The 144179-nt window shown below is 41.7% G+C and overlaps 1 protein-coding gene across 1 annotated transcript; it reads right to left on the minus strand.

Annotated features, from left to right (window-relative positions):
- Positions 1–5347: 5347 nt before the first annotated feature.
- Positions 5348–82525, minus strand: TMC1 (transmembrane channel like 1). The gene is made up of 20 exons (XM_030566979.1): positions 82442–82525; positions 80215–80293; positions 78178–78556; positions 71775–71915; positions 59187–59277; positions 56857–56938; positions 49090–49196; positions 47030–47128; positions 42292–42434; positions 33117–33261; positions 30862–31056; positions 25626–25805; positions 24763–24915; positions 23031–23159; positions 18367–18434; positions 11525–11764; positions 9645–9770; positions 7314–7392; positions 7083–7206; positions 5348–5622 (listed from the first exon to the last, which is right to left on the minus strand). Exons 1-20 carry the CDS (start codon positions 82523–82525, stop codon positions 5348–5350), a joined length of 2919 nt encoding a protein of 972 aa, XP_030422839.1.
- Between the last annotated feature and the right edge of the window lie 61654 nt (positions 82526–144179).

Consider the following 144179-nt stretch of genomic DNA (forward strand, 5'->3'; position numbering starts at 1 on the left):
GAACTAAATATGTTCATGGAAAATAGGTCCATCAATGGCTATTAGCCAGGATGGGCAGGGATGGTTCCCTGGCCTGTGTTTGCCAGAAGTTGAGACTGGACAATAGGGCTTGGATCATTTGATGATTACCTGTTCTGTTGATTCCCTCTTAAGCACCTAGCATTAGCCATTGTTGGAAGACAGGATACTGGGCTAAATGGACCATTGTTTTGACCCAGAATGGCCATTCTTGTGTTCTTATGTTTCTTGGTTTGGAGATCATTTAACTTTGATCCTCACAGCAAATTAAAGCACTTATTGTTCAGACAGAACTATGTCTGCTTTCTGCACATTGGCTGGGGTTACTACTGATTTCAACAAAGAAAATCTGGCTCAATAAAAATATCAGATTTTAAATCTACTTGCAGCCCAAGTATAAAAAGATTGAAAGACAATTTTTAAATACCAGCACCTTCTTTTCGTGAAGAGTGGCCACCTGAGATACTTCAAGGTGTTGTGACTGTTGTTGCTCTAAGCTGAAGGAGGGTATTGTTGTCACCTTGATTCTGAGAGAGAGGGTTACCTCAATTTTTCTGAATGAATTATTTATAAAGCAATATGCAGATTTGTATTTGGTTACATTATTCCATCTTTTAAATATGACGCTTTATATCAAGGGCCTTTAGCACACTCAGCATACAGCCTGCTGTTGAATCCCCGGGGTTGCTTCATTTCCATGAGAATCTCCTACAGAAAGCAGACCAGAGTTACTACCCAACTCTTAGGGTGCTGTGTATGACAATTTATTTAAAAAACAGATGTTTCTATTTTTCAAAAGAGAAAGGCATTCCCTTCTTTGTGTGGATCATTGAGAGTATGTTTGCTGAATCCTGCCTGAAAAAAGCAAAGAGGAGGCAATGAGAAAGTTTGTAAGAAGGATTCAGATTAATCAAGTCCATGCAACCAAATCCTCAAATGGCAAGTGTAAACTCATATACACTATGTCTATCCTAAAATTGTATTCACCTAAAAATCCTCTCTCATAATGTAAGTGCAAGCAAACACGTCTCAGTAAAACATCATTCTGCAGGGATGATGGAGCCACAACTCTGAGGAGAGCTTTCCACTCATCCTCCTCCAATAGGATCTACAACGTGTCCCTTCCACTCTTTACACATTGATTAAGGAAAGGAACAGAGCTCTCCCTGGACATTGACATGGATTTTTCACACACACCTGTTAATTATTTCAACCTCTCTATCCCTGATTAGTTACCGACAACCCCTCTGGATAAGTTTATTTAGAGAGTTATTTAAACTGACGCAAATCCTCTCTCCTGTACAAAGCCCATGTAAACAAGCTTCAGCACAGGACAACAGAGTTCTATGGGGATCCAGGAGGACAAAGTCCTTCTTCCAAGCTGTAGAGTGTGGGCAGAGCTGCTCTGCAACTGCTAGATGAGGAAATAGGTTGTAATAATCCCACCAGCTACAGTCAGCTCCCCTCCTCTAGCCCATCTTGAGCTGAATTGCATCTGTGGGCTTACTATAGAGGGCGTAGTGCTAGCAACAGGCAGTATAACCCTTAACGTAAACTCACTCCATAAGAACTGACTCAGTTCTGCTGGCTGTGGTTAACATCAGGCTTAGAAAGGTTCTTGGCATAACCTTTGCCTAGTCAGGACTATATTGTGCCTGGCTTTGTACTGGTGTGCAGTTGTACATTCAGGGCTGTGCACAGATTCACTGGGGCATGGAGGAATGGCTCATGGCTTGTACTACCAGGGACACTAACCTCCCAAAGGGGATCAGGGAGAGGGAGGGTGACTCTATCTCTCTGCACTGGTCTGAAGAGCAGGGCTGGCTCGGTTGAGAGCACAAGCTGCATCTTTTCAAAGGAAGGTGGAGCTGCTACTCCAACATGGGCCGCTCCGAGTGACGTTCTGAAGCAGCCAGAATTCCTTCCAGTGCCCCTACCCCTCTCCATGGTGCAGCCCCTTCAAAGACCCCAACATGCAGCAAGTGGCTTAAACCCCACAGGCTGAGCCTTAAGCTGTGGAATGGTACTGAGTTATATAGAACAGAATATTTAAAGAACATCTGATATTTAGTATATAGTATAGCAATGTAGTATTCATGTTTCTCATAAGCTATTGCTGTGGAAGCATGACACTGCATCAGTGTTCTTCCCTTACAAACCTGAGGGCTCAGTCATGGCTTAGACATCAGCCCTGAGCAAGAGGTGGCCTCAGAAGCAGCCCAAGAAGCAATGACTCTGAGAGTTACCCTCTGCTCTGCAATTTCCCTCTGCTGCATTCAGGGGAAGTACCCCTGTTCTTCAGTGCCAGTGTACTTGGCGGTGGGGAGAACTGACTACACCTCATCTCACCCTACCCATTCCTGCCACTCACGTAGGGTGAGGAATGTACCCTCTCACAGAGGCTGCTCTTGTCCCCTACATGTTACTGCTTGTTCCTGCTACCTGGATTATGGGTATTGGGGAAAGCCAGGTCACAATCTGACTTAACTCCCAGTGTAGACAGCACTGTGTTAATGGAAAGACTTCTCCCGCAGACATAGCTACCGCCTCTCACAAAGGTGGATTAACTATGCTGATAGGAGAAGCTCTCCCATCGGCATAGCAGAGTCTTCACTGAAGCGCTGTAGCAGCATTGTAAAGTGTGTTTCTTAATACAGTTACAGATATTGTTGGCAAACGCATGAATTTTTTTTCCATACTCATTGGACATTAACTATACTCAGGAATGCCCCTATAAACACTGGGGAGAGGTCCACAGAAATAGCTGGAGAAAATAAACTATTCATAGAAATGTTAAAATGTGTTTGCTCAGAGATCTTTTTACAGCCTTCAGTCTAGTTAGCAGAGATCAGGCTTACACCCCAGAAAATAATATTAACTCACTAATACTACCAGGATCTAGACTGAGACCTAGTCTGAGAGGGGAAGAATTGCAGGGTTCCACACTAGGACAATAAAGTCAAGAAGCCTATAAGACTGTTCTTACTAGTTTATGGGGAAAATGAAGAACAGAAGATAAAGGATTTGTCCAAGGTCATACAGAATGTCTGTGGGGAAAGAGGGAATTGCAACTGGGTCTTCTGATCCCAGGTTAGCTCCTGGATCACCCTTTCTTCCACAATAATAATCACTCCCATAGAAAAACTCATCAAAGGAGATCTGGAATTTGGAAATCTGAGTGTCAGCCATAATTGAACTTCATTATATTTTTCCTTAAATTATTCACAGAATGCTAATCCAGAACTGCATGAGTACAGCAATGCAAAAGCACAGATACAGAGTCCATTCCAAGACCTCAGTCTTCATGGGGGGGGGGTGAAGGAACCAGTCTGTAGGCAGGTGAGAGCATGAGGGAAACAAAGTAGAAAGACAAAGGGTTCGGTTAGCTAGAGGGGTTGATAATTATGATATAGATTTTCACCTCCAAGGTCACTATTCACCTATGGTATGAGGCCATCCAATGGCTGTTGAAGTCAATGGAGTTATGCTGAATTACACCAGCTGAGGATCTGGCCCTTGGTTTTAATATTCCAGAACAAATTCAGCCCTGGGACAAGGGGGCACAGCTCATAGATTTCGAGGCCAGAAGGTACCATTATGATCAGACTCCCTGATTTAGTTACACCATAAATAAGAGTAGCCTAAATTGTTTCATGATGTCACAGATTTGCCCCAGGCTTTACCTTGTGAAACAGAGTTAACATCCTTCTACACTACAAAACAGAGCTGCACTGAATAACCTTCTCTACATTTTTTATACATATAGTGGGTCAAATTCTGGTCAATGCAATAAAGCTATGTAACTACTCTCAAACAGGTGAATGTAAATACTGGGGCAGAGACCACCTTTTAGTTCTGTGTTTGGATAGCACCTATCAAAATGGGGTCCGGGGCTCCCAGATACTACCACAATACAAATAAATAATAATAATTAAGCAGTAATAGCAAGAGCCCATTATCTGTCCCTAAGGCCCCTATGTAGAGCACTCCAACCTTGGAAAGCATGTTGGAGGTGGATACCGAAGGACCGGGCTGAACTGTTTTGTTCGAATATGGTTTCTTTTTGCATATGAAATGCTTTCTCAACAAGTAATGTAATAGGGCAGCTTGCCCCATGGGCTGGAGAGTTTATGACTAAACCATCCCTGCTTACAGGGTCAGCCACAACTGGGCTGAATACGGTGATCCCCAGGATTTGAAAAAAAAAGCAAGAAGTTGGTCTAAGAGAGCAGGAGCTGGGGAAATTGTAACTCCAGAGAGCCAGCAGATGTTTGTAGGTCCCTGATTTAGCAGTAGAAAAAAAGCTGTAGAAGCAGGAGTAAGTGGGAGAAAGGCCTTCAGAGCAGAAGGCCTGTGAAGGACTCTGTCCAAGCAAAGATCCTATAAAGGCCAGCTGGGATGGAGACTCTGTAAGTTTGTGTTTTGTGTTATTTTGGGGTTAATCAGGGGAGAGAGGCTGAAATGCTTGGGGCCTAGAGGGCCAGTATGTATCAGAGGACTAAATAATTGGGATTCCTTGTGGAGTTGTTTTGAACTACCTTTGAACTGTGAGTTTTTAAAGGGTCCTGAAGAGATGGAAACAGGCAAGGTGCTTCAGAATGACCTCTAGTCATAAGCAGGTGCTTGGGGAGGTGGTTGTATAATATTGCATATGGCAAGAATTATTACTGCACTGACAGGAAAAATAGGGATTTTAATAAAATTAAAAGCTCAGCTGCATAATGCCTCTGAACTAGAAAGCACATATTTCAAACACTAGGCTGCACAATATCTCTGGGTATTTAAAGGTCATGCTTTGGCTATTGAAAGGTAGCCATATATTTCCAGTCTAAACTAATCAGGTGAGTCTCACTCCTGTGCAGATGGCCAGCACAAGCTGTGTGCACTGTTCAAGTAAAACTGACTCAGATATAATTTCCAAACAATTATATCGACAATTACCTGTGGTTTTGAAAATAAATGAAGTAACAATGAGAAACTTATGCAAGAATAAACTAACATTTTCATTCTCATCATAAATATTTATATACTTAGAAACACTTAGACGCTTATGACAACATATCTTTCCCAGACATTCAAATTAACAAGAAGACTAATGCAGCCGCCATAATCGGTTTCTGTTAAATATTGGTACTGAAGCCCCCAGTCCTGAAAATACACTGAGCAACTTCATGCACAGGAGGAGTTGCACTGAAATTAATGGGACACCTCACTTATTGGCTGAATCAGAGCCATTTTATTTATTTATTTATTTATTTATTTTTTGCAAGGGTTGTACTATATTATCCTGTAGCTTACTTTTACTAGAGGAAAGTGTAGAACAGCATTATTATCTATAGTTAGGAGTGCCCCGTGGCATTCTTGGGTGTCCTCCAGGAAAACCTTCAAAGCGTGGATTTCTGGGGGGGTAGCCAGGCATGCCATATCCTCTTGGCACTGGTGGTCGAGTCACAGCTATATGTGGGGGCGGAGCAAGGCTTCCTCCTCTGCCATGTGAGGCATAATGAGCATTTGGGCCAGGGCCGTGCTGCTGAGAGGGGCTTCCTTCCTGTTGGTGGCTGGTCTTTTTCTTAGACTCTTTGTCACCTCGTCCTTTTTGGGTACCTAAAATGTATTTAGAAAACCAAACTGAGCCATAGAACAGAGATTGCCTATTAGAGCAGTAGGAGCAACAGAAAGCTCAGCACTTACCCGGCCAACCTCATCTCTCAGAGTGAGGTTATGAGAAATGATTCAGCAGCTCCCCCATGAAGTTTTCCAGCCAACCCTTCCCAGCCTCCAAGACCTTAAGCAAGGAACATAGAAGCCCTCCCTCTTACATAAGGTAGCACCAAATAAGTGGAGGCAGTTTCTAGGGCTACTAGGGGAGTGAGGGTGGTGAGACAGATGGCAAAACTCAGCAATTTCATTATAAAACTGCCCAATTTCAGCACGGTGCATTTGGAATTCCCCACACTGCTGATGCACCTCATTTCTGACCTACAACCTCCCTAATATTCCAGCTCTGACTTCTCCTGCTGCCAATCATGCCAAACTGTGTGCTTGTTTTGTGGCATGGACAATGAGGACAGTAGTGCCTGAGTTAGGGTGACCAGCCATCTCGATAAAATCGGGACTGTCCTGACTTTAAGGAGTTTGTCCCACGTCCCGACCAGAGTAAGGTCGGGACGCCATTTGTCCCAATATTTTGTTTTCTGGTCTTCGGCAGCAATTCGGCTGAGAGTTCTTCAATTGTGGAGGGTCTTTGGTGGTATTTCAGTGGTGGGTGCTTCTGTCTTTGGTGGCAAGGTTTATTACCCACCGCTGAAATACCGCCGAAGACCGTCCACGACTGAAGGGCTCTCTGCCGAATTGCCTCTGAACTCCCAGATAGGTGAGTGTGTTTAAAAAAAAAAAAAAAAAAAAAAAAAAAAAAAACACCTTGCGGTGGTCCCAATATTTTCCCTTTAACATCTGGTCACCCTAGCCTGAGTGCAGAGGGGAGAGCACATCACACCCTCTTTAAGGCAGGTAGAGCTGCTACATATGCAGCCTGGGACCATACCTAGGAGAAAGTTTGGCTGACTAAGCCAGAATTCTTCCTGAGGATTCCTGCTATATCATGGCCTCACTGCCCCCACCCCGCAGGAGCCTGGACTTAAAAAACACAACCCCGCCCTCAATATTCCAATATAAAAATTATTGTAGTATTCTGCAGTAAAACTTCAATCTACCAAAACACATATGCACATGCTTAGGTTTTAAGCTAACACTAACATTAAGAACCTGCTTAAGTGCTTTGTTGGATTGAGGCCTAACAGTCCAAAGTAATACAGCTTGCAGTTTGTTACTACTGTAGGGTTCTGGATTGTTATTGAAGGAGATTGTAATATTTCTTAAAAGGGAAGGAGAAAGACCAATGCCATAACGATTATGGCGGCTGCAAGCTTCTGGACTGTGGTTAATTTGCACTGTTTAATTTTCATGACTGCCCCTCTCAGGGTGTCACTGTACAGTAAGTAGAGAAGCTAAGACACTGTGTAGGGATGGCAGCAAATAAATAGACATCGTCAGAGCAGTCGCACCTCGATCTGCTGCGGAGTCTTGTTTGCTTCCTTGCTGCTTGGGTTTAGTCTCAAGGGAGTTTTCTTCCATCTCCCGTGCCTGTTGTGCTTTTTGTTTGTTTCTCTTTTTGTTTTCCTCAGCTTGCTAGTCAAAGGGGAGAGAGGGAGACATACCTTAATCACTTAAATCATTTCTCTACTGTTTCACAACAATAAAAAGTAACAGTTCTACCCTCTTTATGGCATCCTTACACTTTGTAGCTTCTTCTTGAGATCCAAGTTAGCTTCCTTGTAGGATTTGGAAGTAGCATTGAGATAATAGATACTCAATCTAAATTTTAAAGGAAAAAGAATACATTCTGTTAGGTAACAATTATAAAATCTAACATAATTCTTAATAAATCGACATTACAATGAATAGGTTGTCCCTAGCCTCCATAATGTGTTAATATGAAGAGTGGCTTTTACTCCACTACCCAGACTTATTAACACTAACATTTTGACAGTTCAGTTATGTGCTTCCTCACAGGAGAAAGAAAGTACATCTCTACCTGAGATCCCAGAACAATTCAACTGAAAAATTCACTTTCCCTATTTAAGAACCCTCCTTTCAGTTATGGTGTTAAGGAGGCAGTTCCATCCAGCTGTTCTTCCATAACATGAGTGTTCTGCAAAACTGACTTGTAAAAGGTGTATAATGTATTTTTTAAATGCCCAAATGTTTAAACAATCCTTTAAACTTGCACAACAATAGGAAATTTAAGTGCTGTAGTGCCAGGAAAGACAACAAGGAAAAACATGGAAAACTAGTTGATTTTTGTTCTAAATCACAATCTTCTAGCGCACAAAATCACAAGTACATGGCATAATTTTCTTTGTTAAATAACTGTAAGAAATTAGCACATTTTCACCCCCTACTCTCACCTAATAAAACTCTAATGGAGAACCAGCTATGTGATGTCTTATAGTGATATCAACAGTATGTCACGCTCCTGGTTGAAATAAGTGATTAATCTTCTCTCTGTTTTGTTGTCTCTTGTATTGTCTTTGCCTTTGTTTTGGGCCAAAGTCCCCTACTGCACAATATATATAATGGGAGCTACTCATGTTCTTCAGTGAGAGTCTTTCTGTATGTAGTATGATTGTCAGCAAGTCTTTGATAAATTTCATCTCAAAATTTCATTCTGCCTGTGTAAGTTCCTTCTGCAGTTTCTATTACACTTACTGTTTTTCACTTCCTTTTCTAAAATATTTGGCAGTATAACTGTGTGACGTTAAATCATGACTGAATTTTACCCAAGAGTAAGGTGACCAGATGTCCCAGTTTTTTTAGGGACAGTCCTGATACTTGGGGCTTTTACTTATATAGTTGCCAGTTGCAGCCCACCCCATCCCAATTTTTCACACGTGCTATCTGGTCACCCTACCCAAGAGGTAGCTGCACTTTTGTGTGTGCTAAGTGATCCTATAAAGTGATCCTTTGTAAAGTCCTTTGGGATGAAAGATATCAGGATTATTATTCTTATTCAGAACTGATTAATGGACAAACATCCATTCCTAGTCCAAAGCCTCAGAAAGTGGACTTTGGACAGGGAACTTCTAGTACAAGGGAGTAGCAATCATGCCTTACTGAACACCACTTACACCGGGGTTTTAGCCAGAGAATCTAATTTGGAAGCCCTCTATGTGAGTTCTCTGCTACATGCCCCCAACTCTTACCTCACACCTAGTTTAGCAAAATGATGGCAGTTCTGCTGCTTTTCAGGCCTCTTTATTATTATGCAAAACCCGAGATGCCCAGGAACAGACTTAAAGAAAGCTCTGTATCAGGGGAATAGCAATTCTGAGAGTTCACTACTAAACATGCTAGGTTTTACAATGTGCAGTTCTGCCCAGTAGACTGATTAAACTTGCTCCACTTCGGATCCCATATATTTTTGTGGGTTTTTTTGTTTTTGTTTTTATTTGTTTGGGGTGTTTTTGCTTCTTAATGATTTTTGGCACTATGGTAACAAAACAAGACAAGAATTAAGCCATTGAACAAAAGAGAGAGATTGGGAAGCGTGCCCTTTGTTCAACTATATATTAATTATGATCAAGCAAAAGACCTGTGAATTCTTCAAGTCCCTCAACACAAGGCAATCAGTGTTGTACTTGCAGGGCCAGCGCTTCCATTTAGGCTGCCTAGGCAATCGCCTAGGGCGCCAGGATTATTGGGGGGCGGCATTTTGCCGGGGGGGGCAGGCGGCTCCAGTGGCCCTGCCGCAGGCATTCCCGCGGACAGTCCACTGCTCCCGCTGCTCCGGTGGACCTCCCGCAGGCACGGCTGTGGCAGCTCCTCCAAAGCCGCTGACCAGCAGACCCTCCGCAGGCACGACTGCAGCAGGTCCACCAGAGCCGCGGGACCAGAGCGCGGGGCGGCGAAATGGCTGTGCGCCTAGGGCGCTAAAAACACTTGCGCCGGTCCTGTGTACTTGACTGTGTTTCCAGTGGACACCTACGGTTGTGCAGGCTTGACATGAAATGAATTGAGTAGAGATTCATATAGGAAAGCTTTGATCTGAGTTAAGATACTGTACTTACACCATAAGCAATATGAAGGGCAAGATCAGTCCAGGGTTAGAAGCATAACTAAATACTTTCCCAAACCAGGAAGGGAAGTCATTCTCTAAGGTTTCTGAAATGACCTCAAACATTCTAGTTTTCCCACTGTTAAAAATAAAAATTAACACTGTATTACATACCTTGCCAATGCCAGTGCAGCATTGCGTATCAGCATACAACATGATTATATCAGACTAGGGCTGGGCTCAACAAGTTATTGTCATTCAGATTATCTAAATGCTCTTTACTGAGTTGATTTTAAGAAAAACATAACTTTTTAAGCAGGATAACACATTAAAGCAGCACAGAAAAAGTTAAAATGGATAGCTTGTTCATTCCTTGGGGCATAGGGCAGAGGAAATCTTACCGAAGCTGTTCTAGTTTATCTAATCCTGAATTACACATGGTTTGGGATTGCAGTTACACAGACCAGTCCTCAAATGTCACCCTCTATGTCTTCTATGATCTGATTACTAAATGAAAATTTGCAATCAGTATCACCTGCTTTGTACCAATTCTGTGAAATCCAACCAGTTTCATATCTCAGCAGATTTGCTGGTATTTCATGCATTTCTCCCACACAGTGACAGTGAGTGTCTGGAAAACATTTTCTGGTTTGCCTATACCCAAAGGAACTTTTAGAGCTAAGATGTCAAGACTTCTGTGCCTTTAAAAGATGCACTGGGATCACTTTACTAATGTATTTTTCAAGCCATTCACTGGAAACCAGATCTCCATTTTACTGCTCTTCTCCTTTTACTCCATTAATACATTTTTGCTAGCAGATATCAAAGACACAAATATTTTAAAATCTAAATGTCGTGTCTAACCTATTGCTTGCTTACTAGTGTAATATGTCATATTAAATGGCAAACAGAGATGCTGAAGATATCTCCCCTGATATTCCACTTCTGCAATGCACAGTGTGAAGAATAAGGCATGGAATTAGCTGGTTCTTAAATGGGCAAGTGTCTTCATAGCTATATCCCCCTCTGCTGTTACCTGCTTGCAGGAGAATGCAGGCTCATCTTTTTCAAACGCAACTAGTGATTCTGGATGCCTAACTTGAGGCACCTTAAAGATTATTGAAGAGTCAGTGTTCAGCACCTTCTGAAAATTCTCTTTCAGGTGTTTCAAGCTGGGCACACAGGTGCTCACAATCACTAGTCCCTTTTGAAAATGTAGGCCACGTTATCTGGGGTATTGTTTATTCTTATTTCAATGTGCATGGATTTACACACACAATTGCTGTCAACACGGACACCCTTTATTTCCATCATTTTTGAGAACTTCAGAATATGACTCACAGCACCAGAAATATATTATAACAGTGCTACTGAATCTAACTCCCTGAAGTACTGCAGAAAGTCTCAGAAATTTGAGATGGAAAAGCTCTATTCGGTCATCTAGTCTTCCCCTCTGCTACTGCCACATCCCTTTCTGCAGTACGTTTTCTAGTGCTTGCTGCAGCCTCTTCTAAATCTCCTATCTCCTAAGCAATGAGACTATTCTACACTCTAACAGATCATCTCAAGCAGGTAGAGCATGTATCTCTAACAGAATTGTTCTCTATTCCTTACATATAATTTCAGACTTGATCACACTAGTATGAAATGTTTTTTAAAAAAAAGAATTTCTGTCTTACCAGTAGTGAATACTTTTTAAATAGTTAATCATTTCTCTCACATTTAATTTATCTTCAGAGACTATGGTCCTATGCACAAGTAAAATTAGCATAGTTTATAAAGTGCCAATACTTAGTGAGGAAGTTGGCTTTAGTTATGTCATTCACTGTACAGTAGTCATACCATGAGATAACCAATTTGTCAGGAAAGAGACGGATATAAAATGTGAAAGACCTGAATGGGCCGCAGTCAAAGGATGGTGGGATAGAGACAATAGTGTACACAGCAGGCAGAGTGGAGAGGAAGAGAATAAAGAGCAGCATGGCCATGTAGAAGTTATTGGATCTAGAGGCTTTGAAGACCCTCTCGTGGGGGACATTGCAGCACATCACAGCCCAGCACTGAAGATACATCGAGGTGTGGAGACGGAACACATTGATAGCTGGCAGGCCTGGAGCATAAAAAGAACCCATCCTAGAAACAAACAAGAAAGTGCTCTGTAAACTCTGCAGCCTTAGAGACACCATAACTCTCCATCCACCCTGGGCTTTCATATCCCCTTGTTTTGCAGCCACACACAATGCATTTTGCAGCTTATGAAGCCTTGTTTAACTCTTTTTTTTGGTCTTGGCTCTCTTTCTTCCATTGACTTCATGGCATATGGCTAAAATACTCTTTAAATCATGTCTTTCCAATTCTCAAGGCTCTCCTCCCCTCGACTTTTTCTTTCTCCAACTGAATTTTAACAACCCAGTCAGAAAACTATTATCGATTTCCCCCTTTCACTTTCTTCTTCTTTAAATGGCTCTTTCATTTTCAAATCCATTCAGACAGATTGTCATTCATTTATAGAACACATAATCCCAAACATTATACCCCATAATCTCTTACAGGCTTGATGAGTAGCTTGTTTTATCATAATCCAGCCTAGTCTTAATTTAATTTGCTGTTGTCTTATTAATATTTTTGCTGTCTCCTGAGCTGACATTTATTTCACTTATTCTGGTACCATGGTGTGATCAAGAGCACTCTTGTATTCACACACTACAGATTATTGTAATAATCTTTGTGTAAAATATGCCTTGTAGGGTATCATTTAAAAACTAATAACATACCGATCATGAATATTCTTGTGTAATGTATCTATGGAATGTGTAGTGAGAGGTATGAACATAAACTGAAATTATTATTACAATGTGTTTACCAGACAAGTCTCACTAAACCAGTATCATCAAACCTCATTAGCAATCACTGGTCAAGTGGCCATTCTTTGGCAACAAAGGAGGTAGGAACAGATTGATCTGTATTTTAGCAAACAATAACATAGAACCTCTTGTAGAGGTGGAGTACAGGCAGCGCTGTAGCCAGGGAGATACAGTGCTGTATGTGCCTTGCCAGTGTGGACAGGGAGTAGTTACAGCGCTATAAAGCCCTCACCAGCGCTGCAACTCTCAAGTGTAGCCAAGGCCTAAGTTATATTAGAGCAAAACCACTGTAGAGCATAGTCAGTCCCTGTCTTTACAAGTGAGAGTTGAGAGGCATGCCCAGCAGTATATGTCAGTGCTGTCCCAATAATGGAGCGAGGGATCATTCCGGAGTGATAGCAGCAAAGAGTCCTGTGGCACCTTATAGACTAACAGACGTTTTGGAGCATGAGCTTTTGTGGGTGAATACCCACTGCACACGACGAAGTGGGTATTCACCCACGAAAGCTCATGCTCCGAAAGGTCTGTTAGGGTATGTCTACACTACGGGATTATTCCTGATTTTACAGAAACTGGTTTTTAAAAACAGATTGTATAAAGTCGAGTGCATGCGGCCACACTAAGCACATTAATTCAACAGTGTGCGTCCATGTGCCAAGGCTAGTGTCGATTTTTGGAGCGTTGCACTGTGGGTAGCTATCCCATAGTTCCCGCAGTCTCCCCAGCCCATTGGAATTCTGAGTTGAGATCCCAGTGCCTGATGGGGCAAAAAATATTGTCGTGGGTGGTTCTGGGTACAGCCTCACCCCTCCCTCCGTGAAAGCAGCAGATAACTGTTTCGCGCCTTTTTCCCTGGGTGAACTATGCAGACACCATAGCACGGCAAGCATGGACCCTTTTCAGCTCAAGACAGCAATCAAGGACTTTGTAAACACCTTGCGCATTCTCATGCAGTCTATGCTGAACCAGGCCCTGCAAAATCAGTTGAGGAGGAGGCGGCTACGGCAGCGCGGCGACGGGAATGATGAGTACATGGACACAGAATTCTCTCAAACTGTGGGCCCCTGCACTTTGGAGCTCCTGCTGGTAATGGGGCAGGTTCCAGCCATTGAATGCCGATTTTGGGCCCGGGAAACAAGCACAGACTGGTAGGACCACACAGTGTTGCAGGTGTGGGACGATTCCCAGTGGCTGCAAAACTTTCGCATGTGTAAGGGCTCTTTCATGGAACTTTGTGACTTGCTTTCCCCTGCCCTGAAACGCCAGAATACCAAGATGAGAGCAGCCCTCACAGTTGAGAAGCGAGTGGCGATAGCCCTCTGGAAGCTTGCAACGCCAGACAGCTACCAGTCAGTCAGGAATCAATTTGGAGTGGGCAAATCTATTGTGGGGGCTACTGTGATGCAAGTAGCCAAAGCAATCATTAAGCTGCTGCGACGAAAGGTTCTGACTCTGGGAAATGTGCAGGTCATAGTGGATGGCTTTGCTGCAATGGGATTCCCTAACTGTGGGGGGGGGGGGCGATAGATAGAACCCATATCCCTATCTTGGCACCGGAGCACCAGGGCACCCAGTACATAAACCGCAAGGGGTACTTTTCCATGGTGCTGCAAGCACTGGTGGATCACAAGGGACGTTTCACCAACATCTATGTGGGATGGCCGGGAAGAGTTCATGACTCTCGCATCTTCAAGAACACTACCCTGTTTAAACAGCTGCAGCAAGGGAATTACTTCCCAGACCAGAAATTAACAGTTGGGGATGTTGAAATGCCTGTAGTTATCCTGGGGGACCCAGCCTAGCCCTTGATGCCATGGCTCTTGAAGCCATACACAGGCAGCCTGGACAGTAGTCAGGAGTTGTTCAACTACAGGCAGAGCAAGTGCAGAATGGTGGTAGAATGTGCATTTGGCCATTTAAAGGCGCACTGGCGCACATTACTGACTCGCTCAGACCCCAGCCAAACCAATGTCCCCATTTTTATTGCTGCTTGCTGTGTGCGCCACAATCTCTGTGAGAGTAAGGGGGAGACTTTTATGGTGGGGTGGGAGGCTGAGGCAAATCACCTGGCTGCTGATTACGTGCAGCCAGATACCAGGGCGATTAGAAGAGCACACCAGGAAGTGGTGTGCATCAGAGAAGCTTTGAAAAACAGTTTCATCACAGGCCACAGTACGGTGTGACTGTTGTGTTTTTTTTCTCCTTAATGAAATCCCCCACCCCCTTGATTGACTCATTCCCTGTAAGCCACCAACTCTCCCCCTTCGATAACCGCTTCCTTCCTAAAGAAATAATTGATTAGACTCTTCCTGTTGGTATGCATACTTCCACTGTTTCATGTTCTCTGTATGTATAAATATCTCCTGTCTGTGTGTTCCATTCTATGCATCCAAAGAAGTGAGCTGTAGCTCACGAAAGCTCATTCTGAAATAAATTTGTTAGTCTCTAAGGTGCCACAAGTACTGTTCTTTTTAAGGAAATAAAATCACTCTCGTTTAAAAATCATGTATTCTTTATTAATTAATTATAAAAAGAGGGTGAGAACTGACAAGGTAACCTGGGTGGGGTTTGGGAGGAGGATAGGAGGGAAAGAAAAGGCCACTAAAAAAATTTCAAAATAATGACAGCCTTTTGGTTGGGCTGTCCACTGGGGTGGAATGGGCGGATGCACAGAGCCTCCCCCCACACATTCTTAGTCGTCTGGTGGGTGAGGAGGCTAAGTGGGTGAGGAGGCTAAGGAACATGGTGAGGGGGGAGGGCAGTTATACAGGGGCTGCAGTGGCACTCTGTGATTCTGCTGCCGTTCCTGAAGCTCCACCAGATGCCGAAGCCTGTCCATTTGATCATGCAGCAGCCCTAGAGTTGCATCCTGACACCTCAGATCTTCCTGCCGCCACCTCTCATCTCGAGCATCTCTCCTCTCCTCACATTCATGCCTCCTATCCTCATGTTGGTCCTTCCTGTCCTCACAGTCACTGGCATCTTTCCTGTACTTTGATACCACGTCCTTCCACTCATTCAGATGAGCTCTTTCATTGCGGGTCACTTCCATGATTTCTGAGAACATTTCGTATCGAGTCTTTTTTTCCTCCACCTTATCTGAAATAGCCTTTGGGATGGAGGAGGGAGACTTGAAAAATTTGCAGCTGCAGGAAAAAAGTGAGAGAAGTATTTTAAAAGATACATTTTAGAGAACAATGGTCATACTCTTTCACGATGAACAACACTATTCATCTTACATAGCACATGTGATCTCACTACAAGGTCGCATTTTGCATCTTGATATTGAGTGCCTGCGGCTTTGGTGTTAGAGATCACAGACGCAGGTCCGGGCATCAGAGTTCGGCTTGCATATGGCCATGGTAAGCCATTGTCTTTCGGCTTCTGCAGCCTTCATATATCCAGCGCCCTCCTTTCCCAAATAGCAAGCAAAGCCCGTTGAGTGCTGCTTATTTCCTGTTAACGTGCAGCACCAGAACCGCCCCCATCCAATTCTCTGGGATGATCACTTTACCCCTACCCCCTCTCCCCCTGGTATAATGGAAGATCACTGCTAGCCACCCTTCTCCCCACTGCATGGCTGGTAGCAGGGAAGATCCCAGCTAGCCAAACACGAAAAAGCTCAGCGCCAATCACCCCCTCCCCACCTGCTTGGCTAAATGCAGGGAAGGATTTTTTAAGCCACAGGCAAATAGCCCAACCATCTCTGTCCCCTTAATTAAATTCCTGAATTTCAGCCAGGTTACCATGAACGATATCACTCTCCTGAGGATAACACAGCAAGATAAAGAACAGATGTTGCTTGAATGCCAGGAAACACCGCGACCATATGCAGCTAGGCTTTGTCATGCAATGATACCAGATTACTTGCTACATGCATGGCGTGATCAAGTGTCCTACCATGGAGGATGGAATAAGACTGCCCTGCCCAGAAACATTCTGCAAAGGCTTTTGGAGTACCTCCAGGAGAGCTTCATGGAGATGTCCCTGGAGGATTTCCGCTCCATCCCCAGACATGTTAACAGACTTTTCCAGTAACTGTACTGGCTGCGAATGCATCCCAAGTCCTTAGGCAAATTAATCATTAAAAAATGCTTGCTTTTAAACTATATTTTATATTTACAAAAGTACACTCACCAGAGGTCCCTTCCATGACTTCATTGTCCGGGATAGTGGTTTGGGAGGGCTGGGAGGGTAATTCCGTCAGGGTGAGAAAAAACTCCTGGCTGTTGGGGAGAACGGAGTGCTGTGTGCTATCTGCAAGCTTGTCCTCCTCTTCCTCCTCCTCCTCATCTTCCCTGTCTGCAGAATCCTCAGGCATGGCTGAAATTAACACCTCCACCTCGGAATCCACGGACAGGGGTGGGGTAGTGGTGGCAGACCCCCCTAGAATTGCATGCAGCTCAGCGTAGAAGTGGCATGTTTTTGGTCCTGCCCCAGACCTTTCGTTTGCTTCTTTGGTTTTCTAGTAGGCTTGTCTCACCTCCTTAACTTTCACACAGCACTGTACTGAGTCCCTGGTGTGGCCTCTCTGCATCATCATGCACCTTGGAAATTTTTTCAAATGTTTTTTTCATTTCGTCTTTTGGCACGGAGTTCTGTTAGCACAGAATCCTCTCCCCATACAGCAATCAGATCCAATACCTCCCGTGCAGTCCATGCTGGAGCTCTTTTTCGATTCTCAGGAGACTGTATTGTTACCTGTGCTGATGAGCTCTGCATGGTCACCTGTGCTGGTGAGCTCTCCACGCTGGCCAAACAGGAAATGAAATTCAAAAGTTCGCAGGGCTTTTCTTGTCTACCTGGCCAGTACATCTGAGTTCAGATGGCTTTCCAGAGCAGTCCCAATGGTGCACTGTGGGATACCACCCGGAGGCCAATACCGTCGAATTGCAGCCACACTAACCCTAATCCGACATAGCAATACCGATTTCAGTGCTACTCCCCTCGTCGGGGAGGAGTACAGAAATTGGTTTTAAGAGCCCTTTATATTGATATAAAGGGCTTCTTTTTGTGGATGAATGCAGGGTTAAATCGGTTTAACAGTGCTAAATTCAGTATAAACATGTAATGTAGACCAGGCCTTAGTTTATAAGGTGCTACAGGACTCTTTGCTGCTTTTACAGATCCAGACTAACACGGCTACCCCTCTGATTCCTGAGTGATGTAAATCACTCCACAAAGGGACTTAGCATGCTGCCCCACAGTGATCCCAGCACTTACCAGCTCAGTTCATGAAGACCAGAAATGGGTCTCAAACTCAGGTCTGTCATATAGCACAGCTGAGCACTATCATTAAGTGATCCGTTAGTTCACACTGGCAGATTTTTTTATATATTTATTTAGGTATTTATTTATCTCTGCCATTTTTTTTCATAGGATACAGATGTAAGGAAACAGCTTTTTGACTGAGAAACTCTTTGGATTTGTGCCACATTAATACATTGTTAATTTTCAACATAAAACCACCAATCAGAGTCTCCAGAATGCTCCGCTGCTCTGACAATGCACAGCAGCTATAAACCTAATTTTACAGCTGCTGTGTGTCACCGGAACAGTGCAAAAGATATCAGAGGATATTGCTGAATCTGGTCCCATAACCTTAGCCTGAGACTGACTCCCACTGCTACCCTAATTCTTTGCTGATTTAACTCCATTGATTTCAAGGTATCCAGTTTGATACCTGGCATAAAAATGGAGTACTACAGTGGTGAATCAAGCCCAGCATTTCAGAAGTGACAAATATGTGAATTTCTGTGTTTCATGCTTGATTTCACAAGCAATGTGAAAAAATTCACACAGCCCTGCTGGCTAAGCTGACCTCGTATACAACCATCTGTTAATACCATATATGTTCTCTGCCACACCTACCAGATCATGCCTTGGTTAAAGATCAGTCCCAGCACATTTCCACTTATATCAAACTCTGAATAGGAAGGCTGAAAGAAAAGGCACAAATGCTTCCATTAGGCTTGCAGATAATGTTTTAAACTGACACAGAGCTGTAGATTAAAACTGTCATCTACAACAGCAACAACATACTGGCAATGTCTTCTCAAGACCCTTCTGTTGCATATTAACAATGAGTCATGAATCAAATGAATATGACTCAAGATCAATGTTTGCCTTCATTACAGCTTGCAATGTTTCATTATAAATCTTACTGAGCTCTTTGAAGAGGTTAAGGTACTACTGGAAAGTACAAAGAGTTCCATTCTTATTGGATATGCTTTGAACTTTTAAAACAATGATTCATAGATTCTAAATCCAGAAGGAACAATTAAGATCATCTAGTCTGACCTCGTGTATAACATAAGCCATAGGATTTCCCTGAATTGATTCCCATTTAAATTAGAGGATAACTCTTTAGAAAAAACATTCTATCCTGATTTAAAATTGTCTAGCAATGGGGAATCCACCACAACTCTTGGTAAATTATTCCAGTTAACATTTGCTAATTATCTTAAATGTGTACCTTATTTCTAGCCTGAATTTGTCTAGCTTTAGCTTCTAGCCATTGATCTTCTTATCTGTTTGACTGTTAGACTGAAGAGTCCTCTAGACTCAACTTTTTCTCCCATGTAAGCAATTAGACTGTGATCAAGTCACCGTTAACCTTCTCTTTGATAAGCTAAAGAGATTGCACTCCTTAAGTCTATTGCTAGAGGACATGTTTTCCAATCCTTTCATCGTTCTCATGGCTCTTCTCTAAACTCTTTCCAATTTATCAACAACCTTCTTGAACTGTGTACTCTTGAACTGGACATAGTATTGCAGTAATGGTCACCTTCGGGCACTTATCTAGGTATAAGTGTGTATGTATGTATTAGAGCTAGTCAGAAAATGTTGCGGGAGGGACTAAGTGAAGGCTGGAAAAGTTGCACAGACACCCTTAGGAAACACTATAACCTGTGTACTTGACTTTGCAACCTTAATGTTCTCTTAACATAGCTTTTTATATGAAGTATACATGTCTACTTATAGTGCTGTGATATACATGTTGTTTACATAGTCTTTGCTCTAAAGTAAAAGAATACTGCCGGCCAATACAAATTCTCACTATTTTATGGATAAGTAAAGTGAATTTTAGTTTACTTCATACAGCATCAACAAAACTATCGGTTTACTACTGGTGATGATGGATAAGGCAGAATGAACACAGCTTGATTTTTTTTTTTTAAATTAAATTGTGTCGGCGGGGTTGGCAGTGGAAAAATCAGGGGCAGATTCACCAGTAAATTCTGGCTGCTTTGTGTGCTCCAACAGCATCTGTAAACCTGGTTTAATTAGCTTGGATTTTTGGCTGCTTTACATCACTAGGGCTGCACAAGGTATCTAGATTGCACTGGTGAATCTGGGCCCTTAACTTTTGACTTGTAGACTGAGAAAATCTCTTAAATGTGACCTTGAATTATCCACAGCTAGTTCATTTAGCTTCATCAACCAGTAAATGTATTAGTGGCACTTAGTGAATAATAATCAATAACAAAAATAAGGAATCCACTTACTCCCAAGGAAATGTTTCATAACTTTCATTAACATTTTATCAGAGCATCCCATTTGCTGGCTGCCCCAGGATCACTGATAATGCATATTCCCAGGCAAGCAATCAAGAGTGTGTGACTATCTTGTCAAAGTGTAGCTGTGCATGGCAGGCCTGCTCAAGTGTAAAAGAGATGAGACATAGTATTGCTCTTTTAGTCCACACACTTAATTAGAGCTCTTGTCTGTCCAACCTATGCTTTATTGATTTATTTGTTATTCTTTTAACATACAAGAAGTTAGCTAAAAGCAATGGTGAAGCAAAAAATTAGGCAGTGGTATGAAAGACTAACTGGAGCAATTGAATGCTAAATGGCTGACTAGAACTCTGGATTCAAGCATAAAAACTAGAAACTAAGACCAGCCAGTTTAATACTTTATATCCAGTAAAGCCATGTCTGTACTATTCTGACTGCTAAATGACATCTTTTCTGAGTCAGGGAAAGCAGGAGGAGGAGCATGGCCAAAGTAGCTGGGTCAGGAGACATGATCTCTTGGTAGGATGCAACGGCTCCAGGGCATTGGGTGGAGCACAATGAGCAACAGGACTTGCTTCAAGTTGAGGGTCCATTGAGCAATGTACTTAAGCATACACCATTTTTAAGTGTGAGTAGCCCATTGACTTTAGTAAGATTATTCCCATGCTTAAAGTCATAGTTTGGCCTAAGCCTATATCACCTCATTGTCACTTGTTCTTAAACAGCACCTGTAACATCTTTCCCAGGAATCCAGGACAGCATTCTATTTTGGGGTAATGCTGATGATTTAACAAGGGACATTTCTTACTGTTTGCATTTGCCCAGGCTTTAGAAACCACCAGGAAGCAAATTGGCATTTTTTCATCTTTTTTTCTAAAGCCAACAATGATGTTAGCATTTCCTGTAGAGAGTAGTAAAGGTGTTCCTGTCACTCTGGTTCGGGGACTGTGATTATCACCCATGCAGCAAGATTTACAGTACATCTGCTCCCATGGCCTTTGGTAAAAGCAATATGCAGATGATACTCAGCTCTATATCTCCTCCACATCAGACTCTGGCACCTCCCACCTTTCCCAGGGCTTCAGCGAGATAAGCACCTAGGTGAAGAGCAGTTGGCTGCTCTTAACACTGGGCAAATCAGAGGAGCAGTTTGTAGGAAAGGGAAAACAGGCCAAGCCTATAACATCACTCTAAATGGACGTCATCTGCTCTCCAATTATCAGAGTGGCATGAAGGCTTGGAGTCATTCTGGACTTTTCACTGCTCCTGGATCCCCTAAAAGCCATAGTACCCAAAAACACCTGTTGCTACCATTAGCGGGTGAGAAGGTGTGCCCCTTTCTGTGCAATGTGAGATTGGCCACAACGACTCATGCATTTCTCACCTCCAGGCTCAACTACACAATAACTGTGGTAAATCTGAAGACTGACGAAGCTCCGGCTGGTCCAACATGCAGCAGCCCATCTACTAAGTAGTACAGAGCAATGAGAGGACATCATTCCAGAGCTTCACATGACGCACTAACTCCCTGTCCAACACTGAGTTTCATTTATGTGCCTGGCTTTGACATTACAGAGGCTGTGCCTTGGTTATCTCAGGAACTGCCTTTCTCTTGAGACCAGCCACAACAGCTCCATTTGTCTAGGAGGTGCTGGTGTTAACAGTGTTAAGGCTGAAACTTGCCACAGCAGAGTGCTTTCTTAGTGGCAGGCTCATAGCTATGGAACTTCCATCAGAAACTAGAATGGCAAGCATCTTGCACTAGCTGTCCCTGAGTAATATTCCGACTGAATAGCTCAGTGTCATTTTTTCCCCTGAAGATAGCTCTTAATATAATTATTAATAAAGCCATGCATACTTTCATGGCATAATATGAGGAGAGAGGGATGGATGAGGAATGAAAAGATGTTATTTTTACACATTGCATTCTGTTTATTGTGTTAGTGTTAAATATTACCAGGATGGGTGCATTAGAAATACCAAGAAATTAACTGTGTAAGGGAACTCTGTTTACACTTAACACTTTTCTACACTATGAGCCCTTTACCGGTACTGTATAGCTATACCTGTATACTATAACAGCAAAAGCACTCCTAGTGTTGGCACAGCTGATATCAGCAAAACTATGTTTTACCAGTGTACCTGCTCCCTGAACAAAGCAAGCTATATTGGTAAAAGCTCAGTTTTGCTGGTATAACTGTATCTACACTATTGGCTTTTGCAAACATATCTAGTCAGACAGGGATCATAGCCCCGACAAACATAGCTGTGCCAGAAGAAGTCTTTAGAGTAGACATAGACCTAAGTTTATATCAAGTTCAACTCTGAATGCTTTCTATTGTTGAATACAACAAGGAGTCTGGTGGCATCTTAAAGACTAACAGATATATTTGGGCATAAGCTTTTGTGCATTAAAAACTTCACTTCTTCAAATATAAGGAAACAAGGAAAGAACTGGCCTTAGAAAACATCCTACAGACTAAGGATGAAATCCTTGCTTCATGGAAATCCATAGGATTTTGCCAAAGGCTTAAATGAAACCACAGGCTTTCATTCTAGATATTCCAAATGCACCTGTCACCAAACAAATTGAGTCACTGATCTAATCAGGTGAATGTTATGTGATCATGATTAATCTTAATTAAAACAGTGTTCCAACTAAAACAATTTCTAACGTATCTAAAACCAACCCTTCGATGCTTTTCCCCCATCCGACTGGCTGATTTAGTCATATTAGAAACCATTTAAAGCCTGATTTACAGCTCACAGAAGCCTTTCCAGTGACTTCAGTAGGATATGGATTAGATCCTTTAAAATGGAAATGTGTATAAACAAAGCAAAGTAGCAAGGAGAGGAGAAAAGATAATATTTAATGTTGTTCAGGGATTTTGAAACTGATGGGCCTTGTCTTCTCTAAACTTGGGATGCTCAAGATGAAAATACAAATTACTACCAACATGTCAAGTGATAATCTGACAATGGAATTAAGAGAGAGAGAGAGAGAGAGATACTTACAAATCCATACTCCAAGTCCCAGCACCAGCAGTAATTGAAAAACCTGACAAAGACAGCTCTCAGGAAATCCCCAATTATAATTGTGATGTATGTTGTCATAGTGTCAGAGATCGTCAGTCGCACAAATTCCTGTTGACGCAATGTTTTCTTTTAAGAGAACGCTTAGACTAGTAATAAATAAATAATACTGGGAGACATCCCCAGATGTGCTCAGCACATTTTAGAAGAAAGGGGAAATTTCTGCCCTTTTACTACCCCTTCTGATCCCTGGGGCTTCCAGGGGCCAAATTGGCCCCCAGGATGTTAGAACAGTCTGAGAACTGCTGTAACATGGTGGATAACAGCTTGCTAAGTGACCATTACCAACTGGACCTGCCGGAGTGTAATCCAATCCCCACCATGGAAAATCCCCTATTCTGGAAGGCAGAAGGGTTGCAACAGTGGAATTCTTCTGTAAATGATATCCTAAATCCTCTTTTCACCCCGATACTAAGTGTTCAAACATGTAGGGTGGACCATCCTCTCTTCCTTCCCCCTAGTTTCCACAGGAGTTGGAGAGGGAGGAAGATGGTAAAATCCCAACATAAACATTTCTCCCTGCCCACATCCCTCTGGGAGGCCCCAGGAGATGCTTCACCACTTGTCAGGCCTCACCCTAGACTTACCCTTCCTTCAATTTTTGGTCCTATTATTGTGGTTTCCAGAAAGTCTGTCACTGTCGCTGATGGGTCTCAAATGCTGCTGAATTAAAACCTTTGTTCCTCTGAGGCACACAACAGATTGAGTTTCACAGCTTGTAATTCTACATCAGTGCATCCAGCAGAGAGCCTGCTAAACTGTTAGTATTTTCCAGGCTATCTGCCCCCTACTGGTGACATCTCCAGTGGAATTTTTAAAAGGACTGTAAGATTTCCCAATGAAGATCCTGATTTCCGGATAAGGAAATTGGCAGTGTGACTAGAGCATCAAAAGCTAAGATTCAGTGGAGGATTCTGTCTCAGAAACAGGAAAAAGCTGGAAGTTAAGAGAGAGAGGATAAGACTTGGTCAAAAGGAGGAAAACAGGCTGCGGAGAGATGACAGAAGCCACATAGAACATAACTAGCGAAGATGGATATGTATGTTCAACAGAATCAAACAGAACTGCTAGGTACACCCATCACTAAACTGTGCTGCCTGAAACTGCCCACAGTCTTAAATTGCAACACTTGCACCTGTTCCATAAAATATGGTAAAATAACTTCTTAAATGCAGTGATGGCTAGTCAAGATTTTGTAAGACTTGCCTTGTTGAACTACACATTTTGTACTTTTTGCTACACTCATTTTGTTGTCACAAATTGGTCTTGGATGATCAAAATTCCAATCAAAATGATGCTACTCATCTTCCACATGGTAAATCCATCACCTTTCATGAGTGCTAAATATGCTGTACAAGACAGAGAGAAAGACAAGAGAATAGAAAAATAGAGAAGAAAAGAAATGTTTCCAGGCATCAATTCAAGCTATAGTCAATGTGTGAGGGCAAGGGGAACTGTGAGGGCCCAAGAGATTCAAAAAAGGAAGAACTATTTCTCTGCCCATTAGCTGAGGAGCGACATGGGACCCTGTCTTCTCCCAATCCCCAAGTCTTTTCCTATTTTAGAGAAATGCCAGGTGACAACAGAAACAAAGAGTGCTGCTGATGTAAAATCTTCTGAGAGATTCACTATTATCCTAAATAAATTGCATTACCTGCCCTACCATTGTTTCCCAACATGGCCCTCTAGGGACATCTGCAGGATCCACGTGTATTGGAGGAGCAGTGGCATTTTCTGGTATCGTACCATTGTAGAGGCTGGCTTCCCATATTGTCATGTTATACTTCACTATCTTCTCTTCTTCCAGCTAGAAAAAGATATCCCAAATGTGTTTTTAATAAACTGGAGATCAACTGTGTGAACTTAACTTAGAGGTTCTCAATCTTTCCCATTCCTAGACCTTCTCAACCCCCTAGAATGTCCCTCCCTTATAAGTGAAAGAGAACAATATGGGCATGGTGGCATGGTCACTGCTAGAGCTGGTTGTGGGGAGGTTGGGAAAAGTTACCTATCCTGTGAATTTCTTTGAGATTTTGGGGAAAAAAACCAAAACATCCTAAATCACGATGAAAAGTAAACATCTTGGAGAAACAATTGCAAAACAAAAATGAAAAATAATTACGTTTGCATCAATCAAAACGTTTTGTTTTGATTTTGACCATTTCTTTAAATTGTTTACTATAACTAGCTTAATTTTCTTAACATCAAGTCAATTCAAATGAGAGATTTATGTTCTGAAATTGTCAAAATTTCAGAATTTTTTTCCTTTTTTGTTTTTGAGTTGAATTTGTTTAAACCAACTTTTTCCAATAAGTTTCAGGTTCAACAAATCAGCATTTTTCTGATAAAAAAAATTTTATTGAAAAATCCCTGCCCAGCTGTAGTCACAACCTCTTAACACCTGTTTGATCTCCCTGTAGTTCACAGTCTCATCTTGGGAACCCTTGACTTCAGTCATTAGACCTTTGAAAAAACACACACATTCAATGGTGATGGAAGACTTCCTGGTTAGCTTGCCTTGAGATTGATCTCATCCATCAGGGCAATGATGAATGTGTATAGATTGCCCAAGAAGAGAGCAAAGATGCGCCCCAGCTGCCATCTCAGAGCTATTCGAGGGTGGTAATTTTCCAGAGAACTGATTACATCAAATAAAGTTGGACAGAACATTCCCAAGAGAGACATGACCATGTTCACCTGCAAAGAATCACGCAAGAAAAAGTTAGAGACGAGTCCTGGACTTTTGCTCTTCCCCTGCCATTTTAGCTGGCATTTCACCCAGTACATAAACAAAACTTATTGTGGGAGGTCACAAAAGATATGTTTATGGGGGATGGAGGTGGGGAAAAATCAGCTGAAATCTACTGTAAATGGATAATTGGGGAACTTTTCTTAATCTCTGTTTTTAAAGTTCTTTTTAACCACTAGCACTGAAAGGGATAATAAAACATTAGTTACTTTATTCTAAATGGCACCTATTTTCAGGCCAAATTCTGTTTCAGATCTGAGGGATTTTCCCATTTCCAATAATTTTTCATGTAATATCCACCCCTCTTGCATGCTAAGGCTAATAGACTGCCAAAGGGATCTGGGTTTAAACAAAACAAGGTATTTTTAGAACAATGCACCACTAACTCAGTATCTGGGCCCTTATATGGCCCTTCAATTATCTGTAATTGATTGTCCACATTGCAGGTGCAATCCCAGTCTGTCCTCTCCTTTCTACCTTTTGTGATTAACATTCTGTAGCTGCATTCACTTATCTATGTAACTGTATGCAAGTGTATTGAGTTGGATGGTCCTGGAGCATAAAGATATCTGCTAATAATTTTGAAACTCAGTATGGATTATACATTCCACAAACTGAATCTAATTCTATTTGGACTCATAAGGAGTTGGTTGCTGGACGGCAGAGTGAAATAGATTTTTATTCTTTTGTTTGATTTTTCCAGATATCTTGGGGCTTCCCTGAAATTAACCTCTTCTGTGCCCACTCTTGCCAAAACTTAAACAGAATGTAATACATTTACAACATCCTAATAACAAAGGATAGAAAGTTGAGGTTACACTTCTGTTTGCACATGTAATGTGACACCAGAAAGGGACTACGCAGGCAAGAAAAATTACCCTCTTGCATTTGCAAGTACAGAGCACTGGTGTCTCATAGAGGTTCATCAGTGGAAACAGTGTAAGAAATAAATGGCATTTCTATTTGATGCTTTTCTGTTTTTGGATTTTAATGAGTGCTAATTACTGGATTTTCATATTTATAGACAACCAGTAGCATATTCTGTATGGGGCTTGTAGCACCATGCAATCTCTCTGAACGGCTGGAGGTTTTATGATGATAGAAGTTTAAAGCTGTTTCTTATAAATATAAAAAGATGTTTAATTATCACTATTTAAACAACTAATTCTAACATAAATAAATCACACTTACTTTTTGTTTGTTCAGTTTTAACAAGTATGCAGCTGCTATCCCTTGCAGCTTCTGGCTTTATTTGAAGAAGGTGGAATCTGTTTACCACTGTATACTATTAATTTAACAGATGATTGTTCTTAGGTGCCTACCTATTTGGTATACCTAAATTTGATAGAAATCCTGAACATTGGTTCCTATTGTTTTGCATTATTGTGAGGTGTCCTTACTTTTTATTGGTGATGTTGCTGTTGAACAAAACAGACATGTTGATAACAATAGGCTATCCAAGAGAATTTCAGAAGTGCTTAAGAAACTTTACACTTCTGTGAGTCAGTACGGAATCAATGAACTAATCTCTATAGATAGAGAAATACATGCAAACACAGGTGATAGGTAGATTGGAATTACTATATTGGATCAGATTGGTGGCCAGTCTTGTCTAGCAACCTGTCTCTGACGGTGTCTAGCGCCTGATGCGCCAAAGGGTGTAAGCAGCTCCCCAATAGGCAGTTACAGAATAATCTGACACCCAACGGAGTCTCATCGTAACCACTAATAATCTGAGGTTGGTCTAAACCCTGAGGTATGAGGATTTATATCCCTTCCAAAATTCTTCCTTCTTTTTAGTGTTTATTATCATAACCGTGTGCTCTTGTTAATCACATAGATGTCCAATCCCTCTTTTTAAATCATACTAAATCTGCTAAATCAAAATCTTTGCTAAATCTGACCTCAATGTCATTCTGCAGCGATGAGTTCCACATCCCAATTGTGTTCTATGTGAAAAAGTATTTTCTTTTGTCAATTTTGAATTTACCACTTTTCAATTCCATTGATTTTTCTCTTGTTTTTCTATTATGGGATGACGTAAACAAACAGAAGCGTCTGAACTTCTTTCTCTCTAACATCCATTATTTTAAATACTTTTATCATGCCCCCATTTATTAACCTCTTTTCTACAGTAAAATATCCCATTCTTTTCAATCTCTTTGCATGTCAGTGTTTTTCCATGCCCCGTCATTCTGGGTTCCTGTCTCTGAACCTCCTCTTATTCTGCAATATCCTTCCAGCTAATTGCAACCATCAATGAAACAAGCCATTTGTGGGCTGGATGGTGTAAGTCATAAAACAATATACAGAAACACTCTGACTGTTTAAGTCAGAAGGTGAAGAATATGGTGGGCAATTGAAAATGCAAAAAGAGATTTAAATAGGCAGAATGTAATTGTTCACCAAAATGTAAAAATTTAAAAAAAAAAGCCCTCTCTAGCGTTCTGGAAAATATCAATTTTTTAAAGTAAATTTCTTTGAATTGTTTTCACATTTTTTTCATTGAAATTCATAATTTCATTGAAAACTTTCTTCAAAAACTCAAATTCAGCTACAGCTAATATATGTTTATGAAGGGAGCAAGGATTCACCCTGGACATTTGTTCTGTTTCAGGGTCAGATACTGGGCAGATTCTCCCTTATTGTTCACACCAATATTACATTGAGGTAACTGCAGTAGTTTAAGTGGAATTACACTGGCATAACAATAATGTAATGTAGTGGAAAATCAGGTATTTCATTCCTAGAGGTGCATGTGCAAGAGTGAATTAACCCTGATACCCACTCCCTCCCATATTCAACTTCTCCATAGCTGCTGGATTTTTGCCAATCATTAAAAATTGGCAAAGAGCAGGAAGTGAACGTCAAAAGTAATGTCTACCCTATGGAGCTGGGATTGTAGGTAAACATGGAACAATAATAACCAGATACCCTCAAACTATGAAAACTGTAGCTCCAAACACATCCTTTCCCCTAACTGAGAAGTCAACTATTCTAGTGAGCAACCTTTTCTATGGCACTCTGAGGTCTAGAAAGTAACAGCTGCACAAGCAGCTTTGAGTTTCCCACTGCTAAGGGAGGTTATGAATCTTGTAAGTAGTAATGTGACAGCAGTGAAGTCTAAACACGAGCCCCCAGCATCGTAAATCATGCCAGCAATGAATATTGAATTCTGATTGCTTGCTGTTTAAATTATAAGTTTAAGAATAAACAGTTTTGTAAATATAAATCACTCTTTCCATTCTTGCTGAATTCAATGGTAATAGCCTTGTCTACTACTGAAAGCAGTAATAAAGCTCTATTTTTCATGTATTTTCAAATATTGTAACAATTTTTTAACAATTAATTAAGAGGAAGATTTATACTTTATAGTAGCAAAACCTTGAGATGTCTAGAATTAAAACTGAACGTTGACATAGGGGGATACCTTAAATATAAATGCAGTGATCTACTCTATCTCCACTGCTAGTAGCTCTTAAAAAAGTTGGAAGGTATTTTTTTGCAAAAATCCATTGTGTTTGAGCTTGCAAGATCTTAAATGTAAAATCTATTTTTTGCTGCTGGAAAAACCTTTAATATAATAAGACCTCCTTCTCTTTCAAGTGTTATTAATTACTCTGTTTTGACTGAATCAGTCTGTCTTCCCACAAGTTCTTTATGCTTTTGTTATATGCCGTTTGTTAAGTAGTTTTATTGCTTAGGTAGTATGGACACTCTGCAAGTACATAAGATAAAGACAAACACATAGAGAGAATTTATGGATGTGAATTTTCCTCCCATTACCTATTTTCTACCAAATAACAATACTTAGCTTTTATATAGGGCTTTGCATCAGTAGATAGCCAAGGTCTTAATGAAGGAGGTAAGGATTATTATCCCCATTTTACCAATGGAGAAACTGAGGCCCAAAGTGGTAAAGTAACTTGCCCACATCACCCACCAGACCATTGACAGAACCGGGAGTAGATCCCAAGGCTATGAATTTCAGTGCACGGCATTATCCACTAGGTGACATAGTTCATCACTCCTTAAACACCCCTTGCTCTGAAAATTCTCCCAATGGAGTCAGTGAGAGGTTTGCTGTAATAAGGTACTAAACCTTCTTAATAAATCGTCGTTTACAGTTCCTTCCTAGGTCAGGGGCTGGTTTGTGAATGTAACCTGTGAGTTAAGCCAGACAACATTAAATAGAGTCAGTGCTATAGAGCACCGACTGATGCTCTTCCCTTTTTGTGGCAGAACAAGAAGTTTGCCTCAGCTACCTGTAACAAAATCTGTTATTTTAATCTCACATACACCGTGTAAATCAGGAGTAACAGCAAAGACAGTGGAGTTACACCAATATAGAATCAGTGTAAGCAAGAGGGCAATCCGGCCCAAAGTCTTTTATTTGGTCTGTGCTGTGGGGGAGTGTGCTACTTTTGTCAGACCGAGACCTCTGTGTGTGTATGTCTGTGAATGTTACATGTCATGTTTAACCAAAGACTTAATGAAACTCTCCTATGTCCTTGAATTTACTTTCATCTTGCTTGAAACTTTCTCTTTGCTTGTATTTAGGTGCAGGAACCAATAACAAAGGCTTAAAACAGAAATGTTAGTGTTAATATTCACCCCCATCCATCTTTCTGGCTAATCCCCATAATGCCATTAACAGGCTGTATTAATAAAGTAGGTGAAGCCCGGTCACTAGTTGCTTTGAATGTGTACAAGAAATTTGACAGGTTTAGACATGGAGGAAGAGGAGTTTATAGTCAGGGCTGGAATTGAAGTGAGGGAGCTCAGTGTGAAAAGCTATTTTAAAAAGCAAAACAAAACATGACTGTCTTAATGAATATGGGAAACAGAGAAAAGAAGGGGAAATCCCTTGTTACACATTTACCATCCAAGCCCTAATTAGAAGACTACCAGAAAAAAAGCACCATGGACAGCAGAGCAGAGAGCGAGAGAAAGAGAACCATGGCTTCAAACCACATCTATTTCGTAACATGTACTGGGACTAACTTCATTTCTCTCCCACCAGCCATAGTTATCCAGGCCCTCCAGGGCAAACTTCTGGGATCTCCTCACAACAAAATAGATGAGGTAACCACTCCCGGCCAGTGTGCACAGGGCCAGGAAGTTAGCAAGAACTCTCAGGAATCGTGTTAGGTGAATGTTTTCTTCTTTTCGGTTCTCCTGCTCCTCCACAATAGCTTCCTGCACTTATAAGAAACAAAAATGTAACTGTAAGTGAGCAGCATTAAAAGCATCAGGCTCTATATTGTCTGTGCAGCTACTAGATAACAGAGTCTTTTTAAACGAGTTGTGGTGAATCGACTTTACTCCTGGGCATCAGGTTTCTTAAGAAGGTGACATTGTATCAAAATCTCTGTTGGAGCCGTGGGATATTGCTGGATTTGGCTTGCATGGGTATCATCAGACTCATTTTCTATGGCTTTGTCCCCATTGAGTTTCTCTTACATCTGAACTCACATGCCAAAGCTATGATTCAAAACAAAGCCAGCACTGACAATGAATTCACAAGAAGCTGTGAGTTGGGAGACCCAGAAGGATAAGTGTATGACCAGTTGTTAGAAATCTTTTTTGCTAAGGAACTGGGAAACTTGAAAAATGTGTGTCTCTGGAGACAGCAAGGTTTCATTTTGAAGGTCTGCAATTCAGGGGGACTGAAAAGGGTTTCTATATAGGAACTAGACCAAGGCTGGATGATTTCATATTTTGAAATGAAACATTTGCACAACATTACTCTATGTAGAGTGCAGATGAATTTCAGGGATCTTGAGTAACTAACCCTACCTCCACCCCTTCCTAGCTTCATCAGCAAAAAGAGCTCACACTGTCACCAAGATGTCCTTGTGGAGGGAGAGTTTAGTTACAGCTTCTTACTTTACTGTACATAAATGTATCAATCGCCCAGTAGAGCAGCTGGATTGCTGCCTTCTAATAGCTCTATGTGGCTCTGCTTGGGTGGAGCCCTGGCCCCACTGAAGTCAATGGCAAAACTCTTGCTGAGCTCAGTGAGGCCAGGAATTCACCCTTTGACTGTTCAGTTCCCAGCCTGTTCATAGAAATGAAGGTAGGATGGTTGCATCATGGGATATCCATCAAGAACTTTACTCTCTCTCTCAAGTGATTTTCATTCTTTCCATGCCAGATCCTGGCTGCCCCCGTGTAGGTATAAGAGAATGTGAGGAGAGGACACAGACAGACCTTCACAGCCCTCTAACCCCCATGGGAATCTGCACAAAGAGCCATTGTTGCTTGAGCTTCTTGGGCCTTATTCTCCACCCACAGGACCTGAGTAACTTCCAGTGAAATTACTTGTATCCGTGCATGGGAGAGAGAGGCCTTTTATGTGTAAAGTGGGGGGGGTTATTAGCACCCTGGACAGTACTCCAGAAAGCACAGGGGGTGTGGCTGGCTGAGTAGTGTGGAATAAGTGGCACTCTTGTTCCTCTAATTCCTTGACACATCCCTAGCCTCCTACACTCTCCACACCAGCAATGGAGGAGAGTGCATGCTGCATCTCCCAAATGAAGTGCATGGTAAAAGCAGCTCCTGAATATCCTAAGGTGCCTATCTCAGCACTACAGAGGCAGAATGGCTCCAGCCAATGCGGCTGTTGCACCAGCCCTCACACACACATTAGCACATCAGAGATTACTGAAGTCACCAGACAGTCCTAAGTCTAGAGTCCAGTCAGTGAATGTTCTGTATTGCACAGGAAACTGGGCTCTGTTTCCTTGTTCACTTGAAAATAAAACATTTGTTGTTGTGAGAAACACAAAGTGACCTTTTTTTTATCTTACTGAGATGCAGGTGTGGTGTCAAACTTCTGAATCAATTTTTTTTGACATGCCAAATGGGCCCTTGTGGCAATGACATTGCTGTCTAATGGTATCTCTTCAGAGTAGCAAGAGAATATGACAACGTCAGTGCTGCAAAATGTCACCAGCATTTTTTAAACAAAACATTTTTTAAATAAAAGCACCATAGAAACTGGAAGCTAGGAAAGGTGAGGAGAAGAAGAAAAACATATTTTGCACAGGAATCATTTTGCAAGTGCATGGACAGCAATCCCATAGAACACAGCCGTTGCTACTAGTACTGCTTACCAGCAGTCCTAGAAGGAAAGGGCAAGTGAGATACCACAATACCTAGTTCCACTCTCATCTTGGTTTTACAGTGATCTATTTCCATTGGCTGTGGTGTGAAGGGAAAATCAGGTTCCCGCTCTCTAGTGAGCTATATCTTACCTTAAAGCTTGTTGTGATTGAGGCAAATTTATTATCTGCTGTTTCAGGATTGCCAATCAGGTAATCCCAGCTAGTGAACATTTTCCAGCTGAAATTAAAACTTGTATCATCCCCACCACCTTCCTCGTTTGCATTCCTTGCCATTCTGTAAAGGCCAAAAAGGTGTACAAAGAAACCAGGGTTAGAAAGAAGCAGCTGGCTCTGTTAAGTGATTTAGATTGTCAAACATTCCTAATGTCATATAATATCATTTCACGTCATCTCAAATCTAAGAAATACACTCCAAGCCCATGATGATGAAGAAATGATGTATAGAGCATATCCAGTGGAGTTCATTCATTTTCTCACCATATAATTTCTTATTTGTTTTTTCAATAGCACACTGGAGAAATTCAGTTGGATGAGAACTCAGCAGAAAACAAGATATCAAGAGAGAGGACTAAGTTAGCTTAAACAGAAACCTATAGAACACGTTACAATGCTGCTGATCAGATCCTAGGTGTAACAAAGAGAAAAATAAAGTATAATAACTAGCCAGGAAAAAACCTGGTTACACTGAATAAACAAATTACAAATGCTGCTTTCTTTTATGCTGCTAGTCTGTTATGTGCTTATAACTGGATTTATAATAGCATCCACCAATATCAAATTATTTCTTCAGTGGCTTGACTTCACCTTGGACTGCTAACTTCCCTATTTCAAGGTATTATCAGCCTGTAATGTTGATGGTCAGGCTGCTGTAGATTGTATTATTTAATTCAGCTCATAAAGCACAAGAAAAGGAGTACATTACTAGGGAATGATACATTTGGCCTTGGATACTTCATTAATTTCATGCTCAGGGGAAAAACTATTTCTATTTTAAGGTTATGCTGTGGAGCAGAATCATATTATTAGAAATAAACAATGTGAACCACAAAACTCCTAAGATACACAAGAAAACATATATGCATTAACCCAGGTAACTGTGTCTGCTATACAGCATTCCTGCTTTCTCATCCATGAGGATAGCGTTGTCTCTGGTAGCTGAGCTGGTGTGGAGTTGATACCGTGGGTAGGAGTGGTGGAAGATACGAACAGCACAAAGGGCTTCTGAGTGGGCCTTGTGAAGCTTCTGCCCTGCTGCTGCTCTGAAACCTCTCACAACATCTCATTCTCCCCAATTCCCAAAAAGAAAGTTGGTGAACAACTCAGTGTTTGGGGTATATGTAAGCTGGAAGGATTTGGTCTAACATGCAGTTGGTCAAAGTACCATGGGAATTTGGATATTAAAATGCACATTTTGTGTGTGCAATTACTGTTTTGTATCTATATGCATTATATTACATGTGAGTCTAGGCAGCTAATTTTGAGTCTGTTACCATATATGTATCTGGGGCAAAGATTTCTCAGTGTACTGTCTCTGCTAGTCATTTGAAGTTGCATGAAAATAACCTGTTGTGAATATTTCTTCTGATACCTCTTGCCCTCATAATCCCCTTCACTTTTGGAAATCATCTGGGAAAATACTCTCCAGTATTATGTTCCACAAGCATTTAAAGAATATGGAAACACTGCATGGTCATTATTAAAGCAAGCAGCAACTAGATAGGGGATGTATATACTCACTGTTTACCATTACAGAGAAGAAAAAGAGGAATGAGGGAAGGCACAATCATCTCCTCAAATCCAACAGCTTCCTTGTGTCAATTTCTTGACCCTACCATGCCTATCTTTCTCTAATTTGATTCCTGACCATCCAATCCAGATGGAGCATTCTTGTATGGAGACAAGGGGCCTAGAGAGTAACATGGAGCTTCTGGGCCTGGGTGAATGCCCAGACTCTTGTAGGATGCCCCAAGAACTGCAAAGAGCACCTATGGATTTCAGAATTGTTGTAGGTAGGGGCAGCCACATCTCCTGCCCACTCCTTGGACAGGCAAATCTGGCCTCAACTGCATGATGCACTGGAAACTCCTTAAGAGTTTGAAACTAAAATTATCTCAAATATGTGATTTCTGCAACCTTAAGGCTGCAGATTTTTCCACTTAGTGTTGGGTTGGTGAGGGAGGGAGTTGCTGATTTGTACCCTAACTCAAAATGGTTTCTATAAATGTAATAGTCAACTCCTCTATCTCTCTCTCTCTCTTCTTTGCCCTCATCCATCATCAAAAACAACAACAATCCTAATGGCACTAGGTTTTAACTTCTGTGCTTATTGTATTGCAATGAAAAAATGGCCTTAAACAGAAGATTATCTAGGGTTACCTAAATGTGGATTAGCACTAGTATTTGTGGCAAAATGGAAATTTAGCACATATGGTATATGCTTCCCCAAGGATATTCCCTTTGTTTTGGCCTCAGAGATTCTGTGTTATAAGGATTCTTTTTTCTAGTTGACAGCCACTCAAATATAATTCCCTGAGAGGATTCAGTGAGAAGAATCTTCTAATCTTCAGGGATATACCATCAAAGAAACATTTTTAAAAGCTGTTCTAGGTCAAAAACTATGCCTGCTGCATCAAAATGTTTTTTTTCTCCAAACACACACATTATTTTAAGCAAAAAGAATGAGGTCATTTTTTGTCTCGGAATGCTGCTTACCTTATCTAAGAAACTATGTATTGTTTGAGTTAATCTAGTGCTTGTGAAAGTGAAAAACAAACAACCTGATACAGCACATGAAGGATTTGTGTGAGTTTCTGCTACCCAGCTGCACTAGAGTGCCAAATAATCCTGATTTGAGATGGTATGACTTTTCCGATCCTGAGCTTGTTTTAAAAAAACACTTCAGTATGCTTGTTTAGTTACTGGTGTTTCTTAGGGTATGTCTACACTACGAAATTAGGTCGATTTAATATAAGTTGATTTTTTAGAAATTGATTTGATACAGTCGATTGTGTGTGTCCCCACTTAAGACCATTAAGGCCATTAACTTGGTGGAGTGCATCCACAGTACCGAGGCTAGTGTCGACTTTTGGAGTGTTGCACTGTGGGTAGCTATCCCACAGTTCCGGCTGTCTCTGCTGCCCATTGGTAGTGTGGGTTGAGCTCCCAATGCCTGATGGGACAAAAACATTGTTGTAGATGGTTCTGGGTACATGTTGTCAGGCCCCTCCTTCTCCATGAAAGCAACGGCAAAAAATGGTTTCTCGCCTTTTTTTCCTGGGTTACCTGTGCAGACTACATACCACGGCAAGCATGGAGCCTGCTCAGTTCACTGTCACCGTACGTCTCCTGGGTGCTGCTGGCAGATGCGGTACTGCAGGCAGACACGGTACTGCAGTGCTACACAGCAGCAGCTCCTTGCCTTTGCAAATTAGCAAAGATGGTTAGCAGCCGTATTGTACTGTCTGATGCTGTCTCTTGTTTCCTCCTGGCCGGCCTCGGTGAGGTCTGTTGGGGGCTCCTGGGAAGACATGGGTGCTCCTGGCCAGCCTCAGAGAGGTTGGTTGAGGGTGCCTGGGCATAAATGGGAGTGACTCCAGGTCATTCCCTTCTTTAAGTTTTGTCTAATGGAGATTCAGTCCTGCCTGGAATATCAGGCAAGGCTATCAAAGAACCAGAGAAGCAAATGGCCCCTCCAGGTCAGAGCCCCAGACATCCTGCTTCTATGATGAGCTGCATGCCATTCTAGGGGGTGCCGCTACAACTATGTGCTTCCCTCCTTCCCCACCCCTCCCAGACTACTTTGGCAGTTATCCTCCCATTTGTGTGATGAGTTAATAAAGAATGCATGAATTTGAAACACTGACTTTATTGCCTCTGCAAGCAGAGATCAAAGGGGGGAGGGGAGGGCACTTGGCTTACAGGGAAGTAGAGTGAACCACCATTCTGCACTTGCTCGACCTATAGTTGAACTGCTCCTTACTACCGTCCAGGAGTCATGAGCAAGGGGTAGGCTGGGGTAGGTCTGACCGCACAGTGCTGCCGACTGGAAGAGCAGTCTGAGGCAGAAGCCTCCAGCTGGCATGATATTCCAGGCAGGACTGAATTTCCATGAGATGAAACTTAAAGAAGAGAATGACCTGGAGTCATTCCCGTCTTTGTCCAGGCGCTCCCAACCAACCTAACCGAGGTCGGCCAGGAGCACCCACGGGACGATGACGACGGCTAGCAGTCATATTGTATCATCCGCTGTCCGCAGGGCAAGGCAAGGGGATGCTGCTGTGTAGCACTGCAGTTCCACATCTGCCAACAACACCCTGGAGACATACAGTGACAGTGAGCTGAGCAGGCTCCATGCTTGCCATGGTATGTCGTCTGCATGGGTAACCCCGGAAAAAAGGCGAGAAATGATTTTTTGCCATTGCTTTCACAGGGGGAAGGGAGAAGGAGGTTCGACAACATGTACCCAGAACCACCCGCAACAATGTTTTTGCCCCATCAGGCATTGGGAGCACAAGCCAGAATTCCAATGGGCAGCGGAGACTGCTGGAACAGTACAGTAAGCCAGCCCTGTAAGCCATGTTGTCAGTCATCCCATCCCTCAGTGACAGCAAAGGCTGAGAATTATTTTGCTTCTTTTTTTCCATGCAGACGCTATACCATGGCAAGTATGGAAGCGGCTCAGATCACTGCGGCAGTTATGAGCACTGTAAACACCACGTGCATTATCCTGCAGTGTATGCAGCACCAGAACCTGCAAAAGCAGGCGAGGAGGAGACAGGAGCGTGGTGACGAGAGTGATGAGGACATGGACACAAACTTCTCTCAAAGCACAGGCCCTGGCAATTTGGACATTCTGGTGGCAATGGGGCAGGCTCATGCCATGGAACGCCGATTCTTGGCCCGAGAAACAAGTTCATGGAACTTTGTGATTTGCTTTCCCCTGCCCTGTAGTGCAAGAATACCAAGATGAGAGCAGCCCTCTGGAAGCTTCCAATGCCAGACAGCTACTGGTGAGTCGGGAATCAATTCGGAGAGGGCAAATCTACTGTGGGGGTTGCTGTGATCCAAGTACCCAATGAGATCACTGAGCTGCTGATATGAAGGGTAGTGACTCTTGGAAATGTGCAGATCATAGTGGATGGCTTTGCTGCAATGGGATTCCCTAACTGTGGTGGGGTGATAGACGGAATGCATATCCCTATCTTGGCACCGGACCACCAAGCCAGTGAGTACATAAACAGAAACGGATACTTTTCAATGGTGCTGCAGGCACTGATGGATCACAAGGGACATTTCACCAACATCAATGTGGGATGGCCGGGAAAGGTACATGACGCTTGCAACTTCAGGAACTCTGGTCTGTTTGAACAGCTGTTTGAATTTTCCAGACCAGAAAATAACCATTGGGGATGTTGAAATACCTATAGTTATCCTTGGGGACCCAGCCTACCTCTTAATGCCATGGCTCATGAAGCCATACAGAGGCACCCTGGACAGTAGTCAGGAGCTGTTCAACTATAGGCTGAGCAAGTGCAGAATGGTAGTAGAATGTACCTTTGGACGTTTAAAAGCTCACTGGAACAGTTTACTGACTCAGTTAGACCTCAGTGAAACCAATATTCCCATTGTTATTACTGCTTGCTGTGTACTCCACAATATCTGTGAGAGTAAGGGGGAGATGTTTATGGCGGGGTGAGAGGTTGAGGCAAAAACCTGGCCTCTGATTATGTGCAGACAGACACCAGGGCAGTTAGAAGAGTGCAGCAGGGTGTGGTGAGCATCAGAGAAGGTTTGAAAACCAGTTTCATGACTGGCCAGGCTACAGTGTGAAGGTTCTGTTTTGTTTCTCCTTGATGAAAACCCATGCCCTTAGTTCACTCTACTTCCCTGTAAGCCCAAAGCCCTCCCTTCCCCACTTTGATCATCACTTGCAGTTGCAATAAAGTCATTACTGTTTCAAATTAATGCATTCTTTATTAATTCATCACACAAATGGGATAACTGCCAAGGTAGCCCGGGATGGGTAGGGAAAGAGGGAAGCACAAGGTGGAGTGGTAGAGGAGGGGTGGAGGGAAGGACAAGGCCACACTGCACTTCAAAACTTATTTATTGAATGCCAGCTTTCTGTTGCTTGGGCAGTCCTCTGGGGTGGAGTGGTTGGGTGCCCGGAGGTCCCCCCATCACCTTCTTGAGCATCTAGGTAAAGAGGCTATCGAACTTGGGGAGGAGGGCGGTTGGTTACACAGGGGCTGCAGCAGTGGTCTGTGCTCCTGCTGCCCGTCCTGCACCTTAGCAATACATCGGAGAATATCAGTTTGATCCTCCAGTAGCCTGAGAATTGCTTCCTGCCTCCTTTCATCACACTGACGCTACCTATCATCTTGATCCCGCCACCTTTCCTTTTGCTCCCGCCACCTGTCCTCACATTCATTTTGTGCTTTCCTGCACTCTGATATTGTCTGCTTCCACGCATTCTGCTGGGGTCTTTCAGTGTGGGAGGACTGCATTAGCTCAGAGAACTTTTAATCATGAGTGCAGTGTTTTTTTGCCTTCTAATCTTTGCTAGCCTCTGGGGTGGAGATGATATGAGGAGTGTTGAAACATTTGCAGCTGTGGGAGGGAAAAAAAAGGGAGAGTAGTATTTAAAAAGACACATTTTAGAGAACAGTGGATAGACTCTTTCACGATGAACCAAGCTGTTAACATTACATAGTACGTGCGCTTTCTTTATAAGGTTGCATTTTGCCTCTTATATCGAGGACCTGCCGGTTTAGTATGAGAGATCACACATGCAGGCCGGCGGGCAACAGAATTTGGCTTGCAGCCAGACATGGTCTTTGGGTTTCTTTAACCTTCATAACATGTGGGAATGGTTTCAAACAGCAGCGCTCTCATGTTCCATACCAAGCGCCGATTGGGTTGGCCATTTAAAAGGAGGGGCCACAGTTTTCAGGTTAACATGCAGCACAAACCCAAATAAACCCTCCACCCCACTATATTCTCTGGGATGATCGCTTCACCCCTCCCCCCACTGCATGGAGAATGGCCACCTCTGAACGTCCCCTTAATAAAATTCCCCTATTTCAACCAGGTGACCACGAATGACATCACTCTCCTGAGGATAATACAGAGATAAAGAACAGATGTTGCTTGAATGCCAGCAAACACCGGGACCATATGCTGCCATGCTTTGTTATGCAATGATTCCAGACTACGTGCTACTGGCCTGGCGTCGTAATGGAGGACGGAATAAGGCTGCCCTCCCCAGAAACCTTTTACAAAAGCTTTGGGAGTATATCCAGGAGAGCTTCATTGAGATGTCCCTGGAGGATTTACGCTCCATCCCCATACATGTTAACAGACTTTTCCAATAGGTGTACTGGCCACGAATGCATCCCAAGTCTTCAGGGCAAATTAATCATTAAACACACTTGCTTTTAAACCATGTACAATATTTACAAAGGTACACTCACTAGAGGTCCCTTCTCCGCTTTCAAGGTTCGTGAGCCCGCCTTGGGTGGGTTGGGAGGGTACTAGATCCAGGGTAAAAAACAGTTCCTGGCTGTTGGGGAAAATGGTTTCTCCACTTGCATACTATGTGCTATCTTCAACCTCCTCCTTATCATCTTCCTCATCCCCCAAAACCACATCCCTGTTGCTTGAGAATCCATTGACGGAGTCCACGTACAGGGCTGGGGTAGTTGTAGAGGCACCCCCTAGAATGGCATGCAGCTCATCATAGAAGTGGCATGTCTAGGGCTCTGACCTGGAGCAGTTGTTTGCTTCTCTGGTTCTTTGGTAGGCTTGCCTCAGCTCCTAAAGTTTCACGCGGCACTGCTGTGGGTCCCTGTTATAGCCTCTGTCCTTCATACCCTTGGAGGTTTTTTCAAATATTTGGGCATTTTGTCTTTTGGAACGGAGTTCTGATAGCACGGATTCGTCTCCCCATACAGCGATCAGATCCAGTACCTCCCGTTGGGTCCATGCTGGAGCTGTTTTGCAATTCTGGGACTCCATGGTCATGTGTGCCGATGAGCTCTGCATGGTCACCTGTGCTGATCAGCTTGCCATGGTGGCCAAACAGGAAATGAAATTCAAAAGTTCGTGAGGCTTTTCCTGTCTTCCTGGCCAGTGCATTGGAGTTGAGAGTGCTGTCCAGAACAATCACAATGGAGCACTCTGGGATAGCTCCTGGAGGCCAATATAATCAAATTGTGTCCACACTACCCCCAGTTTGACCCAGCAGGGTCGATTTCAGCGCTAATTCCCTCATCGACAGAAATCAATTTTAAGAGCCCTTTAAGTAGACAAAAATGGCTTTGCTGTGTGGATGGGTGCAGGGTTAAATCGATCTAACGCTGCAAAATTTGTCCTAAACTCATAGTGTAGACCAGGGCTTATGTTAGGGGATTTTCTAGTGTGAGCAAATAGGTACTATCGACCGAACTACCACTGGCATGCCGCCAATGGAATAGCCCCAGTTAATACCAGTAGTGAGTTTGGCCCTAAAATAAGACAATCAAACTCATTTTCACTCTGGATGTAAGCCGGAATTTAAACCTAGAATTCCAGAGGTGGAAGTGTAATTGCCTAGTGCGCTAACCTATCTAGCCTCCCTTCCCTTTCTCCCACTTACCCATAGTCTTCCTACTGTTTTTAGTATTGTGCTCTAAATATAATTTAGTGGAGAAAGCACAACTGGAGACTACTTTGTCTGCCATAGGACACTAATTTTTTACCATGACCAATGGTATTAATTTTGCTACACCACTGTGCAAATGTGAACTAACCACTATAATCTTGCTGAGAATCATTTACTGCTCACTGTGACTTATACAGCTGAATTTTTTGTCAGGTGTTTTCCTCTTCTTCCTTTTTTTTTAATTTACTTCATGCCAGGTCTGATTAAAAGAGGGGCAACTGAATGGCCTGGATGTTATCTGACATTGTGCTAGATGCAGACTATTATAAGGGAGGGGTTGAGAGCTTTGTTCCTTGAATTACACATTCATTTTACACCTTTAAGATGCAGAGGGAAAGTGTTATGTTATTTCAGTAAAGATTTTTTTCCCACCTCTGCCAGACTGAAACACACTTTCTAGTACAAATAAATAAATACTGGCCTAAGAAATTATAAATGGCTTTAACATAGTCCAGCATTTCCTTGCAGCTTTGTCCCACCAGAGCTGTATCAGTCCTGCTGTTAAAACTGCTACATTATCATTTCTGACAGTGCCTCCTTTGTGAAGAGAATTGCATTTATTTCAATTCATTCTTTACTTCCCTAAAGACAGAAGGAACTTACGTTCGGATGACAACCATGTAGCTATAGGCAATGGTCCCAACTCCCACAAGGAAATAGGAAAGAGGCAGCCTGAATTTCAGCCATCCAATTGTTCTCTGGTTGTTGTAATAGCCATAAAAGAGCACAGAATACTGTGCAAGGCCCTGAAAAGTAAAAGGCAGGTAACAGCTTAACTAGCCTGTTATATATATATATATATATATATATATATATATACACACACACACACTAAACCTCATGAAACTTCACCAAAAGCAGTGAATACCAAAAAGACATTCATTTTTATGCCTTCATGACATCTCCAGACATCATTATGGTAAAAGTGACAGCTGGGGCCTGACTATTCTGTGAGAATTCAGAACAGCCCTGCTTTGGAGCCTTTCAAGAGAATCTGGAAAAGATTTCATGTTGATTGTCAGGTCCATAACCTGTCAGGTACTTTATAGGTTGGACACTTCATCTACAATGTAGCAGCTGAAAGCTTTTTCATCCAAGTGGTTTTTTTGGTTGGCTGTCTGTGTGTGTGTTTTAACAGAAAGTGGCTTCTCAACAAAACAGAAAGTTTGGTTACTTATATTCTATGTTCTTAAAATTTCCCTCCAGTTCCAATTTGGTATAAAATTCTTCATTTCTATCCTAAAGTACTGGGTAGTGTTGCTGTGTGCTGGTTAACAGCTGATAAATTTCATTCAGCAGATGGTTGGGTTTCATTGGATACAGAAATGATTCTTATATCTACAGTTTATAAAACAAATTATTAAGTTGGTATTGAAAAAACTGCATTTCTTTAAAACAAATCATAGGAATGAAGTTTCTATTGGCTTGGATTGTTATTTTTTCAAAATAATTTAATAGGCAGTTGCTCAAGTCTGAAAGTAATCAAGATAGTTGGCTAAGCCTGGTCAGAGGAGAGGAGAACATTTAAGCCCATTTTGATGAACATCATAGCACATGCAGAGCAGCAGTGAAGCTCCAAATGGGCACAATTAACTCAAATCAAACACTAGAGTTCAGTGCTAAAGTGTAATTTATCAATCTACTGTTGATGGATATGAGATATGCTGATTATGAGCTGACAGTGCTAATGCAGAGTGCTTTAGTCCTCCTAAATTAAAGGTAAATTTACTTTCCTTCTGTTTAGCTGCTGGTATTTCTTAAAATTAATCCATTCATAGATTATAATAATATCTATAGATTATCATCCTTCTGCTTTGTGTAATCACAAACCATGCATTTGATTTATTGGAGTTTTTTAAATGTCTGAAATGAGTCACACACAGTCTTCAGAATCTCATTTGCAATTCTTGTGAAAGTGAAAACGAAATATTAATATATGGTAACTAAAGGTAATATTGACAGATTTCTTCGTTTGGTAATTGATGCATCTCCTTATTTGTATTAGTATCAGAACAGCTATAGAGATATGTATGCAGGAGAGGCAATATTAGGTATTGATTCTAGGAGAAAGGGAGTATTATTTATTTGTTTAGCACCAAAAGTGAGCAGCTTTGTCTTTAGTTACTATACTTCTATTAAGAAATGGTGTAATTTCATGTAAGAATTTATACTGGGCTTGGATTGTCTAATCTATAGTTGTACATAGCCTCATACATTTCTTGATGGCTGTTTAGATCACATTACATATTAAAATATCTTTAAAGGCACCATGCTTTGCTAAGTCAGTGTTGTCATAGGTGTTTTAAAGCCTTTAGATAAGGCCTGCACTGTGAGTAATTGAGGATGTTGTTTCCTGGGCTTTGCCTGCTGTATTTAACTGTGAAGCTTGATATATTTTTAGCTGTGAAGTAGTAGCCATAAGCATAGAGTCTCCCTCTACACTCTTCCCACAGCCTAACACAAGATAGATGAGCATATTCTCTTTAGTAGTATGCATGATTATAATGAGCCTTGGGATTTTGATTGCTGTGGGTAGGGTCTGAGCTGTAGATTATATAAATATAAAAAATTCAGTTCAAGATTAAAATACAAAAGGCAACAGCAATTTAGCAATTTCTGCATGATGAAAATAGCCACATTCCCAAGGATGATCAGGGCAGGAACAATTTCCCCTTCATGTTTTGCTACACATTTTAGAGCCCTTTTTTATTATTTCTGAAAAAAATGTTATTGGGGAATTACTCCAGAATACAACAACAACAAAACATGTTTATCATTTTATTTTGGACCTGAAAAAATTATTTTTGCCTCTAAAATTATCTCAGCTATATAGTCCCAATTTCCATCCTTGTCTGGATAAAGGTTTCATTGTCCCTTGCCAGATCCTGTTTCTTTCTCAGTTACTAGAAGCCTCCGCTCTCCTACTGCCATCTCTTTTCTCTCAAGTCTTCTCTCTTCCACCTTCTCCATACGATTGTATAAACATCTCTCCCCTTCTTCCAGATCTACTCTTCTTAAAAGGGCCTCCATGTTGCTACAAGGCTCACTTTTCTCCTCCAAGGTCCCTCTCTGCTGCAGTACTTCCTCTCTCTTTTTAAATAGGCCTCACCACTTGACTTCATTGTTGTGTCTCCTGCTACTACCATTCAACCATTGTAGCTCCTGATCATCCAAATACAATGGAATTCAATTCTGTTAATTACTGACATACATCAGTGATTGTAGAATGTTATTGAGTTACTCCTTCTAATGGTCCAGGAGCTCACCCTAAAAAGAACATTGACTTCCTTTCATGGATCTAAAGAGGGGTCATCACTTTGTGGCTAAAGGAAATCAGGTCAGGTCATCTGGTCAGTTACCACTTTACATCAGGCAATGTGGAGAGAGGTAAATGTGTTACTTTGAACACTTTATGAAACTAAATTTTAAAAATTCACTGGATTTCAGTGAGTCAGCCTGGAAGTATTGCATTAAAAGTCAGGAAGTCAGCATACAGACCAATGTATCCAGTCTGGTATTCCATCTGTGTACTGAGAGTTTAAAAACTTGATACCTGGCTGAAACTCTCCAAAGAAATAAATGAAAGGGCCAGAGTTCATTCCAGGCCAGTGGTGCGTCCCATCAGGGTAATCTGATTGCGGGTCGTGAAACATTTTGCTGTCATTGACCATACACAGGCACAGCCCCGCACGGCCCCCCACGGCTCCCTTTGACCATGAATGGTGAACCATGGCCACTGGGAGCAGCAGGGGGGCCGTGCCTGTGGACAGTCGACGTCAGCAAAATGTCTCGCTGTCTGCAATCTGATTACCTTGATGGGCTGCATGCAGCTGGCGGGCCGCAGGTTGCCCACCACTGTTCCAGGCACTGTACCAGAGGAATAAGCCAGGAGCCAGAGGTAAGGCCCCTAATAAAAAAATCCACCTGGGGTTGAAGTGGCACAATGCTGGGGCCCTGTCTAGGCAGCCAGCACATGCTTGAAAGTGGGCAATGCTTGATAGGAGGAATAGCCAAAGGCTGAGCTAATTCAGTGAACCCCTACCACAACCTCTGTCTGCAAGGCTTCTAGGATGCTCCAGAGTTTACAGCTGCCCCCAGCTGGCAGAACTCCCTAGGGTGATTAGGGGAACACTATCCACAGCCCTCATCACCCTTCCCGGCATCAGCAGTCCGCACCAAGGAAGCTTTGGTTTCCTCCTTCATCCTGTTATTTTTAACACTTCTCCTAGTGCTTATGAGTATGAAGAGAATGAACTGTTCTACTGAGTTTGCCATGTCTGGCTATAAATTGTTCAAAGAAACAGACTCCCAGTTTCACCTCCCACATCTTCTATTATACCTACCTTTGCTGAAATCCATAACAAGTGCTTAAAGTTAAGCATGTTCATAAAGATTTGATTAATTGAGGCCTAACTGTAGAAGGGAGATTGTATAGACACTTCCGGCAGAGTCACTCTTATCTGAATGCTGTTCCCATTAATCTGGAGAACACCTATAACTGGATGATTCCACCTTTTTTGTTTGTGCAAAATCCTTTACAATGACCTCTGCAGCTGCCTGACAGACAATGTGGAGACTTTCATTGCCTTACAACCAATGTACCATTGTCTGGACTCATTGTAATATGGAATTTATCCTCAATACAGTCATCTTAAATTTATTTCATGTTTACAAAAGTAATCGCGCTATGGAGGCATGCCCTGTGTGAAAGGTGGTGAAAATAGTGTTTCAATAAATAAAAGTATTCTACGGTATTTAGAAGTCTACCTTCAGACTTTCCATTGAGGAGGTTCATCTCTTGAGGATATGCTGAGCTTCAAAGAAACAACAAGGGATTCAGCCATCCATCCCACTACAGCTAAAATATTTGCAAATTTAAAAAACAGAATTTTGCTTCTAGTCTATCTTTAAAAAAAGGCCTAAAATACAAGATTTTGTCTTACATGGAACTCACACAGCACTACCAATTTGAAATCTAAATGTGTATAATCCCAGGGGGTCAAATTCATCTACAGTCCAACTCTACTGAAGCAAATGGAATTACACCAGAGACTACATGAGTCTAGACTCTTACTCCCAAATTCTTCTCCTTTTTTATTCCTAAAGACACAGTAATGGACATGGAATTTTCATACGTTCTGTTTTTAGATCAAGAAAACATGTATACTCGGAATTAATGAAAAGGGGATTTGAATTGATTTCTATCTATTTGAATGATCTCCTGACATATTTCTTATTAAACTACTGAAATTGAACAGTGAAGCACTGAGCACTGAAATCAAAGCCTTTTAGAGCCAAAAGAGTCATGATAATATGCAGTATTGCAATAATGCACACTTACACTAAAGTCCCACAAAGTTGCAAAATTCATAGCTGTTCTTTCTTCAGCTCTCGGGACAGTTTTTCTAGGTAATGTGCCATATGGTTTCCCCATCAGCACCTGTAGCCAAAATATGATGAATGTAGATAGCTCAAAACACAATACCAACACCCAAAAGTATAAAATGCAAACGCGAACAACTGCACTGGAGATTTTGCTTTGTGTTCTCCTTAACTCCCTACTGGTAGCAATCCCTCTCTCCAAATCTTTTGCCTTCATGCCTTTTAATTAGTGATTGACACTATTCCTGAAGTATATTCCATTGCAATTTTTTATTAAATGGTAGTCTACTAAAAATCAGTGGAATGTTAAGCTGTATCTTTTATATTCAGCAGCAACAAAAGTTAAAAATATTAATCAGATCAGTGAGTTCTTTCAGTGATGCAAATTCATTTTTCTTGTACTATTGATTTTGTTGCTTTTGTTAATAGAAAATATATTGGGTCATTGCATGCATATAGTTTTCAGATGATGACAATCAGGATTCTAGACCAGATTCTATTCCCACTTGAGTCTTGATATTGTTTCAGTGCAGTCAATAGAAGCTTTTCTCTTGACTTCAATGGGTGCAGAAATAGGCTCTTAAAGTAGTATAAATCCAAAGTAACCCAGTTGGCTTCAATTACTCTATTCTAATGAAAGCAGAATTTGGCCCATCCATTAGAAAATTTTTAGAAAATGTCATATCCTAAATAAATCTTGTGGGCTTGACGTTATCTGCTGCACTCACTTACATGCACACACTGGAAGTAAGTGTAATCAAGAGGATATTCTCTATGGCGGAAATTTAGGGGCCAGCCCAAGCCCTATATACCACTTAAATTCCATTTAAATCCTATTTTGAGCCTTGCTTAAGTCTTATACTCATCCTTTGCATGGGATAATTTAAATTTGAGTTGAATTCCACCTTATGGATGAGATTCTCTGCTGCATGTCTAAGGATACGTCTATACTTCAAGCTGGAGGTATAATTTCCACTTGAGGAGACATGTACCCCAGGCTAGTTCAAAGCAAGCTAGCACTCTAAAAATGGAGTCTCGCCATGGCAGCGTGAGCAGGAGAAGAGGCTGGAGCCTGAAGCCTGAGGGGCGGCTCCAGGCCCCAGCACATCAAGCGTGTGCTTGGGGCGGCAAGCCGCGGGGGGCGCTCTGCAGGCACCGTGAAGGCAGCAGGCAGGCTGCCTTCGGCGGCTTGCCTGCAGAGGGTCCGCTGGTCCCAGGGCTTCGGTGGACCTCCCACAGGCATGCCTGCGGATGCTCCATCAGAGCTGCGGGACCAGCGGACCCTCCGCAGGGACGCCTGCAGGAGGTCCACCAGAGCCGCCTGCCGCCTCCTCCCGGCAACCGGCAGAGCACCCCCCGCAGCATGCAGCCCCAAGCAAGCGCTTGGCATGCTAGGACCTGGAGCCGGCCCTGGGTATGTCTCCTCAAGGTGGAAATAATACCTCCGGCTTAAAGTATAGACATACTATTAGAGGTGCAGCACAGAACTCACAGTCCAGGGGATGCAGGCTAAGGTAGTTTTAAACCACCTTGTGCTCCCCACCCGCCTCCACTGCTAAACCTGGGTTGCTCCAGGTATAGAGTGGAGATGCCCCTGTTGTAATTTAGACAGACTTCATGGAGTGCCCTAAGAGACACAGCACTGCAGGATGCAGCCCTTCCCCCTACACTTGTCTCACGCTCAGCCCTGCTCAGGCATGCTCTGCCCACCCCCACCCCCACCCCCATCCCCCATGCCAGGGGGTGTTAAGTTCTTGGGAGGCAGCCTTATAGCTGTCTTCTGCAATGCTTGTGCCAGGAATGCATCCCTGGGCAGAACCAGGGCTTTTAGATCTGTTTTACACCACTCTGTCTCTTTTCATGGCTTAAAGGAGCTGGAGCATTGGTAGAGATCTTGCCCTAAGTGTTCTAGTAACAAAGGTAAAAGTTTTAAGCAACATTTCTCAGTGACATTTTATTCCCCTACAGAAATATGAAATCCAATTTTAAAAAAATCCCAAGTCACGCAGTCTCACTCACCTCAGGCACCATTACAAGGCCAAATGTCAATCCAAAGAGAATCATATTTATTCCATACATCCAGCGCAAGAATATGAAATAAGAAGCTACTGAAGAGCCAAAATGACCTGTGAAAACATTTGCAATGACAAAAAGAAAGATCAGTCAATATTCTTGTCTTCTTATTTTGAGACAAGATTACTTGAGCATTTTCATGAGTGCTTAAGATACAAAAAATTGGACTTTTTTATTCTATATTAATAACTATAATTGTATCATTTTAGTAATTTTTCAAGATTGCAAACTAGCATTCATTTCCTTGAAATGATTTAAAAAAACAGAAGTCAAGACACCATTTACCAAAGTATATTGAAGGAATATAAATTACATGACACCAATACAATGGAATAGAACCTCAGGATGATCTCCTTGGGCCAGATGTTCAAAGGTATTTGGTTGCCTAAGGATGCAGATAAGTGCCTAGTGAGATTTTCAAAAGTGACTAAACAGATGAGGCACCTAACTCCACTTGAAATCAACAAAATACCTCTGAAATCATGGTCTCTAGAGTTTATCAGTGCCTTTCTACATATGCTTTGTTTCTGGCCTACTAGCCAGGGAGAAAGCAAACCATTGCTGGAAAGATAACTTCCTGAATTTAAAAAAACACAAACACACTATTCTACAGCAGTGGTCTAAAACACCAGCATTGTTGTTACTCATATGGTGATACTACGATTGCTGTTATTGTATAGAATACAGTGGTATTTTTATACTAAATCACTAACAGACTGGTGTCTGTCACACCACCAGATGCAGAATACCTTGAGAACCAGGAGTATACAGTTACTCAGTACAAAAGATTCTTCACAACAGGCTCATTAGTCTATGCATCACCAGTATAAAAGTTTTAGCAATGACAACAAGAGATGATTTAAGTTTCAGGTTTAAGGAAACAAGAATATACTGTGTGAAAGATTATTATTGTAAATGAGAAAGATTTAGGTAGGAAAGAACAGGGGACATAGCTTGATCAGGAGAACAGAGCATTTAATTGAGAGCTCTGAGCTCTTCAGTTCTGCCACTGACCAACTATGTGACTTTGAACAAGTCAGTTCACTTCTTTTGCCTCTCTTTCCCTTCCCACTCTTTGTCTGCCTTGTCCATTTTGACTGTAAGCATTTTGGGGCAAGAACTGTCTCTCTGTGTGTTTGCACCACGCTTAGCATAACTGGGTCCTGATTTCAGTTGAGGTCTCTAGGTACTAGTACTATGTTAATAATAATAAAATAATAGAAGTTTAGGACCTGATTCTGCAATACTTATGTGAAGAAACCTTCCAGTGAAATCAAGAATCAAACACTTTATGATTAAAGGGAAGATTTTTATCCCCACATGCTCTGGAGGTGTAGCTGCTGTAACTGAAAATGTTGGTCACGTGACCTTTATATTTACTGCTAAAGAGGCTCCTGTTGGTTTAGGACATGTGAGCATTTATTGTGCCTGATGATTTCATAAACTGCTTTGTTACTATTTTCTCTGATAATGGCCCTCTTGGTGCTATATCAGTTAAGATTAGCATTGTACCCCAGTTAATTCTAACATTTATTGACCTGTAGTTATTCATTAAATCTGTCACTACCTGGGACTGAATTAGGGGAGAATTATCCCAGGCCCTTGTTGCAGAAGCACTGAAATACCTAGTCCTGTTAATCTAGACTTTGAGCTTTTATGTTAGTATTTCCAGTTGGCACTGTTTGTCCAGCACATTGAACTTTTCAGCTCCTATGAGAGGAAGCCTTTATACCTTCTAATGTTAGTTTCCCATACTCTTCCACTAGTAGCTCCAATTAAGAAGAAAATAGTAACAAGACAAAGGGACAGGGTTTGCCTTTGACCTGATCTTGGCCTTTTGTGCCACAAAACAGTCAGAAAGCTACCTTAACTGGTCCCCTTCAATAGAGGAGAATCGTCAGCTCCTATGCCATCCTGTCCTATACTCCAGCGCACAGGTGCATTGCTAGGGTGACACGAGAAAGTGTGAAAAATCAGGATGGGGTAGGGGGTAATAGGCATCTATAAAAGACAAAGCCCCAAATATCGGGACTGTCCCTACAAAATTGGGACATCTGGTCACCCTATGCATAGCTGCAGAAAAGAGAATCAGCACTAGGAGCCACTAGGTGTGGTTGATTCCTGGCCGATATAAAGGACCTTAAGTTGCACATCATGTTGCAAAGGACCTAAATGCACATTGGGACTGGACAAGCACCCAGTAGCCCCAGGATGGGTAGACGGGCATAAAGGTATCCTAAAAGTAACTTCCTGTCCACCTATCCTCTGAGCTGTGCTAGCTGGGGGACAGTAAGTTCTGAAGATCAGAATCAGTCATTTAATCACCGCATTATATTGTTTGCTTTGCTGATTTTCTAGGTTTAAAATTTAGACGTACAGTAAAAACATTAATTTGAAGTATAGTGAATGTTGCAAAATAGTTGTCTTTTGGGCTGACGCATGTCATGCTTGGTCTCTGTCCAAACTTGATTTTTATTTTTTATTTTTTTTACAAAGATAAAGTTCACAATCCTATTTATTGAGGGTCATTATAAAGGTAACATTATACTGTGATATTCTGAGTGTCCAGGCATCTTTAAGCTAAGACAAAGAAAAAGGAGCTTATTTCATTACAAGAGGAAAAAAAACTGTACATAGACACAGTATCAGTTAATTATCCTGGTCTATTTTTACATACTTGTCCTACAAATGTAACTTGAAACAGCCCTGGGTTTTAATGGCAAAACAACTCAGTCCAGGCCCATTTATTTACCAAATATAACTGAAGGATCACTCACATGGGTTCTCAGAATGAATTCTATTCTGTTACCAGTCCACCAAAAGAACCACCTGTCTCCTACTGCTCAATTTGATTTAACTACATTTATTCTACAGCTTCTTCTGCATGCTAAATTAAACCCCAGTGATTGCATAGCCTGCTTTGTTCTCTACTGATCATGATGCCATGTGTTTCAAGTTATTATGTGGTGAATTACCCTTTCTTTTGGCCTAGTGCCACCTTGTCTAGGATGGCTTTGCAACACAAAGTACAAATCAGGTAAAACTCACAGTTGACCATTTTCCTGGTCTGTAGGGATCGGTCCTGGCTGGCAAGCCACCAGATGATTGTTCCCTATAAACCCTTTATCTAATCACAAGATGGGAAAGTAAAGCACATCCCCGTAGGATGGAAAAGTACAACACGCGCTGCGCTTCTGCTTTTCCACATGGGAGGAAGGGAAGGGGAGAGTCCCAAGGCCACCAATAGAAGGATAGTAAATAGAGTTGTGAATCATGCTAATGCTGTAGGAATGCTGTAACTGAAGATAATAAAAGGGCTGTCACGCCTGACGACGGGGCGCCTTCCTGAGCAAACAAGCTGTCTGTGTCTGGTTCCTTCCCGCATTGGTCATAGCCACCTTGACACTGTCTATTGCATACTCCAAAGCTACCTTCAGTAAAACTATCTTGCACTATAATTAGGGCTGATCAGTGGCTAGGCTCCCACTCAAGTCCTTGTGATGTTAAGCCAAGTTTGCTTCAGAGCGGATTTGTTGATAATTTAGCTCATTACTGGAAGGCCTTTCTCCCTATGAAATATAAAGCTTACTTTATAATAAGACTGTTCTCAAATTTTGCCACAACTCTCACCACAAGTACTTTGCAATTTTATATATGCACAGTGATATTCATGATCATATTCTCTTTTTTGTTTTTATTTTATATGTTGTCTTTTGAGAACACTTAAATAGCATATTATAGGCAAACAACAAAGCCAGCCTCTAAGCTATATCCCAAGAGCACTTTTACAGAATTAATTTCAATACTGGGTAATGAAAAAGGTTTAAACTTATCAGTGGCATCTATATTGGGCATTATTATCTGTAAGGTAACTGAGACTTTAAAGGATATTTCTGATTGATAGCTATTAATGCCTTAACAAGCTAAATACATTTTCACAAAAGAAGACTGTATACAATGTAGACATTTTACAATGATTTTTTAAAAGTATAGATATGTCTATGTTTCAGAATCTCTAGTTAGTGAATGGGGCTAGTGACCCAGCACATAGTTCCCAGAAAGAACTCCACGCCCAGAGTAGGTCACAATGAATAAAAATGCAACTCCCATTTGAAAGTAATGGACATTTCACAGTTGATATAAAACTAAAGTACAAATAAAACTGTAAAATAATTTTAGTATTATCTTTGAATAGTCATGGAAGATGGGTGAGATTCCAGGGGACTGGAAAAGGGCAAATACAGTGCCATTCAATAAAAAGGGGAATAAGGACAACCTGGAGAATTACAGACCACTCAGCTTAACTTCTGTGCCAAGAAACATAATGGAGCAAATAATCAAGCAATTAACTGGCAAACATCTAGGAGATAATAAGGTGATAAGTAACAGTCAGCATGGATTTGTCAAGAACAAATCATGTCAAACCAGCCTAACAGTTTTCTTTGACAGGGTAAACAAGCCTTGTGGATAGGGGGAGAAGGTATATCTTGACTTTAGTAAGGCTTTTGATACTGTCTCGCATGACCTTCTCATAAGCAAACTAGGGAAATACAACCTAGATAGAGTTTATATCAGGTGGGTACATAACTGGTTGGAAAGCTATTCCAGAGAGTGGTTATCAGTGGTTCACAGTCAAGCTGTAAGGGCATATCAAGTGGGGTCCTGCAGGGATCAGTTCTGTGTCTGATTCTGTTCAATATTTTCATCAATGATTTATAGAGAGAACACTTATAAAGTTTGCAGATGATACCAAGCTGGGAGGGGTTGCAAATGCTTTGCAGGGTAGGATTAAAATTCAAAATGATCTGGACAAACTGAAGAAATGGTCTGAAGTAAACAGGATGAAATTCAATAAGGACAAATGCAAAGTACTCCATTTACAAAGGAACACTCAGTTGCACACACACAAAATGGGAAATGACTGCCTAGGAAGGAGTACTACGGAAAGGATTTGGGGATCACAAGCTAAATACAAGTCAACAGTGTAACACTTTTACAAAAAAAAAAAGACAAACATCATTCTGGGATGTATTAGCAGGAGTGGTGTAATCAAGACACTAGAAGTAATTCTTCCAATCCACTCCATACTGATTGGGCCTCAACTGAAGTATTGTCTCCAGTTCTGGGTGCCACATTTCAGGAAAGATATGGAGAAATTGGAGAAAGTCTAGAGAAGAGCAACAAAAAGTATTAAATGTCTAGAAAACATTACCAGGTGGGATTACCAGTTTAGGCTGAAGAAGAGAAGACTGAGAGGGGGCAACAGTTTTCAAGTACATAAAAAATTGTCACAAGAAGGACAGAGAAAAATTATTCTCGTTAACCTCTCAGGATTGGACAAGAAGCAATGGACATAAATTGCAGCAAGGACAGTTTAGGTTGGACATCAGGAAGAACTTCCTAACTGTCTGGTTGGTTAAGCACTGGAATAAATTGCCAAGGGAGGTTGTGGAATCTCCATCATGGGAGATTGTTAAGAGCAGATTAGACAAACACCTGTCAGGGATGGTCTTATACTTAGTCCTGCCTTGATTGTGGAGTGACCAGGTGTCCAGTTTTTTTACCAGAACCAGTCAAAAAGGGATCCCGGCGGCTCTAGTCAGCACCGCTGACTGGGCGGTTGACTGTCCGGTTGGCGGCGCTGCACAGTGGGTCTGGCAGACTCCCTGCTATCCTCCGTACAGGCTGGCTTCTGGGAAGCAGCCAGCATGTCCTGCCTGCAGCTCCTACAGGTACTGGCAGCCAGGGAGCTCTGCATGCTGCCCTTGCCCCAAGCACCACCTTCCATTAGCCAGGAACCATGGCCAATGAGTGCTATGGGGGCGACACCTGTGGATGGGGCAGTGCGCAGAGCAGTGTAGCTGCACCTCAGCAAAAGAGCCAGAGGGGGCGCATGCCACTGCTTCCGGGAGCTGCTTCATGTAAGTGCCACCCAGAGCCTGCACCCCTGACCCCCTCCTGGGCCCCAACCCTCTGCCCCAGCCCTGATCCCCCTTCCCACCCTCCAAACTTCTCATCGTCATCCCCAGCCCTACTCCAGAGTCTGCACTCTCAGCCAGAGCCCTCACGCACACACACCTCGTACCCCAACCGTCTTCCCCAACCCAGATTCCCCTCCCACGCTCCTAATACCTCAGCCCCATCCCAGATCCCCCTCCTGCACCCTGAACCCCTCATTTCTGGCCCCATCTCAGAACCTGCACTCCAGCCCAGAGCCTGTACCTCCTCTCATACCCCAACCCCCGACCTTAGCCAGGAGCCCCCTCCCATATTCTGAACTCCTCATCTCCACCCCACAGCCTGGAGCCCTCTACTGCACCCCAAACCCCTCATCCCTGGCCCCACCCCGGAGCCCACACCTCCAGCCAGAGCCCTCATCTCCTCTCACATCCCAATCCACTGCATCAGCTGGAGCCCCCTCCTGCACTCTGAACTTCTCATTTCTTGCCCCACCCCAGAGCCCACACCCCCCAGCCATTGTCCTCACCCCCTCCTGTACCCCAGCCTCTGAGCCAGCCTGGTCAAAATAAGTGAGTGAATGAGGGTGGGGAGAGTGAGCGATAGAGGGAGGGGGAGATGGAGTGAGCGAGGGCAGGGTCTCAGAGAAGGGGCAGGTGATGAGGCAAGAGTGTTTGGTTTTGTGCAAGTAGAAAGTTGTCAACCCTACCTGAGTGCAGGAGACTGGACTAGAAGATCTGTTAAGGTCCCTTCCAGGCCTATGATTCTATGATTCTCTTGGATAGATAAGCAGCTCTTTCTCTTACTATATTGAAAGAACTTCTCAACAAATTTGAAACCCTCTGTTTTCCAGTTCTTTCAAGTGGGATTTGAATTCTCCATCTGATTCTGCACTATCAAATCATCAACATGACAATTTTATATATGATCTCTGCAATTAGATGTAGTGGTGACAATACTGTTTATGGTACATTGGAGTTGTCCTTGAAAATAAAAGAAGTGTTATGCAGTCAAAATGACGGAAGTTATGGTTTGGGTATAGGTTACCTGAAAAATAATCTGTTTCCACATTCATCAGCACAGAAGTTTAGATCAACTGATGTTCTTGAGGGAACAAGTTGTGTTAATTTAGCGATACTAAACAATGCCAGATAGAGAGCCATGAACACAAAGTCTAATTTTTTTTTCCACACAACAGGTGGAACAAACATACCAAAGGGCCTTATCCCTGATTGCAGACACCTTTTTTAAGAGTCAGAGGAGTATTTAGTCTTCAGGTCCAATCAGTGCATTGCCTTTTGGCTTGCTCAGTGTGCTTTTTTGTCCCATTTCAAAGAGGACTAGATCAAAGCATGTTAATAAACTGTTAATACACATCAGCAGGGTCCATGTGGATGTTAATCTGGGGCAGGGTAATGTGAGACAGAGTCATGCTCCAGCTTGCTGCAAGCTAAATGTTTGTGTAGACAAGCTTTGACTATGAAGATTGTTTCATGAAACATAATCTCTTGTTCAGAATGTGGCTGTGTCCTCTGCCCGACAGCTAGGGGAGGGTGTCAGTGCTCTAGAATAATGATGAAGAGATCATTTTGGGTTCACTGATAATTAAGAAGGTGGGTCCATCTTCTCTTCTGAGGAATAAAACATCTGGAAAGCTATTTTTAAAAGCAGTACAGATAGTCTCGGAATCAGGGGGGCCTCTGGGAGTACACCTGCTGGTAAGTGCTAATTGTATTGTTTTCCACAGCTACTTACTTTCAATCTCTTTGATTTTCATTTCCCATGGTATGCAGGCTGTTTTAAAATTCTCAAAATCTCGTTGAAATTTCATCCATTTCTGTAAAGGATCACAAAGAAAAAGAGACCGCATTCTCAGTGTTCTCATATACATTCTCATATGTATATTCCATATACATTGTGGAATGTCTGACCAAATTATGATTTTTTTTCTTGACCATTATTTGACTTGAGAACTGTTTCTGATCATTTAACGTATTTTCTTCCAAATCTGAAATTTGAACTATATTGCTTAGTTGTGATTAGTCTAAATGGTGGTGGTGTCTCTGTTCCTCAGTTGGATAAGAGCAACTATTATAATCAGCAAAAACAATGTGGAGTTCTTGTGGCACCTTAGAGACTAACTAATTTATTTGGGCATAAACTTTCGTGGGCTAGAACTCACTTCATCAGCTGAATGGAGTGAAAAATACAGGAACAGGTATAAATACATGAAAGGATGGGGGTGCTTTAACAATTATGAGGTCAGTCTAAGGAGATAAATCAATTAATAGCAGGGTATCAAGGGAGGAAAAATTTAATCAGGTTTTCCAGGCATATTTCAGAATGTGAAAGTTGAAAAATTGTTGAACATTAATGCTAGTAAAATGTGGTTCCACAAATGTCTATAAAAAATGAAGCCAAATTAGTACTGAACATGGTTGAAGCAAAACTGGTTTTAAAATTTGAATAAATATTTGTAGAGATTTTTAGCAGTATTCTCTCAGCTCTGAGGCAAAGAGACAATCTGTCCAAGCACTGTATAAGGGAGAAGGAAACCATTCCAATCTAATATGTAAAGTGCATGTTTGCCATATGCCATGAGTTTTTCTGCTACAATGAGGAGATTGGAACTTCTGAATCTTCTCAAGGAGCATGATCTTCATTGGCTTTCTTTATTATGGACCTAACCCAAAACCCAGTTTTAATCTCCAGAGGATGGAACTCTTGGTGGAATGGATTGGAAGGCTCTTGAAGATAGAGCCCAATCAGTAGTTATGGGTTTGGTTAATGACCTCTGTGTGACATTGCAGTCTATATGATTTTATAAAAATTTGATAAGGAGTTCAGAATATAATGTAACTGGAATATGCTTCATGCAAAAGGTCTTTTCATAAGGTATCATTACAAAGCTTATTATCTACTGAGTGTGTTCATCCTATTTGTATAAATGTACCATCTTGTATCTGAAACTAGAAATATGAAATATAACGCTGAGGGTCTATTGTAATTATACAAAGTGTGGGCCATTAATGGTGGTTTGGAATCTTGATGACCCCCATTAACCAGGACAATTGTCTGCAGATGGGTGTGTTTTACCTGTAAGTCTTCCTGTATACATATGTGCAGGCAAGTGGGCAATGAAGTCTTGCAGTGACATGTGATCATGTCACCTGAACTAGAATCCATCTTTAAGCTGGTGTCTTTCCACTGAGAAGGAGGGGGTGGAAACCCAGAGAGGAACAAAGGATTCCTGCCTTATGCAAAAGATATATAAAGGGGTGAAACAGAACAAAGGGGAGAGGGGAGCCATCATGAAGAATCCCCTAGCTACCACCTGAGCTGGAACAAGAGCTGTACCAGGGGAAATAATTGTGCCCAGGCCTGGAAGGTGTCCAGTCTGAGGAAAAAACTTACTAAAGCATCTCTGAAAGTGAGATTATCTATATTCAGTTTGATTAGACATAGATTTGTGCGTTTTATTTTATTTTGCTTGGTGACTTACTTTGTTCTGTCTGTTACTACTTGGAACCACTTAAATCCTACTTTCTGTATTTAATAAAATCACTTTTTACTTATTAATTAGCTCAGAGTATGTATTAATACCTGGGGGAGCAAACAACTGTGCATGTCTCTATCAGTGTTATAGAGGGTGAACAATTTATGAGTTTACCCTGCATAAATTTTATACAGGGTAAAAAGGATTTATTTGGGTTTAGAGCCCACTGGGAGTTGGGCATCTGAGTGTTAAAGACAGGAACACTTCTGTTAGCTGCTTTCAGGTAAACCTGCAGCTTTGGGGTAAGTAATTCTGACCCTGGATCTGTGTAGGAGCAGACGGGAGTGTGTGGCTCAGCAAGACAGGGTGCTGGGGTCCCGAGCTGGCAGGGAAAGCAGGTAGTCTGGGCACATCGTGTGGCAGCTCCCAAAGGGGTTTCTGTGATGCAACCCACACGCTCTGCTTTGGGATAATTTGGAGTAAAAATGCAAGTGAAGAATGGGATGATGTTTATGAAGATGTGGTGAATGATAATCTACAACAGTGCACTGCTTTGCATTGTAAGAAATTGATTAAATAAAATCCTTACCTTTGTCATCATCACTTTGTACGCATAAAACTTTTTCCCTTTTCCTTTTCCAAGTGCACCTTCAAATTTTTCTACAAAAAGCTGGGCTTCCCTGAGAAATCACAACAAAAAGACATGCATGTGATGACATGGTAAAACAGGAATTCTTGCCACTTTAGGCTTGCAAAACATGTCTTATTACTCCACGTTGGATGTTCATATATCCCTGTTCTCTTAGTGATGCTCTTATCCTTTGTATTTCCCAGACATGGTCATTCAGCAATTAAGGCAGCAACCTCTCCTCAATAAAAGTACATACACTGGTGTCTTAAAGTTTGTGCTCACAAAGGAGAATAAGAAGGGGGTGGACAAGACTCTAATAAATGACTGGTCTGATCTGATCATTATTTAAAAGGGCTGATGTTACACAAAACCTTAAAAATATTTTAAAGGAACTCTCACTCTTTTTTTCCCCTTTCACTCTTATGTCCTATCTGTCTCACTAGGGAATACTTTAATAATTTTATCAGTCAAAACTCTAATCTTCTGAAGCCAATTGAAGCCACAGTTATGAGAAAATGATTCATAGATTGAACAATGGACAAGACATATGTGGAGGCATTGAGAGGAGTGAAAATATATATAGGCTAGAAGAGAGCAGACACAAGGGAACCATGATTACAGTCTTTAAATATCTTCAAAGTAACAATTAAAATGAAAGAGAAGAATAATTCATATAGTTCCAAATGGTAAAGAGTCCTGTGGCACCTTATAGACTAACAGACATATTGGAGTATAAGCTTTGGTAGGTGAATATCCACTTCGTCAGATGCTTATGCTCCAATACGTCTATTAGTCTATAAGGTGCCACAGGACTCTTTGTCTCTTTTTACAGATTCAGATTAACATGGCTACCCCTCTGATACTTGTCCAGTGGATGAATGGATTAGGACCAATGGCTTGAACAAAAGGAAATAATTCTTAAGAGGAAGTATTAATGGGGAATAGGCTAGATTACAAAACAAGACACCATGACTTCAAGTATTCAAGAACAGGCTAGATAACATTAGTAGGAATTAAGTAGAGATCGCGTCTGGAAAATGCAGATGGTTCAGACAAGATGACTCAAGTTGTTTTCTTCTGGTTGCATCACATTACAACGTGACAAAACATTACAAAAACTGCAGGTGATGCTTATGTTAGAAGAATACTAATAACCAGCTCAGATCTCTCTTATTCCTATGAAAAATATTGTGGGAATTTAATGACTGCAATTTCAGAAGTAGCTCTGATCCTTCTAATACCATTTGTCAAAATCAGAAGGAAGAGTGTCATCTAGTTAATCACCATTAACACCATTTACTGTGGCACTAATTGATTTGTGGAGACTTTATGTCCAAGAACAGGGCCTAGATTGTGAAAGGGCTGAAGAAATCACAACATGCAGTGACATGGCTAAAATCTATGCTTTCAGCCAGGGCTGGCTCTAGCCATTTCGCCGCCCCAAGCACTGCGGCACGCCGCGGGGAGCACTCTGCCGCTCGCCGGTCCCGCGGCTCCGGTGGACCTCCCGCAGGCATGCCTGCGGATGCTCCACCGGAGCCGCCTGCCACCCCCTGAAGGCATGCCACCCCAAGCAAGCGCTTGTCACGCTGGGGCCTGGAGCCGGCCCTGCTTTCAGCCATTCATCCACTTTATTTTACTGTTCCAGCCCTCTAAATTAAAAAAATATATACTTCTCAAAGTGAAACAAGGATATTAGAAATTCAGAAGGATACTATTCAAACAAAAGCCTGACACAATGTCATTAATGTGCAAAAATTTCCCACCTAGTATACACATCATACATCTATAGCTGGGCACAGAAATTCTCCAGAAACTTTTCTTTTCTGTTATAAAATGATCATGAGTTTGGCTAAGCCAAAATAAAGAAATTATTTTCCACAGGCAATTTTTATAAAAACATGTCTTTTAGATCATGAATTCAACCCCTCAATTAAATCCAAGGAGTCATACTAGGCATGCTTGTTTGCAATGCAATGAATGTCACACTAAATGCCTTTTAGGTGTTTTCCTCTGCATTAGAATATAGTTTTTATTCCTCTCTAAGTCCTGAATTCTCTGGCAAGGCTGGGTTTTCTGTTTTTACCTGCAAGCCGATTGCAGATTTCTAGTGCAAACTGAATTCTTGCCCTTTGGATGTAGTGATCTAGGTTTCCTGGACTACTGCTGGTATTTTCCCATGACTTCCCTCAGAGAAGTTTCCCTTCCCCTCCCTCTTTCATTTGTTCCCCTCCCCCCATTCTTATTGACTGTTAGGCTTTTCTTCCTCTCCATATCTTTTCAGATGTTTGACTAAGTCCCTGGTGGTTCTTCAGTATGTTACAAAAATCCCTTATCTGCATGATAGTATTTAATCTGTCTATAATTTTAACGGCTTTAACTTTACTAATCACATTGGACCAAATTAATCATCTAGTCTAGTTACTATGAACTTGTGCAGATGTTCTGTTTTAAATAGAAAGGGACCGTTCACTTTAACAGGGTTTAACTGTATATTTAATACTGAACTATCTGCCTATCATAATCTAAGCACCTTTGCACAGTATGAGGAACTCGAATACAGTACTGATAGCACTCATCATTCCTGTTAAAAAAAACCACTCAAAAGCTTCTCACACATTCCACAGCAAATGAAAGGAAATACGTACCACATGGTATTATTGGGTAGATAGAAGAACCTTGCCACTGTTCAGCATCTTGTGTCAGAATGAAAGCACTTTATTTGTCAAAGGTACACTTGATGTTCTACATATGTGCCTTCTCCTTGAGTGGGCAGAGCAGGTTTGGTTATAGCTGACTTTTAAAGAGTTTTTTTGTACAGTCATTACAGCTTTAGGAAGACCCAGTGAATAACATCCTCATGTGGGGGGACCCTGCCACATGAAAACCTATAGAGAAGCCATTCTGTGCTCTGCAGCAGCCCACCTGCATCCTGGAATAGGAATACTTGCATGACTAATTTCAAGTCCTTATTTAATTGGTAGTTGAGTGCAAGTCTCAATAACAATTTAATTCCATGAAAAATTCCCACTGCAGTATTTAACAAAAGATATGACAAGCACATCTAGTGGTGGAGCAGAGCTTGAAAGAGGGCCTGTGGGTGATGAGGCAGAGAATATGTGTGCAGTTGCATTCAAGGAAACTAATAAGGAAAGCATAAGCCCCATGTGATGCTGCAGCTATCAAATAGCTACTACAAGGTGTTTTTTTCCTTGATCCTGCTCATCCCTCCTCCACCAGAGACACTCATGGCTTTTTACTGGGTTACACCCTTGAATTAAAATGAGTTACTTCTGATTTACTTGCTGTGAGATCAACGTCAGGCCCTGGGTGATTTGTAGGTCAGAAACTAAGGAAATTCCCGTCGTCCTCCCCCCTCCCCCCCCCCACCACCACCACAAACTTCCTGTGTCCTGGCTGGCTCCAGATATAGAATCATAGGACTGGAAGGGACTTTGAGAGGGCATCTAGTCCATTCTCCTGCACTCATGGCTGGACTAAGTATTATCTAGACCATTCCTGACAGGTGTTTGTCTAACCCAGTGCTTCTCAAAGCCGATCTGTTCACTTGTTCAGAGAAAGCCCCTAGCAGTCCTGCCCGTTTGTTTACCTGCTGCGTCTGCAGGTTCGGCCAACCTCAGCTCTCACTGGCCGCCCTTCCTGCAGCCCCCATTAGCCTGGAGCGGCGAACCGCGGCCAGTGAGAGCTGTGATCAGCCAAACTTGCAGACGCAGCAGGTAAACAAATGAGCCCATACCACCAGGGGCTTTCCCTGAACAAGCGGCGAACTGGCTTTGAGAAGCACTGATCTAATCTGCTCTTAAAAAACCCCAATGATGGAGATTCCACAATCTCCCTAGGCAATTTATTCCAGTGCTTAACCACCCTGACAGGTAGGAAGTTTTTCCTGTTGTTCAACCTAAACCTCCCTTGCTGCAATTTAAGCCTATTGCTTATTCTCAGAGGTTAAGAAGAACAATTCTTCTCCCTCCTCCTTGTGACAACCTTTTATGTACTTTGAGAGGGGACATGATAACCATTTTCGTCTTCTATTTTCCAGACTAAACAAACCCAATTTTTTCAATCTTCCCTCATAGGTCATGTTGTCTACACCTTTAATCATTTTTGTTGCTCTTCTCGGGACTTTCTCCAATTTGTCCACATCTTTCCTGAGATGTGGCTCCCAGAACTGGACACAATACTCCAGCTGAGGCCTAATCAGCGTGCAGTAGAATGGAAGAATTACTTCTTGTGTCTTCTTACCACACTCCTGTGAATACATCCAAGAATGACATTTGCCTTTTTTTTTTTTGTAAAAGTGTTACACTGTTGACTTGCTTTTAGCTTGTGATCCACTATGACCCCCAGATCCCTTCCCACAGTACTCCTTCCTAGGCAGTCATTTCCCATTTTGTGTGTGTGTGTGCAACTGAGTGTTCCTTTGTAAATGGAGTACTTTGCATTTGTCCTTATTGAATTTCATCTTATTTACTTCAGACCATTTCTCCAGTTTGTCCAAATCGTTTTGAATTTTAATGCTATCCTCCAAAGCACTTGCAACCCCTCCCAGCTTGGTATCATCCGCAAACTTTATAAGAGTACTCTCTATGCCATTATCTAAATCAACATGCAACTATCAGGTGAGTACACAGACAATAAATGTATTTCCCTGTCTTCTACATGTTTGTATATTATGCACATTATTGTTTCCTAAGCATATTTTGAAATGCTCTTTACCTCAGTTCTCAGCTTTGAGAATAAGAACTTTATTTGTACATCCCTGGAGAATCATAACACGCCTCTGCACTTTGTGCTAAGAAAAGTGAGAAGCAGAGGAAGAGCAGTCCTATCATTACAACAGTTTATTAAATCCCATCTGCACATTTTTGAGCAGCATCTTCAAAAATATCACACACTACATGCAAAGTGATAGAACCTCACAAATATGAAGAAGTGTCAAAAACAACACTGAAAGATGAAAGTGGGCTTTGTAATCACTGGTATCATGTTATAGGTAAATTATCTATAGCGCAAGATATGCCAAAGTGTACCCCTTTAGCTAACTGTGAGAGCTTTTTTGGTTGAGAAAAAACATCTTAATCTAATTACCAACATAAGGAGCTCATAAATATTTCATGGAGCCAGGTAGTATTGCCCTTAAGTAGCCTAGGTTAATTATTAATCCTAGGTATGAGGTTGCAGCTTCCAAAGTGCTAGGTATATTGCATGTAGGGCAGTTCCGCATGTACAAAGTAGGGGATGTATTGCAGCACTTAGAGGTTGCTGCTGGTGAACAGGATTCAAGTGGATAGCTCACGTTTTTCAGCAACAGTTCAGGAAGGTTTCAGTCACCAACATGTAAAAAGTCATTAAAAAGAAATGTCCTATTAATATTGATCACTTTGGACTTCTCCAAGTAAGCCTTAAAAAGCTGGCTAAAAGTTGACAGCAACACAACTGTTGCCAGGTGGCAGGTAGCTTGGAAAGTGGCTCAACAGTAATAATGGACGAACTACAGTGTCATTTAATTTGGTTTCGGTGGCTGCCAATAAGTTCATAACAACAGATCTGGGAAGGTCTGAAGATAATAGTGAAGAAGATAATCTTTTTCCTCATTTCACAGAGTAGTTTGTGTTTGTTTGTTTGTTTGTTTGTTTGTTTTTTGTCATGCTGCATTTATAGAATATTCTGTTACAAAAAATCTATTTTTATGGCTACTCTGGATTGGAAAGTAAAACAACTGGAGAAAAAAGACTAAGTCTAAACACTCCCCTCCCACCCACCTTTCCACCTACCCTTATTATTTAGACATAATCCACTGAAAAAAATGTTCACAGGTGGGTACCTGCACTGCTTCCACTGAGGTTAGTAAGAGTGTTACTGTTGATTTCAATGGTACCAAGCTCAGTGCCTGTAGATCCCATCACACCAACTGGGCTCTACTTACCCTGTTGCAGGATTCTGGGAACATCCTGGACTGGATTTCCAATTAGGTATAGTAGGCCTATGCCTAGGGGCGTCAGCATTCTAGAGGCGCCTGGCCTCTCTCAAACAGTATGAAACACGAAGGTCAGCTATAGGCAGGAAGGGGCACTGAAAATGCTGTGCCTAGGGGTGTATAAGGTGTAAATCCAGCCCTGGTAACAGACTGAAGATTCTCTCCCTCCTCCTTTTAATTTTATATGAACCAGTTATGTTTTAGGGGCCCTCTCAAATATCCTTTGTTCACTGTCACTGTTCCTACAGCCACTCCCAAGTTGTCTTGTGATTCTCTTTGCATTCCATATTTATTTGAAGCTACTTTGTGAATGATACAAGCTTGATCTATGCCTGCCATCTCCTTCATATTTTGTTGTCATTCATTTAATTGTAATTCATACATTGGTATTAACTTTATTGGGTAGCTTTTACATTTAGTAAGAACTTTAAACAAGGGAGAATTATAGTTACATGGCATGCTATTGTATAATTGCAGGATTCATGGTAATTTAATAAGAGTATGCTAGTAGATCTGTCTATATAGCAGTTAATTACCTTGGTAGATTATACAATGCATACTTTGTTTGTGTAAAATATAACTAACCCATGTCAATAATGAGAATTAGAACTGTACACCAGAACCAAATACAGATGCCCACTTTTCAAATGTGGTCCTACCACCCCAGGACCAAGAACCATTAGGTTGAAAAACAAGGTAGCTGGATAGATATAGATACACCCATATGTCTCAGATCCTCAGGTGGTGTAAATCTGTGTAAATTTCAATAGAGTTTCACCAACTTGTGTCATCTGAAGATCTGGCCCATAATATTTTATCTTTATCTCTGTAAGCACCAATTGTAGGTTCAACTTTCTCCAAATCCAGTTCAGTAGATAGGAACTGAAGGTCATTACCATTGGAGTAGCCTTTGTGAAACATATTGGTGTCTCAGACCAGTTCCCAGAGGATAAGTGTCTATATCACAGAAAATATCGCCCCCAAAAAAGAAGAGAGGACAGAAGACAGTCTGCCCTACCTTCTAATCCGCAACTTCTCACCCTCCAGTTCAGAATTAATGCACACTGGCTTGGTAAACTGGAGAAGTTTATATAGACTCTGCCCATGCTACAACTTTCCTAGGATAAACAAAGTGCTTTATTCCCCAAAGTGTCCCATCTGACCTCTTTCATAGACATTACACTCAGCAAAAGGAGTAGTGCACATCCTGGAATAATGATTTGTCCTACTCCAGTTGAAACCAGAAAAAGCCAATGTAGTTAAACGAGAAAAGAGAGGAAGGAAGTGCAAAATGTCTGATCTCACTAAAGCCAGGAAATTCAGAGAAAGGCTGAGTCACCATCCTTCTCTACTTCAGTTATGCTGAGGTAGTCCAGATAATATGGCCTTCTACCAGGTAACTGAGAACTGTGCTCTTACATACCATATAGTTCAGATTCCCCTCCATCTTGTCGAGAAGAAAAACTTGTGGAAGCGGAGATTAATAGAGGAGGGAGTGGCAAGGGACAGATCATTCCATCAAAGGGCAAGTTTTGCCCTCAAATAGATTAAGCAGAAGCTTCAGCCACCCACTATGGATCCCTTGAGATTCCCAAGAAGCAAAGCCTTTACATAGGCTCTTACCCACATCCCAGCATGAATATTCCTTGCTGAGGCTGTTTGAAGGATGATGTATCTCGTTAATCTGTTTCTCAATCTCTCTCTCACACACCCAAACTCTCTCTATCTCCTCCTCCTCCTCCTCCATTCCCATCCTTGGCCCGCCGCCTCCCGCTTTGCAAATCCTCAGACTTATGCAAAGGTGTCTGTGAGATCTGAAGATTGGGGAGCCATGCTACAGAAATTTATAACCCCAAATTCATCATAAGCAGAGATAGCTCTGCCTGCTGGAAGGTCCCCATCACACATGGATCTTGAGAGAAAAATCAAGACCATGTGGGGTGCATAATGCTAGGCACAAGGGTGTAAGTTAGGAATGACATTTCAACCTAAGATACATCTCCCTTGTAGGTGTAAGCCGGCCAGATCTTAATGTAAATGTGAATTCTAGTTCTGCACCTGCATATTAAAAATTTATAGTTCACACATTTTTCAGAACAAAACTAAGCAGCAAAGAATAAAACAATACACTTCCTTCTAAAACAGAATGAAATTCTTTACAATGTGATCACTTTTTCTGGTCAGTGTGATGCTCACTTATTACTCTAACTCTGTCATGATAGTATAACTAAAGCCTCTGAGTTAATGATTTTTCCCCTAGGAAAAATGGAAGCAAAGGAAACTGATAGAATGGTGAGACAACCTCCAAAGAAATCTCACTTTGTAGAGATTGGAGAAAGCAGAATGGAACAGCTTGCCTCCCTCTAACTATAGAGCATTGGCACGTACACAGCTTCTTCTTTGTGTAACAATTATTTGATATGAATTGCACCAATCCGCTCCCAGCTCATGTAGTCAGATGTACAGCTGCTCAGAGAAGAACCAGGGGAAGGATGGAGGAATTAATTTAATAAAAATTAAAATCTAAGAATTCTCAAACTTGGATTATTAAAAGTAGGTACCTAGAGGTAACATTTTCAAAAGCACCTAAGTTACTAAATAGCCTAAGACCTATTTTCAAAAATGACTTTTGCCAGTCTACATAATGTTTCTTCTCTCCTCCCTCTCCCCCCCCCCAGGCCCCACAAGTAAGCTCTGGTGATGTAAGCACCTTCACATCAACATGTGTTCGAAAATATTTTAGTTTCTAAAGTGACATAGTTAAAGCAATACAAAAACTGTGAGTAAACAAAGTCTAAGGCTTGTATTAAAAGTTAATGGGACTTGGTCTCCAAAGTGCCTAAGTCACTTTTGAAAATGGGATTTAGACACTTCTGGGAAATTTTACAGTAGGTCCATATTTTGATACCTAAATAACTGGCTTCATTTTCAGAGGTGCTGAGCACTCACTACCTACTCCATTGATTTCAGTGATATCAAGACACTTACATAGGGGGCCAAATATAGATTTAGCTGCCTAGATTTAGGCATCTTCATTTGAAAATGTGGCCTGGTTATTAGCTTTCAAGGTCTAATTTTTGTTTCTTTTTTCTCTGCTGAGCTGAGATATGAATCTTTATACACAACAGTGACAATCTAAAGTAGGATTGCCTGGTATAAATTGTAACTATTTTTGGAATGTATTTGATGTAGCTAGATGGTAACAAATGTGATTCATTGGTTTACAAAAATACATTTCAGTATAAAGAACTGATCTGAAGAACTGTCATTTCCACTTAGAACTCTGATATTTTCTGGGGTTAGCTATTAAAATGTTCCTAAGCCTACTTCAAAGAGAGCTGTGTATTTAGCACAGCACAAAAGAAACCATTGTTTTGGAAAGACACAAGAAAACACATTGGTACATATTTGTGTATTCACATAAATCTTTTGATATGAGAAAAAGAAGTTTAATACATTTCCAGTCTCCCAATCTGGATAGCAAAAATATAATAATTTAACTAATCTAATATTAAAGTTAAGTAACTAAACTAATTTATATATACACCTCTACTCTGATATAACGTGACCCGATATAACATGAATTTGGATATAACGTGGTAAAGCAGCACTCCGGGGGGGCGGGGCTGCGTGCTCCGGTGGATCAAAGCAAGTTGGATATAACGCAGTTTCACCTATAACGCGGTAAGATTTTTTTGGCTTCCAAGGACAACGTTATATCGGGGTAGAGGTGTAATTAAAATTGTTAAATGAACAAGAATATCTTGGTTAAAAAAATTGACATCATAACATCAAAAGACATCAGAAGACTATCCAGGTTGGGATTTTTAAAAGAGCTCAGTGTTTGTCTAACTGAAAATCCCACAGCGAGAGTACCAAAAAAAAGGGGCATAAGCCACAGAGAAACACTGAGAGGTATTTAACAGACGCTGGGTAGCATATTCACCTACTCTACAATAGCAGTAGAGTCAGGGGACCTGGTTACAACACAGTTCATAGATCTACAGGTCTTAAGGCCAGAAGGAACCATTATGATCATCTAGTCTGACCTTTCGCATAATACAGGCCATAGAAATTCAGCAAGTGGATCCTCCATCAAGCCCTTAACTACTGATTGAGCTACAGCATATATTTTAGAAAGATACAGTCTTAATTTAAAGACTTCAGATGATGCAATCTGCACTGTTCCTAGGTATATTATTACAATGGTTAATACCCTCACTGTAAAAAAGGTGCACTAGTTGTCCCCAGACAGTTACATTTTATAAGGTCATGGAAATAAAATGAGAGAGCATGTCAGTGTTAATGCTGGAAGAGAAAACTGAATTTTAAGGTGAAAATTGTGTTCCTGCTTAAAAGACTGTAACTATATGATTTATCCTATCAAGGTGAGGATTCTATAGTCCTAGACTAGATAAAGAGTATTCTGTATAACTTTGATTTTTCTGAAATTTATCTCCATTTTCTGAATTCATAAATTCATATATTAGAAGGCCAGAAGAGACTATTGTGATCATCTAGGCTGACCTCCTGTATATCACAGGCCATAGAACTTCCCTGAATTAATTTCTGTTTGAACTAGAGCAGATCATTTAGAAAAGCATCACAATTTGATTTAAAAATTTCCAGTGATGGAGAATCCACCACAACCCTTGGTAAGTAGCTCCAATGGTTAATTACCCTCATTGTTAGAATATGTGCCTTATTTATAGTCTGAATTTGTCTAGTTTCAACTTCCAGCCATTGGATCTTGTTATATCTTTTTCTGCTAGGCTGAAAATCCCTTTTATCAAATTTCTGTTCCCCATGTAGTAGGCACTTATAGACCAAAATATTCTTTACTTAAGATAATTTGGAAGTACTGGATGCTTGGGGTAGCTTTGCTGGTGATTCCCAAAAGAAGAAAAATGAATCGCAAGATTCAGAGTAACCTATATGGGTACAGAAGTACCTGCCTGGAGCCCTTAGTCAAAAGCATGGAACCAAAAGCCCTTTCCTGGAAGATACTGGCAGAATGCTACCACCAGTCAGTGAGGACGCAGGGAGCGGGAAGGCTGGCAGGCACAGAGAAAAACAGGTTACAAAAGCACACTGCACAGTTTCCTAGGGAAGCAGATTGTTCAGTTCATTTCATTCATAATTGCATTGACTTCTGGATTGCAAAATGTCACTTAACTCAGCCAGGCCAAATTGCTTCCAACAGAAAGATCAGTATTTCATGTGTTTTGCCAGTTTAGCCAAGGCATAAACATTCTAGCTTTTTCAGATGAATTTTTCAGATTGTTTCAAGAGAAAATACCTGAGACTCAGGCCTGTCTCAGTTAAACAGACTCAAGTGGGCATGGAAACAAAACTATATACCCTGAGGGCTCTGAGTGGAACTACATACATTTCTGCTAAGCAAACTAAGCAGCCAAAGCAGGGGCTGCTGCATTGAGGGGAGAGGAGAAAATGGGGCCCAGCTGGGGCCAGCTCAGCCTCCTTTGAACTTCTAAAACCAACCAGGGCAGGGCCCCACTACTCTGAGGGCACTAGAGCCCAGGTGGTTCCACCTGTCTCTTCCCCTCACCAGGTGACCTTGGAGAAAAACTACGAAGCAGAACAACCTCTAGAAGCAGCCAAAGTAGGGATGTGTGGATATTTTGAGAACTTTGTATAGTTTTGACTGGACTTTCTCTGTCCTGTGCCAATTAGCAGTTTGCTCCAATCCTGACCCTCCCTCACAGTCACTTTACCTACTCCTTTACCACCTTCTTCTCTATCCTGTCTACTTTCACCCCCTTCCCTTCAATGTCCCATCTCCACTTTTCTTTCCATTTAGCTGATCCCCTTCTAACTAACTACCCCTCCCCCATAGCCAAAAAAAAAATAGTGGAACTAACGTGACATTTGCTGCCATCACATTGTTCACTCTGCTTGTGTGTTACATCCCTTCCCCCACCCTGTGTCCATCTCATCTGTTTTGATTGTGAGCATTTGTTTCCACTGGAGACTTATTTGCTAGTAAAAACAACCTTTTTGCTTTAGTGAAAATGGAAGTGTGACATTCACTAAGGCCAAAGGCAGTTTGTGCCTACAGCATACAAGAAAATGCATAAAATGTTCCCAATGTTTTCTTTTTCCCAAATTCAATTACATTTTCATTCATTTCCCTTGCAATTTAAGAGACAGAGAATTTTCCACGAATCTTGAAATATATGATAAAATTATAGCACCCAAGCCATCAGATGGCATTCAAGACAGCTCCAAAGATAGTGACCTTTCTAACTGATGGGAAACTATCATGATCAGAAAGGTCTGATGATGGTGGGTAATGGAATCCTACAAAACAGATCTGACGCCTTCATATTTTCACCCCAGATCTAAGGAGGTATACATTACATTACTTAAGTCCCAAGGATGGGCTTTCAGAGAAAAAAAGAGCCCGATCTCTGGGGCTCCTTGAAGTTCAACGGATATAGAAATAAAGATAAAATTGAGAAAAACAAGGAGAGTATACAGTACAAACACCACAGTGACAGGGTTATTCATTATGAATCAGATCATACTTCAGGACGTCTAGTTTCTTTTTCATCTGCCATGGTTTGTTTCGTAACGTGGCAATTAATTTCTTTTTCTCTTCTACCTCTTCCTTCAGCTTGGCCAATTCCTCCTCCGTAATTGGCTCCTCTTCAGAGTCGGAGTCAGAGCTTCAAACAAAAATGGAGGGATAAATACAGTAATTTTAAAACGTGAGGGTAACAGAAGGTTTCACTGAGGCAGATGTTCGGTGCTAACTCCTTAACTTGATCCTCTAGGTCTGTGTCTTGCTGCTATAACGCTGAACTTGAATTTCCATAACCCTGAACCCAAAATGAAGTAATTAGAGCTTGAAGTACTGAAACTGAGCTGGACTATGACAGAGACAGAGATGTAGGACCTGATCCAAAGTCCACTGAAGTCAGTGGGAATTTTTCCATTGGCTTCAATGGGCTGTGGATCAGGCCTTGAGAGAGCAAGAAATCTGCTCCTCAAGGGTAATCCAATCTGTTAGACGCAAAGGTTCATGTAAGGAAACCCAACTCGGAACATTGTATACGTTCTTTTTAAAAGACTGTTTAAAGCAAGAGGAGGGAGTTGTTTTTTCAAACCGCAGTTTTGAGAGAACCATTTCCCCCCTGTGAAGGCTCATCTCTATTAGCTAGTTTGGAGTAGGAAGAGCCATACCCTCACTCAATCTTCCCTGACACCTGAACAGGGCTAGTCATACTCTGATCTTTAAATTGCAATAATGACCACCATCCATCTTCTTATTAATACAAAAAGGCAGAGCCTATAGTGTTTGAAATTATGTGTGCTTTATACAGAGAGGGGCGAAAACCGGAATCTCGGATCTGAACCACTTTACATTTTGAGGGAGGGAGTGTTGTGTTCTAATCTCTGGATTTCAGCCCCACCCTATGGCTTTCGTTCCAAAGGGGCTTAACTTCTGGGTCCAGTTTATACACGGTCAAAATCTTGTGACACCACTAGTTCACATAAGAGTATGGACATTTTTCATGAGAAATTGTTTTTGCAAATTTACGTATCTCAGAACTCTCACAAGATTGGCTAATTTCACGTGACTTCTGCTATTTAGCGGCAAAATGTCATGAGATTGCAGCACTGTCAACCCCCTAACCTACCCCTTAATCAAACTTAAATTTAAACCCTAGCCTAAACCTGTCATAAACAGATAGCTAAGGGTTAATGTCTCTTTCACCTGGAGCACCTGACCAGAGTGCCCCAAAACACTCTAATTTTTTGGGTGGTGGCAGCAAGTACCAGGTCCAAGCTGGTAACTAAGCTTGGAGGTTTTCATGCTAACCCCCATAGCTTGGAGGTTTTCATGCTAACCCCCATATTTTGGACGCTAAGGTCCAAATCTGGGACTAAGGTTATGACAAAACCCAATGAAGATGCAAACATCATTGCAGTGGGCCATCTCCAATTATATAGAAATTCAGATACACTATCACAGTCAAGCTAGGCTGATACCATGCTGTTAGTGGGTAGCTCAGAATGTTCTGGATATGGGACTGGGTTGAGTAACATTCTCTCCACTACATGACTGGCTAAAGATAGTTGTGACAGATATGGCAATTTCCTGAAATATCATTGAAATACCTTTTAGTATTAAGCTTATGTATTATTATGGGCCAGGATTGTATGTATCTTTCCTATGGGGGATATGTGACAAATATTGCACCCATCTTTGGGGTCCATTGTTTTAACTGCATAGTTCATAGTATGATTATGCTCTACTCCAAAAGGAAGGGCTGCCACAACTCTGCCAGGAACAAAAAACAGTGGGTGGTGATTAAGGCAAAGCAACCAGGTAACTCAGTAACTCCCCAACCCTGCAGAGAGATACCACCTCCTGGGATAGCTCGCATATACTAGTTCATACTAGATTCTCTGGAGATCAACAGACAAAGAATGGACTTTTGGAAAGATAGCCTGAGTTTAAACATACTCTTTCTGATCCTGCAAATAGACAGAACCTTCTGTCCAATGGTGGCCCCAGTCCTTCTAGACAGTTGGAAGGGGTGACTCCTATCAGAGTTCTTGTTGGACTGGGGTGGGGGGATGATCTCGGAGATAAGCTATTGGCATATGTGTAATTTTTTAATTGTTTTTAATATTTTTTCTCTATAATGCTTTCACCTTAAGAATAAATGTGTGTGCTTGTAAAAACCTGTGTGTTAACATATAACTGCAGGCAGTTACAAGTGTCCATAGCCTTTGAAGAGAAAGTAAAGTGTAGGTGCTGGCCTGTTTAGGCTTGCTGTGGATATCACAATGAAGGCAGGAAACTGTGCAGCCTGGAAAAATCCTGGAAGAGGGACATTTGTCTCTGCCTCAGAGAGGTGACTGCTAAGGAGGTGGGAGCCTAGAGTGGTTCCCTTGAAGAATCATGAGAGAGAAATAAAGGTGCAATTGCCCTGAACTGTGACAATAACTACCTACTGCTCTTCCTTATATGACTACAAACAGATAACCATCAGTATGACAGAAACCATTTTTTGCAGCAGCTGCATTGGGGAAAATGCTTAAAAATCATTGAACTCAGTGAACAAATCAGTGCTGAGGATAAAAAATAAAGGAATTTACAAAAAATGTATCCAATGAATTTAGCTCTTTTTCCTGTTCTGAATGTTCTGTGAATGGACTGAAGCCTTTAGGAAATTGTTTGCTATTTGAATTAGATTTGGAAATAATTTGTTCATGCAAAGTTTAGCCTATGGACTGTTTGCAAATTGCTTCCTGCCATTACATCTTTGAATGCTTGATATGTATGATCTGATATTTGAGCTGTGTGATTAAGTCACATAATGTAGTTTCTGTTCCCTGACTGGATGACCAAGGATTTATAAACTTCTTCGATTTACCTTCAAAACAAATTCCATTTGCTAATGCAATGATTTTTGTGAATAACCAGACCTCAGTTATTGACCTAAAATGTGCTTTCTATTAATACTTGTACCAAAACATTAGCCAACATGAATGATCATGAAAAGCTAATAAAAAGTTACACCAGCACAGTCAAAGTGAAATTCTTTTTAGAAAACATCAAAACATATATTTTTTTCACTCTTCACCCAGTTCTGGCTTTGGTAACAAATGCTATGTGGAAAGAATATAAACACAGCATTTGAGATGACTGTAAGAGACGCATTAGACTGAGTCGGAAAAAAAGAAAAACAGGATCCTACAATTACTAAAGAATCAAATGCTACATACTAAAGAGAGCTGAATGTTAAAGAACTTGAATTCATCATCCATAAGATTTCAGCAGGAATGTGGTACAAAAAAAACCCCACAGCTGAAAACAAACCTCTGCAGAAAGAAAGAGTCTTCCTGAAAGCCAATCAGACATCTTTATTATTTGGTGTTGAGATGAGCAAGTGGAAGAACTATATAAAGACCTAGGCCAATGTACTGAAAATCAAAAATAAGATGTCTCATGGATATCATCATGAGGCACTTGAATCCTAATGCAAGGGAATACTCTTTAAAAAACAAAGAACAGAAGGACTGACTAGGAATTGAATATTATACTATTTATGATAAAGGGGCTAAATCCTTTGCCCCTGTTCCAGCCAAGGCAGCACAAGGCAGCCAGAAACCTTTCTTACCAAGGCAGCTGAGGAGGGTTCCCTTTGACACAGGGGAATCTATGTGTTGTGTTGTAGCTAGTTCTGAGAGGAATGTGTGTGGGAGTATGAGAAATAAATCGTGATACTGTGGAGCTAGTGAGGAAAGGATGCTGTACAAAATGAAAGAGACACTGCAAACAAGGCAGAATAAAATATATATTAAAGTTTTATTTGTCCTGCTGCTCTTTATATGATGTAATGTCAGACCTAGCACTGGTTAAAAAAAAATATTTCCTCAAAAACAAAAAAAGATTTTTTTAAACAAAATTCAGTATAAAGCCAACCAATTGTTTTTCATCTCTTCTATTTGGAATTTTGTCATTAAAAAAATCAAAAAATTAATTGAAATCAAACTGTTTTGGGAAACAGTTTGATTTCAATTAAATTGCATTTTAAAAAATATAATTTGGGTCCAAAACTGTCAGAATTTTCCATTAGCTCAAGTATAAGGTCTCTGCTTTTGGAATCAAGAGAGTTGAATTCTATTTTTATTTACAACCAGTTTAAATGCTGCTTTTGTGAAATCAGTGGAACTACTCATAAAGTGTTATTCTGTATAAGAGTATCACAATCTGGCCCTATAATAATGAACGAGCTCAGATGAAAGGCTTTCAGAGCTTTCAAAAAGACCTTGACAAGGTCCTTCACAGGAGGCTGCTAAGGAATCTAAGTAATCTTGAGGTGAAAGGTCTCTATCGTGAACAAAATATGGACAGGGAAAACAAATAATTCCACAACGTGGCAAAAAATTAGTAGTGGATGCTCCAAGGTTCCTCATTATGCTTTTCTTTTCCTTGTTTATTTTTTCATTCCTAACAACTTATTTTCTTTCAGCATGCTTATCCACTCTGCCTGAAAAGCCAGAAGCAGTGCATCACTTTTAAATCAGTAGGCCAGTGGTCCTCACATTTTTTTGATCACTCCTCCCTTCCCTGATCCGTGCCTCCCTGGGAGCCGTGATCTGGAAGCAAGGCCAGGAGCAGGGCTGCAGTTGGGGCCAGGGGTTGTGTCCAGGAGCAGGGCTGCAACTGGGGCTGCAGCAAGGAGCAGAGCCATGGCCAGGAGCAGGACCAGGAGCTGGTGGCCGAGGCTGGGGCCAGAGCTGCGAGTAGGGGCAGGGCTGGAGCAGAGCTGCGGGGCAGAGCAGAACTGGGTGATGTTCCCTCTCCGCCACCATGGGGACTGGCCCAAGTCCCACCGCCCCCACCAATGTTCCTCCACGTGCTTAGCAGGGGCGTGCCCCATAGTTTGGGGACCATTGCAGTAGATAGCCTTTGTTGTGATGACCCACATGAACATACTAAAGAGCTCACACCTTCCGGCCTCTCCTCCTCCCACAAGGTTTGCAAATACTCCATCTGAATTAAATCAGCCAGACTGATCATCAGCACATCCTTCTTTGTACATTATTTGTGCTCGCCTATCAAAATAAACACCCTTTGTTATTGTTGTAAGAAATTGTCTAAACAATAAGCTATTTAAAAAACTTCCCTTAACTCATTTCAACTTTCTTACAATTACTTTTTTAAAATCTTTAAGATGTCATTTTGTGACATACCTCATAAGTTTCTTCTATCAGAGGAAAGGACAGCCCCTCTACTCTTGGTGTCCCAGAGCTCATACCTTATTTACAATAGCTTGTTGGAAAAGTGATCTTGTTAGTTGTCCCACTTACTGTCTAAGGAGACAATGTTCTTGATGTACCTCCAGGAATAGAAAACTATCTTTAGTTATTCCTCAAATGTTATCCTTTCTATCCCCATGAGCAATGTCCTATCCTGTATAATGTTTCTAATTAATTAGCCTAAATGAATATACCCTCCTTTAATTTATCATCCAGTCCAAAAAGTTCTGTTTTCATTCAATTTTACATTTTTCCATGGGTCTTTTTTTATTAACATAACTATTTAATGTTCACAATAGAAGACAAGAATAGTACTCGGAAGAATATAAATTGGCACAGTCAGGAATATGATTTTAGTAAAATATATTTGAGTGCAGGAAACCACATAAAGGAAGGATAATGCTATAATGGATTTCATAGTGAAGAGCTGGAACAAAGACAAATTCTAGGAATGCTAAAAAGTGGGGGAAATGGAGTAGCAGCATATTGAAATACATTCGGGGACAAATTAATATGAGAGTCAAGATAACATGCCTCACATTATGGGTTCTTTTCCTTTGATGATTCCTGTTGTGTTCCTCTGGGGTGTCTCTGGGGGCACCGACACCTCTAGTGAATGTAAAAATGAGGGAAGTGGAATATTTCTCCCAGCTATGTAAATGTATCAGTCTCCATCTGCTCCATGATGCACTCTTCCCAGGGGGTAGTTCCTTTCAAAGAATGTGATTCAAAAACACAAAGCATGAGGTGGTAGAGAGAGAATGTGGAAGAATGAGAGCATCAAGGCTGCTAGCAGAACAACACAAAGGTTGAAATTTTCAGAAGGCCTCAGCACCCATACTGGGTGCTCAATTTTCAAAAGACTTCAGATTCCATTTAAGCACCTAAATAAGTAGACTGGTTTGCAAAATAACTCAGCATCCCTTGCGATGGGCTCTTGGAAATCTGGCCATAAGTGTCACAATGGGAGCTGTGGGAACTGAGCTCTTTTGAAAATCTGTCCTCAGTTGTGCGTTCTGAGTCTCTGAAACTCTGACCTTGATCTTTTCTGAAAAACTGGCTCTTATAGCTAAAGGAGTTGTGCTGGCTGTGGGTACTTCAGAACTATAGCCATAACTTCAGTAGGTTTCAGATTACATAAATAATTACCTTGAGGAACCTTTCTTCTTTTTATCCTTCTTTGTCTTGTTGTCCTCCTCCTTTTTCCCTTTCTCGTCAGGTTTTTTTTCCTGTTTGGTCTCATTTTTGCCTCTTCCTTTTCTGCCCCCTTTATTATCGTCTTCTCCATCCTCATTGGGCTCCTGCTGCTTGGATATCTGATTTGCCCTGTTCTTCTTGTTTTTGCAGGATTCGCTGTCAGAATCACTGTCCTCATTCCCAGCCTGTTTCCTCTGTGCTCTCCTGTTTCTCTGTCTGCGTTGCCCAGCTGTCCTCGTCTCCTCTTCCTCCTCCGAATCCTTTCTGGCTCTCCCTCTGGCATTTCCTCTTCTGGTTTTGGCAGTTACTTTCTTCTCTTTTTCAGATTCTTCTTCATCTTCACAATCATGATGGGGGGTGGTAGGGACAGACAAAAACAAAAAGTTAATATCGTGTATCAGTACCAGCAATTCTCTCACACACACATGTACAGAATTTATGTTATCCGTATGATATACTGTAGCTGCACATGACATAACCAAATGATAAAAAGTTTAGAAACCTGACCTGTGCTGAAATATTAAAAAAACTGGGCATGTTTATTCTTGAGAAAAGAAAACTTTTGAGTGGGGAATGAGAGGTGGTGTATGAACCTATACTGGTGAAGTAAGGATTAAATAGCAGCTCTGGGCCCAGAAAGCCCCACTCAGCTGCCCCTGTTGCTGTGCTCATAGCGGAGGCTAAGCTCAAAAGGGAACAGTTTAGCTCAGCCAGGATGGACAATTGCAGGCTCCTGCCAAGAAGCCACTGAGGCTTCAGGTAGCCGGGCCCAGTCCTCAATGCCAAGCCACCACAAGCCTATCAATTGCGGAGATTGGCAACGATGAGTCATGGCTGCGAGAGGAAGACCCTTTGGAGCATGGACAGAGAGAGCTTCAGAAGGGACCCACAAGCAAACCAGTGGCACCAATAGAGGAACAGAAGCTGGGGTAGGAAGTGGCCCAGGGAGCAGATGTAGGGGTGCTTGCCCCTTAGGTCGCACATTTTTTGATTACTGCTTCATTGGGCCCTGGGTTGGGACTCGGTGGAGCAGGGAGGTCCCAGGTTTCCTTAATCCCAGCCATTGACTCTTGCCAACGGGCAACGTGGCCAAGACTCTCACTATAGGGCAAAGTGGCCACTGACTCTCACTGCTGGGAGACATATCCCAGAGTATTACCAGCAGGTGGTGCTCCTGGGAGCAGATCTGAACCCCCTGTTCCACAGCACAGGATCTGATAAATCTTCAGATATGTTAAATGCTGTTTTAAAGAGGACATTGATCAATTTTCTCCATGTCCTCTGAAGAAGTAATCTGCTTAATCTGCAACAAGGAAGATTTAGGTTAGATATTACGAAAAACTTTCTAACTATAAGGATAATTAAGCTATGACATTGATTCCAAAATTTTGCTGGAAGGCTATTCCAGAATAGCCTTGCAGGGAAATTTTGGAATCACTGTCATTGAGATTTTTAAGAACAGATTAGACAAACACTTGTCAAGGAAGTTCTAGGTATACTTGGTACTGTCATGGTGCAGGAGGTGGACTGGATAACCTCTCAAAGTCCTTTTAGCCCTACATTTCTATGATTCTATCATTACAGCTCACCACACTCCTATACCCCTGACAGGTTAAGATACCAAGTTCATTATATTATCACCCTAGCTGATGGACTTCCCTGCTGCCTTTCAACCACTGGAGTTATTTTCCAAATATATTAGTTTAAACATGAAATTCAGAGTGTAGTACAGTCAAAACATGATTACAGTAATTCATGAACAATGGGATCAGGATGTCTCAAAAAAATGGTGGTAGGCTATAGAACTCTTCACTTCACATGATTAGTTTAAACCCAGCCTGAGTCTCTTCACTAAAAACAGTCACTTGGTTAAGTGGAGACCTGCCAAACAGGAACTGGATTAAGCCTCCACATCTAGTGTAATGCACTGCAACAAGAAAATGTCTGAATATAGAATTGAAATTGTCCATCGCTGATTACCTATTTTGCTGTCGTCATCTTCGCTTTCAGCTGCACTGCCTTCTTCATTGTCAACTTCAGTGCCCACTATGAAAGAAATCATATTGTGCTGTACATTGAAAGATGAATAGTTATTAAAGACATTTTTTAAATATATGCTTAGAAATTACTTGAATGTGTCATATTTGGGGTCTTAGTTACATAAACCCAACATACTGGAACACTGAAGTTTTAGAATATATATTTTAGTGAGTACAACCAGGGAGGTATGAACAACACAGTGGCATGTGGCACCCCTTGTCCTCCTTTCTTTGGCCAGATCACTGGAGCTGAGAATGGTGGTAATAAAAAGTGAGTTTTTCTTTTTCAAATAGAAAGAATATGTAGGATGTGAGAGGTAGAAGTTTCATGGAGAGATGAGGTAACCAGCAGCAACCTCCTGACTGGGAGAAAGTAGAAAGAAAATGAAAAAAGTGCTGCCTCCCTGGGCAATTCTCAAACTTCCTTTAAAAATGTGCAAGACTAGCAGTGACTAGCATTCTGGAATCTTCTAAGATCATCTGCAAGCTTTAACAAACAGCCATTTTCTGGTAAAACTGAGTGGAGGGGGAATGAAATTTAGGAGTAGCAGCACAGCTGATGAGTAGAGGGTTCCAGAAGAGGAGAAAGGAGTTTCTTTTGAAGCTTCAGATTTAGAATTCAAAACTCTAAACAAAGTGGCAAGAAATGATTTTGTTCTTTCTTGGACAGGGAATTGCCCTACCTCATAGCCCCCAAGAGACGAGATAGAGAGTGGAGACTCCAGGGATAGGACCCCCATATACTAGCCACCTTCCACTCCCAGGACAACAATACTTGGGTTGGAGTGGGGTCCCTGGTCCTAAGTGGAGGAACATGGCTGCAATGTTACTGTCTGAGGGAGTCCAGTAATGTAGTGAGGGAGGAAGCTGATGGTTGGCTTAATGAGAGAGGGGCACTTATGGGCACTGGTTATAATGTATAGAGGAGCTTGGTTGAGTTGCTCTGTATACTGAAAGGTGATTGGAGGGTGTGTATCTATGGTTCTACAAATGTTATCAAGTCTGATACCTAAATGTTTACAGAACTGGGTTTATTATTCCTGGAGAGATCTAGAACATTTTTTATGGGAGTTGTCATTCTAGTCAAATTATTCACACCACTCTAATACTGATTACTAATGAGTAGAGCAGGAGATATCCTGTACCTGCTAGCCACAAGAAACCAGGAGTATATCCCAAATAATCTGGGGCACTTTGAACCAGTGGTGGTGGTGGTAGAGAACTTTATGTATTTAATTCCAAAGAAGTTCAGCTGAAGAAAAGAGCTATTTGGTGACCCGGTGTTGACCTGGTGTTGGCCAACTGGTGTCAGCCAACTGGTGTCAACCAGTGATGTTTCCTCAGAAAGATTTCTACGGGTGTTAGAGAAGAAGATTGCAACCGGCTCCCTGAAAAGTTCTGAAGGTGTCTCGGTCTGGAGGCCCAGAAGCATGAGGGAGAGGGCTTGAGGTATGCCGATGGAATGTATAAGTTGATATGTGGTGGGAAAGAATTAAGGAGGAAATTAAGAAATACTGTTCATTAACATAACTATGCAGTTGTTATTCAATTTCTATATATCATATATTTTCAGACATGTGCTACTTAACTTTCTCCCTATAAAGTCAGGACAGTAAGCCTACAGTAAGTTGTACAACCCATTTTTTCTAAAACAACCTTTCAGTCAAGAGGAAACTAAAATTATCATAATTATTCACTTCCTTGTGTGCCTTTTCACTTTTCCTCGCTCTTGCAGTGGCTCCCGCCCACCCACCCCCTTTTCTGTCATGGACTCACATTAAGCAGCTTGTGACCTCTTAAATGATGATGTAGAAGTTAATTTATCCAGTGAAAATTGTAATCAAACAATCAGGCATTATTGCTTAGCTTTGCTAAGACAGGAGATTATAAATCAAAAAATGGTAAAATATTTAAAGCTGTAAACAAGAAAAAACAAAAAGTCTTGTTTCTGTCCATGTATTAACATGGAAAGGGTTATTGTCCAGTATTTGACAGGCATATTAAAACAGGAATGTATGCACAAAATTTAAATTCCCTCCACAAAACTTCTTTATAATTTTCTGTCATTTGCACAATATCTGCATAATAATTTTTTAAGATTATGCAAAAATTTAATCATGCAATATCATCAGTGGGATGTGAAAATAAGTGCTGTTTTGTTCGGCCTGGACACATGCCTTCTGTTGCTGGCAGTAACTGGATCTACATTTGACAACGATCATTACATCGCCATTGAGAGCTTCAATGACGAAGACAGACATCTCTAAAAAGATATGTTGCATGCAACGGTAGCTCATGGTCTTTTATTTGCAACTAATTCCTTTACTGAGCTCCTCCAGCCAAAGAGAAATTCCCAAGGAAGCATTATAATGATATAGGCTTGGCCTTACTGCAGATTCTGATGAGTGCAGACAATAAGCAAATAGCTGAGGGGTTAGAATATATTCTGAATCATGGGCTGGAGCTAATAGTATATCATGCAGAAATTAACATTATATGTGGTACAAATAAAAACAATGCACTATGCAGCATAGCAGCTTAAATGCAATAGAAAGTAATTTATTGAATTTAATTAAATATAGTGGCATAAGGTAATATATGTGCTAAACCAAATCCAGCATATCGGACGAGACAATATGTTGCACTAAATAATAGGATCACTCATCATTCTGACTGGGGAGGGGAAGGAGAAGGTAGGCCATGGTCTTCCAAATAATAGAAAGTCAACGTGTTCACATGCTTGATTATCTATGTGACCAGCAGTAAAAGTGCTCAATAACAGAGATTTTAAACAACAAACAGAGAAAAAAACATAAAGACAAATGGAAGTGGATATTACTGTGAAAAGGAGGTGAGAAAAAGCATTTTATTAGCCTGGAAGTGCAAAGAGAGGATTAGAAGAGATCACGCAACTGCAAGAGTAGTAAATTCATAGTGCAGACCGTGCGCAATCTTGGGTTTTTTTGCAAAAGCCGACAATTTATAGCATTAGATTGAAAGGCAGTTGCTGCCTCCATGACCTCATTCTTCTGCAAAAATAGACCTTGAAAACCTGCTAAATCCATTTATCCTAAAGATACTCTCTAAAAAAGAACAAATTTACTGTGCAACAGAATTCATTGTGGCAACATTTAAGTGACATTATCACAAGTTCCTTTTATATTTTCTGGAATTACACATTATTGTGCTTCATTCCAAACACTCTGGCCTTCTCTGAACTAGATAAGAACATAAGAATGGCCACACTGAGTCAGACAAATAGTTTATCTAACCTAATATCCTATCTTCTGACAGTGGCCAGTGACAGATGCTTCTGAGGGAATGAACAGAACAAGGCAATTATTGAATGATTCATCCTTAGTCATCCAGTCCCAGCTTCTGGAACTTAGAGAATTAGGGACACCCAGAGTATGAGATTGTGTCCCTGACCATCTACCCTTCACAACATTCCCTGGCAACGAGTTCCATAGGTGTACTTGGCCTTTCAGAAAGCCTTTGACAGGGTCCCTCACCAAAGGCTCTTAAGCAGAATAAGTAGTCTTGGGATAAGAGAGAATTTCCACCTAGTGAAACATTCTGGGAGTTAAAGAATATCAGAGTTGTTTATTAATACCTCAGAATTCTTAGGTGCAGTCAGTGTTATCATCAACATGAGCACCAACATAGAGCCTACCCTGGAGCAGAAGTGACACTTCTTGACACTGCTTCCCCTGACTAGTTGCATTGCTGCTGAAGGTTGGAAAGTGTTACAGGCAGAATTCAGGATCAGATAAGAGCTCCTGATATTTCAGTTAATGGGCACAGTGCTTATAACTCCCCTTAGCACAATGTCCCAGGATCAGCTGTAAGATAATATTCTGGTGCAGCAGGCAGGCACTGAACACCAACTTTGCCTTCTTTCAATCCATGAATGTTTCCTGAGTGGGTTCTGGATGAGGCCTCTAATTTATGTTGGGCTGATAGTTGGATGGGGTGATGGTGAGTGGCTCATAAATTTCCAAATGAAGATGGATACCTATTACTAGCTCTTCAAAGAAACATCTCAGTACTACACTGATGGTATTGGTATTGTTAGTTCTGGGATTCTTTTTCCCTCAAGGACAAACAAACAAAAAAGGCAATAAGGCACAATGACATCAAATAGAATACATAGTGTGTCTATTATTATTAATCATAATTATTATAGTAGCACCCAGAGGCCTCAGACAGGCTAGGGACCCATTGTCTCAAGCACTGTATATACATAGAGTGAATGACAGTATCTGGCCTAAAAAGCTTACAGTCTGAAGACAGTTAGTTATGTCAATGTCTTCTCATCTTGTGATAGTTAATCTTCATTTCAGTCATACTCCTCTGTCAGCTCTCTCCTCCTGATTCTTGGCAATTTTCATCAGCCCCATCCTTACCCCATGCAAGCAGCAACAACCTGGAATGATTGCCTGGATGGAGACAAGCTCTGCATAGAATGGCCCAAGATGGAGGTGCCAGTGACTCAAGCAGGCCTGACAGTGCTCTTTTATTGTATTGGCCCTACAGCCTCTTGATGTTGTTTCAGCACTGGTTAGCACTACATCCAATTCCCAATTTGCCAAACTCTGTGACACCTTGCTAGAGACCTGCCGCTTATGGATCAGGTAGGTGAGCTCCACCTGGAACACCGCATCATTCCATATCCCATGCAGGGCTCTCATATTGGTCTCAGGCCAGTTTTCTGCTCTAGCAGAAGTTTTCCCAGAGCAGGCATGGTAGGATGCAAAAACAAGAGTTCATCTATCTCACAGAAATAGATGCTAGAAAAAGAAAAAAAAACCTCATCCCCAGCTTTCCATCCAACTGATATAACTGATGCTTGCAAAATCCTTGGGCAGCAGTCGTATGTGTGTTGTGCAGTTGTTAGCAGTTTAAGCCACTTTTATTGCAATGCTTTTACACCATGTAGATGTGACCTAAACCGCTCTGCCTGATGAATGTGAAACTGATGAAACTTGTTAGACCTATTTTGGGAAACCATTTTTTAACTAAACTTTTTTTTACATAAATGTTACTCAGAAAGTAACAAATGTGCTAAAGTATAAATAAGACAGGAATAAGCAGAAGGGAAAAAGAACTTCACAAGGATAAAAATGCTGGTCCATGCAAATATCACTAGTAATTTAAAAAAAGGCGGGATAGGGAAATACCGGATACCTACAGAGCTCACAGTGTGATCTGACGTATCGGGGGTAGCCGTGTTAGTCTGGATCTGTAAAAGCAGCAAAGAATCCTGTGGCACCTTATAGACTAACAGATGTTTTGGAGCATGAGCTTTCGTGGGTGAATACCCACTTCCTCAGATGCATGCAGTGGAAATTTCCAGGGGCAGGTATATATATGCAAGCAAGCTAGAGATAATGAGGTTAGTTCAATCAGGGAGGATGAGGCCCTGTTCTAGCAGTTGAGGTGTGAAAACTAAGAGAGGAGAAACTGGTTTTGTAGTTGGCAAGCCATTCACAGTCTTTGTTTAATCCTGAGCTGATGGTGTCAAATTTGCAGATGAACTGAAGCTCGGCAGTTTCTCTTTGAAGTCTGGTCCTGAAGTTTTTTTGCTGCAGGATGGCCACCTTAAGATCTGCTATAGTGTGGCCAGGGAAGTTGAAGTGTTCTCCTACAGGTTTTTGTATATTGTCATTCCTAATATCTGATTTGCATCCGTTTATCCTTTTCCATAGAGACTGTCCGGTTTGGCCGATGTACATAGCAGAGGGGCATTGCTGGCATATGATGGCGTATATTATATTGGTGGACGTGCAGATGAATGAACTGGTGATGGTGTTGCTGATCTGGTTAGATCCTGTGATGGCATTGCTAGTGTAGATATGTGGAAAGAGTTGGCATCGAGGTTTGTTGCATGGATTGGTTTCTGAGCTAGAGTTACTATGGTGCTGTGTGCAGTTACTGGTGAGAATATGCTTCAGGTTGGCAGGTTGTCTGTGGGCGAAGACTGGCCTGCCACCCAAGGCCTGTGAAAGTGTGGGGTCATTGTCCAGGATGGGTTGTAGATCCCTGATGATGCATTGGAGGGGTTTTAGCTGGGGACTGTATGTGATGGCCAGTGGAGTCCCGTTGGTTTCTTTCTTGGGTTTGTCTTGCAGTAGGAGGCTTCTGGGTACACGTCTGGCTCTGTTGATCTGTTTCTTTATTTCCTCGTGCAGGTATTGTAGTTTTGAGAATGCTTGGTGGAGATTTTGTAGGTGTTGGTCTCTATCTGAGGGGTTAGAGCAGATGCGGTTGTACCTCAGTGGTTGGCTGTAGACAATGGATCATGTGGTGTGCCCGGGATGGAAGCTGGAGGCATGAAGGTAGGCATAGCAGTCTGTAGGTTTTCGGTATAGGGTGGTGTTAATGTGACCATCACTTATTTGCACAGTGGTGTCTAGGAAGTGGACCTCCCATGTAGATTGGTCCAGGTTGATGGTGGGGTGGAAGCTGTTGAAATCGTGGTGGAATTTTTCCAGAGTCTCCTTCCCATGGGTCCAGATGATGAAGATGTCACCAATGTAGCTTAGGTAGAGAAGGGGCGTGAGTGGACGAGAACTGAGGAAGCGTTGTTCCAGGTCGGCCATAAAAATATTGGCATATTGTGGGGCCATGCGGGTGCCCATAGCTGTGCCACTGATCTGGAGATATATATTGTCATCAAATTTGAAATAATTGTGTGTGAGGATAAAGGCACAGAGCTCAGCAACCAGTTGTGCTGTGGCATCATCAGGGATACTGTTCCTGACAGCTTGTATTCCATCTGTGTGTGGGATGTTTGTGTAGAGAGCCTCTACATCCATGGTGGCTAGGAAGGTGTTTTCTGGAAGGTGTAGTTTCCTCAGGAAATCAGTGGTGTCATAGAGATAGCTGGGAAGGCTGGTGGCATAGGGTCTGAGTAGAGAGTCCACATATCCAGACAGTCCTTCAGTGAGAGTGCCAATGCCCGAGATGGTGGGGCATCCAGGATTTCCGGGTTTGTGGATCTTGGGTAGTAGACAGAATAACCCTGGTCCAGGCTCTAAGGGTATGTTGATTTGTTCCAGTGTTAGTGTAGGGAGTGTTTGGTACAAAGTGTTATTTATTCAGGTGCTGCTATTGGATTGTAACTCAGTATTGTATGTTGCTGAGCAGAGAGAATCAACTTCTACAGTTCAATGATAATTGAAAGTATCAGGAGAGGAGCTACAGCCAAAGAGCACCAGATTCTGGGACATGTGCCTTTCATGGTAGTCATGGTACTGGTGCCAATTTTTAAAATACTTATAAGACTTCTGACTTGATATGGTGGACAATGCAGATGAAGCAAAGTCACATGACCCACACTAATTCCCTGTGGCTGAATGCAAAGCAGAAAAAAAACAGGTATGCTGTATGAGTAATACTAGGTCCAGGGAGTAGGCCTGGCAAGTGGCACTTGTTAGTGAATGTCAAAACTTTCTCTGCTCCACAGGAGCATGCACACATTACAGGATCTGTTCAGGTTCACTTGAACGGTCAGTGAGATTTTTGACACACCTAACCTAAGTTTGGGCTTTATAAAAGAGCAAGAAACCTGAAGCATTTCTAGTGGCTTCCTTGCAAACATTTCACATAGCTCTGCACTTTATTAACATTCAAAAAGCTGTGTCATAAAACTGATCATGAAACTAGCATATATTATACATGTTAAAGAAATAGATCCCTTCTCAGCTGCTGGAGTGACGAAGGCCACATATGTAGAAAATCAAATAATTTTAAGATCTTTGCTGTATTAATAATTGACTTTTTGATTTTGTTTGTTGGTTTTGTCACATATCTAAAAGACGAACATTATTGGTAGTTTGGACATTTGACAGATAGGAGCAGTACATTGTTAGAAATGTACTTAGCATTATTACCAGAAAGCTACTTCAGATCATTAACTCAGTAATAGTTTTCCAAGAGGAAAAGAAGGGCTAAGCAGCCCACAATTCAATGCTACAATTATTCATGGCAAACCCTGTCTTACTGAATTATTAAAGGAGCATATCATCCATATACAAATTACATTTAATGGTGACACTAAATCTAAATGCTCTTTAGCATTAAACTTCAATGCATTTCTATATGACACAGCCTACAGAAATGGCAGAGAAGTATTCCTCAGATACTTTAGTATTACCCTGCATTAAACTGAAGGCTTCATGATACACTGGTTTGCTGAAATGGTTATTTATAATCTTTGGTGCAAGACCATAAACATCAGTATGTGGGATGCTTTTAGCTGTATGACTGTCACTTGTTTCCAGCTTTTTCAAATTGGCCTGCATGTGATCAGACTTGTGAACAGCTCTAAGAAGCAGAGCAGAGCTATGCAGCAACATCTACAATGACTCAGTGTTAATGAGAAGGTTTGAAGAGGATCTCAAACACCTTGGGGTATGTTGTCAAGTATAATTCCCAAATCTGGACCTTAGCGTCCAAAATATGGGTACTAGCATGAATTCCCCTAAGCTTAATTACCAGCTTAGATCTGATAGCGCTACCACCAATCAGGAATTTTAGGGTCTGATACCCTCTGGTCCCCCCAAACCTTCCCAGGGGACCTCAACACCCAGATTCCTTGAGTCTCACCACAAAGGGAAATAACCCACTTCCCTTCTCCCTCTTCCCCTCCAGGTGTTCCCTCCCTGCGTTCCTGGAGAGATACACAGATTCAAGCTCCGTGAATCTAAACAAAGGGATTCCACCCTCCCTGCTTCAAGTCCTTGAAACACAAGTACCGAGAGATCTAACCTCTCTCCCCCCTCACCCAGAGGGTATGCAAAGTCAGGCTTAGTAAATCTAACACAAAGAGATTTCCCCCTCCCTTCGTTTCTTAGCCTTAACCAGTGAAAAACACTCAAACAGGTCTTAAAAAGAAAGCTTTATATGAAAAGAAAGAAAAAGGACATAAAATGGTCTCTGTATTAAGGTGACAATATACAGGGTCAATTGCTTAAAGGAAAAAAATGAATAAACAGCCTTATCCAAAAAGAATACAATTTAACACATTCCAGCAACTACACACATGTAAATACAAAAAAACAATATAAACCTATTGTCTTACTATCCTTGTACTTACAACTTGGAAACAGAAGATTAGAAAGCCTGGAGATAGAAAAATCACTCTCAGAGCCGAGAGGGTCACCGAACCAAGACAAAGAACAAAGAACTCACCCCCAAAACTTCCCTCCACCCAGATTTGAAAAAGTCTTGTTTCCTGATTGGTCCTCTGGTCAGGTGTTTGGTTCCCTGTGTTAACCCTTTATAGGTAAAAGACCATTAACCCTTAGCTATCTGTTTATGACATATGTGTTCACTGCAGTTATCTTGGATGACCAGCACCTGGATCCGAGCACCCAGGTTCGCCTAGCCCAGTGTGCACAGCCACACTGCAAAACTCTGCCTGAGTTACTGGTGCTGCACCTGGATGTGTCACTAGGACTTCGGGATATGCCTTCTGCAGTTCTTTGTGCAGTGGTAAACTGAATCACTCTGATTCTTTCCCAGTGAATTGTGAGAGAACTTCTCTGTCCTTCTGAGTTCATGGAGGGAGTCATGGGAAGGCACTAGAGGACTATCACCACTCAAGTGATTTAGCCTTCATCCTCAATTCAAAGTGGTCAGGTTACAAACCAAAGACTCACTCAAGTTTTAGCCTATAGCCCCAGTCAAGCTAGGGGTTGAAAGTGCCGCCAAACTTGGGTTAGAGGGATTTGTGTGTAGATGGGACACGGGGTTGGGGCAACACCCAAGTAACAGGCTGAGTTAATGCTTTAGTGAAGCCTGGCCCGTAGATGCCAATAGACTGCTCAGAGGGAAATCTGGAATTTTCTCACTTTGGTGGCCACAAGTGGAGCACTCCATGAGATATAGAGACAGATTGTGTGTGGGCCTTCACTGGCCATTCAGTGACCTTGTTCACTCAGGTCACTCTGCCCTCATAAACCTGGGATTTAGAGCTGTAGGTACTGATAAATTCCTACCTCATCCATCCCGCCATTGACCTTTGCACTTGATCATACACCCTGGAGCTGAAATGGGAGGAGTGGAGGAAAGCATTCATATTTAATTTTTGTTTTCTAGCTCATTCTATAATTTCTTACTGACAAACTTTCCCTGAGGTCTTATTCTGATAACATGATTCAGCATGCAAATGTTCCTCAGAACTAACCCATAAAATATAGTCTAGTTGTGTAACACTGCTGGCTGGCAACTGATCAACAGTTGCCTGTATTCCACCCAGGAGGAGGCTGCATTTCAGAAATAGGCAAAGTGGTTTGTACGTAGTATGGAAATACTGTAAGATTCTTCAGGGTAACGGGTGACATAAAAAATGAATAATATGACTTTTTATTATTTAATTATTAAGACAATATACTGGAGCATAGACAGACTTTCAAGCAATTACCTGGAGTCAAAGGCCCAGCCTACTTGTGACAGGCTCCGCTGAAGGGAATGAGCCAACCCTACTGCACCTAAGGGTAGTTAATTGCCTAAGATGCTGGAAGGCAGTTAATTAAGGAACCAAATAAAAGGCTTAGGAGATCTCAGATGAAAAAAGCTTCTGAGGAGAAAGGAAGCTCCAGAGGAGGGGAGCACCTATGGACCCTGAATTAGGCAACAGTTATCCAGACAGGGAAAGCCTGAGAGAGACCTTGAACAAGCTGGCAAAGACTGCAGCCTATCTGGGCAGTGGAGAATTCTCAAGCCTTACAACATAAGAAGCTGCTTCTGGAACTTAGAGAATTTTGCTTTGGGACTTTTAAGTTTTATCTGGGCTCTGAGGTAAGAACCCTGGTGCAAGTGTTCCTTTCAGAAGGCTTTATTAAAAGGAGATGTACTGCAGTAGAGTTTTTGGCTTCTCCTTTGCCAGGCTGTTTAGTAACCTCATTGTTACCACATTAAGGGATGGAAACTGAGGCAAGCCACAGCAAAGCCTCACTCCTCAATGAGGGAGCAGTCAGGAGGTGACAGTACCCCTTCTACATCTGGACCTGATAAGTAGATCTGATAATGTAGGTGGGTCTCTTTCACCAGAAACTGGTGAAATTCTCTCTCCAGTGCCAAAAGATACAGTCATCTATACATCCAGTTACTTAAAAAAGAATCTGAAATTCCCTTCACATTCTTCTCTGAAACTTGAATAATAGACTGTCCAAAATAAGTAGTCTCAGACATCCTAAATTTCTCACCACACCTCCATCCACTCACAACTCTCCTTGCAACCCAACCCTGGGGAAACCACTAGACCTTGAAGATGACCTGAAGGGGCCAAGTTAAGCTGAGCTCAATTATCCCTCCCCTAGGATGCTCTACTAGCATCCCCATCTCATTTAACCAGGGGACTGTCACTGGAAGCATCCCATCTGCTATAGTGTAGCACATGGGGAGAGACAAAGGCCTTTAAGTAGCCAAGAATCAATCTACAGAAATCAAGAAACTCCTTGCTGTTTTAAGCAAACATCTCACCTCTACTCAATTATAGATCTATACTGTAAATTTAATGCACATTGAGAAGTTCAAGTTTTCTTTACCATTTTAGTATATTGTCAGATTTTGCATGTCAGCTGTTTGATGTGACCTTATATGTGAAGCTGATCAGATTACTTCAAAACTCTAGAAGGCTGATACAGGAACTCTGCAACCCCCACTTGCCTTCACTGTCCTTTTTTTCTTTTTCCAGGCTACATTTCAAATGTGCTAAGAGAAGCTAGTTAAATAGACTGTTTATACATGTCCAAAATGTCATCGCTACATATATTTAATGAGATTCAGTTTTCAATGACTTAGGCTCAGATAACTAAAGGAAGATTTTCTTTCTTCCCTTCCCTCCCTCTCCTAATGAATACCTTCCCAATTGCCTAGTTGTCAGTCATGTGCCTCATTATTATCCATTCCCTACACCAGGCTTTCACGGAAGAGGATTTTTTGCCCAACAGCGTGCAACCTTGTCAACATCTGAAGGTTATAAACAGGGACATGTAGGAAGTAAATGATGGACACATTCTTTCAACTCTGTTCAGCTCTGCAGGGTGGCAATAGGTCTCTGTTGGTAGAATGGAGAAGTGGTAAATGTTTTGCTAAAACAATAGGAACTGTTCTGGCTAAATCAGGAGGGTTGGCATCTTGTCATGCACTTGTATGGTATCCTACAATCTGGATGGCTGCTTCCAGTTTCCTACTAGTCTGTACTTGTACATCACAGGCTTCATTTGTTGCTTCTTTAAGTTTAGGGTGAGACTTAGAACTCCTATTTCAGGCAAAGCTCCCTTTCAGCTGAAGGGTAGATAAGCCTATTGCAGGGCTGTAGAATCAGGCCTGTATTACTCCCTCTTGCCATTAAAACCCACAGAAGCAGGCTGAGGAGGGGAGGAAACTTCAATGAAGAACCCTTTCGAGTTCCTCCCTCCCCCATATTGTTCCATCATGGGAAGCACAGGGTTTTCCCTTCCCCCAAGCCCTGTGGACCCACCAGAATCCTCACGGCTCCTGGGCCTGCTTTACAATGAAATGTTCTGCACAGCATCACCAATATCAAGGTTGTGCTCAGCCCTATCATTAGACATGCCATACTGACTTTGTTTAGAGTGCATGCAGGGGCGTTAGGAGATTAAAATCTGTTCATATATGCGGAGATAAGTCAGTGCCCTGCCAACAAGGGTTTCAGTTCAGCTGACTGCTGCTGAATTTGGGACAAGTTCAGATCTTCATATGAGTTTTGCCTGTCCAACTCATCTCTCCTAAGCAGACGGGTAGGCAGAAGGATGGTGTGGCAGCCCTGCTTGCATCATGCTCATAAATACCTGGAAGAGAAAACCACTCATGGCTCAAAGTTGTGTTTTTTAATTAGGCTTAACTCCATTGTAGCCCTTGACTTCAGTGGAGCTATACTGACTTATACCAGTGGAAGAGCTGGCCTATAGTTCTTTACAATAGGTAGAAGTTGGGATCTGTGAAGCCTGCAGAACCCCTTAAACGATGCACATAAGACCTGAACTAGAACAGGTTACATCTGTATCACTCCCTATTTCTGTTAACACTTTGTCAATTGAGCAGATTGAGGTAGGGCCATTTCCCATTCTTATTGCAATCTTTGTCCTAAGAATGTAGGATCAAAATATTAATGTCCAGTATTCTCTATGAAAATCAGGAATGTAGTAAATCGTATGTCTATGACCTTTACAGTTTCCAAAGTGTGACTTGCTCATATTATTCCCATTCTCCCATTTACAGCATTGGTAATGAGAAGAACAGATGATATTGCTAGCTACTGAAAAAAAAAGATTCTGTACAAGTTCCAAGTCTAGTGTACATAAAACAGACCTGGTCCCTATCCTACCCCCAATGTCTCATTATTATCAGCGTCATCTCCATCCACTTCCAGGCCCCATAGAGAGCACTCTGGGTCAGTCAGATGGGGGCTGGCCAGGACTGAGAGGAGGGGCTTCGCTGATCCTCTAGCGATCAGGAAAGATAGGTTATGTGACCCTGGGTTTCATTACCTTTCCTTTGGGGTCCCTCCATTATGGAGATGCACTCCTGTTGAGTATTCCCTTAAGTAATCCCACTGGGTGACACTTCCCATGGCTGTAAGGCAACCCACTACCACATGCCCTTAGTGTGAGAGACCCTTATTTCTGCCTGCCATGAGTCAGCTGCCTGACTCCACCAGCCACAGCTAACACAAAGTCCAGGTCTACACAAGTCCCGCTCTCTCTCTACAGGTTACTGATGGGCACACCCCTCTGAGCATTTCCCTGAAGTGTCCAGTTTCTGTTCCACTGGAGGCCTGTAGTATTCACTGTTGCTGTCCTGCCAAAGAAACAGTACACCCCTACTTACCAGTTACACCTCACATCAGTGCTCTGCTTGAGACACAGCACTGAGATATGTTTATAGTGAAAACAAGGAAAAGCCTAACAAATTGTAGTAATTCAAGTGATAGCAAATAGAAGTACTGGAAACAAATGGTTACATATAAAATCAGAAAATGCATTCTAGAATTTAGACTTACTTAACTAAATCCTTTCATATCTTATAAAGCAATCACCCAAGTCCTGCAAGTGTTTTACAGTCAGGCTTCACTGTGACCTCCATTGATAAGATACACTTGCTTCCTCAGTGAAGGATCCAGGGTGTACCTCTGCAACTCCACTTATACCTCCAACAACCCATTGTCTATATTCATAACCAAAGTCCCCTTCTGTTTATTTCTTCCTGTAAACTTCCTCTCTTGAAAAATTTTTCAATCTCTTGATTAACATTTGGCTCAGTATGCACAGACAACCAGACAGAGAGAGAAGCATCTGTTATATCCTGCTTGAAAGGAACCTGGCTGAAACGTGCAGGGCCAGCTCTAATTTTTTGCTGCCCCAAGCAAAAAAACAACAAAAAAAACAAGTGCCGCCCCCACCCGAAACAACCCCCCTGAGCACCACCCCACTGAAACAAAAACAAACCCCCCTGAGCGCCGCCCCGCCGAACCCCCCCCCCCGAGCGCCGCCCCACTGAAACAAAACCAAAAAACCCCAAGTGCCACCCCGCTGAAATAAAACAAAAAAACCGGAGTGCTGTCCCACCACCCCAAGATTGGCTGCCCCTTAGAAGTTGCCGCCCCAAGCACGTGCTTGGTCAGCTGCTGCCTGGCTCCGGCCCTGGAAACATGTCACCTCCTGGCGACATGCCTGAATTTAATAATATAATTTTCAGTATTGATACATAATTTCTTAAATATACATCACTGCAAAATGTATGGATGGATGAGGACAAGCAGGTTACTGGCTCTGAGCAGAGGCCTCATGCCACCCTATAGTGAATTATTAAGCATGAAATTGACCCAGAGAATCCCTGTTAAACTATCTGCATCCCCTTTTCTCCTCTGCCAGTTGACATCAAGAGGTTCCTGGGCCACAGTTGGTAAGCACAGCAGAATTGAGCCCTCTGTGGCTTAGTGAGAGCCATACACCAAATCAGTCACAAAGCTGGGAATAGAAGATGTGAGTCCTGTCTCCCATGCCCCTGCTTGGTCCACAAGACCATGTTCAAGAGACCACCTATTTCTTCACTTCTTACTGATATTTTACTGATCATTTCACATCATGCAACGTTACAGCAAATTATTGTGTTGCACCATCCTGAACATGCCCCAGGAACAATGCATCTGCCAAACATTTGAGAAAATGCTACACTTTTCTAAATTGTATGGATATCACTGATTACAGACATGTCTGAAGCATTGCTGCTCATGGAAAGAGGTGGGTTAGGTGTCTTATACCTAGCTTTGAAAGAGTTAGATTTTTTATCGGTAGGTGTTGGTAAATTTCTATTTCATCATACACATACAAACCAATTAAAACATATTTCTATTGATGATGATGACAGCTAAAAATAAAAAAAAATTAAAATAATATATCCATCAACATTATAAACATAATATTGAATTTTGCTAAACCTACTTATACCAAATTATTTCTGACAGGAATTAATTCAGACTGATAAAGTACCATGACTGATACTATCAAACAGATTGTTACCAAATTAATTTGGTCCAGCAATAATATAAAAGAATTTACCTTTATAGCAATAAAATTAGAGATGAGAATGAACCAAGCACCAGAATCAAATACCCCCAGCCCTTGAGGGAGTATGAAATCCAACCATGGATCATTTCTCAGAGGGTTCCTATATATTTATAATAAGATGAACTGAAGCTCTGGAACTAAACACAACCTAACTTTGGGTGTTTGAAATCCAGATACAGACCTGCAATTAGCAGCATGAGCCCATCTCTAAACAGAGTCAAGATAATTTCTCTATGACAAATGGATTTTCATATAAATTGTGAAGAGAACATTATATGTTATTAATAAAATCTGATGCAAAATCTATCTAAAGTTTAATTATGAACCTATTATCCAAGGCAGAAAAGATATAACACCATTCTTGTTCATCTCAGGAATGCTGATTCTGGTAAGAATCACTCTTTTTCATCGATGCTAACACAACTGAATTATTAGTCCGATATCTAGACCCAAAGGGCAAATGCTTGCAGCTGACTAGCTAGCTAGCTGGATTAAAATTTAGCACAGTACCCATTTCCTACCAATATGGGTAAATGCTGTAGTCTGGTTTTGTCCAAGTAAGAAATTATTAAAGATGCACAAACACCCACAGAAGTCAGTAAGAATTCTGGCTGAGTAAAGACTGAGTGAGGACATCAGAATTTGTCTCATACTAAGAATAGATTCCACTGATCCATAATAACTTAGAGTCCACGCAAGCACTCAGTATTTTAAAATTATATCAATCAATAAAAGAGAAAAAAGATTGAAAAAAAATTATGTGATGGTATTTGGAGAGGAGGGGAACGGATGTCAGAATATAGCACAAGTTACTCCTTTAGAGCCCTGTCCTGCAAAGTGCTGAGAAGTTCTTGGAGCTGCTGGTTATTAAAGTAGAACTTACTGCGTTATTACTGAACATGAGTTTGCTAAAAATTTGTTTTGTGGTATCAGCCATGATACTTAATGAGACTTGATTAATTCCTGTTAAAAGCAATTTGATATAAGATGCCTGACCCACCTCCTTCCAGGAGCAAAATCAGATATTTCATGCCCACTACATTTAGAAAAGTGCATCATTGCCCATGAGAGAAGAGTGCATGCCACACCTTCAGAAGCTGCTCAACACTTTGCAGGATCTAGCCCTTAGATAATACAGTCCTAGAAAAACCATTTCTAATATCCAACACATAATGATGCAGCATCAACATGGAAATACTACTGAAGGCTTTTATCGTTAATAATGTGTATTACATTTAATATTAAATACTGAAGCAACTGGGATTTTTGTCTGCAAGAGGCACCGAAAATCCTTTGTTTTCTTCTGCTGCCCCATCTGTTGATAGAATTGTGGGTCAAGGAATGATGGTCGTTGCATTGTTTTGATTTATGAGCTAGTGGAAAAACTAAATTGACCTCTTATAAAAAGCAAACTAAAAACAAAGATGCTTTCAACTAAAATAAATTTCTAAACAGATAGTGAATTACACTTTGAAGGTAAAGTTCTACCAGGAAGAATAAGGGGGAAATAGTTTTAAGCAATCCTGCAGAATGTTGAGCTGCATACAGTAAGTGAATACATGTATAAGATGTATAATTATATTTGTAATTACCAGCACTCTCAATGGTGGTTGGCTTTTCGTGTCTAGGCATCATGACTGTATTTCACAGGGCTGCTCTAGCTGCTGCCTGTACAGGAGATTGCTTGAAGGATAAGTAGTTCAAGATAAAGTGTCTAGCACATCAAACAAGTTTTGCCTGTCAGTGAAAAGGAGGCGCTGCTGCAGTTTCATGGACTGAAACATAAGAAGATACTAATTTCCCAAGTGATTAACTTTTCATGAATGTTTAGTTTACCATTTAGGGTTGGAGTACTCAGGTCAAAAGGAAGGGAGAGCTTGTTTGCACTTTTTTTTCTTTTTAATTTGAAAAGGAACAAAAATTCTTTTGGAATATACACTTCTACAGAAATGAGCGCTGTTGCTTAAATGATTAAGTGCTTTGCTAAATCAGGACCTCATGCTTAGGCTACACAGAAAAGTTTTGCCAATATAGTTATAACCCCCAGCTCAACCCATGGATGTTTTTATTCTGGTGTAGAGTGACTGTTTTAGTCCATGTTAAACCTCTTCCTAAGCAACATAACCTAAAACAAAAGAAACTATTCTAAACCAGAATAAGAATGTCTATGCTGGGAGAGGGGAGAGCTTATACTGGTATATTGGTTTAAATTCATAGCTTAGTTTATATTGAAAAAGCTTTCCCATGTAGACATGGAATATAACTAAGTAGCCTGATTTTCAGTGGTACTGGAACTAAGAGTGCTGGAGGTGCTGCCACACCCCTTGGCTTGAAGTAGTAATAACAAACACCAAATATATGGTTTCCATGGTTTATATCATCAGCACCCCCACTATAAAAATTGTTCCAGCTCCGCTGTTGATTTCTCAAAGATGTTCAGCATCTATGAGCTCCTAAGTACATCTGAAAATTAGGCCACAGATTTAGATCCCTGAATATGGGTCTTAGGATCCTCTTTGAAAATCTTGGCGTCTACATTTAATAGGTAAGTACTTTTTAAAATTATCATTACCCTCCAAACACTGTTTGACAAAGCATTAGAAGAAAAGGAGCAAAAAGAGTCTCTCTCAATATAAGTGTCCAAAGGCTAGGATAAGAGCAGCAGAGTTCACCTTTTACGTATTTTATGCTGTTTTTAATATAATCTTTTAGTGCCTGGAAATGAATAATTAAGGGAACTGCACATTTGCCACTGCCCTACTATTGTTTAACATTTCGAGTGCACCAGCACTTAAAGTCTTCAGCCAGGTTGGATCCCATTGTGTTAGTCATTGTACAAAGATATAAGAAATGACGACAGTTTCTGCCCCAAAGCATTTAAAATTTAAATCGTTCTTCATTCATACTCATCTTGCCTTAATTTTGTCCCTAATATTTGCAAAAATATATATACAGCTCAAAATAAGAAATTACTGGGCAATTGCTGGGAACTGATTCCTTGTACAGGAAATAGGATTTTATAAAATCCTAGCAAGCTGTTGTTTTGACTTTTGCACTTATTTTTGCAAATTATAGGGGCAAAGTTACATTTAGGTGGGTGGTGTAAACCAGGTGACTTGATAGTGAATGATGAAGGGTTATATGGAAGTGGAAACTGGCTGGATCCCTTCCCAGTTCATTTCCTTTGCCTGTCCATTGTCTTAAGGTTGTGTGTTGATTTGGGGTTTTCATTTTATTTGGTTTCTGGAAGTTGTGGATTTTTTCAAAAGAGACTAACATTTGATGTGTGTTATTTGGACTCCACTACAACACAATTTACTAACAAAATTATGTAAAGATGTTCAGTTTTAATTCCATCCAGACCATTAATCCGCAGCAATACAAATGCTCCCAGTCAAAAAGATTAATTCTGCATTTATAATCCTAAGAATTCTCTCTTTATGACAGTCTTACACCACTCCTTTGTTTAGTTTCTTGAACTATTTTCGCTTAACTTGTTGCAATTTAAAATTCATTACAGGGAAAACGTAGTTTCTTGTGGTTTTTTTATGTGATTAGGAAAAGATTTGCAGTGAAATTTCCCATCTATCTGAATGTCCTATCATGGGATATTAAATTTCATATGAGATGAGCCTGGGAAACATTTGTAGTTCATAAAGAAATACAGGGATAGATTCTGATCCAAGCTACCTGGTGTAAATCCCAGAATAATTCCATGTCCAACCACCCTCATTTTTAAAAACTATAAAGGGAATAACGGTACAAAGTCTTGTAAATTACCCTGTGGGTTTAACTTAATATTCTATTCTTACTTTAAAGGAATCACAAGCATGACATTCAAATTCATGACTCTGCAGAGAAGTGTAGGCATTTAAGCAGAGCAAAATAATCGTGCATGTTTTAATTACAATGCAAGTGAAAAACATCAATCTGTTATCCAGGAAAGAACCCTTGGCAGAGTTTCATATTTCATCCTGAAGAACTTCAGTTCAGTAATATCTTATTTCTGTTTGTCAATCACACTGAAAATATTTAATGAAATAAACACTTATCTGTATGGGAAAGGTTAAGGAAGGGACTATAAATACAGACATGGCTTGTCTGACTTCTCTTTTTTGTATGGAGTTAACAATAACACTAAGACTGGAAAGTCAAGCTCCAAAAGTGAGGAAATGGCATGTACTCGTTATGATAGTCTTTAATTTCATGGTCACCTACTCTTTATAGAACCTCTGCCTCATTCAGAGCACAGCATGGACAGTGCTCATTTGAACAAGCAGTTATTCAATATTTTGTTGTTGCCTTACTGCTCAACGTGTGACCTTATGCCTTATTTACTGAACACTATTCAGACCCCGCTCTGAAGACAGAATTACTAACTTCCACATGGGCTTTTCTAAAGCATTCATCAGTACAATATGGCAGTGCTTCACAAACATTAGTTTATCTTCACTGTAGTATATTGGGGACCCTACTGGAATCAGAGGAGAGGTTTCCTGGCCCTGACTGCAGGCTAGGGGGTTCTCTAGCAAACTATGGGATCAGAGTCAGGGTATGGCTACACTTGCAGCTGTACAGAGCTGGGAGTTAAACCTGCCTTCGTACAGCTGAGTAGGGAAAGTGATGCAGTCTGTCCACACTGACAGCTACCAGCGCACTGTCGTGGCCGCATCTGCAGCGGCATTGGGAGCGGTGCATTATGGGCAGCTATTCCAGCGTTCAAGTGGCTGCAACATGCTTTTCAAAAGGGGGGATGGAGTGTGATAGGGAGCATGGGGGAGAGAGAGAGTGGATTTTTGGAGCCAACACTCTGTCAGCAGCTGCAAGTTCCAACCCCCTCCCCCACCCCCCTCACTCACTGAAAGCACCAGATAAGCAGCCTCCCCGAAACGGACCCCGCCCGTTTCCTCAAGCAAACACTAGCTGTGGGCGTTCCAAAGGGAGCTCATTCACAGCAAACAGGAGCTGTGTTTGTTTTTTTGATAAGCAGCTTCGGGAGCCCGGAGTTCACAACAAAACAAACAGAGGCATCACAACAAAAGAGGATAATCTTTACCTAAAAGCATTATGGGAAAGTTCCGGAGGTCAGTTACAGCATAGTAAGATTATTCCCGGTTTTCACTGGTACCCCAGCGCTGCAGCAGCAGCGCTATACTCTTTATTCCTCTCTTTGAGGTGGAGTACATGCAGTGCTGTAGCCAGGGAGATACAGCGCTGTATGTGCCTTGCCAGTGTGGACAGGGAGTGAGTTACAGTGCTGTAAAGCCACCACCAGTGCTGTAACTCTCAAGTGTAGCCAAGGCCTCAGTCGGGAAAGAGTTCTCTTAAAGTAAGGTGAGGTGTATTGTGCTTTGCTGTCTTTGGGTGCAGTCTGTTTTTTCTCCATTTTGGGGTTCTTCTGTATTCTACATTCTAGGAAATAAAATTACAGTGTCATATTCACCATGCACATAGTAGATTGCAGGACTGCTGTTAGCAGTCAGATATGAACTGACTACTGAGCTTTCTTATCAGATACACCAAAGACGTCTTCCCATAAGATCCTTTAATGTACTGCCAGATATGGCTGATGTTAGCTTTAATAAAGTATTTTACACACAACGTCCCTTAGTGTCTGAGCAGCAAAATATAGTTTAGGATTCCCACTTTAAGTTCTACATTACTATCATTTACAAAATGTACAGTATCATGCTATCTTTGTTTATCAGCCTGAACACGTCTCTGAATTGTACTGGTTTTCTAATTATCCAACCCAAATGTGTAACAACTTGGTCATCTGGTGTCTATTAGTTGCAATAACTGGCTGGGGTTGGCTTCTTGTTCTGCATTGCCATCCGTAGATTTTGTTCTGCTTGATCTTCCTGAGGAACAAACTCAAGATGTTGATGGCTTGTGTTGAACTCTCCACTATAGTCTTGATCACATATATGATCTGAGCAATGAGTTCTTCTCCTTTACAACAGCTAGAGTTGGCCATCTCCCATCAATTTTGACATGCACACAAAGATTCTAGAGCCAGCAGTTCTTTAATTGTTATCTATTGTAAAAATATTCATAAGCTTTTTGTCATTTTATCTGATTTTTGGCTTTTCTCTTCATGTCTTACCATTTTGGAGTTTGGTTCTGTCTCAAAGTTGGAACAGTAGTTCTGAGTTATCATCCACCAGCAGCTGACTTTGGTGTTGATCTCTAACTCAAAAGAGCAAGGAATGGATCTTTCTGCTGTAAGATTTTCTTGGCTGTCTGTTCAGCTCTTTCTTGGCCTCTCCACCCACTCGTGGGTTGCTAGTAATCTGATCAAAATCCTATTTTGTTTGGAATGACTTAATTCTGCTGCATTGAATTTTGAGTTTGAATTTGTTCTTGAATACTGAAGTGCGCAAAAGTGCACTTCAGTTTCTCAATACCATGATATGTCACGACTTTCAAATACATTTATTTCTATATACCTGGAAAAATAGTCTACTGTGACCAGGTAGATGTCTTCTGGATTCACAGAAATCTGCAATTAGTCTATTCCTAGTTCTGTCTGGTAAATGTGTTGTTAAAAGTTCTTTATGTTATGTTGGTCTGTTAGCTCTGCAATGTTCACGGGTGTTTCTTTATTGTCTTAGGTCCTTGCTGATGCTCAGCCACCACACTGTCTGGTTGGCCAGTTCACAGCACTTAGTTAATCTTTGATGTCCTTCCTAGATGAGGTTAAGGATTTCTCCTCTCATTTCATTTAGAATTACAATACAATTACCTTTAATCAAGAGTCCATTTGACCTACTTAATTGTCCACATACTTCAAGGTAGTCCCCTTCACTTCCTTTGTGTCCATTAGATACTAGGGCCAGTTGACACCAATGTTACTTAGAACCTCTTGAAGTTGCATGTCTGTCAAGGTTGTCATCTTCGTGAGTGTCTTCCATAAAATTCTTGAATGTATTGCCAGGTGCGGCTGACCTTAGCTTATATGAGGTTGTGACACTCTGTACCTCAAAGCAGTACCCTGAAACTTCCATATTCACCACTGTCACACAATTATGATACGTTTTGTACAAAAGTATGCCTTGTCAAGTATCATTTTAAACGTCTTGATCTGTTGAACATTAATAGTCTGTTGGATTATATGTGCTATCATTATGTGAGGTTTATAAAGTATTGCTGTATAATTGTTACTGAAATATGTGATGAGGTGGGGAACACCCACAACCAGCCTTTCAGGTACAGCAATGGAGTAGCTAGACAGAGTTAATGGCTCATCAGTATTCATCAAGAAAAAAATCCACTATCCTAGAGATTTCTCAGAGCAGGCATGTATGCCATAGGGGCAGACTAACCCATCTCACAGCAAAGATCATTACAGCAAGCTAAAGAAAGTATAAAAGAGGGGAAGTGACATCACATGCCCTCACTCCACCCACAACTCAACACCTTAAAACACATCTGGAGGATAAAGACTTTGAACTGGGGCAGGGTGATCCCAGGCCAGGAAAGAGTCCCAGCCTGTTTTTGTTTTAATGGGCCAAATCCACCTCTGGTGTAACAACACCACTGGCTTTAATTTGGCTCATTTGGTATCCATTTGCCAACCAGAATAATCCACAGAAGAGATAATAAGACTACACAAATGAATGACTGTGTTTAGAGAGAATATTTAGTTCCTTTGTAAATTTGAAAACATCAGTTTGTAACCTTCCCTCTATAAAATAAACAATGTTATTTTTTCCTGTCACTTGTGCACAGCCTCTCTCAGATCATGGAATGCTTTTGATTTATTTTTCAATGTATAAGATGCACTTAGTTGGCAGGCTCTAAACACAGTACAGTTAAATGGCTTCTTAATGTTTTCACAACAAAGCTCTAAAAGTCACTACACTGTTCCTTCTGTGATGGATTATCAACATAATCTTATGAGCCAGGTGGAACCTTGTTATAGATTTAATCAAAACCCATTGAGATTCACAGATGTGAATTTACTCTTCAATTAACATTACTGTAAGCATAAATTCACACCTGAGACAAAAGTGATGCGTGTGTGTGTGTGTGTGTGTGTGTGTGTGTGTGTGTGTGTGTGTGTGTGTGTGTGTGTGTGTGTGTGTGTGTGTGTGTGTGTGTGTGTGAACCTATCCAGGCGTTTTTGACTGAGTACTCTTTGGAGGGAAGAGATCACAAAGAAACTGAGACCTTGGCTACACTTGAGAGTTATAGCACAATAAAGCCTCCTAGAGCACTCTACCTTACTCCCTGTCCACACTGGCAAGTCACGGAGAGCGCTGACTCCCTGGCTAGAGCGGTCCTGGTACTCCTGGAGAGCCAAGTTGCAAGAAGAGGCAGACTACCATGAAACTGGTACTCCACTTCCCCTGAGAGGATTAACAGCTGTTGCATATTCGGTGAATCCCTGCAGCTCCAGTGTACACGAGGAGTAACATTATTACGCACTGATTGACCTCTGGAAGTGTCCCATAATCCTCTTAACTGAAGTAGTCTCTCTTGTCTTTGTTGTGAACTAGGGAGGCAAAAGTGTCCTTTCAAAGCTCTGGTTCCGAGACGGGCTGCTTATCTGGTTCAAGAAAAAAAAACAAATAGCTACTGTTTGCTTTGACTGAGTGAGAGAGAGGCAGGGGGACTCTGTTTGGCATGCAGGCTGCTAGAGAGAAAAAACAAACAGCTACTGTTTGCCTTTGGGTGAGTGAGAGAGGTGGGGGATGAAGGGGGGTCTGAACTTACAAGGCAGCGTGCTGACACACTCTCAGCACCCCAAAAACCCACTCTCTCTTCCCCACACTCCTTGTCACACTTCACCCCACCCACCCACCTTTTGAAAAGCACATTGCAGCCTCTTGAATGCTAGGGGTATGGCTACACTTGCAGCTGTACAGTGCTGGGAGTTAAACCTGTCTTCGTACAGCTGAGTACGGAAAGCGCTGCAGTCTGTCCACACTGACAGCTGCCAGCGCACTGTCGTGGCCACATTTGCAGCATCTGCAGCGGCACTGGGAGCGGTGCATTATGGGCAGCTATCCCAGCGTTCAAGTGGCTGCAACGTGCTTTTCAGAAGAGGGGAGTGGGGTGGAGTGTGACAGGGAGTGTGGAGAACAGAGAGAGTGGATTTTTGGAGCCGACACTGTGTCAGCAGCTGCCTTGCAAGTTCCAACTCCCTCCCCCACCTCTCTCACTCACTGAAAGCAAACAACAGCTATTTGTTTTTTTTCCTCACAGACCAGATAAGCAGCCGTGCCAAAACGGACCTCCCTCCCTCCTGCCCACCACGCTGCTTCTCTCCTCAAGCCCCCTCCCTCCCCCGCTCTTCAAGCAAACACTAGCTGTGGGCATTCCAAAGGGAGCTCCCTGCCTGCCTCTGCCCATTCACAGCAAACACTAGCTGTGTTTGTTTTTTTGATAAGGAGCTATGGAGAACAGAGTTCACAACAAAACAAAGAGAGTAATCTTCACTTAAAAGGATTATGGGAAGCTTCTGGAGGTCAGTCACAGCATACTAAGATTATTCCCTGTTTACACTGGCACCCCAGCGCTGCAGCAGCAGTGCTATACTCTTTATTCCTCTTGTGGAGGTGGAGTACAAGCAGCGCTGTAGCCACAGAGATACAGCGCTGTATGTGCCTTCTACAGTCTGCCCTAAGGAGAGGGTGCCATGTAACTGCACAGTCACAGGAGCAGCCAGAGAACAAACTGAACCTCAGAGACACAATTCCTCTGCTTCTCCCCACTTGCAAGGGTGCATGGGGATAATGACTTCTTTATCATTCATGTTTTCTGTGGAGCTGCTTAATAGTCCCTATATCTAGACAGCTACTTTGGCCAGCAAGTCATGGACAGTGAAACCAGAAATCTAAGGCTCCAAGTCTCCTATGTCCTCACTGAAGAAATTATCAAGCAAACAGCCTATACTCTTCTGTCCCAATAACGAGAGCTGCAATATGAGCAGGGCTGAGCCTCACCCCTGATTTCTTTTTTAAAGTACATTTCTAGCCCCATTGATATGGGGAAAAAGCCCAAAATGTCACTAAGTCTCAAAAATCAGAAAAGTAAAAAATAAAGACCTAATATTTTTTAATCTTATTATTTCTAAGTTAATCTCATGATTTTGAGGCCTGATATATAACTTTTCAATGTTTAGGGATTGCAATAGTGAATGAAGGATCATTTGCTAAATGAATACATACATGACTGGTTCCCAAAAAATCTGGGGCAACTTAAAATACAGGACAAACATTTGCTTAGGCCCCTAAAATCTTGTGGATCCATAGCAGCAAATATAGTACTTAGTCAAATCCACATAACTTCAGCAATTTGCAGTCTGAAGCCAGCTTGTCCATTTTTGGCACGAAATTTGGAGGAAGAAAGCAACTCTTGGCCTAATTCTTTGCAGATAGCCATAAAAATCCAAACTGAAGTTTTGCTTTCATATTGTCAAGCAGGACCCAGGGCTTGGTCTCTGGCATATGACTATAGATTCTAAAAAACCAGCTTGAATTCTTGATTGAAGTTTTGCAGACTTGAAGGCTCAAGCCTGTAAATGATCAAACCATTCACTTGGCCAGATTTTTTGGGGAACTGGTCATGTATATATTCATTTAGCTCTAGGACCCACCAGCTGCATGATAGATGCTTAAATGTAACAAAGGTTCTACCCAACTGTAATGAGTATATAAACTCCACACTGGTTAACTATAGCTAACAGGAGCCTGAGCCCAATTAGGTCACTAGGTGGCACCTGGGGTTCTCAGGTATAAGTTGTCATCAAGCCCAGATGGGGAAGGAGCTGGATTTTCAGAAAGGAAGGAATAGAGGGCAGAGAGATTCAGGTGAGAGGTAGCTGGAAGATTCCTCTTGTGGGCTAAAGGTAGAGAGAAGCCTGTGAAGCCAGAACCAGAGGGCTTTGAGCTAAGAAAGAGAGAGGCTGGAGAAAATGCAGCATGGGGCCAGAAGTGGGTTGTGAAGCCCATGAAGTAGAGACAGCAAAGCCTAAGGGTATTTGGGCTGAAGTGTGAGGGGAAGTAGGAAGAGAAGGGAGAATTTTGCAATCTCTCTCTTGGTGGTAGACAGTGGAGAGAACTGTGGGGAATAGGAAGTATCCTTCAGGGTGAAAAGAGAGCCTGCATGGTACAATAGGGGAGCTAGCTTTTTAGGGTTGACTGTGACAAGGGTAGGAATTAGACCTCTGGGGAGAAGCCCTGGAACATATTACTTGTTACAAACAACCCAGGAGGAGACTGAAGAAAGGCTAATGGTAGGAGGGAATGGCAAGGTGTCTGACAGAGCAGACCTTGGTTGTGCATTCCAGGAACTGGAACCCAGTGTAGAGGATGGCCCTGGATTCCTCTACGTGCTACTGGGAAAGTGTTGTGATGCTCCTGAGAAGAAGATGAGGGTGACTGAAAACCCTGAGAAAAGTGTGTGAGGACAATGAGGCTGAGAATTTAGAGCTGAAGATCCAATATAAGGAATTTGACTTCTAGTTGTTGGGCTTCCTGTTACTCTGGAAAGGATGGAACTAAAACATGCCCTGCTCTATAAGAGGCATGGCGTGACTAAAATGGAAGGGTTTTTTTAGTATTATGCACCAGTTAAGCAAATATGCCTTTTAGAATCTAGAATATCAGAAACACATTTCATGACCACAATACATTCCATGTATTTGACAGAATAAACATAACATCATGATCCTCAGGTGCACCATCAATAGAGATCTATTTGCTTAAAGGATATGGAATTTCATGCATCTTTTTACTATATCAAAGATCCAAATGCAAAATCCAGCACTAACGGCACAACACTTACATTTGTGCCACTCAGAGGAACCTTGAGTCCATGAAGTACTAGGCACTCATCTGCAGCTTTTTAATCTCTGATGGATATTATGAATAATATTTAATAAATCAACCCGAGTTTAGTTACATAGAAGCTACCAATAGAAATGGAGGCTACTTTTATTTCAGAATTCTCTGTGATGATAGCAGATTATACAAAACGTGAGGGGAGTGTAAGCGTTTGGTGAAACATGGAATGCCTCTGTGAAGAGATAGGCATGAGACACTCAGTTTTTCAACTCAGGTATATCATCTAGGATGTGGGTTGTCATGACTGAAAAGCCAGTCTGAGTGATATACAATTTCACTAAGCAGCATGCAACATAATACCAAATTATGCTGTTTGAACTGTAAAATGTTGCAATATATATAGGCTCATCAGTTAACCAAGAAAGGAGAGAGCTGATTTTTCTCTCGAGTAGCAAGTGGCAGCATGAAGCTCCATCAAGTTAATCTCACACTGGCCCTTCTGTGAATAGGAACATTGCATACTTTCCATGATTTACCGTATCTAATTTGATCTCCCATCTCTGCAGATGACAGAGGTGAAATGTGATTTTTGGTCAGTTTGGCAATGACCTGGGAAACGTAATTCATCTTCATTGATTCCTCCCCCACTCCTTAAGCAAAAGAACTTTCACACAATCTGAACCTAGCCTGTACAATTAACTCCCACAAGAGCTAAGAATGAGCTTAGGCCATGTCATTTTCAGAAATAACTGCAACACTCATTTCTCTGTTCTAATTTCTCATCAGAAAGTTCTGTATACACAGAGAAAAACCTAGACAGACAAGCAGACAAAGCACATACAAATTAATCAAGCTTTTTTGCCTGCAATTTGGAAAGAGAATTTCTCTAAGTATTTGGGAGACCTGTGGATACTATGGTGATGTAAGCCGTTTAAGTACCTAGACTGACAAACAGATAAACCATTTCAAATAAAACTGACATGCAGAGCTGCCCCGAGGCAATTTGCCCTGGGCTCCACAGGGGCCCTCACGAGAATATAATATTCTATAGTTTTGCAACTTTTTTATGGAAGGGGTCCCCGAAATTGCTTTGCTCCAGGCCCCCTGAATCCTCTGGGCAGCCCTGCTGACATGGGCCCTACTCAGTGCCAGAGCCCCATTCTGCTAGACTTTGTGCACGTGAATAGTAAGGTACAAGTCCTAGAGCTGGGTGAAATTTTTCAGGCAAAACATTTCTCAGCCAAAAATGTAGATTTGGCAACATCAAAATGTCTTGCAAGTACACATCAGTTGGTCCATATTGTTTCAATCAAACAAAATTCAAACCACCTTTTTGTTTCAATATTTTCAGTGTTTGGGTTCAAATTAGTGTTTTGAAATTCCCTTCAGTTTTATTACAAAACAATTCAAAACCTTTTAAAAATGCTCAAATTTAAACAAAACATTTTTATTTTAGATGAAATGTAGTTCAACCCAAAATGACTTTTCAAATCACTGAGTTTCAGACTATTCCTTTTTTTTTTTGTTCAACCAATATAACTTCTTACTTTTGGAATTGCCAATGAACTTAAACATCCACTATGTGCATAACTCTAATAGCTTCTGCCCCAATGAGATTACAATCTAAGTATATCTCACAAAGGGTGAGAAGGGAGGGATGATTATCCACATTTTACAGCTGAAGAATTCATGTGAGTAGTTTGTCTGAGGTCACACATGAAATCTGGGACAGAGCTTCTGTCTAAAGATTGATGTGTGGGAGGAGAGAGTTGTGGAGTTAGGAGGGAAATGAAATATCTGGGAAGTTCAGAGGGAGCCTGCTGGGGTGCAGTGAAGAAGAAAGAGGTCATCTCATTGGATTAGGAACCAAGCAGGTATGGAGGAGTAATAGGGATGCAAACTTGGAAACTGTTTGGAGTCTTGAGTTGTGAGGAAAGGGTGAGGAAAGAGCTCTGTGAAGTAGCTATGCCGTAAATATGTACAAAACTAATAAAGTGCCAGTAGATGGCGCTCAAGAATATTCAGCATTGTTCCTGGGTTTTGTAGGACCAATTAACATGATGATGTTCTAGACTATTTACATGTGGTTCTTAACAGAAGGAAGGAATCCTAATCCTGGCTCTTCTACAAAAAGTCCCCAAAAAAAATATGAGGAGACAAGTAGCGGCTGTAGGAACATGTACATGCAGATAGGCATCCCAAAGTCTTATGTTAGCCTAGCCAAGCCTCTGGATCTTTGAGTTCACCCAGCCCCTGCAGTTTCAGTGAGTCTGCCTGCCTCAGCCTCTGCTGATTCACCCTAGGAGGCACTCAGCTGTTTCCTTGCTAGTGCTGCAGATACAGGTTCAACTGGAAAGTCTATTTACAGCCTTCCAGTTTAGAGCAGTGATGTAGAGCCTGACCTAGCAGTGGAGAGACAATACAAGTATAGCAAAGAGCTCAGTTGTGCCTAGAAGGCAAAGGCAAAGCCCTGTGTTCCAGTTTGAATAAAGCTATTTTAATTCTCGTTAAACATTTTAACAGAACCGCCCGTAACAAGGTGCATTCAGGGTTGCATTTTGATGTGCTCGTTTTCCTACTCCTGCAGCACTGTGCATGCTCTTCTGCTGAAATGGCTAAATAAGTAGCACAGCCAATGAATGATTTATTGGCAAGGAAGCTGTGAAACATGAGAAGCGCAGGTTCTCAGAATTCTACAGCTCCTAGGTCTCTATACGCAGAACTCCGGAGACAGTCAGACGGGTTACTGCTTTGGAACAGCCTTATACTTCATTAAAACCTGCCGCCAAATTCTTTCAGCCTTGTCCAAGAAACTGACTCTAAAGTGCTGCTGAAATCAAGGTTTCCTTCATGTAGTGCTGCATGTAATAGAAAAATAGAACTCCACCACTTTGATTTTAGCTGTCAAGTACCTGGGTTCTGCCATGATCCATCAGTTACTTTTAAGTATGTTTGGCACCTTGTCTCTCCACCAATTGTTTTTAATCACATTGCAAATCTGCTGAACTACCTAACATTTCAAACTTGTGGTTTTTTAAATATCCCAGTTTTTTTCATCTTGTTCTAATTATAAAGAATATGCATTATAGTTACATGGGAAATCAACAAAATCAGAACGGAGATTCTAATCAATGGTCTCTTTAATAATAAAATTAAAAAATCCTTTGTCTGTAAATGCTTCAAGTTGTTCTTTTGTATGACACAACACGTATGTGTCTTCACAAAGCACAGATAGTGTAGAAGAGCCACAAAGTTTAGAGCGGGATTGAACTCTTATATCTAGGGTATTTATAATCCATTATAACAATGAAGGACAGACATGAAGTGCAGATGCGGATCTGAATTTCCCCAGCATCTCATGTTCAAAATTAGGATTTTTCTTTAAGCCTACCCTAGGTATTTTCAAAACTAGATAAATTAGACTTGTCAACTTTGGAGCTATGTAGAAAAGATATATTTACAGATGAAAAAAAGTCAGTGGATCTTGAATTTTCACCAACACAACTCCCCGTGCCGGGGAGGAGGCCAAAATAAGCGAATGAAGTAGTAGCTAGCCTGTGTTGCATATTGTTTAGATATAAAAATGCCAGCAATAAGTAAGGACAGTGCTAGTAAGGTCCACCACAAGTTAAGTATCCTTAAGTATCTATGCATTTTAGGCAAAAGTCTCTATAGAGTGATATGCTCTGCAGCCCACATAGAAAACAACCCCAAACACCACTCCTTCCCAGTTGCCAAACGAATACCCAAGCTGCCAAATGCAGCTGATCAGAGCATTTTTTATTGTTTTTTTTGTATCTATATTCCCCCCCCCCTTTAAATATGCTTGTTTTCTGAAGCCAAACTGTTTTGCAAAAACATCAGTTTTTGATGGCTATTTTGACAGGAAGTTTCCTGCGGTCCAGCGTGAACTCTCCAGTCCGGTCACTTAAAGTGAGAGTGAGCCAAACTGGAAACCTGATCTTTTTGATCCAGAAATAGATGGGGTTATACAATTCTGTTCTGGGCTGCTGGAACTAGGGGTGCTGAGGGTGCAGCAGCACCTCCTAGCTTGAAGTGGTTTCCATCATATACATGATTTACAGTTCAGTGGCTTTCAGCACCCCCCACTATAAAAATTGTTCCAGTGCCCCTGATTCTGTTTTGTGACAATGTGAGCAAGGTTTTGGTTTTGCTCCAGTGCAGAACAAAAACAAACTTAGAAACTTTGAAAGTTTTTACAAAATGAAATTGTTTTCCAGCAGCTCTAATGTCAGACTTCCACATCAACTTTCCCTCTCTGCTAATGAACTCATCATTCACCTGCCCTGAGAAGCTGGCCATACATACAATTTTTCTATGTTTAGGAACCATGCTTAAACTAAGGCGTATAGGTGGGGACTTTCAAAAGCACTCAACACTGGCCTAACTCTGCTCCCATTGAAGTCAAAGGTAAACTTTCATGGGAGCAGCAGTGAGGCAATGTTGAGTGCTTTAGAAAAACTGAACCCAAAGTGTATGTAAAGATTTCATTTTAAATTGACACAAGTGAACAGGACCAAGACAAGGGTACATTTCCTCTGGGGTTTTACTTTTTATTTTTTAAGATAGCAAATGTTGAGCAGAAACTGAGACACTAGCTACCATTATTATCCTTGTTCTAATAAATGTCCATGTTAGATATTATGGAAAGAGTCACTTTCTTCTGATTCTTTACCACGGTCATACAGGGTGGGTGCAAGGATGTTTCGCGCCCTAGGCGAAACTTCCACCTTGCACCCCTGCCCCACCCCGAGCCCTGTGGCAGCCCTCCGCCCTAAGGCACGCCCCCGTGGCAGCTCCCCAACCCCCCTGCCCTGAGGCACTTCTCTCCCCCCCCCCCGCAGCAGCTCCCCACCCCAGTTCACCTCTGCTCCGCCTCCTCCCCGAGCATGCCATCACCACTTCACTTCTCCTGTCTCCCAGGCTTACACACCAATCAGCTGTTTGGCACTGCAAGCCAGGGAGGGAGAGAAGCAGAGCGGGGCAGTGTGCTCAGGAAAGGAGGCGGAGCAGAGGTGAGCTGGGGCGGGGAGCAGTTCCCCTGCATGCCATGCCCCCCCTTACTTGCTGCAGGCTGCTCTCCCTGCACCCCGCTGCCCCAGATCCCTCCACCTAACTGCCGACGACGACCAGGGCGGCCGAAGATCCAGTTGCCGCTGAAGGACCCGAAATCCCGCCTCCCAAATGCTAGGGTCCTAGGCAACCGCCTAGGCCGCCTAATAGGTTGCACCAGCCCTGCTGTCATAGACACTGAGTGCTTAAAAACAACCTATTTTCTACATTTAAAAATTCATGCAAGCCTCCCCAGGAGGTGGTACCTTTCTGGGGAGTTACAACCTGGCTTATTTGCCTTAATCACCACCCACTGTCTTTAGTTCCTAGTGGAGCTGTGGTAGCCCTCTCCCATGGAATAAAGCACAATGAGGCCTCAACCATTCAGTTAAAACAATCAACCCCCAAAGCATAGGGTTGTAATATTTATCCCATCTCTCTCAGAAAGAAGCTACATAATATCCCAGCCCACAATAATACATAAGCTTAATACCATAAAGCCTTTCAAAGATATTTCAGGAAATTGGCATATGTCACACTAATAACATGCATCTATCTCATTCCTATCCTAAACCCACTAAATAAGAGAGTCATAAATGTATAATATAATTCTTCAGAAACTTATAAGGGGAGATCACAATACAAAAAGTAGGCTTAATGGCTTCCAATGATAGTCTCTGTTTTAGCTGCCACTATTTTGCCCACACATTTTTTATATCTGCAATTCACTGTGGAGGCAGCTATTAATAGTTAGGGCCAACATTTTCAGACATGGCCACTGAACTTTGTGTGTGTTTGTCTGTTTGTATCCCAATTGACTTAACTGGGAGTGAGTTAGGTGCCAAACTGCTTAGGCGCCTTTGTGAATTCCACTAGCACCTATTTGTGTCTTTAGGCACTGTAATACCTTTGTAACCTTGGCCCCCTTGGAAGGTTCTACATTATTTGGGTCAGCTTGTCTCTATTATTTTTCAGCTTAGAATGAGGAAGTACAGAGTGAAGCTGTCTGTCATAGGAGGCAAAAGTATTATTTAGGTAGTGAGCACAAGTGTGCGGGCTGTCTCATGGAATGAATACAATGACCTGTCCAAAAGTAGATGATAAATGACAGTGAGTGTTGATAGGGTAAGGAAAGAAGATGATAATTTGTGCTATTATACTTAGGTTCTTGCACACCCTCTTCATCAGAGTATCCAAGCACCTTCCAGAAATATATTATGTGCTGTGACTGGCATCTTTAACATGAAGATCTTTCTTTCCCTCTTCCTCTCTACTGGGATAGAATTGTGTTAATTTTTAAAAATTAAGTATATTATTAGATGTACATTGTACATCATATTAACAAAGACAAGGTCAAAGAACTGCACATTGCATTTGGAAAGGAAGCTGGAGAGATTTGTGCTGCCTATTAGTTTGTGTGAGGGAGTTCATTCAGCCCTTGAGAAAAACCTTTTTTATAATAGTTCTAGAAATACAGTCTGACAATGCAGCTGAGGATCTTGATAAACAGCTAGGCTTTTGGGTGCTTAGTTAAACTGAACCTTAATATTAAGCCTTCTAAATCACAGATTGATTGCAATCTCTGATTAATTAAGTCTTTTTAGAGACTGTTCAGTATCATCCATCCCTGTGAAGTATCAGGCATAATTACCAGGATTAAGGACCATCTCATTAATGTTTGCCCTATTGCCAACCCCAAGCATTCAAAAATCATGAGTTAGGTTCCCAAAAACCATGAGACTGGTTTAATAACGAGATCTTAAAAGCATTTCAAATCAATTATTTTTATTTTACTTCTGTTTTTTTTAAACTTTAAGAGTGCATTTGTAATCTTATCTCCAAGGACTAGGAACTTTTTTTTTAATAGACTATGAGATTATGGTGTATTCATATGCCAAGCCTAAAGCAGTTATAATCAGACGGAGGCTCTCTAGTTGCAAGTGGCTCCTTAATGTGTCTCCTGCGGCTCTTTGCAGCACATGAAATTAAAACACAGGTGTGATTTTAATTATTAACCAGTTTAAGTTACTAGCCAATCAGGATGCTTTTACTATGTTATTAACCGACTGCAGATGTCAACGTTATATTACTTGGTCAGTCATTTTGCTGTGAGAATAATATATATACATATACTAAATATTTTCCCTGTCAGACTGTTTATATATGAATATATACTAAAGTAAATGAAACCATGAATTAATCACAATATGGTGGCTCTTTTGGATAACGTTGATCACTAATTTGGCTCCTGAACCACTGAGGTCTCAGGATCAGTAGTCAAGGACTTTAAGAAAAACACGAAATACTATTGCAAGTCTCACAAAGTTGCAAGAGTTGGTACTACTGTTGTTGGCTCCTAATTAGAAAACAGGATGAAAACTGGAATGGATAAAATAAGAAATGAACCTTTGCCCCAAAGAGGCTTGAAGTTCTCTTACTGCCATTAGACTGACTTTGCATACCCTTCTTCAATTCCTGGTTCTGGCTAGGACATGAAGTAGAAGTGATGAAATTCTACAAGAAAGATTGAACTATTTCTATCTTGGCAGAAAGAACTGGAAATCTCATGAGGAAAATCTGTTCTGGTGAGATTTCCAGATCACTTTTGCTGATGCAGAAGTTTAGATAGTTCAGAGAAACAAGTGAAGTGTCCAGTGCCTTCTCAAAACCTTTTAAAGTTTGTCCATTATTAATGTTGAATTTGATTGATTAAATAAAAATATACATACTGTGTATGAACTCTTTTTATACATATCATATATGAATGGACAGTTCAGATGTGTGATATCCTAGAGATATAAGAAAGTGCCCCCTTTTAGATAGTAGAGTCCATACGCATCTGTAGCACATTGAAAATATGTATGGCATATTATCTCTGAATAAGAAATGCACATTACTTCCATTTGTAAATCTTGGCTTAAATCTTAGAATATGACATGCCCTCAGATTTATGGGTAATGGGGATCTTAGATCCCATCTCACTGACAATTATAGTGTGTCAATAGAACCACATAGTTTAAACATCTTTGAGCTGTGGACTGGGCATGACTGTTTTCATTTAAAACCTGTTCTAAAGTAGGTCCTCCCTGACTAGGTCAGCCATGTTTACATTGTAGTGGCAGGAATGCTGTCTGAGGTACCGTGCTTCAGAGGTTCTCTCATGTGGTTTAATTCTCAGTGTGACTGGGATCGTAATTTAGTTCAGGTTAGTCTGGCTTTATCTCCTACAGAAAACAAGTTCAACCAGGATTATTTGCAAATTTTTTCAAAATCTTTTTTCTAAATTTTCTTGATTTATGATCTGGTAGAAATTGAAGGGTCCAATCTGGAGTAGTGCAGAAACCCCACAATTAAAAGCCCATTTATGAGACTTTTCCTAAAGTTTAATAAGTGCTTTTTCCGCCTACTTAGCCTAATGAAGGAGACTAGTGATAGATCTTTCAGAGGTTGCAAAGTTGGTTGGTTGACTTCTGTCTTGTAGCTACCAGCTGATGATCACATCCATATGAAAGAGTTTGAGTGTTTGTATGTGAATGTATATAGTATGGGCTAAATTCTGCTTTATGCTGTTGACATTCAGAGTCACTTTGAATTAAATCGTGTGACTTTTTAGATTTCAGTCGTATAACTGAAACTGGAATTTGGATGGAGATGTATATTCTTTGTCTAGAGGATTTGTTGTGCAGGTTTCCCAGGTGAAACAATTACAATTCCATTCATAATTGTTTGAAATATCACTCCCTAAAACAGACCAACCTTGAGGGCCCTGCAACTCTGGAACAGAGTTCCAGTTTTTCAGATGACTCCCAATTCACATTCTCTCAAAAATAGAAAGAGGGAAGACAATATGGGGCTGGAAATCAGGAGATTTGGGATCTGTTCTTGGCTGGAGCACTGATTTGCTGTTACCTGGGATAAGTCACTTCCCATCTCTGTTTCTTCTTCCACATGGTAAGAGGAAATGGTAAGCTCTTGGGGGCTGGGGGACAGAAACTACCTCCCACTATGTGTTTATACAGTGCCTAGCATGATGGGGTGGCCTGATCTCAGTTGAGGTCCTATGGTAATACAATTAATAAAGAATATTAAACAGGGAGAAAGAACCCACTTAAATCAAAGACAAATTATATAGTGAGGAAACCCTGAGTCCAATTAATAATGTTGATAAACCCTACATCAACTTGAAAGACTAATCATAGTACCTTGATGAAACTTTAGGGCAAATTTGGACACTCATTTCCCCAGCCAGTTTGGATCATCTGCTCTCCCACTGGCATCAACAGAAGTGCCACATTGCCTGGACAATAAAATACTGAGTCAAGACCTTCCAGGAACAAGACTGAGATAAGAGCAAAATTTGCCAGGCAGTCTCCTATTCCCTTTTGAATTTTAGAGATCTGAAATGCTTGTTCTTTCATTTGGTCATATAATCTACAGATGTAGCTGGAAACAATTAGAATAACAGCAGGAAAAGTGAAAGATTTTTAAAGACAGAGATGTCTTTGTAAAGGCATAAAACTTCAATGGCTCCAGGGGAACAGACTTGGAAGGGACAATGAAATTATTTGAAATAAATAGAAGCATTTCACGCCCAGGGCTTCAGGGAGCCAGATGCCATTGGTATAACAATAGCTTTAGAAAAAGTAGCTATTCCATATAATACAGGCAACTTTTTTATACACTGAGATCCTGATTCTATAGACACTAAAGTAAGTTATCTCAATGAAATCTATAGTTTTTGCTGGATGGTAGCTATTTGAATTATTGGGCCTTTTCTAGCTCAGCTATATAAAGAAATAAGCACCATTTCAAATAGCAAAGGACATTAGTCCACATTTGATACTAAATGCCTGTCTTTTTTTTAAGTCACATCTAGTCTTCCCCACTCCCACTCCCTGGCGGTTTGCTAAAAAGAGAAGAAAAATGCACTAACTGAAGCTATTAACAATGATCTTTTCTTCTATAAAGGGTGAGGGAGAGTTTGGCCTTTTACATGCCAAAAAAATGACTAAACCAATCCATTTCAAACTGAGGCGTGCATGTGCTGGCCAAATGATTTAAAAAAAAAACCCTCATTTTGAAAGCCCGACAATAGGGATTTGTAATGAAAATGCTCTCTCTTTCCTGGGCCCTTTGTTTTTAGGCCCACATGTTCTTACCCTCTGCCCTTCCATCCAGACCCCAGGTGCTCTTCTGGCTGTGATTCAGCAACATACTTAAGCCTGTTTAATTTTAGTTATAAGCAATGAGACTTTAGGCACATGCCTGAAATCAGGCTTCACTAAGGATGGGCTTAAGCACATGCTCAAGTGTTTCCTCCTTTATTCTCTCTCTCCCCATATGCCATAGATAATACCCTCTCATGTCATTTGCTTTCTTGCTTACCATATGCATTTGAGCTGTATTCCTGTAACAGGGCATGATGGGGAAAGAGGTGGTTGAATAGAGACTTCTCTGAACATTCAGCAAAACGTCTCTGGTTTTTGGCAGTACTTGTGAGAGCTGACTCGTGTGTTCACAGCTTGATCACAGAAAAATTAGAGGAGCTGCATCTACAGAACATGAAACCTTTCAAGAAAAAATCCGGGGAGCAGAAGTCAAAGTCATGACGTTTAAACAAGCTGACTCACAATTTCCTTTGAATGCATTCTCTCATGATAAATATAGCTGGAAGCAGCAAAGCCCATGATTCATGACACTGCAGTACACACCAGACTAGTTCTCTTTTCTAAAAGAAACATGAATCAGCTGGGTTTGCCTAGTAAAGGGAATAATTAGGAAGTATCAGTTCACTGCATGACAAATACAGGTGAAGCAGTAATACTGATTAAAGCCATTTCCCTGAAGAATCAGCCAGAGTGTGTGACCACACAGTACCCCACTCTCTCAGGTGTGCGCTTGGCCTCTTGAGACAATAGGTCTGGCCTAAGTAGCCCTGCTTTGTAAGGCACAGAGACGTAGGAGGCCAGTAAATTCCTAGCAGGACAAACCATTTTATTTTTCATTCAAATACCTGCCTTTCTTTTAATCTCCCTTCCCAGGCTGTTGGAAGTGTTCTGCAAAGCATATAAATAAGGAATCTGTTGGTTGGAGCATAAGTTTCTCTCTGATTGTCCAGCCTGCAAAGGTTGAGTGGGATGGTCATGGAATCACAGCATAAAAGCAGAACTGCTATAGAGAGAACTTGAGCGGGAACAGTCAGATTTGCAAAACATGGAGAGTCAGCAGCTATCTTTACAACCTCACTTGCTTAAAGTTTCAGTGTGGGAACTTCCAGTGTGATTCATACTTACAAAAAAAAAACTGTGCTGCTTTGGCTTTCGGCTCATTGGTGAACAGCTGCTTTTTTCTCCTCTCTTTGCCCATGTGCTTCTTCCTGATGCTGCTTTTTTGCTTCCATCTCCTTGGCTTTAATCTCAGCTTGCCTTTTTGGTGTTCATGCTCTGTCTTTCGGTCCTTTCTGCAGGCTGACCAGCCCTGGCTTTACAGCTGCTTCACTGGAGCTCATATGTGTGCTTTATTATTTTTATTTCCCCTACATGAAATAACCAAACAGAAAACAACAAACTAAAGTTTCATTGACTATTCCCAGCCACCACTCTGGAGACTCATTAAGCACTGGTGTAACAGGTTCACAAGTGTAAATCTCAGTTACAGTTGCAAGCTGTGTATAAATCCTGCTGACTACACCACTTATGACATTCTGGGGTGAAATCCAGGTCAGTGAGGGATTTTCACCCCTGCCCTGCAACCTGGGATGCCCCCCAATGCTTTGCTGTTATAGCTTCCAACTTGGGTCATTCATAATCAGCCTGCCAGCATGCAGGTCACACTGTGAGTGTCTGTGTATCGCCACAGCCCTGGTCCAGCGACTGTGATCCCACCAGCATGCCAGCTACACTCTGGCTTCCTGCAGGGTGACCCCAATGCACTCCTAGTCCTCAATTTTTCCCCAAAATGTGTTCTGCACTGTCTAGCCCTCTCTTGGACTCTTCAGATGTTTTAGGTCTGTTGCCCCTGTAAGGGACCAATATACAACAGTTTGCTACTTTAAATGGAGTGACCCAAACAATTCAGAACAACGTGTTAGTTTTGATCAAAGAATAATACAAGTTTATTTAACTACAAAGAGAGACTCTGAGTACAAGTATAAGGCATGAAGTCAGAAATGGTTACAAAAGAAATAAAGATAAAACGCTTCCTAATACTAAAACAGAACAAACTAGACTTGGTTCAACGTAAAATCTCTTACCACATGTTCCCAGTAACATTGCTGACCAAATTCTCAAGTTAGAATCTACTCCCAAAGGCTGTTTCTTTTGTTGTCTTAAGTACAAGAAAGTGGTGGATAGGGAGAGATGATTTGGGGTGTGTTTGCCCCTCACTTTTATGGTCCAGTCCCCTTTGAGATACCCTTTCTTGAGGGTTATTCTTGCTGTAAAGACAGAGATGAGGAGTCTTGTAGTGAAAGAGATTCCATGCTGTTAAGATGCAGATCTGTTTGTTCCTCCCCGCTTCCTTGCCAAAGAATAGCCACTTGACAGATGATTGCCCATCAACTTTGATACCTGGCTAGAGGCATCAGCTTGTCTTTTGTCTCTGAGAAACTGGTTGTATGGTAAACACATTTCAGACCTGATTTCAACTTATATTATAACTTTACATATAATATGTATAGCAACATTTAATCATGTGAGTTTAGTTTTCAAATGATACCTGACAAGGCATATTTTATACAAAGATTATTACATTAATATGTAAGGTGTGAATACAGGCATTCATTCCATCACAAAAACCTTAACATGATCTATATCTTTTATCACATCATTCACACTCAATAGCTCCAACTCTCTCCTTTTCACTTGTAAAATTGCAGGGGGAAAACCCCTCTGTAGCTGGGGAAAATATTAAGCATCTGATTTTCAGAATGCTGAGAACCGCACGCACATATTATTCCATGCCTACTTTGTGAATGCACTTGCTGCTGCACATCAGATTTGTATTTACATATGCAAAACAGAGCAAAATACCTGTTTGCACGCAAATTAGATTAGCGTCAGTCGTTGCAGTAGCTCTATGTGCAAAATGCACACAGACCACAGCGCTCACATTTCTGAACATCAGGCCTTAGTAAATCTCTAAAACACTCATTAAGCCATGTATCGCTCCCATCACTGAGTCTATTTCAACCCTTAGATGTACACATATGTATTTCCTGTTAAGTTAGTATGGTTGCACTTGTATAACTCTTGAGTCAAGTTATAAACAATTCCATGCTATTCTGGAGTTGCATTTGGATTTAAAATAAGGAAAACCCCATGTGATGACATACCATAGACAGTGGTGACCAAGAATTCGAATGTGATTCAGGATTTCAGAACAAGCAGTGATTAGCAAGGCTGTGATTCATTTAGAGAAAAGAGCTGTGCTCCCTGATATTACTACAGGCCCTTTCAGTCTCTCAGCTGGATGGAGCAAAAAGAAATCAGACAGGGAAGAGACACAAACCACTTTTTAATTACTTTCTTTTTAAAATCAATGATAATAAGCACATCATCCTGCTGAGTTACTCTAAGTCATCTTAGATACACCTTGCCTATTACTACAGTCGGTAATGTACAGTGTGATCGAAATCACTACTTCCTCTTTCTGATATAGATTGCCCTAGACAACAAGAAACCAAACGGATATTTACAACATTGGGGTTAAGTCAAACATTAACTTTCTGTTGAAAGAACAGCTCTAGTAGGGAGTGTTAGAGTCAGCACTCCTAGCTGGTTTGCCTGAGTTTCTGCACCTCTTTCTCAGAGAATGAATTGAATAAGGATACCAGGGAGGCAAGCATGGCAGTCAGGTAGACCAGCTCTCCTCTTGATGTATTTTTAAATAACAGAAATGACCTGCCTCAGAGTAGTGATCAGATGATGAACTCGATTACTTTGGATGTAGGGTCAACGTGAGCGTAATGCAGAAAATCTACGGGACGCAGTGTATCTGCTCGCTGTACTGGTTTCATCAGCTACTGGTTGCATCTGTTTCCAACAATCTTTCTCTGCAATTAATATTGGTCCAAATCATCCCCTTCCATGTAAAGACCACAGAATGGGGTGAAAGGATCCTCACACAGCTATTACCCCACAGCACCAGACTGGGGTGGAGTGGGGTGGGTTGAGCGCAGGGCTCCTCCTCTCCTCTGTATGCAAAAGGCTGTGGCATCTGCTTCCAAATTTAGTAGACTACCAGGGATCTGAGTGGATCTCCTGGGATCCATAGGAAGCCAGGATCACCTGTGTGGAGGGCCTGTTCTTCCATGTCCTCCCTCTGTGGATCACCTACATACATACCAGTTAGCTCCTGGTGATCAACATAGATCTGCCAAGTGTGGGAGTGGATGCTCCAAGGCATTCTTTCTGGCTAATTTGCATGGGACAGAAGGGTAGCAATTTGCATCCTCCATGTGTCTCCTCTCAGCCCACTCAGTCTTCATCCCCTCACCCAGCATAGATCCCAGACTAGTGGAGAGAGATTCAGGGAACCATCAGGATGCATGGCCACAGATAGGCCCCAGGGGACCCGACAAGGCAAGCAGCTAGCTTAAAGGTAGACCAACCAGAAAGTGTGCCCATCCATATTTGTATAAAACCACAGTTCAGTAAGTCACAGAAGAAGATCCACAAGAAAGAGAAAACACATTCCTCATTCAAGAAGTTTACAAATTGCCATAGTATGCTATTCAAAATATTTCCATTGGTGCAAGAAGAGCTGGAGCAGTTATTTGCAAGGCAACATCATATAAGGAACTCTGACATTCTTTATAAATAGAGCCTGATTTTTCTCTCCATTGCACCAGTTTCATGGTTGCAACCCTGACCCTCAGTTGGAGTTATTCTGATTCCTGACTTACACTGATGTAAACGAGGGGAGAAGCATCCCCACAGTCTTGGAGGGAATAGGGGTATTTTAAAATAATAATAAATATGTTGAGTCCCCATGGAAAGGCTTCTCAGGCCACCTTTTCAGCATGTGTTATTGGAATATCTGGTGTCATACAGGATGTGCTGGTAAAAGAACATCACCTGCAATCTAGCATGAGACTCAGCAGAGCACTAATAACAGCTTAAGGGAAAGTGGTGATAGTATTGTTGTTCAGTACAGTAGTTATCAGCCTGCCTCCTCTTGCTGCACAATGCCACACGTGCTGCAGGCGGAGCAGAGACAGCCATCGGCAATGCTATGGGATAGGATCGGGCAGTAACAACAGAGCTGATTTAGTATTGCTCCCACTTTGTAATTATCAGGGCCTGCGCAGACAGGAAATCTCAATGATGAGTGCTAAATGCCCTTAAGAATGTAAAATCTTTCTGAGGAGAAGCTTAAGCAGGGGAGAGGCCAAAACACAGCACTGTATAATTGATGGATTCTGGAAATGACTCCCCCTTCTCCATAACAGCCACATCCCAAGCCATGTTGGATCATATCCTCAGCTGATAGAAATCAGCCTAGCTTTACTGAGTTACACTGATGTATACCAGCTGAAATCCACCCCTTGTGAGGTCAATGGAGTCATGTTGATTTACACCTGCTGAGGATCTGGCCCATAAAATGCAATAGAACATCTAATTACGTTGAGCCCTGATTCAGTGGGAGATTTTGTGTGAGAAATGACTGCAGGGCTCGGCCGTAAACAGCTGGGTAGCAGATAATTCCTTATTTTAAGTATTCATATTGATTGTTTTCTATATAATCAGATCTTTTATAATGCATTTATGTGGAAATTTTAAGCTAAGAGCCTGTGTGATATGTGTGAATTTGGAGGTTTGGGAGCTGCTGCTATTCCGTATCCTGTATGAAGAACCTGCCTTCTCTTGTTTCTAATCAATAAGTTTTCAAAAACATACCTTATGTGTTTTGAATGCTAAAACCATCAGGTCTTGGGTGAAAGCATTCCAGTGTCAGGGGGAAATATCCAAATTGTTTTGGTGCAAAAATTCCATCTGAAAGCCTGTTCCAGTGAGCATTTCTTGCAAGATATCTACAACACATTCTGTTCACACTAGGATTCCAAATAGAGACAAATCTTCATCCTTGGGCTGAGACTGGATATACAGGCTGTATGCTGGAGTTCTTCCGCAGGGGAATCCTCCCATCCACATCCAGGTTGAGAAAAGGCAGTGGGCATTCCTGCAGCTTGAATGTGCTGGGATGCTACATTGAGCAGGGCATAATATAAATAATAATAATAACAGATGTGGGAGGAAACAGTAGCCATTGTGCAGAGGAGAGAAGGGGAGCAGGGAGAATGTCCAATAGTTTATCGTGTAGTTGCAAATCCACCATCATCATTCACCCTAACTCCATCCTCAGCTGTATGGAACAAGAAAGAATTTGCACTGCTTCTTTGCAGGCTCCAGGCTTCCATGACCCAAAAGAAAGGGGTAGACAGGGTTTATTTACCTCATGTTGTTTGTTTCTCCTTCAGTCAAAACTAGGAAGGGACACAAAGATGGATTTTTATTTGTTTATTTTCCTTTTAAGTTAGCCAAACTTTTTCAAATTTCTAAATAAATAGGTTCAGTTAATATCTTGGGTGAAGGGTCAGGCCAATGTTTATTTCAGCCCATCTAAATCTGTTTTCCCAGTCCTAATTTTTTCTGCCTTCCCCAGTCCTATGTGATGTCCCTCAACAGAATCTTTTAAAATATACAAAACTACTCCACCCATTGTCCCAGACACCACAGATCACAGCTGTGTGGTTGTGTGTGCCTGTTATCACTGGCTGTCTTAATGCTTCAGGCCTGATTTACAAACAGAAAGTCACCCCAGAAATTCAAGCCAGTTTTAAAACTGGGTGGAGCTGCGGAGCACACAATACATTGCTGTCTGGAAATGGCCTCAACTTATTTAGTTTAACCTCTAGGAAGCAGGTTTCACAAAGCCTGTTATAAAAAGGGTTCTAGCTGCCAAAGCTTTGCCTAGACTTTGGGTTGCCCTAGGAGTGCTTTAGTGATATAGCTAATGCCAGTATATTATACCAGCAAAACACTCCTATTGTGGAGTCAGCATATACTGGCAACACTGTGCTGTTGCTGGTTTAGCCTCACAATCACCAACCTGAGTAAACCATGCTATATCAGTAAGAGCTGCTCAGTCTTGCCAGTATAACCGTATCCATACTACAGAATTTTGAGTGCAGCTATCAGTCAGAGATGGTACCTCATCACACTTCTGACCAAAAGGTTCAGGTACCAACCAGTTTTAAAATCGGTTTCCCAGTGTAGACAAAGGGTCAGAGTTATTCATGAGGCCAAATAATGAGAGATTCAATCTGTTCCTAGTATTTCACTTTCTAGATGGTGAACATAATTTTAGAAGACCAGATCTCTGGTTATACTGGACCGATAATGGTTCTCTGCAGGAAAGATGGCCCATGCAATACTGACACACTGAGTTCCAGCAGTACTCATATGCACAGCCCCAGCACAAATACAAAATATATAAGAGCACAATTTTAGCACCTGAATTATGTGCTGCTTGTTTTATATAGGAGTATCCTATCTAATGGTATCCCACTATTGCTCAAGTACAGACAGGCAGTAAAATAAAATGGCCCCCAAAGCCATGTGTTTCATTAATTGCCCATAAAAGATTAGATTAAAATATCAGCATTCTGGCAGGGTCACTAATACAAAATGGAGAGGATTTAGACTACAATAATTATTTATCAAAGAGCAGCGCTGTACATAATTTTACATAATTTACTATTATTATTATTGGCCATCAGCAGAGAGAGGCTAGAATCAAAATGACCTCTCTTATGTGTTAGAAGCCACAGCAAAAATTCTCAGCCTTCTACAGCATGAGCAATCTGAAATACCATCTTGCAACTATAATCTCCAAAAAAAAAACATCTTCCAAAAGCATTACTTTCAAGAATGGGGTCAAAGGAAAAAGTCAGTCAATTCTCAACTAACATCTAGACTTTAGACGTTGCTCCAGAATTCCTAATATAAAAATCTGTCCAGTTTTCTGAATTCAAAACTATGCTGTGAATTGGTCTGTTCATATCCCCTTTGTTATTATACTGTTTGCAAACATTCATACAACATTTTTTTATAAAATATCAAAAAAGAAATGTATTTAGGAAAAGAAACAAAATTCATTTGAGGCAAAGGGGAGAGTAGTCCATGAAAAGCTGTCATCCAATCAGGGCACAGAAACAATACCCTGTGACTAAAGTGATCTGAATTTAGCAAAGTCTGAATATGACATAAATGACTTGATATTCACTACAAAATCTGTGACTCATCTCAGCAGCAAATTACTACCTCTCTTTCCCTGCACAGGCTCAATTCTGCTAACCTGCATAGTGGGTGCAGAGCCAAAGTTCCATCCATTCTCCACATACCTGTTTGGGAGGAGCAGGGGCTGCCCAGTTTCTATTTGCCCATGCACTCCTGAACCCAAGGTCCAGGTAGTCAAATAATGGACACAAGAAAAATTTCTTGCTCACCTTACACCTCCATTGCACCATGCCCTACACCCCCGCCCTGGACTTCCCCACAGGAATCCAGGAGAGAACAGATACTGCACAGAGCTGCATTAATTCCCTCTGTGTCTGCTGCTGAGCAACTGCAAGGACCCAGCTAATAACAGCATGGCTCCTTCAGGAGCCATGATGTCAGGAGAAGAACATGGGCAGATGAGGATCATTACATGCAGATGGCTTCTTTCTTTGCAGATCTAGGGTTCCATCCCTGTGAATCCCTCAGATGTTCAGTGTTGGGAGATTTTACCATCTTCAAATACTGTATGGCCCCAAATGCCTGCTCCCTTGAGGGGATGCTTTGATGGCAACTTGAGGAAGTTCAACTCAGAGTTGTCCTGCCCTATCTAACAAATTTCTCTGGGACAATGGGTGATCTGGACCTGCAAATGATTTATGGCCATAATGGCTGAAGTATCACATGGCATTCTAATTAGTATAGCCAGTCATTAAAAACATTGTGAGAAACTGTTGTCTCTCTTCCATGAAGCAATGAGTGCAAAACTAGCTCAAATAAGTGATAAATTATCTGCAAAAGCTGTAGACTGTGTCTGTGGTGTGTAATGATCATACAATCAAATCTGAATAAACCACTGTAGGTGAAATGCTAAATGATATCATAGGTCAGTCAGAATATAATTATTAATCATGTAATGGAACAATTCCTGGCAGAACAGAAATGCTGTTCAATGCTGCTTCAAAGGTTATTAAGGAGTAATGAAAAAAAATCAGACAACAAAGGCGCTCTTCAGATATTTTTATCATTCATTTTGTAATCTACATTGCTGAGCAAATTGTCAGAGAGGAGCTAGTCGGATGAATGTGTTAAAGGACCTCTGACAGACTGACTTCTATTTATAGTTTGCAGAGCATATGTGTTTTATACAATGATTGCAAAGTAATTCTCTAAACAGTTGCAACAGAGACAAAAGTGAATTATGGGGAAGTATGTGGGGATGCTAATGTCTATAAAAAACCAAAGACTAGGATTCCAGGTAATCAATCTAGAATTATTAAGAATGTTTTGTGCTTCTGAAATATCTTCCACCTGAGGATTTCAAAGCACTTGGCAAACATTAGTGAATTAACATAACGTCCTTGTGCTCTAACATGCCAGTTAGGCACAGCCTGTGCCAGTGTGGATTAAACCACCCTTGGAGAGGCTGTTGAAGGAATTCTGCTGCAGAGTGGCAGAAGTCCTTCAAGCTCCTTCAGGAGCTACATCCCTTCTGCTAGCCAGTGTGTGGGGAGGGGAGAAGTGAGCAGGGTAAACACCTCCTCCCCTCTCCTTCCGTTCTTAGGGTGCCCAGGGAGAACAGTCCTGGCACTCCCCCATGCAGAGGGACTGCATTCAGGCTTCAGAGAACACAAGGGATAGGATGGGAAGAAGGTTCCTTGTGCACTCCTCACCCCTGCATACCCCGTAAGGGCCTGTCACAATCTAATCCCCTGTGAAGTAAGTATTTTTATTGTCCCCATTTTACAGGTGCCCAAACAGAGTCACAAAAACGGTAAGTGACTTTGACTTCGGGCAATCACAAATCTGAGGTTTAAATCCTGATTATTATGATTGTTATTTATTTTGAGACTCCAATCAGAATCAAGGCCACATTGTCCTAGGCACTGTACAAACATTTTAAAAAATGGTCCCTTCCCCAAATTGCTCACCTCTCCTTCCTATCAATGCTGTGCCTTAACCACACTTCATACAATAAAGTCATATAATTTAAGACGATTGGATCCTTCGTTGTATCAGTTACAGATTGATAGCTAGTTTTGCACCATAGGGGTGGGAGTTGCACAGCAAGGCATGGGCACCATGGCACTCACACTAAGCACAGAAAGACAAGCTTGCCCACCGAGGGAAACTAATGTGCTCCACACTGTAATCAAGTTACTGCTCAGGACTGCATTGCATAATGTAAACTGTTATTGTAATCTGTTGGCTAGGAGCTAACCACACCTTGGGTTGTTACCTGACAAGGTGAGTAGAGTTAATGCTGTTTGTTGTTTGCATGAGAAAATCCAGGGTGCTGCACAGAGTGACACTGATGGGTTCAGTGTCTGACACACTTCCAAGTCAGCACCTTACCAGTGCCTCACCAGAGTGCTGGGGTGCTCTGCCACTGGAGGTGCCATCCTTACGATGAGACGTAAAACAAAGGCTCTGACCTTCTTTTGACTCTGATCTCCTCCTACCATGGTCCTCAACCTGCTTCTTTGTTCTGCGTAGTGAACAAATAATATGTGGTCGCTAGGTTACAATTTCCCCATCCTTTCCCGTGTATCCTTTTTTATCTGACACGCTTAAATTGCACGACTTTGCAATTTTTTCAACTTTCACACAAATGTCCTAATTCTTGGACTGCTTTATTTTTCCATTAAATTATGTTAAATTGTTCAACATTGCCACAAAAATATGAATGTATAAAACAAACTGACACATTTACAGGATTGTTAAAGTCATCAATTACAGTAATTTTGTGTAATCAGATTACATTTCAAGGATTATTATTCCTGTGCATTTATTTATATAGCACGTGGTATAAGCCTCAAAGCATTTCACAAAATTGCAAACTATGGAACAAATTATGTGGTCCATATTCTAGCAACAGCAAATCCCTGCAGAGTTTCTCCTAGAAATGAAATTCAGTCACTTGAACGTGATTGCAATTATAATGGTGCCAACCACACTTCACACCAATCTGGCACAGGAAGTGGAGAGCGATCTCATCCAATTAAATGAACAGGGCAATCTGGGTAGAGAGATTGTGATTATCTTATTTGGATTTTGTCCAAGACACCAGGGTTAAGCACTATCTACTAAATGACTGAATAATTTCATCATTATCATCCTCCTCTTTACATGTGCCTTCTACACCAGCTGCTGGTTCTGTTTATGACTTGTACTCCTATTTTATCAGGCAGTACTATTGCATATGACACTGGCAAGAGAAGTGATGGTAATGGAAAGAACCTGGGGTCAGGCTCAAAATGGCTGGTGTGGGTGCATATTTAGATCAGTGCAAGTGAAACTCATTGAATTCAATGTGGATGAAGCTCATTCTAGGATCAGGGCCTTAGGTATTCACTGGTCTTGTGATGAATTCTGATGATAAAGCACTAGATTAGAATATTGTATCTGGGTTCACGTGGATTCAAATCTTTATATCAATCCTCCTCCTTCTGATGGCTTCAAGGGTAGAGGTGACTGGGCTACAACGTCTGATTTATGCATTGGCAATCAAGTTAGTCATGACTTGCTGAAAAATTTTACCTCAGGTGTCATTCTCAGCTTCGTTGAATATGGCAAATGTGATTAAATATGAAATGGTTGCCATGAAAAATGAAGGAAATCATACATGTGGGAGAAATTTGAGAAACTTCTAATTAAAATTCAAAAATGATTATTCAAGAGCTGGTTGGGTTAATAATCTAATAGATATTAACAAAGTAGTTGCTCCTCAAATTAACTGGGTCATATTTTATCAGTGTTAAGGCTATATTTAGTTAAGCCTAGCAGTCTTTTTAGTGTTATCAGTTCAGTTCCACCATCCTCTGTGTACCAATCCCTCTCCTATTGAAGTCAGTGGCAATTTTTGGTGAGCAGGATTAGACTCGAGCCCTTGCTCATGAACAATATTAATAAGAATAACATGTAACATTCTGACCAATGTCAACTATGAAAAACTCTTTCACTGTTACACAGCATACAACCCTCTCAGGGAAAAGCCAGAGAATGGAAATGGCAAATACATTTGGATTTGGTTTAACTAAGAGAGGGCAAGTGAGGTTCAAAGCTTCCACCAAGAATGACAAGCCTGGATAATCAAACCCAGGGACTGTCAGCCAAAGTGCCTCGCCTGGTATCAGCTGCCACAGTGGCACATGAAGTGTTGTTGCAGCCATTGGTCCCAGGATATTAAAAAGACAAGGTGGGTGCAGGGCCGGTGCAACCATTTAGACGACCTAGGCGGTCACCTAGGGCACTGGCATTTGGGGGGCGCCATTTTCTTCGGCAGTGACCATGGCAGCCGGATCTTTGGCCACCCTGGTCGCCGCTGGCATTTAGGCGGAGGGGGCTGGGGCAGGGGAGCACGGGAAGGGCCGCCTGCAGCAAGTAAGTGGGGGGGCGGAATGCAGGGGAACTCCCCGCCCCAGCTCACCCCTGCCCTGCTTCCTCCCCGAGCATGCCATGGCTGCTTCACTTCTCCCGCCTTCCAGGTTTTCAACTCCTAAGCTGATTGGCACCGCAAGCCTGGGAGGCAGGAGAAGTGAAGCAGCCACGGCATGCTCAGGGTGCTGGTGCGCGGAGCAGGGGTGAGCTGGGGTGAGGGGGTGCCTCAGGGCGGAGGGTGGGGGGTGGGGAGCTGCCACAAGGGGGGTGCCTCAGGGCGGAGGGGGGGAGCTGCCGCAAGGGGGATGCCTCAAGGCGGAGGTGTATGGGGGGAGGGTGCAAGGTGGAAGTTTCGCCTAGGACGCGAAACATCCTTGCACCGGCCCTGGGTGGGTAAGGTCATATCTTTTATTGGACCAACTTCTGTTGGTGAGAGAGACAAACTTTCAAGCTTACACAGACCTGAGGAAGAGCTCTGTGTAGTTCAAAAGCTTGTCTCTCTCACCTACAAGAAGCTGGTCCAGTAAAAGATATTACCTCACCTACCTTGTCTTTCTAATGGTGGCGCATGGACATGGAGGCAGGACCTCTCAGAGGTCCAGAGAGGCCTGTGCCTCTTCCAGCTTTAGAGGCCCTAGCCATAATAAAAATTTAAAAATGATGACGCATGAAAACAAAATAAGGCACCACAAATAGAAATGCATAATTTGATTTTTTTTTAATTTAACAAATGCTTTTCTGGTCTGATAGGGATGCGCATAAAAACAAGCTGTGAAACTTATCAAATGCCAAAAAAAACCACAAGTGTCTAAATTTGAGGCCCCCTTTGAGCTTGAGGCCCAGGCCAAATGGCCCTTGTGCCCCCTCCCCCCCCGATTGGCCCTAAATGGAGGCAGTCTCTCCGCTAATGAGAGATCCAGTGGTATGACTCCTGAGAGACTCACAAGCCTCTTATGGATCAGCCAGTACATTGCATTAGTACAGTTTAGAGACTTGGGCCTAGATACAGTGGTACGCTTCCTGAGAGACTCCTAGTTTTAAGTCAAGCTGATCAGAACACTTTCAGCTCAATTAAATGTTATTGAAATATGTTGATTTGTCAAGATGGATCAGTTTACATTAAGTATTTGTGTGGAATTGTGACCCGAGAGCCCTGGATACTTGTGATGAGACACAGGGACCTGAATCTAAAGCCTGAACTTTTTTATCCAAAAACAGCTGTTTCAACAAAAATTTGTTCCATTAAAACATTTAAAAAAATTTGTCTTCATTACAATGCAGAGCTAAAACAAATTTTGAAACCTCGAAAGCTGTTACAAAATAGAATTGTCATCCTCTAGACAACTACAATTTTAATCTACCTTTGCACGTCCTCTGTTCCAGGAGATCATGCAGCCTCTGGCATAAGTCAGAACAGTCTCATTACACCTACCTATAGGCTGCTCTTTAGCCCAGAAAAACCATAATGCAAAGCATTATAGCCTTTCCCCTCCTGCATTTGGCACTCTCCTCCCAACCTCAACTTACCCCTACACCAGGGGACTGTGGAAGGGTAGGCAACATAGTGCCGCATTCACCAGCCCTAGCATATATGCCCTGCCACACAAAAGGGTTGGATCAATAGTGTATTCCCACCAGCTCATACTGCCAAGCATTCTGCCATAGCTCTGTCTTCTGAATGGTCCTCAATGTTAACCCAATGGTTTTGTGTGTTTCAGTCTGGATTATGTGACATGGTACATATGTTTTGTATTACCCATTGCTGTTGTTTCTTTGTCCTGTGTCTGAATTCCATTATGTGAATAAAGAGGAAAGTAATGTTTTGCTTGTGATATTTCAGTATTATGCTTCTGAATCTTTGCTTTGCCACCATTTAATTTTTCTTTTCTTCTTGATCTCTGACACTGAAATCCTTTAAAGGCTGTTCTCTACTTTTGAATAATTCAGCTATGCAGCTGTATGGTGTGCAGCAAGCTAAGGCCACATTACCTTTTGCAGTGGGAGATGCTGCTAATGTATGTCAGAACTTTGGTCTAAAATCTTATAGTTGCCAGTGTGTGACTAATGGCTGTTCATTAGCTTATGTGCAAAGAATAAGTGGTCTTAGTCCAGCTTGTGGACAGGCATCAACATCCCCAAACCACCCATTCTAAATGTAGTTGGCACCCATATTGTCAGTCTCATCAGAAAAATCCAAAGAGTAAATGGGCCCTGGAAACCATACATCCCTCTTATCCCTTAGAAGTATCTTTCAAGTGAAGAGTGAGACATGTAGATGGGAGCAGTGTGAGGGAAATTCTCCTCCTCCTCCTCCTCCTATATTCACTGTTCAATGGAAAAATCAGAAGATTGAAGTCTTTAGGGCTGTGAATCCAGCATCTTTCATTAGCAGTGGAGTCACTAAAAAGGATGCCGACCTGACGAGTTCTGTGTGTCTCAAAAGCTTCTTGCTCACCATCAGCAGTTGGTCCAGTAAAAGTTATTACCTCACCCACCTTCTCTTTCTAATCACTATAGTAGTACTTTTCTGTCAGGACTGTCTGACTATTTAACAACCAGCAGTCTCTGGAGAAAAATCTCTCTACTAAAAATGCAATAAAATGATTATTTTTATACATTTCTGTGGTGCCATAAGTGTACATGCTATTTTATCACAGTTTCTTTAGACAAGCACAACACAAATGACAAATCCCTGGCCTGAGGATCTAGCAGTCTAAACTCCTTTCTTCTTGCAGACGGTTGTGATACTCTGTATACAGCATATAAAGTTGTGTATCCTACTAACAATAACAATTAAAAGTCTGATTTTTACAATCCTTTCTGGCCCGAAAGGCTATACGCTTGGCTTTTAGGATATATGACTTAGTGATGGAATGTGGAGTCTGGTAATAGTACAAAACATTTTCAGTCAAGTGCAAGACATTTATTAGGATTTTAAATAGCGAATGATACTTTTTTATATATAAACTTTCTAACAACTTGATGATTTTTCCTAGGTGAATTATTCAGTTTTTATTTCTAAAGCTTCCAGTGGTAGCTAGGACAAAAATTCAATGACATTGGTTAAGTCACAAATGCAAATATTTAATGAAGATCTCTTTTCCTGCAGTATTTGTAGAATAAGTGGAGTAATTCCACTATACCTGAGATGTAATGAAGTCAGTTCTATAATTTTCAGTGGGTGCTCCTCCTCTCTCACTCTGGGGGGCACCATAGGGCTGAGTTGTTGGCCCCTCCTACTCTCCCTTTACACCTGGTGGGTGATCTCATCCACTCACATAGTTTCTACTACCATCCCTATGCCAATATCTCAGAGATCTGCCTTCCCACACTTAATTGGCTTCCTGAATCCAATCTCAAATCCTAACCTGTCTCTTTGACATCTCCTCTTGATGCGTCACCATCATGTTAAATTTAACACAGCCAGATCTGAACTCCTTATCCTCCCTCCTGCACTCCCTCTATGCCCCCAATATTTTATCACAGTGGAAAACATGACCATTCTCTCAGGTTATGGGCCTGAGAGGCAGGAGGTCATCTTCAGCTTTACCATCTCTTTTGCACCACCCATCCAGGTTGGGTTCAAATCCTCCTGCTGCTGCTTCCTCCATAGCATTTCTAAGATTCATAATCTTCTTGCTGTTCAGATAGCAAAAATTCATTTGCATCCACCCACCTTGAATACCATACCCTCCTCCCTTCCAGCCTCCCTAATTCCTGCCTTGCCCTCATGGCTGCCATGATCATCTCCTTTTCTCCTTTACACTCCTCATTGAATCCTTCCACTGGCTCTCCTTGTTTGTTCATATCATATTCAAGCTTCATGCTCTGCCCTTCAATTTCCTTCACAACTCTTCCTCTCCCTGCTATTTCAGTCTAGTCTCTTGTTGCATCACCCCTTCCCTGGTGCCAGCTTCAACTTCACTGGCACATTTGTCAGTTTTTCACACAAACACCTTCAGGCCTCCTTCCACATGCAACGCCCTCCCTGAACTGCCTCAGATGGCCAGCATCTTCTACTCTTTTTTTCTCTCTCTCTCCTCAGGACCCACTGTCACCATGGTGCCTATAAGAAATCAGCCACTGAATATAGGTTGAGGGCCAAAAAGGTTAGTTGGCATGTACTCCATCTAATTATTCTTTCTTTTAAAATGGCAATATGCTATCCTAATGGTTTAAACCATTTAAAACATCACAGATGGTATAATAGTGCCCTAACTCTCTGAAGCTGCTCAGGGAATGCGAGCAAAGGTGGCATAGGAAATTGGTCACATGAAGTTCTACAAGCTGAAATAAATCATGGAAATTCATTGTTTCTTCGCTATATGAGAAGGGGAAAGGCCTATACCTTTCCTGTCCACACAATAAGGAGATAACGCTTGCTGTGCTCCCCCAACCCACTCCCCAGTCCACAATCTGTGACACTTAAACAGTTTAATGGCTGATGAGGCTTCATTATGGACTTCCTGCTGTGCTGCTGGAGACGGACTCTTTCAAAGCTGTTGTTTCTGCCTTTTCCACCCTTTCAGATTGTAAATGACAGCAGTGTTGAAAAACAAATGCCTTGGTGTCATGGAGTTCACTGCTAATTAAACTCAACCAGACTTCAGTATGTGTGCTGAGTAATTGGTCTCTGTCCTTTTTGTTTATGCGTTCTTCCACGATCTTCTTAACAATCATATAAAAAGACAGCAGATGCTGGGCTGGAGTGCTTTCCTTGTTTGCTTTTGTTTGTTTGCCCTTGCATTACTGTAGCAATCCAAGCTTATCCATTACTTAGTATTAAGGGAGAGTTACAGTGGCCGAGGTAAAACATGTCAAGGTCACAATCATAAGAATTTCAAGTATTACACTTATCAGAGGGCTCAACAGAGACCTGTAAAAAAGCTATGGGCCAGATACTGCAGCTACTACTCACACCGACTAGTAACTTACTTCATGAGGGATCCTGCTGAAGTCAATGGGGCTACTCATGAAGTAAGGTATCATGAGTATGAGTGGTAGAATTGTGCCTGAAATAAAGGAATACATTTATAGTCAGGGGAGACTGGCAAATCATGCAGCCTCACTGGCCTGTGGTAGAGCGTGACCAGGGTAGTTCTGGGTTGAACTGATTTATCCTCCATCATTAGTGCTTTGTATACAAGAGAAAATAGTTCAACTAAGGCCTTGTGTACACAGGAAAATTGCAGCACTTGAACTACTAGAAAGTCGTATATTTCATAGCTTGTGTGTGGCAACACTCAGCATCACCATGCCTAAGTTCCTTTGTGACTCTAGCTCTAATATTTGTGGTTCCTTTGTAACTCTAAAATTTCCAACTGGTGTAGCTCCACCCCTGGTAGCAGTGGTAGCAGAGACTGGCTTCTGGCATTTTCACCCCTTACCCTCACCGCATCTTACCCTCTCCGAGCAGTTCTAGATAATATGACATTTAAAACTGGTAGCTGCTGGCACGTTGTCCACTTTAGCACTCCCACTGCTGCTACCACAAGTGAGATTGCAAGAGTGGGGAATATTACAGAAGAAAAGATAACATAGACAAGGCCTTTCTGTCACTTTCCATAATCTTTCTAGTATTGGTGTAAGTCCCTCCTCTTGAGCTCCTGAAATCTGGGGAAGCCTACGTGTTCGTTCCTTCCTTCCCACCTCATTGACTCTCCACATTACATTTCATTTCATTTGAAATCCTGTCTTTTCCTCTGGGTTTTATTTTTAATTTCTCCTTTTTCGACTGGCTGAAATTAACTGACCTCGATCTCAAGGGTCTGTATAAATCTCTCTTCCCCCCCATTCACCCTCCTTCACTTCACACCCCACTTGCACTTTTCTGATATCACTCTTGGCTGCCTAATTTTCAGTCTCTCAAACAATCACTTTCATGCCTTTTTTCTTGTGGCCCCCTATGAATGATGCGACCTCCCTGAGCACATCCACAAGGCTTCTACCTTCTCCACTTTTAACTCTCTCTTACAGACTGATTTTTTTTCCTGTGCCTCCCTTGGTGAATCTCATTGATTTGAATAGAAAATCTGTTTAGTTGCTCTCCTTCTCTCAATGTTGTCTGTTTGTCTAACCTTAGGGCTGGTCTACACTACCATGGTAAATCGATCTAATTTATGCAACTTCAGTTACATGAATAACATAACCAAAGTTGACATAGTTAGATCCACTTACTGCGGTGACTACTGTGCTCTGTGTTGATAGGAGAGCATCTCCTGTAGACTTCCCTTACGCTTCTCGGGAGGTGGAGTTCACAAATTGATGGGAGAGTGCTTTTAGCATGTCTTCACCAGACCCTAAATCATGTCAATCTACCAGTAAGTGTAGACGTGACATTAGACTGTGATCTCTTCAGGGCCGGGAACATGCCTTCTCACATGCTTGGAAGCACCAAGCACATCCTAGGCTGTGTATTATTACCAATCATTTTCTGTAATTCGTACCTACTTGACTTGCATTGTTTAGCCCTATAAAGCAATTTAGGAGACAGTAGACAAAAAAGACACTATAAAGTTGTGTTGTATCTAGTCCAGCCACTAGCATCAAATACAATCTATCTCATCTTCTCCTTGTGCACCTGAAAACAAGGCTTGCTGCCATTACAAGTTTTGGTTTTATTTTTGGGAGGCCCAAACATGTAAGTCAGTAATAAATAGCATTGTTTTCATAGGGACAGAGGTTGAAATATCAGACTTGGGGAGGGGTGCTGTAAAAAAATTTTTTTTAACAAATCAAAAAAATCCAAAACACAATGAGTAGATGATAAATCTCACACATGGGGTTAGGGTCTACAGTCTTCATCCTTCAGTGCAAAAACCACAGTCCTCTAACTATCACTTGAGCCAAAGAAGATCTCCCTTAGGTGGTAGCAGCAGCAGCGAGTCCCTTATCCCCTCTGAGGGCCTACTGTTAGATAGCAATGTGAAAACGCAAGCACACACCCACACCCCAGTACATTAAAGGAAGACTCCATTATGCCACAGATATTTGGGCTTCTTTTTTTGCTTTTTTTTCCCTTATGGATGGTTACACCCTACCACCTGCAGCTGAAAATTTAGCCAGTCAAGGACATCATAAGATTTTTATGGATTTGGGAGTGAGAATCAGAGTAATTGCTGGGTTCGCTGCTCTGAAAAAGTTGTTTTTCTGGGGAAGAGTTCTGTTAGTTTGTTTTTTCGTTTTTCATGAGTGACCTTTCACATTACAACAAGGAGAAGAATTAGTTGCCCTGCCTTGAATCTGGCACAGTGTGCACAGATATTATATACAAGCTTCCTACACAGCCCTGCCTATAATGCACTTCAATCCTAATCCGCTACTCCCTCGTCACACCCCTTGCTATTCTGCTCATGGGCTTCTCCTGAGAAATTGCCAATGACACCTGTCATTGTTGCAGGGCATGCTGTACCTCTGTCCCCTTCCTGAGCTCTCTGAGTGTAGCTCATCAGGTGTCAGGCTTTGCCTGTACCTCTCCTACAGTGGAAGGCCACTCCTAGGCCGTGCTGTGGGCTACAGGACCCTGAGTATCAACAGTACTTACCCAGCAGGTCTGACAGAGTTCCAGAGCTGAGAATCTTCCTTTTGGGAGTCTGTGACCTATGGTGAATACAGCCAGTAGACTGCTTTCCTAAAATCAAAATATTGTTTATTTTACCAGTGGGGAAAAAGCATTTTGAGAAATAGGCCTGCACGTAAACTGTTTGTTTTAAAATCCATCTTACCTAAAGCTTTGCCATCCTGTGATGGTGGCCTGGGCATCCCAAGCTTCTTCAGACGCTCCAGTAGGTGCCTGTCTCAGTCTGAACAGTTTCCCAACAATTACCTCCTCTCTGTACAGACAGAGCCCTTGTAACCCAGTAAAAGGCCCTTTGTTCTTGCCCGTTCCTGGCCTTCTGGACCAAACCAGTCGCGTGAATTCAGAAGGAGGTTGAGCCAAATTCCAAGGTACCAATGGCTCTATCATTGTCCTGTAATGACCTCAAGTGTTTGCTGTGGGGTGCCTTATCAGGAGCATTGTTTCCCTTCCTGCTTGTGTTCCCAATAGCTCTGTTGATTTAACCCAATACAGTCCTACAGTAAACATCACAATATTTAACCCATTATAATCATATAGCAAACATCTCAATAACCAAGTCAACATACTGTATTCATAAATGGCTATACAGCAGCTCCACATCTGTCATATACCCAGCCTGGCAAATTGGTGCTTCTGGGGAGTGACTGGAGAGCTTATTTGCTCCATTTGTTTTCATGGGCTCCTGGAGCTAGTGACAGGATCGAACATCCAGCCAACGCCTGCTATTTTCTCAGAGGTGTTGGGTTATTTCTGAGCAGCTCAGCTGGCAAACGCTGACTTGAAAACAATGAGAACTATACAAGCTTCCCATAGGGATCAGCACTTGTCTCTCTTTTGCCCCTCTTTGCATGCTTAATGCTGGAGAAGAGACACTGAAGAGTTCATTAGCAGGTGAATGAATGCAGCTGATTTGTTCCTAATCTCATTTGCTGGCACAGTTTGATGTCTGTTTGGAGGAAGAAAACTTCATCTTTCTCTAAACAAGTATGTGCCAGCTGGAGGAGTAATGGTCTGGCCAAGAGCCACTCTGACAAATAAGTACATTCAAACGCCCAAGCTAACAGGTTCCCTCCTTGTTGCAAGCCTAAAACAAACCAATGGTTTAAGCTCTTTTTTTATTTTATTTTTTAAAAAGATGTGTTGGAATAGAAAAAATCCACTGAACAATTTGTTCTATGCCTGAGAATTATCAAGTTTCTCATCACTGGCATGTACTGTTTTTACTTCAGCATGTTACATGGTAGCAAATTAGCCTTTGCAACAAATGACTTGAATAATTCCATAGCTATTAAACTCATCTTAAATGAAGGAGATTTCCAAAAAATTATAGATGAGATTTTAAATGTCTCACTGAAACACGCAGCTGGCAAAATCTTCCATCATACAAGGGAAATACTATAAAAACTACTTACACGTTATAATAAAACTGGAGGTTCGAAAGGTGTTTAGGGGCTTGGAAATGTCTGGGAAAGGGTTTTCAAAAGGGAGATCTCTCCAAAGCAATTGGATATGTCCAATTAATATTAAGCAAAGCATCTCATTTAGTACCACAAATCCAAATATTATGTAATACAGAATAGTCAGGACCCAGTTGCAGGCCAGGTTTAAGGATGAGCTGGAGACAAAGGGACAGATTCTTACCTCTACCAAGTGCAGGAGAGTAGAGGGAGAAGGAAAGAGAAGCCACCTTTCCACTCCCTAATCTTGGACTAGCTTGGGACTAAATGGTGCTCTCAGCATAATTGAGAACACCCCAAAACCTGCTCTAAATTATGCCAGCTACATTAGTCCTGCATTAGAGACTGCTGCACCAGCCCAGGATCAGCAGAAGCACTTAGTGCTGTACTTGCCCCTTTGTCCCCTAGATGGAGGGCAAATTGGAATTGGATGGCATACAGTTGACCACTCTTCACCACCCAAGGATTCTCTTTTGTGTCTCTTTAGGGCAGCTTTCTAGCTGCTTTGCACTGCTGAGGCACAAAGGAACAGTGTAGAAAGAGCACCAATTACCACTGCATTGGCTAGACTTGTTCAGTGCAGGATTAATGACACGGAGATAATATTCTGACACTTTAGCTGCACTAGAGCTCGTGCCCATTGATACCACTGATGGAGCTACACCAATGGTGGGAACAGAAGGAGATTTCCTATTAAAATGTTAGCGAACACAAGTCTAAAGGAAATGATACAAAATGTTAATAACAGTTCAGACTTTATATCAATGTGTGCTGACAAAAGGGGAGAAATGTACACCTCTCCCCTGTTTTTAACTAATCTATTTAAATTCGTATATTTATGTCTATCACCAGAATATCTTAGACCTCCAAAATATTCAAATTTCAACAATAATTAATCTTTCCCAGCAGGTAGAAGTTGGAGTTTGACTAGAAATAACTTAAATCACTGCTAACTTTAGTATACCGATCGGGCAGTAAGCAGTCAGTTGACTGAAATATTAGTAAACAGGAATCTGATGAAACAACTGTTCTAAGTGAAAGAATTAGGGTGCAGCACGCAGCATTTATAGAAAGGTGTTAGTCATGCTTTGGAAATCAAACAACATTTTTGGAACTAGAAGGAGACAGGGAGGGCAGGCTTCAAACAACTTCCTACAGAGCAGCTGCTTAGTGTTTATTGCAAGGATTCAAACTTCCTTGTTCATGTGAACCCTGTCAACCCAGTTACAGGTTGCTACTGGTCAGGTGACATTGAGCTATACACAGAAGTTAATATTGAAGGTTACCCCGAGTTGTCCCTGTAGGAATAGGAAACAATGCAGCCTCTTGCTCTCTTTCTCTTTGATGGGAAAACAAAGAGAGATGACATGACATGACCTATCTCTGATCCCTTGTAAACACAAAGGGCGAGTCAGTTTGGAATTTGTATTTTGATTACCACCTCCCTCCTGACTCCTCTTTCATACACCAGGATTGGAGAACACCCAGGCACTTCCTGCTCAGGGTCATGTTTATGTGCCAGACATCTGATGAGATTTCAGGAATAAATCAGAGATGTGGGTGGAACAGACTGCTCTAGTGTCTCTTGTTTGTTTATGGTCCATACATTTACAGCTACTACAGAGGAAAGAAATAGTTCAAAGGGGAGTTGGGAAACTATTTACCTCCCTCTCACCATCCACCCTTTCTATCTATCTGACACATACACTTCTCAATTGCAAATAAATACACGTGGGTAGACTAAAGAAAAGCTCCTAGAAACAGCACTGGGCACTATGAAATTTACCTATGTGAATGATTGCTAGAAAAGCCCCTCTAAAAGTTGCTAAGAGTGTTAAATCATTTCAGGGCACTCTTATTGATCCAACAAGATTAATTCTTCTACAGGTTGTGATCAATATTGCAGTTCACCTCTGAGTATGGTAGGAGTTTTAACTTCTCATCATTTGCAAGCTTTGTTCCTCTGTTGTAACTACCTCTTTTTCATCATGTTGTTGTTATGAATTCAAAGGGGAAAAATACTAGGAATGGGCACAGATAGGGAATGAGCTGAGCAAATGAGTACAATTCCCACATGCTAGCATGAAAGGGTGAACTCGGAGGATGGAAAATGAAGTAAAACTCATTTACAGATATATTTGCAGCCACAATGCAAGTAATTGACAACCAATCTGTTGCTCTCAACACTGGCTAATCATTTATTGAACTCAAGAGTCCAGCTCCAGGCCACCATCCTGTTTTAAAACTCTGTCTGGAACTGGTCTTAGTTACCTGAGAACCTCTACCTCCCCGAGACCAGGAGCTCTCAATATGGCTACATTCCACTGGAACAAGGGAAAATTTTGACTATAAATGGAAGGCTTATGACCCCAGAAGACATAATTTTAACAGAAGCTGGACTAGAACTGTGGAACTAACTGCTAGATGAAATAAGAATAACTACTGAGCTTGCTGCATAGGCAGGGGTGGCTCTAGGTATTTTGCCGCCCCAAGCATGGCAGGCAGACTGCCTTCGGCAGCTTGCATGCAGGAGATCCTCCGTCCCGCAGATTCAGTGACACGCCTGCGGGAGGTCCATCAAAGCTGCAGGACCAGCGGACCCTCCGGAGGCATGCCACCGAAGGCAACCTCCCTGCCACCCTCAATGCAACTGGCAGAGTGCCCCCTGTGGCTTGCCGCCTCAGGCACGTGCTTGGCGTGCTGGTGCCTGGAGCCGCCCCTGTGCATAGGCATCTCAATGCAAAACCCACCTTCTCATCAAAGTTTTCCTACAGTAGTGCCTTCTCTCCTTCACTGGTTTATATGCTAGGGGTGGGGAGAACCTCACCAAAGCCTGCTTCTTTTGGCAAGACTAAAGAGACATGACAAAAATTCTCTTTCTAAGTGCCACTTTCTCCATCATAGCAGCCAGAGCAACTGCAGGATACTTTTAGACTTTTTAAATACTAGGTCTGTGTTGTGCAGGTGTCTCTTAGGCTGTAGTTTTTGGTGTTGTCTTGTTTCCTGAGTGGAGACTAGAACTCAGTAGGGGAGAAAGGAGATTTAGAGTTGAATTTTTCTTTTTTTCTAAACTAGGCTTTAGTACTCTGTTCGGGTCTCAGAGATAGAGGGCTGTGGTGTCGTTGGGACTCATTCTTTGATGGTCTAGTGAGGGAATAGATCAGAACCTCATGGAATGGAAGACACGGAGGAACTGGAATGAAACTCCCTCCATTCTTCAGACATTATTGTTGAAGGTTGGTGTGGATGGTTAACCTTTCATATTGAGGGAAAGAGTCTGTGATGTTGTGGTATAGGGAAGCTGTTGTGTGGGTTGTCCTTTCCTGCTTTTGGTTTAGATAGCCTTGGTAGCCTGCCTTGGAGGTCCTTAGTCAAGTACCTGCATCCATTTGATGATATTAGGAAGACCAAGGAAGTTGAAACAAGTGCTGAAGCTCAGGCATATGGAATACCAGGACATTCGGTTATGAGGGCTTGAGTGTCTCTAGCCTAGTGGTGGTAGAAAAGATCAGACAATGTGGGAGAACATTGGGCAGAAGGTCCTAATCAAGGTCAAGATGTTTAGTGTTAATTCTATTTGCTCAGATGCCTGTATTACAAAAGTATGTAATAACAAAGCATTATTAAAGAGAGATTTCTGAGAGACCCATGCTTGTTGGATGCAGCTGTTACTCATACACAGCAGGCATATTTACATTTTTACATTCAGTAGGTACAGATTTGTAGTCTCTGGGCCTGATTCTTCTCCTTCTACCTTTGACTCTATGGCCTGGCCTGATATAAGTAATTAACATAGGGAGGGAGGTCTCATTTTTTGGAGGATAGAATTAGGGAATTAAATAGATAATTAGGCTGAAAACAGAATGTTTTTTTGAGCTAAATAAGATAAATAAATAGGTGGGTAGGCTGGGACAGAATGTCTGAGTCTGCTAAGATAAGAGGGAGAATACCTGGGACCATTTACTAACAATGGACAAGGTAAGTTAGGAATGTGGAGGTCGAGCCTGGACAAAGCATGCAGCAGAGGGATTGGTTTCTGCAAAGTAACCAAGCCAATAAAACAGCAGTGGGCAAACTTCAGCCCGTGGGATGGATCCGGCTCCTCAGGGTTTTGGATCCGGCTCGCAGGATTGCCCCCCATGGCGCCACGGGACCCGTGCCACTCTCAGAAGTGGCTGGCACCATGTCCCTGCAGCCCCCAGGTGGGGGGCAGAGGGCTTCGTGTGTTGCCCTCGCCTCCAGGGACCACCCCCCGCAGCTCCCATTGGCCAGGAACGGGGAACCGCGGCCCATGGGAGGTTTGGGGGAGGTACCTGCCTCACTCCTCCTGCACCCCTTCCCTGAGCCCCCTCCTGCACTCCACACCCTCCTGCACCCCAACCCCCTTCCCTGAGCCCCCTCAGACACTCCAAACCCCTCCTCTTCTCCAATCCCTCGCCCTGAACCCCTTCCTACACACAGTACCCCCTCCCACACTCCGCACTCCTGCACCCTACCCCCCTGCCCCAGCCCTGCATACAATTTCCCTACCCAGATGTGGCCCTCAGCCCAAAAAGTTTGCCCACCCCTGCAATACAAAAATGTGTGATGCAATGTATACTAAATGCAATGAGATGTGTAAATGTATATAAAGGAACAGGTTTTCTGTGTAACTTTGAATGTGTTGTAGGACCCACATGCACCAGCTACACCTCAGTCTGATCAACTCAGAATAGCATTGCTGTTTACCAAATAAAGGAACCTGAGTGATAA

The sequence above is a fragment of the Gopherus evgoodei genome, chromosome 6 (assembly GCF_007399415.2).
Source record: "Gopherus evgoodei ecotype Sinaloan lineage chromosome 6, rGopEvg1_v1.p, whole genome shotgun sequence".
NCBI lineage: Eukaryota > Metazoa > Chordata > Testudines > Testudinidae > Gopherus > Gopherus evgoodei.

Excerpts from the sequence above, each read along its gene's own strand:
- TMC1 (XM_030566979.1), bottom strand. The coding sequence starts at position 82,525 with ATGTCTGTCTTCGTCATTGAAGCTCTCAATGGCGATGTAATGATCGTT. Across the intron at positions 42,435-47,029 it reads CAACTTTGTGGGACTTTAGT|GGCCTTGCACAGTATTCTGT; the intron begins GTAAGTGTGCAT and ends TTTACTTTTCAG. Across the intron at positions 33,262-42,291 it reads TACATGGTTGTCATCCGAAC|AATGGCAAGGAATGCAAACG; the intron begins GTAAGTTCCTTC and ends TGGCCTTTACAG.